Genomic DNA, 144,179 nt, shown 5'->3' with positions numbered 1-144,179 from the left:
CTCTCTCTCTCTCTCTCTCTCTCTCTCTCTCTCTCTCTCTCTCTCTCTCTCTCTCTCTCTCTCTCTCTCTCTCTCTCTCTCTCTCTCTCTCTCTCTCTCTGTCTCTCACTCTCTCTCTCTCTTTCTTTCTCTTTCTGTCTCTCGCGCACGCGATCTCGGCCTCTTCTCCCTGTAGACGCGTCAGCCAGGCTTTGCCATCAACTTGTTTCGCATGAAGCGAGTGTTATTACATAGTCCGCCATCGGTGGTTTTCCGTCACGCTCCCCGTGTGATTCCGTTATTAGTACTCTTGCAGTATGCTAAATTCTGCTCCATGTTTATCAGTATATAATTTTTTTTTCGCCGCAGCAAAAATCAACGGCGTCGTACGAATAATTTGAGAGTAGGTGCAGTCTTCACGATGTGTACTCGAAGTAATATTGAAATATTTAAAGCGTCTTCTTTATCTCGCTGACTAGTTTCTGATTTTTTTGTATTTTTCTTTTCAAATCCTTTAACGTATAAACGAAACGACAGGTATTGTAAACAGATAGGAGCCATGTACAACGCAAAAAAATTTCTTTTTTTGGTTCATGTCGGGTTCATATCGGGTTGAAATGTGAGTTTCGTGGCTTTCTAGTTTAATTGAGATACACGAATTTCCTCATCGATCGACGTCCCTCGAGATTCACGCGACGTGTACACGCATATTTTCGTAAACATTTGACTTTATCTTTGCATGTGGCGATATTTTCATCGACGTCTGTATTACGGCGACATCGCAGGCTGTATTTTTTCCCAAACGTCCAAACATCACGTAAACGTCGTGTTTCAATAATTACGTCATTTGATATCAAAGTTTATTCCTGGGTACATACACGCGGAGCGTGTATGTACCCAGGAATAAAAGACATCATGCTTACAACGGTAATCTCTAATTTGCATGAATTACGCAATAGTATTGTACGCAACTAATGTAAATTTTGGGATCTCCTGCGATTATTATAAACACGATCGCGTGAATAATTTATCACTCTAATGTAAACCTGTGTTACATTATGAAAGGAGAGAGCTGCGGTATCAAAGGTTATCCCAATGTCGACCCTAACATAATGAACTGTGCGAATCATAATTAATTTACTCGAAATCGCGCTGGAGGTTTAAAAGAAGTAGAAAAGGAATCTTATTTTTATCTCACTAAGAACCATCAAGGTGATTCAATGGAATATCTGCTATTCTTGTAAAGAATTGTTGACATTTCCCTCATTTTAATTATTCGAAATCGGAGTTAATGAATTTTACTTGCGTGAATCATCGGCTTTAAATGTGACAAATAATTTACAGGCATCTAAATTATGCATGAAATGTAACAATAATTTGATAACATTGTTATTATCCGTTCTATCATTAATCGTAATATTCTTGGAAAGGACGTTTATAACTGTCAGTCTGGTATTTTCGTCTATTGCTTTTTCGCGCGACACAGAGAGATTGGTGAAAAAGGACGAAGCGCGGATTCACGAGCGAATTATCCGATCCGCGCGTAATCTCCGTGATTTTCATTGATGATTATCCGAGGAGACGCGACCACGGTTACTTGCATGCACAATTACTCGTAGCGGGCGCATTTTCGCAGATTTTATCGTTTGCACAGCGAATAGGGACAGTGGACCCGCATTATTAGCTGGACAAATAATCCCCGCGGATTTCGCAGTGACAAATTATCTAGGACGCGAAGCAGTTTATTCGAATAGGTACACCGTGTCCGCTGATATTTGCATACACACGTTATCCCAATTTCTACATAACGATTGCAAATTCGCATGGACAATCGAGATCTTTCCGCGCGGCCACGGGAACGCGGACGATTAATATTTCTATATTAGCGCTCGCGCACGCGCGCGTGCTTTAGCCAATGATTTCGTGGCTCGTGATTTCACGGCAAATACACCAAGGACATTTAAGTGGAGATAACCGTACGCACAATTTGCGCGCGCGCGCGCGCGCGAAAACGATGGAACATTCTGCGTATTGAGATTGCACTATTATAATCGTGATACGACGATGCAATTCCAATTTTGCCCAACGCTCGCTGCTGGTTGAAACTCTTGCAGCCGTATTTCAGAAAAGTTTTAAAGTGCTCAGAGTGCTACAGAGGGAAAGTTGTATGCCGATAAACGTGACAATTTAGCACATTGCAAGATTAAAAGAAGGTTTTACGAGTCTTAATAGATAAACAGATTTAAAAGAAGCGGAGGGAGATATAGACGGATACATTTATAGAGAAATTGTAGAGAAAGTGTGTGTGTGTGTGTGTGTGTGTGTGTGTGTATGGGAGAGAGAGAGAGAGAGAGAGAGAGAGAGAGAGAGAGAGAAAGAGAGAGAGACAGAGAATGTCACAAACAGGAGCTTAAAAATTTACGCTGTGGTAGATATTTACTTGTCGTGTGAAATTTTAATTAGCATGCTGAATAATTCTGCCGTTAATAAAATCCGATAATGAAAACGCACGCGATGTCAATATTCCGCATGGCATTATGCGAAATGTGCACATGTCTATATTTCTTGTTTATCATATTCGCGAAACAAATAAGTTTCTTTGAAATCTCACTGCTCACGCGCATATCATCGGCCATATAAATAATACAAAGGCCCTAATGAATACAAGCTCCTTGGTTAGTGGTTTTTATCACCGCGTCGGATATTCTTCCAAGCGGATGAGCTGGGATTTAATTACGGCAGCTCGTTAAAAATCGTGGCACTTGTCTTATTTGTCAGAAAGATCGTCGGTGTGCCCGCACCTTCAGACGACACTAATCTCACATCGTGCCATATCACGCGATAATTAGCTCGCAAATACACTCGCTCTCTCTCTCTCTCTCTCTCTCTCTCTCATCGTTTTAATCAAGACGAAGTTTGACAAAATGGCGCGTTATATCGGTAGATTCTACCACGTTTCTACGTTACTAAATTGGTCACCAGAAAAAAGGGTGGAAATACCGCAAAGCAAGAGGAAAACAAAGAGGAAAAGAAAGAGAGGAAGAGAGAGAAAGAGAGGAAAAACAGATGTATTCGCACCGAAAGTCGGCAATCGTTACTTCTCCCAAAGGACCCGATAAAACTCCTGTGGAAAAAGCCGCCCTGAGCAATTTCGCCAAAACTTCGGCAAAGTTTCACGCAAGATAAACATACCGTATCCCAGTTACTAATATCTCTCGATACAGGAAAAGATAATATACCGGAATAAAAACGCGGTTCCGCGTAATCCCCCGGGAATATTGTAAAGTGGCACAGGAGAAAGAGAAGAGAGAAAAAGAGAGAGAGAGAGAGAGAGAGAGATGTAGAAGGAGCTCCGATGATCGCGCAATTTTTCTCCGATAAAAAGCCGCGACTCTAGCACGAAGCCAGCAGCGCGCATCTTTATTTTACTAGGGCGACAAGAAAATCGATATTCCACGGTCACCTTGGGGTTCTCGCGGCCCGAAAGAAATTCATTTCTTCGATATCAAGAGGCACGGTAGTGCCTCGCGCCAAATTCAAGCGCAACGAAATTGCGCCCGAACGACGCGAGGCATACTGTGCCTATATTACGCGAAACTGCGAGTTGAAACGAGGTGAGATATTCATATCTCAGCAATGGCTAAACCGATCGAGGGTTTTTCGATGCCAATCGATTCGGCCTTAAAAAATAGGAAGAAAAGTGTCCTTGTATTTTTCGTGTAAGTTGTCTCTAAATAGATATTTTAAAATAATGTCCAAATCACGGAAAATTTCGATTCAGCAAGAAAGTAAGAAACGCTAGACCGCAGAGGAGAGGGGATTTGTGCATCTCACTTTTCCGACATCAGGAGCCCTATTCTTGAACTACTTGCGCATACGTAAGTGGCAAGTTTCGACTAATCGCAATGGAAAATCCGTAGAACCGTATTTTTTACAGTCGCAAGTGAAATGTATACGCAAATTACCATGCGCAATGCAACGAATGGGTAATACCATCCGTTTTTCTCGAAACGTATATGATACGTTGTGCAAAGTACAGAAAGTGGAGTATAAGAGTACACACAGAAGCACATTGTTATTAAGAAGAAGAAGACTTCGACGCTAAGACGGCTAAAAGAGTGGAAACTAATAGCTGATTTTACGTATCTGTAAGAGAAATAATAAATACGCAATTTAAGAGAAAATAGCATATCAATTTCACTGCATTTTAATTATAGAGTAAAACTGTGTAACAATAATGGATTTAGACGACATAATAGTAAACATATCAGTTATAAATACGTTAGAACAATGCTGAAATAATGGAAGAACCAAGAAGATTTTTCCATATTAGTTCCATATTAGTTACATATTTTCCACTTTGTTCTGCTGAACGCAGCCAATTAAAGTTCGTCGTATCGTATTTTCGGTCGATATTTGCAGAAAGTACATATGTTTTCCAATGTTGTCAAACGTAATTAAACGCAACGGAAAGCGCATACGTTTCTAGTTGCGAATACTACACAATTAAGTTCAAGAATACCGTGTCAGAAACATATGCGCATTTTTACCGTTCGCAACGTGCGTATACGTAAAGTTGCGTATAGATTCAAGACAAGAATAGGGCCTCAGAGGCGTTACAAGCGCGCTGAAGAAGCAACGAGTGCGAGTGAGCAAGCGATAGAGAGTGAGAGAGAGAGAGAGAGAGAGAGAGAAAGAGAGAGAGAGAAAGAGAGAAAGGCCAAGACATTTTGCATTAAATATTTTTCATTACATTGTTATAATAACTAATTTATTATAAAAACAAGTAAAATAACCATAAAACTCAGTGTTCTAGTAAATAATGAAGACACTGTTTTTGAAATACCGGACTATATATCATTGGGAGTTTCCGATACATTTATTCAGATTGCAAATCGCTCTCGCTTGCAGAGTTGATGTTGAGTAGAGTTTTTTAGTTGATGCTATTGTTTTGTTATATCATTCTTTTGTAAAACAGTTTTGTAGAGTTTTATTTATAGTATTCAATAGAAGAATTTATTGTTAGAGATATAAGTCTTACTTGTACAAACTTATTACTTGTATAACGAAAATAATAAATTACATTGGCCAAAGATACACGCTCAGGTGCGGTACGATGCACAATACTAAAAGCGTAAACATTGCCGTTTATAATATTTCTTTTGTAAAGTAGTGTTTGTAAAGTAGTGTTTTGTAAAGCAGTGTTGTAGAGTTTTATTATAATTATAAATTTTACTTGTAAAATTTTATGTTACATATATAACTTGAAAAAAAATAATTTGAAATTTCTAAAAATAACACAATATGTGTTGCGCGTGTACTTGACGCTTCTTTTCACCTTTTTGTTTAAAAAGCTAAGTTTTATACAACGTTACGGGCTCTCCGAGATGCGCGACCCGGTGGGACAAGGTCGCGCGACTTTGAAAACAACATGTTCATAAGTACGCAATTGCCGCGACCGTTTCCATTATTGTTTACGCCGCGGCGGCGGACGGATCGGCGGATCGCCGCGCGTAATAATTTCCGAATTTTCACGCTCGATCACAGTGTACGCGCGCGTGTAACGTGTAATATTCGTGCGTGTGTGTGTGCGTGACGATCCGGAGCATCTTGAGCAATAGCAGTGTTTCATGGTCTTTAAGGGTAAACTTTTATTGGTTAACTTGGTTAAGTTGAAGAAGCTAATTTGTAGTCTCGAGTCTTCGTACTTTTTATACGAGGTGCATTTGTCGCTGTAATACTAATGAGGAAACTCGTTTTTTGTTACAGATCTGCTGGAGTTTGCAGCCACGCGATAGCTGCGGTTATCGGGACGCAGTTCCGACGGACGCCGATGCCGCACCGGAGGATTCGGTTCGGGCCGAGCAGAGTCGGCTTGAAAGTGAGGTTCACCGATCGTTTGTACATTTCTTCTTGATTTATTGCGATCGAAAACCGAGCGATTGGAATAAAAGCCGTTGAATTACAATGGCAAAGGGTCAACGTTTGTATCTGCGCGCGCGCTTCCGCGAATTGAACTCAACCTAATCTAACTTTTAACCTGACGGTTTGACTAACGAAACTATATTTTTTGTTACAGATCCGCAGCAGAACGCGGCTGACTCTGTCTGCTGTGTATCGGTGAGTCAGAGAAGAAAAGACATTTTTATGGTGATTGGTGTTTGCAATATCTCGAGAAAATCAATGCGATTTAATTATACTTTTTTCACACGTTGCTATAATCAAGAGATCGTCTCTTTCAATGACCGTATTACACAACAGAATCTTTAAGATACAATATATATTTCTCTCTTTTATATTTACTTTGAATCATTAGAAGATACAGATATAAATGCTTCAGTTTGTTATTATATTGAAATCAATATATGGAATTATTTGCTGCGATTCAATTAATATAACTCCTGCTTCGAGTAGTGTGTAATATTAAAATTTGATCATAATTACGCCATCGCACGTGAAATTCACCATTATTTGTCTTATTTGGCTTGATAAATTTGATGTCTGTCGAGTTTATCAATCTTCTACATTTTTCACGCGTGTCAGAAGCGATAATATTTAATTTGAAATTACCGATAAATTTGGTACGTGCGTTTCTTTCGAATTATCGTTCGCGAAACAAAACATTTTCGTTTTTCTCTCTTGTCTAAACGTCGTAATTTTCATTCGCGATTGATTCTACGCGAATCGCATCTCACGTATACATTCTCGGAACGTTGCAATTTATCGTGTTTACTTCTTTTTGGGATAAAAATCTCATCTCTTGAACGCGACCATGTACGCGCTCCTTTTTCTCGTCATTTCTTTTCCTTAAATCCCATCGAAATTAATGAAAGAGAAAAGATAAACAAAGAGAAAGAAAAAACGACAAAATATTGTGAAAAAAGAAACTTGTCCTGAATGCTGAGGAGATTGGACATTGTGGACGGATGCAGAGTCACAGGAATCAACGAAAGTCGGTGAGTGCGCGGATCAAACGCTCAGAAAGCGTCATGTTTTACAATGCATGCTCATATATAAATCGCATTGGTTTTCGGCCAGAAATAATAAAAAATAGCGCGCGATAATATGTGTTCATATCTAGTTTAGTAAAAATATGAATTGCGAGAAGCACTGTTTGCTTCCTCTCTAATCATTGCGGAAATATTTATTCTGCGAAAAATTATACGCGAACCTCGAGAGTGATAATCGATAAGATATATATTTGACAAATGAGAAACCATACTGATTGCACTGAAGCTGGCTTTCTTTTGCAACACTTTATACGAATATTAATCTGATATTTTGTACATAATATTTATGCGCAGTGTCAATTTAAAAAAATTTTACGAATCACTGCTACGGCAGTTTCTTCCTCGATATACACCGACATCTTTTTTCTCATGCTCGTGCTTCGGCTTCGCAAAACTAGCAAAAATACTAGCGACCGCGTTCCTCGTCAATGTGACCTCGGCGATGTTTACATCTCGGCAGGTGCAGCTATGTGAAGTTGGCCCCCCTACCACCAAGAATTTAACTTTGACCATTGTCATTCGTTTGGTGGTCGTTTTGTAGCGTTTGGTAGTCCATTCCTAAGGTTTGATAGTCAAAAGTGCAATAGTTCTTGCAAAAAATAAAAATTGTATGTGAAGTTGGCCCCACCACCCCGTCTCGAAAATCGGTTTCCATGGTGTCCTGGATAATTTTGACAATTACCAGTCGTTTGGTAACGTTTGATAGTCCATTCCTAACGTTTGATAGTCAAAAGTGCAATAGTTCTTGTAAAAAATAAAAATTGTATGTGAAGTTGGCCCCCCCGTCTCGAAAATCGGTTTCCATAGTGTCCTGGATAATTTTGACAATTACCAGTCGTTTGGTAGCGTTTGGTAGTCCATTTCCAACGTTTGATAGTCAAAAGTGCAACAGTTCTCGTAAAAAATAAAAAGTGTATGTGAAGTTGGTCACTCTTACCGACGCCGTCAAAGTTGTCGAGCGGGCTGGGACGAGCCCAGGGCTTTTTTTTTTGGTCACTCAGGGGAAATCCATCATGGATACCCCCGACCCTGGGGAGGGAGGTCGGGGGTTATGTCGGACTCTTACCGACTAAAACCCCTGCGAGAGGTGCCTACCACTCGGACCGAAGTGGGGGGAGTCATGGGAACTACGCTTGCCTCCCCCCCGAAATATAAATATTTTATTTAACGTCTCTTCCGAAAGATGGAGCCCAGTTTTCCATTTAGGGTTATAACAACCTCTTCAACCACTAGATGGAGGGAGAGCGCACTCCCTTTCAGTGACCTAGCGGGATTCGAACCCGGTTTCACGGATTACGAATCTGGCGCTCTAACCTGCTAGACACGCTGTGCGACTCTGGGACGAGTCCAGAGACTCAACGGCCACATCAAAATTATGGAAGCTCCGCGGAGACTTTTTCTCAATTTTGGCCTTCAATACGCCGCGAGCGCGGGATATGACGTCGCAAGGTGCTGCCAATTTCTCGGCGATTGGCTGATTCAGCACGAGCCACGTGCGCGAACGGCGGTTATACGTAGCCAAATAGCCTGCGGAGTACCTCAAGTGTTAATATTTATTTATAAGAAGAAACAGGGGGGAGAGAGAGAGAGAGAGAGACGCAGCTGCGCGTGCAAATGGAATTTCCGGTATATGTACCACCGCAAATCTGCCGCCGCGGCAAGAAGCTTGCGCACGGATTTGACTAATTACGCGCGACTAATACCGCGCGACGCACGCGAAGCTTCATTAAGCGGAGACGTGGCAGGAGACGATGAAGTCGCACGAGTTATCTTTACGCAGCGAGAAGTAAGGAAAGTTGTCGCGCGCGTGGATTCGACGCGGGCTGCTCGGATGGCGTTCGTTTCGAGCGTAGACTTGCTGAGATTCGTTTCGGTTCTGATAAGACATATATTACACTCGCCATCGACATGACAATCCGCGGCTCGTCGGCCGACGATAGTGCAAAAACGTAGCGAATGTGCGATGTCGCACGATCATTTGACGTCAACGCATCGCGTACTCTTGCGGAAGCAGATAGCGGAGGGGATTTCGATAGGCCGGCGTATCACGTAATGCAAATACCTCTTTGCATTTTGCCGCTGTATCGAGCGCCACGGAGAAAATGTATTTAAAGCGCCATTGATTTTTCGACGGCGGAAACTAATCTTTATGCTAATCTCCCCGATGCAATCCGCGCTAAAACGCGAGACAGGAGTTACTCGGCCGAAACGATTCATTCCCCAACAAAAATATCCGGCAAACACATCGAATACAGCGTAGAGATAAACACACCTGCTGTCGGGCGCTGTCGTAAAGAGGAAGAAAGCGAGAGAGAGAGAGAGAGAGAGAGAGAGAGAGAGAGAGAGAGAGAGAGATAGATAGAGAAAGAGAGAGAGAGAGAGAGAGAGAGGGGAAAGAGACGAGAGAATGCTTCTTGATCACAGCGGCGCGACCATAAATCCGATTTACCTTACACCCAATTGTCGCCTCATAATAATTTTCACAGCGGATTATACACGACAGGCAGAGAGAAGTGGCGTGGAAGGGAAGGGGCCGCGCAAGCGAGAAAAAAATGGGAAGAAATAATGACGGGGTAAAAGAAGCAGAGCGAGACACGAGGGAATTAACTCCCTATTAATGCCGTTTTTCGCTTTTCGTTTGTTTGGCTTCGCGTCGCATTAAGCAAACCGACATTTAAAACGCGAGGAGGAACAGCCGCGCACAAAACTCGTCGACCCTCGCGTGCGTTGGCCCACCAGTGTTTTTGTCTCCGGCTGGCAGCTTGCGCGCATTCACTTGTCGCGTTCGAGCGCGAATTTCCTAATTGGAAACGCTGACGGGCGAGAGGGGGCGGAGGGAAGGGTGCTGGGAGCAACCGTAAAGACAACATTTCCGCAGTTCCCAGGAGCAAAGCGAAATATAAGAGAGTCTAGGTGTGTGCGAGGTATATAAATACAACGAGAGGGAACCGCGCACGCCGCCACGTACGAAGGCTTTTTCTTCTTCCTTTGGAGGGCACGTGAAAGGCATGCCGCAACACCATCTTGTGTGATATGTTACACTGCGGACGGGATTCGGATTGTTTTGTGCGTGTAATTTGCGCTACATGGCGTAAGAGGTGGCCGGACGAGGTTGACGACAAAATGCGAGATGTATCGTGTCACCTGCAGAGAAAGAGAAAGAGTAAGAGCGAGAGAAAGAGAAAAAGAACGAAAAAGAGGAAAAAGAGAGAGAGAGAGAGAGAGAGAGGAAAAGAGAAAAAGAGAAAGAGAAAGAAATGGATATTAAACACACACATAGCATGACATCTATGACGATTATCGATTGAAACACATCTCTGTTGTAAAAATTGTGAATTCGTTCCATTTCTCTCTTCAAGCGGACTTCAATTCTGCTTTATATCGAGGCTCATTTCGGCGAATCCGAACGTGTCCGCACGCGATTCTCGATTGATGAAGTTACCACCGCGCCGTAAATAGTCGCTCGCAATTTTTCGACATCTGGCATACTCTGGTTCAACCGCGCCAGATCGTCGTGAAACATTCGAGACGAACGTTTCCAGACGTTGAACTGGCGCAAGCACACGCCCGTTATTAAATACGGCGATGCTCGAATTTTAATTTCGAGAGCAACTTTTCAGCGCCGCCAAACGCACCCCCGTGACGATCTCCAACGGCCTGCCGTTGTCACTTGTCGTCCGCCGCCACTACCGCCGGCCCTGCCCGTCGCTCCTCGACGCGCAGCCGGTTTATGTTTATGCTTTATGGAAGTTTCATATTAAATTTATGACGTCGCTCGTCCCACGGAGTTTTATGATTTCGCGGCTGTAAACGCTCCGGTAGATTTATGCTCGAAATTGGAATTAAAATCGGCATCGCGCGCGCGTGCGCGCGCACGCTCGTTCCTATCTACGACGTGGTTACCGTCGCCAGCTGTTTATCGGCCATGTAAATTGTAAATGACGCCAGTAGCGAGTTCACGGGACGTGAAGGGGCCCAGCCACGATGGACACCGGCCGAGCAAAGCGGACACGCGCGAAACCCTGTCTAGCCGGAAAATAGATCCGCGTTTACGAAGAGGATAATGGCACGTTGCGTCGCGTTCGAACATTTCGTCGTGGCGAAACTCCCGGCGCTCCTGTTATATGCTGAAAAGGAACGTTGCAGCTCGTCGCAGCTCGCTGAGAAGGGGGATAATTGCGGAGAATGGCTACGAAATTACTTTGTCATCGCGGTCGTTTCGACCGCCCCCTCCCCCCCCCCCGTTATCAGCACGCGAAATGCGACGTCGCGCGGATTACCCGCGCGCCAAGTCGCCAAGTCAGGCACGTTAACGTCATACATAATGCGGATACGAAACTGCTGCTGCTAATCTGCGAAGAAGAAAAACACGCGCGCAGGTGCGCTCACGTGAAATTTTGCAACGAGGTGTAACGCTTCAGCGCGACCGAGTATCCATGTATATTAAAATGAGCATGGGCACACACGCATTATGTATATTAAAGTAAAAAAATACTATGCATATTAAAAAATGTATGTGTTTTAATATGCCGTGCATATTAAAAGAAATACTGTGTGTATACTGAAGTGAAAGGGAAAAAAGAACGTTAAACTCGAGGATCAAATATATCTTGGACTCTGTACATTTGCGAATATTATACACGCTATCTCTAGATACGTACTTGGTGTGTTATCCGACGAAAGGTACGACGTCAATTTGCTCGTTAAACGATCTCAACGCTCTCACGGTTACAGCGAACGTTAGCGTTACCGTGCTCGCACTTCATGATGGAGGAGACGTTGCGCTTTAAAATAAATTCAAACTCGAATTGTTCGGCAATATACACACGACGAGAGAGAGAGAGAGAGAGAGAGAGAGAGAGAGAGAGAGAGAGAGAGAGAGAGAGAGAGAGAGAGAGAGAGAGAGAGAGAGAGAGAGAGAGGACGAATTCAGGCGCGAAACAGAAGTGGCCAGGAGCACAAGAACTACGCTGATGAGTTTTAAAGCGCAGGAATTACCGTCGGCATTCACCAGTACGAGTCTTTTATCCGATCTTTGTTGCGTGAGGCATCACGGGTGGAGAGAGAAAGAGAGAGAGAAAGAGAGAAATATTACGTGATCCAAATCTCGATTTAATTCTTGAATACGTTGGCGCACACTCACCCCGTCGCCGCTGCCGTTCGCTCGAACGTAAAAAAAACATCGTCGCGCCTTCTCCCGTTGGGCGCTCTTTCTTCTTTTTCCCGACAGTTTGTCGGACGCATACCCGATATATCGCGCACGATAAAGCGCAGTAACGAACAATGAAATGTTTATCGACTGCTACTACGGAGTGGAGTTCGTGGACGGATTTAAAAGTGCGCCGCGAACCCGGGGGTGGCAGCAACTCGTCCAGATAGCTCGAAAGGAACGTGATTTTGACGGGCGTAAAAAAAGCTCGTTACGGCCTGCCCGCCGCGTTCGTTCGTTCGTTCGTTCGTCCGTTCGTTCGTTCGTTCGTTCGTTCGTTACTTCGACCGATGAAAAATTCACTAAATAATTCAGCTCAGGAAGCGGCCGCGCAAAACTCGTGTTTATTGGCGTGCGCGTAAATCTCGGCGACTCTGGCTCGTTCGTCGTGTCGCGCCGTGATTAATGCTCGCGCCTGGTAGCAATAGTTTCGCAAAAGATTATCAATTTTGCCTTCGACGCGGCGCGAGGCGAACAGGACGGGTCGCCTCGCGACGATAAAACCGATTCAGCGTGAGTTACTTCAGCGCGAGAACTTTCGGAGGATCGAAGATCCCCCGTAAGACTCGGGAAAAGTCCCCGCAAATTCTGAGACGCTCGTAATTAATTAAACGTACTCCTCCTCACCATCGTCAGCCTCCTTCTCTTCCGCTTCATCCTACTCCTTCTCCTCTTCCTGCTCTTCCTCCTCCTCCTCCTCCTCCTCCTCCTCCGTCTCCTCTTGCTCGTCTATCCCGGTCGCGTAGGAAGAGACGCATCGTGTATCAGTAATCCCCCTTTTCAGCAGCTCTCGCCTGCCAGACCGATCGGATTTCCGCTAACGAAGCGGCGCGGCTAACAAAAACAAATGCAAAACAATCAATAGCATTGCAAAAATTTCGCAATAATAGATTTTCTTATAACACTATTAACTGTGAATATGTAGAGTCTTGGTAGCTTATCTTTCCCTCTTCTCGTGAGCGTGAAACAAATGTTACGCATCTCTCGGATACGTGACGAGCGGCAAAATTCGCGTCCAGGAAGCTCGAATCCTCATCGACCGATCCGGTCTCTAATGAGGGAGACACGGCGCACGTTTAATCGGCGAGTAGCTTCCGCGTTTCGGGACGCGGGACAATTTACCGATCGCTGTCCCTCGGCGATACGGCGCTTAATACGCACCATGTCCAAATGAACGGTCCGCGGTATAATGTGCGCAATTTATCGGCACATTGAAAGGAACAGGCACCGCAGGTGGCGGCGCGGCGGGCTAGGTGCCGGTATCTAAACCTCCCCTGTCTTTACATACCACCAACCCTCCCCCCGTCCCGCCCCGTGCGCTCCTGCGCACGTACCGATATGTGCACGCGCGCGTGGACTTTGTACCCGACCAAGAAAGTGCCTGTAGCTGTGCTATAAGCCGCACCAACAACAGCCACTGCTACTCTCCCGGTATAGTTTAGTTATGCAAATAGTAAACTTGCAGCGGGGCAAGAAGGGACGATTGTTTCCCCCGTTGCCGCGCTTCAGCCCCCCGAAACCGCCAGAATTCCTTCCGACCGGCCAAAGTTCGAGGATCCGCTCAGACTGATTATTAATAACGGCAATTGTACGTGTACGTGTGTGACTCTTGGGAAATTTGTCGGGCGCGCCAAGTATACGCGAGAATCGGTCAGGTCGGAGGGTGAGCGTGTGTAAAGAAGCGGTAACGATCTGTCGCGAGGATAACGAAGAACGTTTCTCCGGCTCATGTTGCAAACGTGATGACCGCACGTTGCGTATTCGAGCGAAATCGGCGGGCGTCCTTGTTGAAAAGCTTGACAACGCGGTCGCAAGTGCGCCGTTTAATTTCCATATAATTGCATGTCGCGCGTACCTAGCCGGAATTTCGTTCAAGCGCCCCCATCGACAGTGTAGTTTAGGAAGCAGTCAGGCGGACCTAAACGTCTCGTAACGGCGGACATAAAGCAGGACAAAAAGCGGGCGGGGTTGCGCCGGAATTGAAGGCGATTTCGCCAAAGTGGAAAATAAGGGAGGCAGAGTGGTAAGAACGACGGGACGGGAAAGATGAGGTTTGGAATGGTCGTCTTGCGTTATAGACAATGCACATGGGTGTGCATTCACGTGGACGCGCACTCACACCCTCGCGATCGCACGTGTGCGTGTGTACTGAGAGAGTTCGTGTGTACTGAGAGAGCGGGAGAGAGAGAGAGAGAGAGAGAGAGAGAGAGAGAGAGAGAGAGAGAGAACGAACGGTTTCGAAGGGATGGAAAGCGAGGGCAGAGAAGAAAGGGAGGAGGGTGGTGCCTCATAGCCGACTGCAGTTTACTTTAAATCTCCCGGATGGTTCCTCGTCCGCCTTCCCGGTTTAAGATAAGCTACGGGGTCCGCCCGGAAAACGGAAGTAATGGCTTACCAGATATTATCAACTGCTACAGGGCATACCGTAAAGGGGTGGCGCTGGTTGCCAGAGAGCCGCTCCATATCCTACGTCACTTTTAAGGCACTACTGTACCGAAACTAACAAGCACCGTAAACTTTTCCGCGCGGCTTACCGCATTACGTGCTGGAATAAGCGGCTTATTGAATTCCGGAGCGCTCAACCAAAAGCTCTACCTTTACCCATCGCACTATAAACTTTGTGCCATTTGTTGTACCGATTGTAGGCTCGCTCGCTTTCTCTCTCTCTCTCCCTCTTCATCTCTCATTCCGCTCCACCCCGTCTTCCAACGCGCGTCAACGCTATCATCAATCTTAACATGTTGGCTTCGACGAGGATGTCATGTAATCATTAATACCAGTAATTTTTCGCGAAATTAATGGTTGCCAGCTGTGATGTATCGTACTGTTGCGGCGGCGTGCCTTTCTTCGAGCTATGTATCAGGCATATACTGTCAGTGCGAGTCGCGTCAATTAACCGTAAACGCAAATCAACTAGGGTCAAGAACAAATACCGTGCATGTTCAGCTTGGTCCGTTAATCTCATGACTCCAGGCGCCGGTCATATATATATTTTTTTCTTTCGTGCGGCTGTCGTCTCTGGTCAATAACGCAGATGACACACGACCCGAGATACTTGACGAGAAACCAGATGGAAGATTAGGGAAGGGTGAAAGGGGTCGGCTCGATGTAAGTGCGGGCAAACCGCGGTACAAGTTTAATGGTTAGTTAACAGAACACGCGATATCAGTCTGTCTGACCTGCCGGAAACAGGCTCGAAAGAGAAGTCACAGAAACTCGCAAGAGTAGGTGTTTGCCGAAGAACTTCCCATCTTTATTCCATCTGTAAAGGGAAACCTCTTCAACTTCAACCCGAGTCCGCGAATTATGATCCGAGATAGAAGACTCGAGCCTCCTTGGAAAGAGACCGGGGGAGCCTGATAAGAAATGAAATTTCAGCCGAGAACATTCGGATTTTCGAGGGCGCCTCATCCGCGACGTAAAGTCAGCCGTAAGATACAATGTCGCGCGTGCGTGTACGCGGTTAACTAAATTCCCCGTCTGCTTGGAATTTATATTCTATTCGTATCCAGCTGTTCATATTCCACTGTCGGAAAATGGGTATCGTCACGATTATTTTAGCCAGACCGTAGAGATTCTACTTGATATATTGGATCGCCATCGACCGGCCGGACGATAATCTCGAGATATTCTTCGCGGAGATATCAAAATACCGCGAAATTCGCGGGCTTAAATTAAGGGAGCAACGCCCGGAGTTACACGGAGTTGGCATTGTTATCAGCTGAAAAGAAAGCAGAATATCTCCGGTGTTTCGTCGGGTCAGCGGCCGGCCGGCAGTGAATCTTGCCCTGTTTTACGGGAAATATCGCGGTTAGGTCGGTCAGGTGGGTACTCTCCAGACCACGAAATTCCAAACTAAATCCATTTCCAGTTTGCGCAGTGCTCTTTCCCGTCGTCGGCACGGCACTCGGACGTCCCCGGACGGTTACCAACTTCATAACAGCATCCCCAAATAATTAGAGACCATTAAAACAATCGCGTAACACTTCAACCGAGTTAATTGGCCCGAAAATAATATTAGGCGGATGCAACGTTAGCAGCAGTTTTCCCGTGCCCAAATCTGCCGCGAGATTGCCGCGCGGCCTCCGACGTTCCGCGGACTATTAACAATAACCATGCCGAATCACGATAAACAAACTGCTTCCTTACTATCCGCGTGCGATTCAAGCGCGCACACGTGTATACGTTCACAGGTGCGCACGTCGGCACGTATGTTCGTCCAATTATTCACACAACGAAGATGTAACTTGACCGGAATATTATTTCTAGATATTTCGATGAGAGAGAGAGAGAAGGAGAGAGAGAGAGAGAGAGAGAGAGAGAGAGAGAGAGAGAAACTAAGAGCTGTATCGTCCAAAATATTTCTACGTTAAGGTTAAAATAACTTTCGGTAGCTTATGCGTATAATAGAATCCAATATTCACTGGCGAGAGGTGGTGTATTATATATAGTCGGAGAGCGATTTGCAGCATGCTGGCTGTCGGCTGAAAGGCCGGCCGGACCGAACTTTATCGGGAGTTACACAGACGGCCGTTAATCATGGTTCTTAATTGCTTTGTGGGCACCTACATTGAATCGAACGAACAATTTAGGATCTGCCCCATTGATTTATCAAATAAATCGTCGCATCGATCCGTTACCGGGGCTTGCGGCGCGAGCTCTTCTTTTTCGTCACGAAGGCGATTTAAACCTCGTTAATAATCCGAACTTTCCACGGGCTGAATCGAAGTTCGTTATCGCGCGACGGCCCGGATAGAGGCATACACAGTAAAAGAAAAAGTTGGACGAGCCCGCCCCTCCCCCCCCTCGACCTGGCACTTCATGTGTGTTACGCGCGCTGTTTCCTCTTCTCTTTCCATTATTTCCTTTCCGCGCCGTCACGTTCGCGATGCGCCACGTCAGCCAGCTCCTTATCCCCAACGACGAGCCGATAACGGTTCATCGTCGCATTCGCGCAATCTCCAGGGCGACGAAATTCTTTCCGCGTGTAATCGGCTCGGACTCTGACTAAGTAGCGAATATGAAACGACGGCAAGGCTGGAGATAAAACTGCGTGTGCGCTCGTGCTCGCGCTCGCGCACGGCTTTGAGAGGAGAGCCCTCGGTTTAATTCCGCCGGCTCTTTCACCCGCGCGAAATCTTCGCGTGAAATCTTCGCGCGTCCCGAGATCCCGAGGAGATATATAGCTCGGTATTCGGTAGCGTATAACCGATCTTAACCCGTGGCGGGTCCGACACGGTGAATAGCCGAGAGACGAAGCCGGAGGAGAGAGTTGGAAGTTATCGCGCCATCTCTCTGATGCGGCTAAGTAAACTCGAAAACCTTGCGCTCGGAGTTTTCAGGTCAACCGAATTTCCGTGCGGCGCGGCGAGAGCGCTCCCGCAAAGTTATGCGTCCTCGTGAAAAACCCCATTAATCGTGGCCGTCTCGCAAAGGGAGATCGGAACAGCGAGGGCGGGCGTGCACATGTGCGCGCGAGATATACCGCGCGCTGGCCTGACGCAAGAGACCGAAAGTAAAGGGTGCATCCCCACGGGGGATGGTAAGAGAGAGAGAGGAGAGTGGAGAGGGAGAAAGAGAAAGAGAGGATGGCCGAGCGCGATTCATGTGATTCCCCGCCGTCTCTTCTGACGACGTTTATGAAAACGGGGCAGTTGGTCAGGCGAGACGCCACTTCTGGGGAGGGGAAAAAAAAGGAGTATCAGCGAATCTATTTGCCGTACTCTCGCGAGTTGGTACGGAAGCACGTTATTAAAATGCTAGCCTCATTTTCTTTCAAACGGCCCTCGCAATGTCCACGCTACCATTACGTTGCTTTTCGGCCTTCGTGTCGCTTTTCTTATGCCGCTCGCGTCGTTCACGTCGTGTCGCAGCGCGCGCGTCTCTTCCTGTTTCTCCTCTTCTTCTTTCTCGGTCGAATCTTCTTTCGCGCTCTCAACGAGGTTCCGTTCCGCTATCGTTCGGTAGACACGGAAAATGAGGTAGAGCAAACGGCACGAGGAGAGATCGCAAATACGACAAGCCCTTTCCAACGGCCAGATGAGCAGAGGAGCTCCGTTCCGGCAAACCAAATGATGGATAAACGTAGCCCGCGCGTTGAATCGTCCTCGAGCCGGCGGGGATTAGTCATTCCATGAATAACCAGACGAGTCTGAACGACGGGGAGATCCGCGAAAGAATAAGCCACTCGTCCAGGCGGGATCCAGCGAGCGCGGAGAGTCCGACGAAGATATACGCCGCTCGTGAAAAACGACGAGCGAGGCCGCGCGAGTGCGCCAAACGATGAGTGATGGTTTGATCGCAGCGCGCAAAAGTACGACTTAAGTACGACTTGTATGTACTTGTATGGGGGAATTAAGGCTACATGCACGTAGCAGGCAACGCGTAACGTCCCAAGAACACGCATGAATATTCCTTTGCTCTCGATAATTGGGACATTATCCATGCGCTTTGCTTCAGCTACGCGCGCGTCCGCAGTCCGGAGAAATCGAAATCGAGTCTGGCAGATGGCGAAAAGGAGAAACGACAGAGAGAAGAGGAAGAAAGAGTGAGGAGAGAGAGAGAGAGAGAGAGAGAGAGAGAGAGAGAGAGAGAGAGAGAGTGAGAGAGAGACAGAGAGTGGAGAGAAGAAAGAAGGGACTGTCGCAGGGCGATACCGCGCGAAGCGCGTATTTCCTCGCCAGGAAAAAACGGCGCTCTCGCCGAGGAGAGTCTCGCGCAGCACGCTGCTTCCGTTATCGCGAATAACCGTTGCCCAGGTCGGGTCGACCGGACGGTCGACAGAGGGTGCACAAAAACTGAATATAAGAGTGGAACGAAGAAGAGAAGCTCTGGGGGCTTATGAAGGGATCCGTTATAGGAACACTTCCGGCGTGTTGACACTGCAGTCAGTTGACCCGGTTGGCTCAAAGGGAAACAAGCGGCCGTGATCGCCGCTCCTGATAACGGCAATAGAGTCTAGATTACCTCAGGGGTGCTCACACATTTATCCGCTGGCTCGCGGCCACTGTCGCGCCCGCGGAAAATAAGCGCGAGGACGCGCGCGACGCCGGAAGAGCACCCCTGTGGCTCTCTCTTACCCCCGATCGACGCCGCGGTCGGAATTGAGCGTATAATCTCGAATGCATGCGCCTAGACGAATGCGAAACGACGCGGCCCCGGTTCTCTTGATCTATTACGCGAGGATTTCGTGCCGTGCGTCAATGTTTGCTCGACAACGGCATATGCGAAGCCGTTCCCCTCGACAAGATACCGCGAACACATCTTACACCCGGCGTACTTGAAGCCGGCGATCAAAGAGTCGCCGAGAGAGAGTGGCCACGAGAGGACCAACGTCAGACTTAGACTTTACTTTGCACGATATATATATATATATATATATATATATATATTCAAGATGTATGTTTGAATTTAGCGAGGTTCCCTCCCCCTCCCTCCCCCGGAAAGTTCCCCGGAGAGTAGAGCTGCTAATCGCTCGAGACAAACCCGGACCGTCCCGCAGCCCTCGCTGAAGATCGAACGTCTCGGAAGCAAAGATACCGGTCGGATTGGCGATCCGTCAGAAGAACGGCCGCTCCCAAAGTCCTCGCCCGCGACCTTCAAGGTTCTCGATGATATAAGGTGCCGCAGAGATGATGTATCGCGCGGGTATGGCGCCGGCCGATAAAGATGTAATTGGGGTCTGCGAGACTGCAGACTGCTGCCCAGCGGCGGCCATTGATCATCCCATCCGGATGGGACGCACCATCGTCCTTTGCCATTCGTTCAATTACGCGGTTCGTACATAACACCCGGGTCGTGGCTGGTAATTGGGAAACTTGTCGCTTTAACGCCTGCCGTGGGAAATGCCAAGCCTCCTCCTCCTCCTCCTCCTCCTCCTCCTCCTCCTCCTCCCCCGTCGATCTCGTCTCGTTTCGGATACTTAGTGAGAGCATTCGGCGCAATCTCGTTCGCACGAGGTCCCGGCGACTTCACAGCCGATCGCACGTCTTCGTCCACACACGGAGGGTAAGATCGATCAGACTCGTCGGGGTGTCATTCCTCCCCCTTCGTCTTGTTTCAATTCCAATTATTTTCCGCCCGGCCGACGGACGAAGCCAGCCTATCGTTGATTTTCACCGCGAGAAGCGATTTATCGCCAGGTCGCGACGGCGTGTCGCATATTTTTTCGCGAGTGCGCCGAACTTTTGCCGGACGTTTGGAATTAATTGCAGTTTGGTGCCACGGGATTGTTCGAATTCTTCCGCGGATTCGCTCCGCCGTAAATTTCGCCACCCGCCGTTGCGCGCGACTCTCCGCGGCGCGGCGCACGCGTCTCGGCCGAGAATCGAAAAGGCCGATCCCGCCACAATGGACAACGCGAGCCGACGCTTACGTCGCATTACAATAGCGCTATCGCCGACAACCCTCTCCAAACTATTGCGTCTTTCCGCGAGCGAGCGCGCGCGCGCGCCCGATGCGGGTCGAGGGAGCTTAAGGTCTTGCTTTGTCCTTGGGACGGAATTAACATCATCATTTCGGAATCAATCTACGGCCGAAACCGGCGCAAAATACTACGACACACCGCCGTTCGGTCGCACAATGGCACACTCGTGCAGCGGTCGCCGCGCGGCCGAATCCCGGAGCGTAAACTGTTTCAACAACTCCGCGCCGTCGAGGGAAAGGATTTTAGTGGGTCTAAGCGTGTATGTGCGCGCGCGCGCGCGAGCGAGCGAGCGCGAACACCGGTACTCGCGAGTGCTCCGGCTGCTTGTGGAGGAGGCCGCGCATCCGGTTGGATGCTCGATCGAAGGATCCCGCCATTCGGCGCGTTACGCTTCCGGCGAGACAATGCGAAGATCAGGGCGACCATTAGGCGGTGGATAGGGGCTGCATTCAGCGGAGCAAGTGCGGAGCGGAGAGAGGAGAGGTGCGGAACCGCGCGCGAACCGACGCGGAGTGCGGTGGCAGTCGTCAGCGGGGTCCTCAGACTTCAGAATCCGCCACGACCGAACGTGGAGTATCCTCGTGGCCTCTCTCTCTCTCTCTCTCTCTCTCTCACCCCGCTCCCGCCCCGTCGCGCTCTGCCTTGCGCTGTGTGTAGTATTGGGGCTTGCCTCCCCCGAAAACAAACGATACAATAGAGTCGGCGAACCCGCCGTTACGGCGCTGGCTCGACGGATGGACGGACGGAGATGAAGGACCGAATTCCGTGGATCGAGGCTTTTCGGAACAATAGCGCGCGCGGCCTGTCCGCCGCCGCCGCCACCACCCTCCGCGCCGCCGTCCTATCTCGCCTGACTCCGTCTCGCCGCCGACGTCGCTCCTACTCTCGAGGATTACATAGAAAATGCTTGCTCCGATATACACGCCTGATAAATAGTTCCTTCCTCGCCTAATTCCACGGACGTCGACGTCGCGACCACCACCCCACCGCTCATCCAACCCCTCACCCCCGGAACGAGGTGAGAGCGAGGCAGAGTACGATCGTTCCACGTGGCTCTCTTTCTCTCTCTCTCTCTCTCTCTCTCTCGCTTGCGCACGTAGCGACTTGAAAAAGTACGCCCGACGCCACTCCGGCCGAGCGCCGCGAAACAGCGGAATTGCACGACGACTAATAAATTGCGGTTTTACGGCCGCGGAACGAACGCGGCTGAAAGAGGCTTACCGGACGGAAATGGCGCTGGTGTTTCTTACTCCGCCGTAATGCAATACGGTTTAATGCATACGCTGGCGGAGGGAATTGGAGGTGCGATTCCTCTTTCGACCTGCGTAGTGATAAAATTTGAATTTATTGCGGCCGCGACGCACTTCCCCCTACCGCTGGGTCCCGTAGAAATGGCACCATATGGTTTATTGTACGGTAAATTTATATCGAAATTGGCAGAGAGATATGAGACAATAACTCATGTGTGTGCGCGCGGAGACGTGTGCCCTCGCCGTTGCCGCGCGTTAATCGGCGCCTTCGCTCCGCCGGGGCGAATAATGCGAGATAATTCGGGGGTTGCGTCGTAATTCCTGCGGAAACGCACCAGTCGACCGAGTCCTGCGAAATCACGATTGTTGCGAGACGCGATTCGTCGCGACGTTCACGTTTAGTCGCCGTGAAAAACGTCGCGTTGAAATTCCCCAGAGAGAGAGAGAGAGAGAGAGAGAGAGAGAGAGAGAGAGAGAGCGGTCGATGAAAAAATTCTAATAAATTCGGCACATGATTATAGCAGTCATTCTCTCGGCACGCGAGTCGCGTTGCAGAGCGAGCCATGTCCAGTCGGGCGATATCCAGGATATTAAAAGGGCACGTTGGCGGATGGATTCCAGGCGGAATAACGTTCAGCCGCGCGCGAGGATATTGACGTTGTATTTTCGCTCGAGCCTGCTTCACGAGACGTGAATTGGCGGAAATCGCGGAAGAAATCGCCGGGCGTTACAAAGACGCCTCGGACTATCGCGGCGAGATCGAGCCCCGTCCAAGCCGTGGACCCACATAAATTTTCGGAAGGTCACGGCGGTATAGTAGCCAATATCACGGGAATCGAGTCGCGCCGCTCTCGCGGCGAGCTTGCGAAATGCCGTTTGCCGGTCTGATTAATGGAGCAGACTTATGTACCGCAGGCCTCCATCCACTTCAGCATCGAGTGCCATTCGCTCGAACATTCATCCACTCCAGTATCTTCCTAATGCGCGTCGGCAGAAGGCTATAAGTTAAAGGGAGATAGGAGTAGACCGATAACGACGTTGACGGCGGTCGTCTGCAACGCGTTCGAAATAAACGCGCCTCCCTCGCTCTCGAGTCCTCCTCTCTATCGGCGGCGTGGAACGAAAATAAGATTAAGCCGCGCGCGCGCGCGCGCGCGGGTGAGGCTGGAAAATACAAGTGAAATATTGATGACCCATAAATCCGAGTAGCAATACGCGCGGGCGCGCGCAGCGCGAGGCTCTTACGTGACCGTAAATTATTAAAATGACTCGAGTGATATAATCGACAGATCTTCCGCAAAGAGAATCTCCTTCCACCACCTAATGGGTTTATTCCCACGGGTACTACATCTGGAATCGCTTAATTACGGGATCGATACCGCGGTGCGCGCGGTGCTTTGATCAGCTCGGATGCACCCCGGGTTTATTTGTCCGCATGATATTTTATGAGAGAATCCCGTCGCTCGTGTGAACAAAATAAGCGAGCGGGCAAAAGTAGCGGCGTGAAGTGAGGTGACTTTAAAGCGCGACCGGTATTGTTTCGCGCGACGAATTCGTGCGAGAGTATATGAATATAAATAGAACATGCGCTCGATACACCGCGTCTCTCCCTATGTATGTATATCGTCGGATGCATTAAAGCTCAATTTCAAAAATTTCCGGAGCTATTGTCCGCTTGAGATTTCGCTTGAAAAACGCAATCCGTCCGCACTCGCCTCTCGCTCTGAATTTTAGCCAGCAAAAAGCGCCCGGCACTTTCAATCGCTTACGACTCCAAGTGGCCGGGCTCCTCCAACGCCTCGCGACGTTTTTGCTTCGGCGAATTCACCGGCGGATTTCGCTACACCGAGCGTGTTCGGAAAAGTTTAGTTCACAATTCCCGCTATATGCGTGCGTATATATACCCACCGTATTTAATATAACCAGGAGCGAAACAATTTCCTCGCTCATGTTCCGCAAAAAGATACCGTGGCGCACAAACGACGACAGGACGCGCGCGCGCGCGCGCGCGCATAACTCAAGCTTAATCGTACTCCCGTAAAACTGGGTATCCGTTAGAAGGCGAATAATTTGAAACTCCTTCCCGCATTCCGTTCGGTGAGTTTTTCGTTTGAGAGGCGAATTGGACGGTTTAAAGGCGCAGCCAAGGAAATGGAACGAAATTGCAGATAAGAAGCACGCGGAAAGCGTCCTGTCCGAGCGCGACCCTCTCAAAGAGAGAGAGAGAGAGAGAGAGAGAGAGAGAGAGAGAGAGAGAGAGAGAGAGAACGTCGAGGAATTGGGAAAATTTTAAGCCGGCGATAATTTCGTAAGAATGCTTCTCCCTTTCGCACGCCGGTCTCTCATCGGGATCCCAAATTAAATCACGACCAATCTTGTATAAGGACGAGCACGGTAGCGTCCGCTCGCAAAGGCCGTTCAGGAACGAATCAGAGACGCGGAATGTATGCGCAAGCAAGTCCGATTGCTATGAGATTCGTTTCTGTTTCAGTACGTTCATTTAGCGCACGGTGACTTAAAGGCGATTAAAAATACCTTCCTTGTCGTTTCGAAAATTACCATGCTGAAATTGTTGCTCCGAAGCTGCACGACACGATCGCTCTTGTGTTTCTTTCGATTCCAAGAGGGACGCGAATAGAGTTCGCGCGAGTGTGAACATTGCTCAACAAAATGCGCGATAGGCCTATAGAAATGGACGACGGGCGATTGTATCGGAGAAGTGAACAAGAATTCCCGAAGAAAATCACCGAGAAAATGGAAGAAAGCTTCGCTCGTTTGTGCGATCGGCGACTTCGTACCGCCGGAAGGTCAGTAATTGGCTGTTACATTTTAAACAACCGACCGCGCGCGCTTTAATTTACTTTTATTTCCGTCCGGGGAATTTTCGTTTCCGCTTTCACGGAGGTTTATAACTGGACCCTACCTCTCCGCTCGACATTGGCTACATCGGGTGAAAAAAAAAGACCTTTCGGTGTACTGCTTCCATCCGTCGTTCTTTTACTCCCGATCCCATGGAGCTCCTACAGCTGCTTAGGGAATTTTAAGCAGCACAGCGGAGCACGCGAAATATCTGCCTTTATAACGCCAAATTATATTTTCTGAATTTTAAAACAGCACGATAAGATTTTATACATTCGTTTACGTCCATCGTTCGTTTCGCTGCGCGTCGCATGATATTCTGTCTCCAAGCGTGTCGCAATTACGTCAAACTTTGTTTTGTTGAAACATTTCAGAAAATTTTTATTATTATCGTTACTACTGTTGTTATTATTATTATTATTATTATTATTATTATTATTACATCATTGTACATCTAGTTCGAGGTTCTCACATTAAATTACATTTCCCAAAGAAAATAAATTCGTATTATAATTAACAAGGAAAGATGAATACGCAGTATTAACCTCCATTAAAATATACTTTTACAAGGAAAAATGCCACGTGAACGTGAAAATTTTCGAGAATATAAGATACAAAAACTTTCCCCTGATATTATTTCTGCAGTAGTGGGTATAACATGACGCGAGAGACCCGAGAACGAGAAAAGCTGTCCGAAAATTTGGACGCTTCGTGGTTGCGCATTACAAAAGTTGGGATATAATCTTGCTGTCGGTGCAGCGCGCGGAGAAAGCTCGCAAGACAATAAAACATTTACAGCGAGCCGAGAATGTTGGGAGAAAAGGAGACGCGTGTATACAAACGGCCCGGCGTCCTTGTTCGGCGTGTCGAAAAATACGAAAATAGTCCGCGGTATGAACCGCTATTTACGTGCATCCGAATGAATTTAGCGTGCCGTGTCACACAGTACGCGTTACTCGCGGGAATAAGCGAGCTGGAATCTAGCACTTGGAGAAACCCGCGCGAAAAGAGGCTGGGTATCGTAACGATACTTCGGAAGAATCCCGCCGCGCGAATAAAACTGATAGCGGACGTCGGGCCGAGCGCGGCCCGCCATTCCTTTTCACCACGCGGAAGCTTAACCAATGCTGCAACCCCCATCCCGGGAATAGGACTGGAGGGAAGTAGAACGGGAGGGCGGAAAGACATGGAGAGAGAGAGAGAGAGAGAGAGAGAGAGAGAGAGGAGAGAGAGAGAGAGAGAGACGATGAAACTAGTTGAAGCCACCCCCATAAATATTAATTGAGTCTCCATCGGCGTCGTCGTCGTGTTCCTTCTCCTCCTCCTCCTCCTCCTCCTCCTCCTCCTCCTCCTCCTCCTCCTCCTCCTCCTCCTCCTCCTCCTCCTCCTTCTCCTCCTCTTCGCTATCGTTCTCGCGGCCGCGCGCGCGTAAGCAAGGTACGGAGATTTCGAACGGTGTGTCGTTCGGCAGAAAACGAAAATCTGCGCACCCAGGCCGCAGGGCCGTAAATCCCCAAGTTTCTGCGGCTGTCGCCGCAGCGCCAAGCCGCGTAGTGACGAAGAGAAGGGAAATCGTTCGAGGAAGTTGACGGAGGAGGGAACCACTGTGTTGTAGCGCGCACTACTACTACCTTATCCCGCTGCCTCCTTCCGCTCTCTATTATGTTACTTACATGCGGCACGCTGGATTATCGTGCGAGGATAGGAGAGGAGAGGAGAGGAGAGCCGTCGTGTATACGTCGGGCCGTGTACCGTGGTGGAGCGGCGTAAACGCGCGGTGCGTGCTCGTCCGTAGTTTGCCCGTGCGAGTTCCCAAGCTGACTTATCAAGCCGCACGAATATATCTTCCCAATTTCTCGTCCGCGCGTTATCAAGCGCGAGCGACACTCTCCACTTGTCGCTTTATAAACGTCGGCCGTCTGTGCCGCGCGCCGGCGCACCTGCGCCGGCAGACGCAGGTCTGCGCGACAATAATTCCGCGTCGCTGCGAGCACGGATAGAAATCGAGGCGCGGGCCGATGGGAATTAAGTGCTCCTCGCGCCTCGGCTTAAACAGCCGGCATGTTCGAGCCGTGACCTCGAGCGAAGGAATCTAGTCCGGCTCTTCTCGTTCTTTTCACACGAACGGAACATTTCCCTCCACGGAGAAAAGTTCGCCGCAGAGGAGCTCGGCGCGACGCGACGCGACGCGACGCGACGCGACGAACTCGCGAGAGTGCCGAGGACTTACGAGACACGTTTGCCGGCGGGCACCGCGGGATATGAGGACACTTTTCCGCAACATTAGCGACGTCAAACGAACGCTTGACGTGGACGTGAACAATGCGCGCCACTTTAGATGACCGTCTTCACCAAATCTCGGTGGTAGGAGAGGCACATCTACGGTGTGACGGCGCGACGCGGGCTGACGCATAGATTCGCATAGACGCAAGTATTCACAGATTGCATTCCACTCTATGCAACGAGAAATAGATTACAATAAATGTCTCGAACGGATTCGCCAAACGGGCAAGTTAAACAACGGTGCGTCGCGGTCGAAACTCGAAAAAGGCAGCAAAGTGTGCTCGCTGTAAGAGGAGCGCGTTAACAATTATGAAGAAGCGCTTTTGATTACACAGCCCCACAAAAAAAAAAAGTGGTCGGTGCCTAAAACCGGACAAGTATATTCTTATGTATATAATATATATATATATATATATATATTAATATATATATATTATATGTTGTGGAGTAGCTAAGAATAAGAGACACGTATTTTTTATACATGTCCAATTTCATATTTAGGGGTTAAAATCACCCTTACAAGGTGTATCGGTATACTTGGTTTTCAGAGATTTCAAATATTTCAAAAACTATAAAAGATACAAAACAATGTTTCAGATAAAAAAGTTGTATGGTTTTTGACGCTCCTTATAACTGTGTAGTGGTTTCTTAAAAATATTATATTTTTTTATACCCCCCTCCCACCATCTTTATTTTTGCAAATTGAAAATGTTTGTAATGACAAGAATTGTAGCATTTTTTAAGCTGAATTCAACCGTATACAGCTGAATTTTGTTAAGTGAAGTTAAGATCAGTTTTTTGAGGTTAGGGACGATAAAGCTAGCAATTGTCCAATTCTGACCTCGGATTCGGATTCAGCGGATCAAAATACATAAGAATATACTTGTCCGGTTTTAGGCACCGATCACTTTTTGTTCTTGTGGGGCTGCGTTATCAAGACACCCGAATCAACGTTACTCTCCCGCTGCTCCGTCGCTCAGCCATTCAGAACCTGTCCTGGGACAATGTTATCCTGCAATTTCGCACGGACCGTCGGTCTCCGCCGGTCTCGTGACTCCGACTTGGTCATGATCGCGATTGCATTCGCGTTGGTACTTGAAACAAGAAGACAAAAAATACCCCGTTCTTCGTGCACACCAAAACCGAAGAACAATGTCATAAACGCTTCGCGGGGAAAGCACGAGCGCCGTTGTTTGCGCGCGACGGTAAATATTAGCGCGCAACCCCTGACGCTTTAATCCCGGCGCTGAAATAATTTCATACTTGCGGCAGCACGCGGAAACGCGGCCGCTGTTTCGTCGCTGATGCGATACGAAACGACGCGGTCTGCGACTCTGCGCGGTTTCCGGCTCGGAACCAGGCTGAAACTCGCAACGTCCATGTCGATAGAGGGAGGCATGAAAGAAAGAGCGGGTGAAAGAAAGACAGACAGAGGGAAGGAAGACAGAGAGAAAGAGAGAGAATCTGGGGACGAAAGTCCTCGTGCATGTGCCACCGCGTCAAAGTGAGCGTCATCGGTCTGCCGATACGACTAGACGCTCGGCGTCCTCGCGATACGAGTTTGCTTGACGGCAATAAAGCGCTATCTGACTTCCACTCCGAATCACTTAACGTCTGCGAGGACATTTAAAGTCGTTGGAGGCGCGCGGACCGTCCGCGCTATGAAACACTACCTCACCAGCTCCGACGCCGCCGGCCGCCGCCGCCGCCGTTGCTGCTGCCGCCGCAGCTACTTGTTATAACGACATTATCCTCGCTCCCCCTCATTAGCCATCCCATCAGCGACACTTCCCTACCACACCCCTTTCTCCATTTGGAGACCGGTCGCAGCGCCAACGACGACCGACGAGCGCTCAGGGGATAAGTGGAAGACGTACTTTTTTTCCAGCTTTCCACCTGCCCGTTTCCCCCGCCCCCTACCCTCTCCCCCATCCCCCGCCGCGTAACCCTCTCGCCGGATCGGCTCAGTTCGTCGTTCCATTGCCGCGCATTTCTCGTCGGTCGCGATCGCGACTGAATTAATTTCGGTTCGATGCGCGCAGTCGGTCGTAATCCATTTATCTCGAGAACGAGTTGTTACGTCACGCCGTCTCCTCCCTGGCCTCGCGGCGATAGCAGGAAACAGGGCATTATCATTTGCACGGATATCAGATCCCCGTCTTTACATAAAACGCAGCCGGGCGCGCGCGCGTTGTAATAACGCCGAGCGCACAATTAAGCCGATAAGATCGTTCGCCGATCGTTCGGTCGTCGCATGAAAATCGATTCGCGGTTTCTACCGGGACACAACGGAGACGCTTCTCCGCATCCCCTTTCCTCTCTCCCTACCTCCCTCTCCCTCTTTCTATTTTTCTCTCTCGTAGCTCTTTCTCTCTTCGCAGAAATAAAATTGCATTAACAATACTTGCTTTGCGCACGGCACGATGAAATAATCCTCCGTGCGTTCAGCATGGCGAACAAATCGTTTTGTACGTCTCCTTCAGGAAGGAGTAAAGGAAAGTAAGTTTCGATCCGCGATGGGTGCAGCGAGCATTTAGCCTCTTGCTCCAAAGCCAAAACTGCGACTTCATTTTCGACGCTTCCCGCTGCTTCCTGAATTCGTAATTCTTTATCTTTAAGAGACTTCGCCAGATTTCGATTGTTGAGGCAGCAGTGTGGAAAGTGTATTTTGCCAGAAATTATAGGATTTGGAGCAAACAGCCAAAGGCTCACTACATCTTTCGTGGATCTCGTGAGCCCGAGAATTTGAACAGAGCAATCGCGTGAATGGATCCTATCAGCAGCAGCGCGGTGCAACGCGACTTTGGTCACGCCATGTAAAATGAAGCAAAGTCATACGTGAATAAACGAGAAAAAACAAAGTGGACAAAATCGACCGTTAACGCGAGATAAAATTACACTAATTAAGCTATGTGTAAGTACCGTGTAATTAATTATATCGCTACCAACAGGTCATTGTAATTATACGATGCTTCATTTGGTCCAAATAAACTTTTGTCTCCCCAAACTCCAAAATCTGTAACATGTTAACACACGTCACGCTGATTAATTCAATGTACTGCTTGCGTGTGTGCATGCGTACGTGTACGTGTGCGTGTGTGTGTGTGTGTGTGTGTGTGCGTGCGCTTGTGGCTATATGTTCGTTGTATGAGCTGACTGATCAAAATTGCCCGTATCTAACCGTACAATACTACACATTTAACTAAAATCAACGTTCGCCAGTGCGTTTGACACAATGCTGATTTGAAATTTTCATGGCCGACCAGTTAATCCGCGACACAGCGGGAATTTGACAACGAAATACACATCGCTCGCGTCCAATAAAAGATCATAAATCCGTCGTTTCTGCGAAAGAGTCTAGCAAGGAGGAAGGGAATGGGGAGAAGAAGGGAAAAAGAAAGGAAACAAATAGGCAAAGAGGAGCGAAAAAGAAAGAAATTAGCCCGAGCCCCTGAAACTTCGCCGGGTTTTATAAAATTACGCGGAGCTACTAAATTATCTAGTTCCTCTAGTTAGGAGGTAGCAAGACGTGTACTAAACAAAAAGTTGGTATCCATTTTTTATACAGGTCAGTAAATTGCCTCACCGAAGTTTAACTACGGCTCTTGTTAAGACGGAAACTTCGAATCGAAAGGGAGGAGAGGAGAGGAGCCTCTTTCCCAGCGAAATGATCCGCGCGCGTTTCTTGCGGATCGAGCTAATTCGCCATACTTTGCCGATGCATATTCACGAATCAATGTGGTATAAAAGCCACGCGGAATACGGCGGCAAGTTTTTCTGCGGTGCAACGAACGCTCTCTTCTCCCTCTTCTTTCTCGGGCACAGCGAGAGAGCCGCGCAGCGCAACAATGTCGGCGGATAATCTCGTTCAGAGGTAAAGAACTGACAACTGACTCGCTGACGTTCACCAGAAGACCGTTCAGATCACAAACGAATGTCCGTCTAACCGTGATTATCCTCCTTATATTATTCGCACGTGCCGCGCGCGAATCTCAATATTCAACGAAACTTTTGCGTTTATCTCGCCCAGCCGGATCGGAATTTTTCCAGCCGCGTGCAGCGCCGCTCCTCGTTCCTCCGACTGAAAGTCCTAAATCCTGCGCGACGCAGAATTTCATCGATATTCTCTAATAAATTCGAACGGGTCGCTCGAGAGATCCCCAGTTCTAGTTGTAAATATTCAAAGTTTTCATTCCAATCAGTTTTTTCCTCCCCCGTGTTCGGGGAACCCTCCTCCCTCCGCTTTCCGCAGCGCGGCTCCCCGCCCGCGCCGTTAAGCTCGAGTCCCAATTCTAACATGGCCGCATCGCATCGCGCGAGCGGCTGGAACAATCGAACTTTTGCCCGAGATGGATCTCCGCGGGCGGAGGAGGCAAGGAAAGAAGAGAAAGGAGAAACTTCCTCGCGCGCGTAACCCTCGGCGTACAAGGAGGCTCACGCGCACGGCCTGAAATCGAATCCCGAAATTCTCGATGGGCCGTTGCGGCGAATTCCGGCGGAGCCTCTCCGGAGCACCCTGTGATTTACGCCCGAAGTAAATCATCGCGCGTTATGCGTGCCTCTCGAACTTCAACGAGCCCTTCGCCATTCAAGATGTAAAATCGCGCGACGGGGAGAAACGGTTCGCCGCGCCGCCTGATTTCGTGCCTCGGCACTCGGCGCCGCGCCTTTCTCTTTTTCTTCCTGCCCTCTCTCAGAGATCGCGCGCAATGTCTCCCCCTCGCCGCGCGTTCATTAATCTTCCGTGACTTCCGGCAAGCCTCGCGCGCGCGCGCGCGCGCGCGCAACGACTGTATCTCATTCGAGAGATTACAAGCGGCGAATAAGTGAGACGCCCTACGCGTAACCGGAGAATTTCCCGTGTTCTCGATTCTAATCGCAGCTGAAATCGCGGCGGATCAACTTTTTCTCACGATGATGCGACAGCGAGACATTAATAATTCGCTGTGAACGTGCACGACGGTAAAAGCGGCAATGCGTCGCAGTCGCCGCGGACAGAGAGCGTCGACTTGTCGCGGCAGCGATTTATTTGGCTCACAAAATGCACCGCCAGCGTCTGTGCGACGTGCAAAATATAACGTCGATGTATATTTTCGTTTGGATGTACGAGCGCTCTTTCCATCGTGCCGTTGCATTTGCACTCAAAACGCGCGACAGACGCGTGTGCTACCGAACCGACGACGACAACGACGACGACGACGACGACGACGACGACGACGACGACGACGACGACGACGACGTGCGAAGAGAGGTAGGGGAAATTAAATTAAATTTAAATTAAGTTCAATTAATTAAGCCGCTTCCCCCGTGGGAACTACGCTCCTGCTACGCTCGCTCGTTGTCCCTGAAATTCACATCCTGCGAAAGGGCTGCCTGAGAGGGTAGTGATCCTTGTCTGGCGCCGGATACGGAACTAATCTCTTTTAAATTAGTATTAAATTCTAAACGGTCCCGAGTCCGTACGCGGTATTATTAAATTCCGCTGCGGTGCCACGTGTTGCCGTGAAATTTTCCCGCTTCCGGGGGCCCGATGTTTTACACCGATCATAAATACACTGGACTCTCCTATTACGCGCCGGCGGACTACGTGCGCGCGCGCTACGATTTCCGCGATATATACGATATATTAATCTTTCATCCCTGAAACTGCCTCGACGAGCTTTAAAGACCGTTTCGAAACATCCGCGGATTTTTCATGACGCGAGATCACGCGTATTCAATTCCGCTCGGCGCGACCGCACTGAAGAACACGAGAGTTCTCGTAAAAGCACGGCGAATCAAAGGCACGACATCTCGAACAATAGCTTTCCCGAGTCGAGCCTCTGTATATGTACCTCTGTGCCTCCGAGCTAAACATAATTGAATACGATCGAATGTGTAAAATTTCAACAAGATCCGCCATTGCGAATACTTCGCTCGGCGCGCTCAGGCAAGCGATACGACCCGGAGTATTCCTTCTTCGCTTCTTGATTCGACGCGAGCTTGCGTCAGCTCGGCCATTATTCTCCCGAACTCGCACTCCGTCACAAGTTGATCCAGGATCGCATATGTTGGATCGTAACCGATGCTGTAAGTGGCAGGTCGCGAGACACCGCTGCGAAAAGAGATATACGATAACGACAGACAATTCGAGGGAGCTTTCGAACCGTTGTCGGTACTGTGCCAGAGAGCCGAGACTACCTGTACCAGGCTGTGTGAACTGTGTCGTCCCGGTAGGTATTATCACATATATACGCAAACACACACATATACAGCACTTACATATATGAGCGCTTTGGTATTTAAGCAACCAATTACGTCGTATACCGAACGATCGTAACGGAGGGTCGTAATAACGAGGAACGAGGCGACTGTTCCACCGTTGTGCCGGTGCTGCCTTATAAATTTTACTGGAATTGGCCGCGCAGAGCCGAAGAGTCACGCATATATAGCCGGTGGTAATGATACCGGGAACGGTATTAGAATTTTCGAAAAAGAAGTGCCGCCTCTGTCGGCATACATCGTGCGCCGCAAATCGCCATGTGCGTTGGCCATGCGCGTTAATTGCCGCGCGATAGCGAGGTCGATATCGCGATACTCTGAGCTCTCAAAATGGACTTCTCGAGGACACGAGGGACGTGCGCGAATAATTGGAGGATAATGCTTCGTTGGTGCTTCGTAGGCGGCATCGAATTTTAGGTCGGAGGCAAACTAAGGAATCGTCGTGCGAACAGCATTAGCGTAACTCTACTAACCGGCGGCATATAATGACAAGTGAAAAAGACATTGAAATAGATCGATGCAAGTATGTAACGTCGTACAACAATGTCGTGCCAACTGCACGAGACATTGAGATAAATGCGAGATTATGCGAATCTAAAGGTAGAATAAGTTAATTTTTGTGAAGACCGCGAGACATCGAGTTTCTTCAATCTCTTGCACAATTAATCTAAAAACAAAATTTCGACTCGGAAGAGACAGTACAATATGCGTATCTGCAATATGCAGGAAGATCAGCTACGAAATATCGCTTTTGAACTACTTCGAAAAAGACAGCTACCTGCGTTCACCTTAACGTGCAATTTTCCATTTGCGGAAATTGTTATTTCTTTATTTGGGGGCATGCTCCGGGGGGGAGGGGGGGCGGCGGGGGTGCGGTCGAAAGTTTCTCTTTACTTCAAGAGAAGCGGGACAGAGCCCGCGGAGTTTTTCCCTCTCGAAATAGTCGCAAACGGCGCTCTTCTTTCGTACTAATAGAACGCATCTACCTACGTCGCAACTTGAAACTTGCAAAATATTCTGCAGAAGTTGCGGTTGCGCGCAACCGAGTCGGGGTCACGTTTCTGACTGGAGGCCGGCCCCGCGGAGGCTGAAAAATGAATCTTCTCCGGTGAGGCGAGATAGGTGCTGGGATGGTCATACATTTCGTACGAAAAGGTCTTCTCTAGAGTTTGGCTTTTTTCTGCTAGCCGAAACTATTGCACGCCGACACGTAGAGCCGCTGCCGTTCCATATTTCACGGCGATGAATTACAAGTAGGCACTCGGCGCGAATTTCGGCGTGGATGCCAAATTTATACGGTAAACTCTAAAAGACGCGCTACCGCTCGTCTCACATGTCGATATCGAGATCGACGATTGGTGAAAATTTCGTGCATCCCAATTATTATCGCGTCTCGCGTCGTCTCGCAAGTTGCACGCTGCAACTTTTTGGTTTTGGGGGAAAATACGTGTTTTGTCTCGCGCGTAAATAACATGTGACACATATAGAATATATATATATATATATATAAGTAATATATAAACGTATATATAAACGAGAGATCATTTATCCGAGGCGCACGAATTATTGGCCTCGTATTTCCTCGCGTCTTTTTTCCCCATTTTATCATGTTGGCTGAAATAACGTGCTAAAAACAGACGATATCACGCAACGTGTAAATTGAACAATCCGGACAGCAGCTCCAGATAAATAAGCGGCTTGCGGAGCAACGTCAACGGTAGCGATGAAACTTTAACTTCGATAATCCACCCTTCGTACTTTCGAAGCGAGCCCTCCCTTTCTTTCGTATGCCAACCAAAGTACGCCCTTAGTACGCCGCCCTAGAGCCCTTATATTCCGGCCAGCCAGAGTAAATAAATCAACGCGCCGCCTCAATATGTTCAGCGCCGAGGCAGCGATTACTCACGCTAAATAAATAGCGGATAAGCGTGGCGATTATTGCGCTGAATAGCGTTACGTTAAGCGTCCAGCGTGAAAAGGGCGGCCACTCGTCAACCGCCCGCAACTAATATTCGGCAATTTATCACAATCGCGAATAAACGACTCTCGCTCGAATTAACCTGTCCGTGGTACCAAAGGGGGGGAGGGGAAAGGGAGGAGTGGACAGTGCGAAATAATTATATGAAAAGCGTTCGCGAGAGAGAAATGATAAGCGATAATGATAATAACATACATTAAGTGTCATACATGGAGCTATTGCCCTTAGCGAGAGTGATTAGCATATCGCATACACGGCGACGATCTATAAAGGGAAGAACGTGCTATGCAGAAAGGGGTCGCCGCTTGAAGCATGGGATAAATACAGGCGGCGTTAATAAAGTCTTATCGGCGTGAGGCCATGCGTGTCGACTTAAAGCCACGGACGCACTAATCCGCTATGCTAATGTCAGTCGGCCGGGAAAACAGTCGAGCAAGGTAATGTGGCCCTCCCGGGCACGCGTATCTACATGGAACGACATTTATACACTTGACTGTATAGACATATATATGTGTGTGTGTGCGCGCGCGCGCGCGTATATAAGTATGAGAAACAATGTGGTTGCATTACGACGGTTTCGGCTATGGCGAAGGAAGGCTATACACGCTCCAGCAGAAGAGCTGCGATATATTTGTGATGCGACCACAACGACGACGGAGAGCGATCGTGCGAGCTTGCGAGCGAACGTTCTCGGAAAAACCGTGACGGAAATTAGAATTTTCCTCAAGTATTATTTCATGATACTTTACGGCTAGCACCGCGCTCGTTGGCGCCCGATATACGGTGTGTCATAACGCAGACGAAGACGCGAGCGGGAAAAGGACGAGCGAATTTCGCGACGGCAGTGCAGGTACGCCAGCATATCGGGAGGATCCGCGACGCTGACACGACGCTGACGTAATCCGAAACATTGTATAATGCGCGGCAAATCAGAAAGGAGAAAGGGACTCGATGGCGAACGACGGACCCTACGGCGAGTAAAATCCGAGTTGACGTAACGCGGCAGGATTACGCGCGGCGTAACACATCTCATCTCGTCGCGTACGGCGACTCTCGTTTCATGCATATTTCTCTTTATAAACTCTTTTTCTTTCGCTGCTTCACGTCGAAACGAACGGATATTTCATTCTACGCCGGAGAGAGTCCACCGTCTACGTTTATCTTGTCCTTTCCGTGGTTACTCGGTCAATATTTTCGGACCATGTTCTGTTCTTGCTTTTATTAGTTACTTATTCCGCGAAGATATCAAGGACGCGGCAATCAAATTATCGATGAAGTCGTCGTGGCTTCGTAATATATCGGCAAAATGAGGAATCGAAAAAGCCCCGCAACAATATCTCTTCTACTACAAAAGTACAAAAGACATTCGTTAGATCAATCATGTGCGCATATTATTATAGCGCGCCGATCAACTCAATATGACAATTTTAACGCCAAACTGTCGAAATAATGCGGCCCCCATGGGAAATGTATGTGCATTTCTGATATTATTAAAAGTTATCGAGTTATCGTCTGCACATGCGCCCCTATTTATCAAACTGACTATAAATTAACTTATTTAGAAGAGAAACTTTGTTCGTTCGATATATAATATTCATTTAAACTCTCGATGCGGAACCTGCACACACACACACACACGCGCGAGTTTCCCGAAGTTCATCTTCTTTCGGACAACTATCGCGCCATCGTGAGGGGGTTGCTCGCTCACTCTATCTTTTTTCTCAAATACGACTTCCTATAATAGTCTAAGAACATATAGAACATGAAGGCGACTTGGGACATGTAAATGTATGCTAATGGTTTCCGCGTTGGCTCGCAGGCTGGCAGAAGCGCTTGAAACGTATGGGCCACCATGATAGCGAATTGGATCTGAAATAAAAGAATATCGTATCGATCTCTGGCGTACACACATAGCGAACGCGGGCGGGGGAACGTTTATAATGCAATAAAGCACAATAATACTTCCTTCGTGCGACCTTACACTTAGCTAAAACTACGTCCGATGAAATGTTTATTTTTAGGATTTATGCGCTCCCTGCGCCCTTATCTGGTGGGGGGGGGAGGGCACGCTTAAACGCGCTTAAACGGGCATTCGCTACGAATGAAGAAAAAATAGCGAAGACACATAGTATTCATACAGCATACACTCGACAGGCTCGATATACCGCATGCAAAAAATCGCATGCGATTTTGTCCTCCCTCGTCCAACCTCTGACCGGGATTCTAGAGCGTAAAAGCTCCGCGCGAAATTAAACAACCACGTAACCCGATAAATCGTTCCGTCGATATCGCCGGAAATAAAAATTCTCTGGTAACGGATTATTTAATTAAAAACGGTACCGCGAGCCTTCGTCCACCCGTCGTCTCGCCATTCCCCGCCCCGTTACGCTCAAATGCAAACCGAATTGGGATTCGACGAGAACACGTGTGATTCTGCAAGCAGCGCTTACGGAGCTTTTCAATCCCTCGTGAAAAGCCAGTTATCGAGTTATGAAAGCGCTGTAACCACAATGAAGTCCGCGTATATGAACACGTCACGCGGAACACGCTATTTTTCATACGTACGCCCTTCCCGATTAGCGCGTTACCGCGTTTTCCGGTTCGTCGTCTTGGAGGAGACAATTTCTCAGGATATTTACGTACCAGTTGCAGACTGGTCATATATTTCTTCCAAGGGATGATCATCTTCTGTACTTTCGGCCCCAAGCAGGCGCACAGGTAGTACATATACATAATTACATGCACCGCGCAATTGGGCAACATTATGAAGGTCCACATGCCACCTGTGCAATGTCGTCTAATTATTTTCTACGCAACTCCGCAGTTTAGAGTAAATAAACCTTGTTCTACGAAGTCACGGTTTCTATAAAACGCTAACCGAACAATTATATGATCAATTTTGCCGCTTAATGCGTACCAGGCGCATATTTGCAGGAGATCCAAGCCAGAAGGAGAGTCGCTGTGTGATGGTACACATGAAGGAATGACGTTTGGTTGTATTTCTTTCGGAGTACGAAAATCACGGTATCTCCGAGCTCGGTGATTTTTAATATCAGTACCCACCACACCCATCGTGCCATCTGCAAGCAATGACAGTTTCTACGTACCAAAGAGGTCACTATATTAAATCATATTCTTTCCTCACATATTTTTTCTCTCCAATTTCCACAAATGTTCATTTCACTGAAACCCTATGCTAGACCGTGTTACATCTAGACTCCAATGACTGCGATAATATGTGATATTTCATCGTAGGTTTTAATTACAGTTGCTTACGCTGATCGACATGGGATCGTCCGAGATGACGAAGGGCTCGCATCCCACGGAAAGATGCGTTGTATAACCAGACGTGAGTATCTAAAAGACGAATGTGACATCACATAGATTAGATCTAACAATACACACGGAGAAAGATGAGACGTATATTATACAATGAATTTCTTGATTATACTAACACCATAGAATATGACAGCGCTCGCAGTTGCGACGGAAATATTATAGCAAATCATAATTTTGGTAAGCGCGTAAGGTTTTCTCTTCTTCATATATAGTGGTCCGAGGTAAAGGACGAAAGACAAATAAGCGAGTGAAATTAGCGTTACACCGAATGGATTTGACATCAAGGGCCAATTGGAAACTCTGGGATCTGTAAATTGGAAAAGAAACTTTTGAGTGTCGAAGCAGCAGAATGTTCAGAAGACGCATTTAAGTTTATAAGTAGTAGTAATAAGTTTCATATCGCGAAGCAACGATATCATAGGAAAATACAAAAAGTCATGCGGTTGTTAAAGGAGGAAATTGTGGAAACTATATTTATATATTTATATAATTTATTATATTATATTTATATATTATATATATATAAATGGAGCCTTTCAACAAAACACACGACTCCTTTTTTCATCTTATTATATTGTTACACCGTTAACTTTAATCAATCTCATTAACAATGCTCAGCTATCTCTCATATTACTTGAATTTAAAAAAAAATTATTCCCGTATGTAGGTCGCATCTATCCTACTCGTTCATCAAACTTACCCGAAATATCATTGACAAGATAGTAATAGATGTTCGTAACCCTCAAATCCTTGATGTAAAACCAACAGAAGGTGGACCAACGAACATAAACCAATTGTTGTACACATTAGCGACGAAATAACGAGACATGGAATCCAACGTCGAATCCGGTGAGAACCCGATAATGGGTGAATCACATCATTAATAAAATGTGGTAAAGCCAAAGAATATTAGATACCAGCTCACAAGTTGACAAGTTGTGTGCATGATAGAAAAGATAATTATACATAAAAATTAAATTCCTTGTCATTTATCACTAAACTAGACGAGGATTATAACTTTTAAGCTCTATACTTTCGATTCTAATGTTATTTTTGTACCGATCGTATCCAATGATATCCATTTAAGTACCTAAATTTACCGATAATGGAGAGCACTTAACCCCCCTCAACCGCAACATGTTAAATAATTTCCGATCACAAAAGCAGCGCTTTGTCGCACTCCGACTGCGCTATACCGCCGAATTTATCAAGCGACAGTTGATTACTAACATTGGTTCAATTGTTGGCTAATTGTCGAGACCAGCACTTTACCGAAATATCCGCAAGGGATAGATTTTATTTTGAATCAAACGAAATATATTCCACGTAAAGCGAGGTACACCAATTTGTTGATAAAAACAAATTTGCTGGCCGACGATACGAAATTCTGCACTCGTGTACACAATCTCCGCATAGATGCTTAATATGATGAAACTTTGGAAACTTCACCTCGCAATGAAATATTCAAAATACTCAAATGCCGGAAACAAAGTACGCACCTTCGAAGAAAGATTCGGCAAACTCTTTCCACACTGTGACTCCAATTTAAACATATCCGCCGACATTTCACAAAGAAACACTCGTGTGAAACCAATATTGGATGTTAACAACCCTTCGCACCGGTAACCTACTGTGCTTTACGTTCATCTGCAGGCCAAGAACCCCTAGCGTCGGCTTAGGGAGCAGGGTTGTAATTAACGAACAAGGGGCCCTGTGAAATTCATCGAATGCAGTCAAAATATACGTTAAATAAAGACAAAAGGCATGCTTATTCTCGTTGTATTTTTTCCTGCAAATGATACAAAAATATATATCTACTGCCTTCCGATTTATGTTATTTCATATTTCATTCAACGATTTCTTCAATATTTTCATATTTTTATTTTTTGAATGTGTAAACAATGCTTCGAGTAAACTATACGAATGTGTTGTAGACAAATTGGCAAAGATTTACATGAGATAGTAAATATAATTTTATTCGTTACGTATGTCCATCATTTTGTGTATTGGAAATTGTATGAATTATATATTCTAGTTGTGTCTTCTATTTTAATATTACGCAGCAGTCGTGCTGGTGTATGTTAAAGATAACAAATACGGATATTACAAATAATGACATTAATAATATCGAAAAGTATCTCGCGCCAAAGCTGCCTTCGGTAAATATAAGTATACAGTCATGGCGAATAATTATATTCTAGGCAGTATAGAGATATACGGCTTCTTCGTATATAGTTATTTAAATGTGGATTAGCCGACTTCGTACATACTTGTCTTGGTACCGCGAGTCTCGAGTTGAGAAGAGAGTCACGAAATTGACCTCCTATCTTAGCATCAGAAATTTACTACCGATATTTCCTAATCAAATCTCCCAATTACAGTGTTTCGCATAACTAAGCCAGACAAAGTGATTTTCGTGTCTGGAATACGTTATTTCCTTCTTTTTCCATTCTCTATTCACCTCAGCAGAAATCAAAATACACGTATCCACTGGCCACAAATATTCATTCTAATGTTAAACACGTATAAGTCTAAAATATTTAAATAATTAAATCTTGAAAGATATTTATTCAGACCAAATCATGTAATGTACTTTTTGTTACATTCTTTTTTAACATTGCTGCAATCTAAACAGAGAAGATTGTGATGTTTCTATTCGAAAAAAAATACATGTTATTTATATAAAAATGTTTTTCTACAGAGACTCTCTTTATATATTTATATAGAAATGTATACAGAGAGAAAGAGAGAAATTTAGAATTTTTTGTTGATGTCATCTATGCTGTCCAAGAGAAAACTTCGAGAGTATCGTACGTTTACTATCAGTCACTAATGAAAGAATATTCTACCTGCTTATAAAATAAGACTTTTTTTAACAAATGTTAAAAGAATTCTGTATTTTTAATATTTATGTTATGTTAATCGATATGGAAAATAAATAAAATAAATATTGCTAATAATAAACAACATGATATTATCAACAGAAGGTAAAGCTTCACTTATGGTCAGAAGATTATATAGAGATGATGCAAGAAATGTTCCGGCAGTCGCTAATCTTGTTTTTGTTTGTCTTTTAAAAAAATTTAAATACTAAAATAATTTATTATACAGCATTATCAATGCATTACATAATATCAATCGCCATAGTGCACTTTTATTAAATTTATTCAAATGAAAAATAAAAAATATATTATTCCAATTATAAAAGTACGAAGTCTCATGTTATACAGAGGGTACAATCTGTTTAATGATTGAATTGTACATTATCGTTATAAATATAAAATAAGCAAATGAGGTAAGTTGTATGATTAAATACTATAGTTATTTTAACGATGTTGCGATAAGTGAACAAATTGGTACATTATTCCTTACTGTAACCAGCTGTGAGCAGAACTTTCCAGAAAAACTCGGGGATTTCCTTCAAGATCCTGAAGAGATAATGAGTGAATGAATTGCCAATGTTCTTTATACCTAATAGAGACGGATAATATATGTATAAGAGTATTGGTAAACATACTTGACGCATATCACGCAACCTCTTGTAACCCTAACTTGTATGCAGTGCAGTATAGCAGCAGTTTAAGTACAAGATGCATATACGAAAGAAAGATAGGGGAAAAATGCTAGGAAGGCTACTTTTATACTCATCTGCATAAGTGATTGCATCTAAAACTTAATAAGCGGAATGGAGCATTTTTGAGACATGTCATCTTGTCTTGGCTAAGGATAGTGCTCCAGACAAAATTCATTAAAACGTGCTTTCATAAAGTACGTATGTGCTCATGTCTTCTGCATTAGTATGCTGTATAAAATGGATAGAATCGTTAATAAACATATTTGAATGATTCGAATAAATCTAAATACATCTTATTTATATAGTCGCAATGCAACACTTCAACCTAAGCCTCCAGAATAAAATTTGTCTGTCGGCAGAATAGAAGGAATCTATTTAGAAATTGACAAGTTGAAACGTTTCACTCAAGATGCAAGACATTGTTATGGAGCAGCTTTGCATTCATTTGCGTGAGTTAATTTACTATTTATCATGTTTCCCAAGTGACCTGATTTTCTCTATATAGACATGGGATTATCATGAGACACGCTTTCAACTGTATATTCAGTCAAGGTCACACTGAATTTCTCAAGGGTCTTTGTGTTTTTCTTTGCATGGTGTATTGCTGCATTGATAAGAGAAAGAGAGAGAGATATAAACATTCTTTCCATTTATTTCATGTATAAATATGAAGTTTACTGATGAATTTATATAAAAATAAATTCTTTACAGGCGTGTAATGATGACTATGTGTAAGTTTTATTTACAAGATAAGATTATATTTTTCAACTGTCATGTTAGCTCGCCTCAAACGTATCGCAGAAGTTCGTGGGAAAAGAGAAACAATGCAATTAAACATTTCATTTAATTCCTTTTATATTTCTGATACATAAAAGGATTAGTTTAATGTGAGCATTGGTCCTCGCGATTGCTCGACGTAAATTAGCAATTTGTCCCTCTAGAAGCTTAATCCGTACATTTATAACGACTAGAGCTTCATTTAAGGTAAATTCAACGTAAAGTCCTAAGCCAATATTCAGTAAAATTTTCGAAGCATCTGTTACTTGTGCTTGAACGAAGAAACTGTTCCCTATATCCACTTGAGTTTTGAAGCCAGTTTTCTCAATGTCTGTATTTTGGAATGTCGTTATTATTGATTTTAATTGTATAAATTCTGCAATATCCGCATTCTTGGAATCAAGCTTGTCAGACAGTTGTGCAAGATCAGCCTTTAACACGTCATTCACGAAAGCCTCAAATTCTAAAATCTTCTTTTGTACATCAGGATCCATAGGTGATTAAGTCCTGAATCTATAAGATAAGAAAAATAATGTATTAAAAAGTAACTATAATTTACAATATTTTGCGTGTTGGATGCATGCGGAACCTTTCTTTTCAGTATCTTCCTTATAAATTCTTATAAATTCATAATTTTTGCCCAAACAATTAAATATATATTCAACTACAATAAAAGAAAATTCCTCATTACTTTGTACAAATTTTGTCAATTACTGTATGTAAAGTCAAAATCATAAGTTTATTTGTAATCACCCTATGTACTACTTTCTGAGGTTATGTACTTTTAAATTCATAAGTGACAATATTTCAAAACCATAAAAGAGCGAAACATCTACATTTAAAAAGGAAGATAAATTTAATGGAGAAAATTTTCGTATACATCTAATACATTGAAAATTCAACATACATTTCAGTGAAAAAGTTTGTAATATTTAGGTTATGTTAGACGCACAAATTTTATAAATGAACATAAATGTATGCACTTTATCTCGGACGATGGTGATGCTGTCACTCACACTATCAAATATAGACTCAAATACGTGTCAAGGTTGAAGAAACAGTATTATAAAAGTTCTCCGATAAATATAACTTCATTTTTATACCAGCTCCTAGCTGCGCACGAGACCACCATGCGACAACTTGGCTCTTGGTGAAGATCTCTGCAAGTTTACTCGAGATACGTTAGAGGTCTACCTTAGCAATAGCTGCTGAGGAAGATTCCTAGTAAATATAATTTAGATATTTTCTCGGATGACACGACAAAAAAGTGCTGCAAGCATAGAACACTGCTGCTTTTAATTTACATTAAAAACGCACGTATTAGATATACTTGGAAAGATAAACTTACTTTATATGCTTGGTTTACTATGGATGAACTCACCACACATGTTGAATTTCGACATGAACGGGCACACAGAGACACGAGAAAGTCGAACCGGACTCGAATCGTTTACTCTCTTTTTTTCTTTTCTTTTTTTTCTATCTTTTCCCTTCAAATTGATATACGATTTCTGTACATCCAAACATACGAATATATTTTGTTTCACGAGTCAGATGAATCTTAGCTTCACGTTGTATTATAGCGCACGTTTTAATGCAAATGACATCACGTCGCACACATAACGTTAATGCAATTCGCGATATACGCTTATTAATTTATTTGAGGAGCCGATATAACCACTATATGCCTTTCAAAATTATACGACGCTCTCATCTTTCTCCGGCGTTTCAAGGTCTTACGCCGACAGATATGTCGACTTGTACGTGCGTGCAAGTATGTATCGTCGGGCCGATATGATCGAAACATTTTTAACCGGGATACAATGTAAAAGCCTAACGTATGCTTCACCGTTCAATTTGCACATTTCCTAGATAAAAAGTACTATTATGTTAATCCGTACGATAGTTTCAAGATTTACAGTCACATGTCATGCTGCGACATCGTACCGCCGGCAGCTAGTGTGCATTTGCATAGTGAGCAGTGATCACATAGTATTCACTTACCTTAGCGCAGCAGAGCGTGTAATAATTCCGTTACGGGCAGATAGTCGCCGCACTGCAATTTAGGAAAGCACCAGTAGACGGAGTAATTGCGGCCCGCACTGTACGTATGCATTTATCGCGAATATTTATGTAATTTTTCGAGAAATGTCAACGCTAATGCTGTACTCTTGGATGATGATGGGCAATGTTACTACGCGACTCGAAAACAGATGACAGGAAAATCTACACGCACAGATGCAGAATGCAGCAGCATGCACTCGCTATTTTCAAGCAAGTTTCAAGCAAGACAACGTGTCGTCTGCCGTTTTCGTTCTGAAATATCGCAAGTGTAGAGTCATCGAATTTCTCAATCAAAGATTCAGGAGTGACAAGTGATGAAATCATCTTGTAGTGTAGCTTTGGAAAAGACGGACAATGTTTCGCGACACAGTCAGATTTAATCAAATATAGTTGACGTCTAACCAATCTAAGGTGACGATTTCCGCAAATCTCAGGTACTCGCGGTTGTCGGTGCGTTATCTCGTCGATCTCTCTTTTTTTTTTGTTTTTTAGAATTCGTTCGGTACTGTCAATGAAAATCCAAGCCGTCTAAAGTGCCGTTTCAGCGACATTTCGATTCCATAGAATCGAAATGCCCGCTATTTTCATTCGCATTCAAGCCGCGATAACATTGCATATCACTTATCTATCTCAAGCGACAGAGGCAGTCGAGGTCAAGGTCGACGACTGATTATTGTGACGCCCGATTCGAGCGAGCTTTAGTCGCCCAGTGAGCGAGAAGCCGAGTCGAAACTCGGCTACTTTCTTTCGAATGCTATCATAAAGCAAATAATGTCCGGTCAAGGCCGTCAACCGGCAGGAACTGCAGGGCTGGAATATACGGAGCCGTATACGACGGGGACCTGCGGACGCAACGTTGGCTCTCTCGCTCCTCTAGAGAACGGTGGCTAACAGAGTCCCAGGTCCGCGGAATACTTCCGGCGCGCTTCACTGTCCCATGTACTGTCCGTAATATGCTCCGTTTCTCCGTGAATTTCACGATGGCGTGCTTCGACCAGGTAGCACAGTCGATCGCCCAAGGCGACGAATTCAAGCATTGACGCCCACCGGCGAATTTCGGTTACCATGCCGCGCTATTAAGCACTGTTCACACAGACTGACGTTGCACCTTAAGATGCAACGCTGAATGACACAAGTGGTAATTTTGCGCCAATTCTATTGTAGAATATCGATACAGATAGCGAAGATAGCGTCGGCGGTAGCGAAGGGGAGCGGTAGTCAGAACCCGGCGCAGACATTGGCAGCACTCTCCTTTCTGATGATCTCTTTGTCCTGGTGTGCACATCATCGAGCGAGCGCGCATGAGAACGATGCAGCTGCATATACGAGTCCTTACAAGCAAGAGGATAAGCTCACAAATATAAAATTGATTTGTTTTTTTTTTCTAAAGCCGTCTCTCGTTCATAAACGTATTTCATTTATAGGCGATCTTGGAGAAAGAAAGAGAGAGAGAGAGAGAGAGAGAGAGAGAGAGAGAGAGAGAGAGAACATGTGCTTTGTTTTCGGTTGAATATTTTGCGCACGATCCGGTGTATTATATTGACGTATCCGTCGGTGTAATGGATCCACGTTGCTTTCAATATACCGATTCCGATTCCAACTCACGAATTAGACTTGTTACTTATGAACGACTATGAAAGAAACTCCGACTGGAATTAGAGCGTTTCTGAAGAAATGATAATCCCGATGACGATCGAAGACTTGATACGCGATAGACACGGCACATAAGTCGCGTGTAAATGTGCGCGCGTGTTTCTCCGCGCTAATTCCGTAGTGGATCGTTTTTCGTGAAACCAGCATAATTCTCGGCCGAAATACTTTCTTCGCTGGATGCCGTCGATTAGTCACACGCAAAAACAGATCCCACACAATTAAGCGTCAATTGAGAGTCGCCGTTGGGACACGCTCGCAAAAAGCCCCGTGTGCAGGTGCACTACGATGCGCAATCACGGGAGGGGTATCGCCCTCTTCTTATTCGCGCGTTGAACTTAAGGTACGAAATGATCGGCTCTTCTTCTCTCCGACATCTTACAGATTGCGTGCAACCAAGCGGTTGCCTTTGGTTTTCCATTTTTAGCACCCGGTGTGAATGCGGTCTTCGTGGCCGTGTAATAACTCTGTGTTACGGGATCATCTTACATGTAACATCCGTAAAACATCTGAATTTGGACCCAGCGCGATGTATAGCATAATCGTTTGCCTCTGCAATCGAATCGGATAGCCGCAATTTTTCTAATGACACCTTCATGAAATGAGCACCCACGATCTTTGAGAAGCTAATTTTTTTCTTAACAAATGAAACGTCAGTGTTTCCTTTGTTTGCGCGATGCATAATTCGATGTGTAATTTCAATCGTTAGAAGTATACAGCGATTTAAAGAAATGGCTCGCATCCGATTTCGAGATGAAAAAAATAATAAAATACGCCAATTCAGAATCGACTGTAGTTTTTAACTGTAGCTTCACGTAATCCCGCTGATTAACCGTTTGAGTCCCAAGCAGCGCGATCGCGCTGTTCAGATTTTATGTCGAGAAAACCCAGTACATTTCGATCATTGTGGACAACTGACGGTGCGTTACCGATTGTCGAAGTCGCGCGCTCAGATTTACTGAAGCAAGTATATCACACCGATCCTTTTAATGTAAATAGTACATTTTATAATAGGTAGAATAATACTATAATAATGCAATAATACATTACAAAATAAAAATTTTTATTTCATTGTTATCTTCTCAATAATTTTTATCGAACAAAACTTGAAATATTTATAAATTTACAGTACGCATATGTAATAATACAGATGTATTTTATAAAATAACGAATTACAAATTAACAATATTTTTGTGTTATGAACAAATAATTTAAATGGAGAGTAACAATTATAATTTGTAACATCGGTGTTTATCAAAACATGTTGGATGGATTCCTTTTGCTTCGTTGCTCCGTTGCTTCGTCTAATCATTTTGAAACACACAATTATTAACAATGAGAAACACTTACGCAAGAATACGTCCGATCGCTTTGCAAACTACAATAAATGTGACAGAGCGATGAGAAAAAGACGAGAATCGCGTTACCTAACAAATACAAGAAGCGGTATTGGTCCGATTAGGATTCATCGATGTAAAATAAACAAAGCGCTATCGCGCTGCTTGGTATTTCTCGACCTAAAATAAAACAAGCGCTATCGCGCTGCTTGGGTCTTTTCATACGCATTTATAGAAAGCGCGGTTGCGCTGTTTGGGATTCTTCGACAGTGTTTTTTCAATACCCCCTGGGACTCAAACGGTTAAAGTGCCTCGCCTTCACTTGCGCTGAGCTATCTCAAAACGTTTCCTAATTATTCCCAATCATTCTTAGCGCGCTTTGTTTCTTCGCTTATGGGCCGACCAGCAGTTCAGCAGGGAAACCCTAATAACGAGGTTATTATCCACCATCCACGGTGGATTTTAACCTCGATGCAAGTGCACGAGGTTTGTATTGCGACAAAATCTGAATAGTTTTCACATTAGAGATCGCAGAGTCATTTGATCGGTGCGTACACGCCTTTCCCTTATGCTTCGACTCTTATGCTGCTTCAATGCCTCGCCCTTCTCCAGCTACTTGCTTATCCTGTTTACATCGTGCAAGTTGACTCTTTTTCGTTTCTTCTTCCGCGAGCCGATATGTTTGCTGCGTCGTTTTTCCCATCGCGTCCTTTCACGTAAGGTAATGCCAAGGAGAGTTTTCCATCTCCTCGCTGGAGCGCGTTCATGACAAAATGCCTGTTCACGTTTGCGAGCGCGTTGCGCTTCTCTTGAACGCGCGGACTTGCGGCGCCAAGTCGGTGTTGTTTGAACAGAAAGTACGGTGACTCGACGATAAAGGCAAAATTGTAATTGCTGCGCTCGAGCTTAACGCGTTAACTACGTTCCGGTAGCCACGATGCGCTCTTTATTTTACGAAGCGAGACACCTCGGGAGAAAGTCACGAATATATGTAAAAACGCGAAAGTCAGCCGAAACTCGAACGCCGCTGCGTTCGAAAGGAGACGTCACGCTCCGCGGACGCATCTTCGAGCATGATCGACGAGCAATTATCGGTATTTTCGCCGATCTCGGATCGCGTGAATCGCAGTGAAACTCCCCGGCGATATCGCGACGATAATCGGGCTGATCGAGCTCGACGCGCGCTCTGCAGCACCGTTGCATATCCCGTCTCTCGCTGTATGCGCTTTAAATTGAATTCGACCGGGCGCATCTCCCGCGATATGCCGCGCCGAAGTACGGCGTAACTCACGATCGCCTTATCGCGGCGATTCGGTCTCCGGCCAATCATGATGTGGCGTCTTCCTTTTTGACTGCCCGCCCTGTCGCTGTGTGTGTGTGTGTGTGTTACCGCGTGGAATGCGCTGCGCCATCGTTACAAGCGCAGAGAGAACATTTTCAACGGGCCTCAGGCCGTATCGCGAAACCCGCCTTGATACTTGACACTCGACTAGCGTGTACGGTTCAATATCTTTTATCGCGATTTGCTCTTGTTACTCGTTTCTTGGTACGAAACTTAACTTATTACGGACTTAATACTCGACCCGTCACGCAACGCGCTGTCGTGCTGCACCCTGTTATTAAAAATTACAATGCATACCTTTCGTGACAGAGCCGTCGCGGGCGTCGACGTCCAAGGGCGTTCCCCAGCGTTTCTCCAGCGGTAAAATTGAGATTTCCGATGAAATTCGCCGACTGATTACAAGCGCCGTACCGCCGTTAGATGTGCGATCTTACACACGATGCGAGAGGTCGTAAACTCGACTCGATATACTCGATTGTTAGCCAATGAAGTAGTATTTACGCGGATATTTATCCGCGATCCGCGAATGTAGCTCGCGTTCGGTATAAAGATATGGGAGAATTGTGAAACGGTGGGGATGGAATAGTTTGAGAAACTGCGTCGATGAATATTAACTCGTTATTTAAGCATACATACACGAATGTTTTATACGGGTCAGTCGAGTTACGTTGCGAAACGGGCAGCTCTCTTGTGTGATTTGAATGCAAATTTTATGCTCCAAAGATTATTTCTTGCACACATGCCAATACGAACGAACGGGGTATGTTCGTAGAAACGATTTTATTTCGGTAGATTTCGTGCAATTACGGTAGATCTGGCAATGTACGAAGGTCCGGGAAAATCCGGGGTGGCAAATAAAGTGTTACCCGCAACGTCATTGCCGTTGCTCTTTTCAATAACGAATCAACGATGTGGCATCTCACATCCTGCCGTATACAATAGAAACATAGTAACGATAACGTAATAACGAGAGAACGGCAAACACTCTTGCGGTTGCACTATTGAAGCATTGTTGTAATTTATATAGCTGCATGAATTCACAGAGACTTTTCATTCCCTGCGTTCTTCCCTGCGCGTTTTGTAAGCACCGTTGATAGTGTGTTTCAAAACGACACGTGATCTGCCGGGGGATTTTGACATAATCTTAAGATACAGTAGGCGCGCGACAAGCACGGATAAATATGTATGCTAAACATCACGACGATAACGAGCTATTTTTGAGAATTGATGACGATATCAATAGTCAAATTTTTTTTCAAACTGATAACAAGTGACGGGAACGAACAACAAAGTAACCCTCCCAAACCCAAACCAGTCTCGAAGACACATCTCGACTGAAACAACATTATTACCGCTCTCATCGTTAAGAGCAAAAAATCCGGATGTAAATGACGTTTATGTGCTTGATACGCGGATGATATCCGCGTATCAAGTACATAAACGTCATTCCCCGCTCATTCGGCGATTTCCGTCAGTTTCGGCGGAGGGCAGAGACTCACCTGTTTTGGACTTGAATCGACTCGAGGAACTTTACGAGACCCTTCCTGAAACAATCGCCTCGCGCGCTCGCACAGACTTCCGCTGCTGCGTATTCCGGCATCTCCGGAACGCGTAAAATCCGTTTCGACCGCAACGACGGCTACCGCGGTTCAATCAGTAAATTCAGCCACAAGTGGAGTACCGAGTAGTATCGCGTATCTGTCCTGTCCAAACGTTGACTATCGCACCCGTGAATCCACTTCGTCGACATTTTACGACCGTCCCTCTTTCGGCCTGTCTCTTTCCCTCGTCCTACGTCTACGAAACGTGACACCATCCTCCCTCCGAATCATCCCCCTCCGATAATCACGACGAGTTTTCTTGGTTTGCCTCTGACTTCTGCCCGCACACAAACGGTACGAAGAGAAAACACCGTTCATACTTATCATAATGAAGTTTGGCGATTGACTGAGAAAAGTGGCAACGAGAAGAAAGCGTGTCCCGCCGCGTAAATCCTAATGCGAGAGAGTCGCCAGAAGAATGGCAACATAGATAAAAGGTTCGATCTGCTCTCCTCATAGCGTGTTCCCGGAGTCTATAAAGTCTACCGAGGATAAGAGTCTATTTAAGGATTTAGAACTATGTACACACATAGCGAGCTCTCGAGTCTCTCGGACGAATTCTCATGTTTCTCACACAGTGGATTACAACATTCCCTATTCCGTGACCAATGTTTATTCTGCTGGAAAACGATAAGTGCCAGTGTTTCTCTCCTATCGTGTGCATCCGTCGCCTTAAACAGCCACTTCGACTATTTACTACGCTCGTAAAATGTAATAGTCTGTTGCTCAATACGCGTAAATTTCGCCGTAAAGGAACAAGCGATTTTTAGCGTCCGCGAGCATGAGCATAGAAGGAGGATGAATTTAGCCGAGTGAGAGAAGCTCGCGGAAAGTGTCCCTTGCATTGTAACGCGCCGTTTCGGCGTTATCTGACAGTCGCCTGCAATCGCGGCGCCGTAAGCGATCGTCGAAATTGTCTGGTAGGGTCTGTTAACGCTGATCGCAACGCGAATAAAATCAACAAGCAGCATACACGCCTCGTGATAAAACGTCCGAGAAAATCAATAACGTCGCGTAAATCCAAGATACTGGTAAGCGCGAGGCCTCGGCGCATGTTTTACCTCTTATCCAACAATTATGATCGTCGGTCTCTCTTCGCCTGTACCTCGGCAAGAGGAATCGCACAGGATAGCGCGCGCGCGCGCCGTACGAGGGATATTAAACATAAAAGCTCGTATACATATATCAAATCCTTTTCCGCGACTAGCTTCGTTTTACGACCAGGAGTTGTTCCCGCGCGAACGCTCACCACACGCATATGCGCTTTCTTCATTCGAGTTTCATTCCCCGCCTATCGCCTCGTCGCGATACGCCCGTCTTCAGTTGTTTAGATTGCATTGTTCGCATACGTGATACTTAGTGCATTACACGACGATTTCTGGAATGCGCCGTGGCTATTACGAGACCCTGACGGGAATAGAAGTCGGAGCGTCGCGCGGGGCAGTGAAAAAAAAAGCAAGATTAATAAAAGGAAGAAGAAGAGAGAAGGAAAGAGAGGATCGCAGCGCGATGCGCGCAACATCGTCTAATCGTTACATTGGGTGCGTGCGAAAGTTTGGATGGATTTCGTGAGGGAAAAATGAGGAGAGGAAAAATAAGTGATTTTATCGGAACGATTTTCTTTTGTTCTCATTCTGCCAAGTGATCGCTGATTGTTTTCCATTGTATCTTTCAGTGTATTTTCCGCATGTTTGTACGTACCGCCGTAAGACTGATCGTTTTCAAGAACCATCCAAACTTTTGCACTCAATTTTGCGATCAATATTAGACGTGCGCGGACGCCGATGTAACGCCGTGGATATAAGTCGCATTGACGGTAAATCGCGATGTAAATTATATCCTCCAATATGTAAACTCCTATGTACATATATAGCCATATGTTGCCATGTGTCTATATAGCCATAAGTTAACATTTCTTTAAAGAATTAATTCCGTGGAAATCAAGCTGTATGCACGTCCACGATATAACTTTCTATCGACGTACTTAACCTTTTGGATATGTGTCGCTATAGCATAAACGATATCGTTTAGAGCAATACGCTGCTATAATGGCTCTCTTATAAAACTTGCATCGAGAGCCAGCCAGTAGACAGCTTATCGTCGACAACTAAGCAGTTGTTTGTTCGCTTTTTCCACTTTTTTTCATCACATAGTAAATATAGATTTCATTAATTTATTAAACACTGCGTCGTACTGACGCAGATTCGATGAATTATACAACGCGAGGTAAACAAACGACGGACGCGTCGCTATTGCTCACCGATGCGCGTTCGTCGGCAACTCAATGCGTGCAACGCGAGATAAGAGTTCAGGCTGGGTCCCAGCCTGGAAGAATTGAAATAACGCAGCAGTACGTGAAACGCGACGCGAAACAGATCGCTCTATCGCTCATCCGGAAGCAGCTTAATTGTGCTCCCTAGCCTCAAGAAGCAGATGGTTCTTTTAGAAACAAATCAGGTTGCATCCGATAGAATACAATCGCGATGACCGCAAAATGTCTGCCTGTGTGTGAGACTTGTCCTGCTATATCCGGAAGCGGGTTCAGATGCGTGTAGTCTCTTATTTTTCGGTGCCCTAGTATCTGCGCGTCCCTAAAGCCAGCACTGCGTGTGAGCCACAGAATCACCGCAGAGTCACGTCGTGACGGCGACCGCACGCTGCTGGTTCGCCGCGCGTCATGCAATCACGAGCGACGTTGTTGCATTCGCAGGCGCGAATGCAGCGCTAAATCGGTGCAACATCTCGAAAACATCGATACTCGTCCTCTGTCGAGACGGCACGCATCGAACATCGGGTGCAACACGCCGACGACAAGTGCCGTTTGCAAATCAACGGGCGCAGTTAACGCCGAAATAATCCGCGCGCCCGCGCGCTGCGAATTTCACATTTCGCGAATATCACATTTCGCGTCAATATTTGGTCGTGTGCAAACACGCGTTTATGTATTATGTATAAAGCCGCTGCCGCGCAGCACTTAACACGCGCCTACACCGCTGATGCTTCTCGATATTATGGACGTTAGACGAGCACACGCCACACTCTCGCGTTTAATTGCTGTCCGCGCGCTGCCGTAATCTGCATAGACTGCGGAAGTTAGAAAATGTTAAACCGCGCGATGTTTTTGCTGGTTCGTTCCCGTCCTCATATCTCGCTGCTAACGCGTTATCGATTCCAGCGACAAGTGTTGTCCGACAATATCCAGAAATGCTTCATGTACATTCCCATATGTTTGTATCGATATGTTACTTTTCCCCGTCGCGGATTATCTTTGCATCAGACTTCGCGGCAGTAACTTCACCGTAACTTCGCATATTTGACCATAACCTCGCGCGCATATAACCTTACAGTGAGACGAAAGATGGCAATGTACTTGGAACACTTGAGAGAAAGCGTTCGATATTCCGCTAAGAAAATTTATCCTTCCCGAGAATCATCGAGAAGCTAATTATTCTCTGTCGGATACGGATGCGTTGCGAAACACATCGAAAAAGAAAAATATTGCATTCTTACACAACATGTATGTACGTTCAGTTGTAAGTATATGTCCTGACTCCGTCTGCATACTCAAGTCATCGGCGGTATATTTAGCATTGACGTTGCATCGATCCGTGCGTGTCGATGCAGTGCCTGGGGGGCGGGGGGGGGGGGGGAGGGGGAAATGGACAAAAACTCACCGCGTAAAAATACACGGCGATTGAAGTGTCACTTAATAGCGCTGCATGTCGCATAGGTATAATCTACGTGGCGGTCGGTCAGTCGACTCCGTCGAATGGATTCAATCGTAAAACCTCGACGTTCCGTCTAAAACCGCGTGCCACCTCCACCCGGCCGACCACTACACCGCCGCGAGAACCCCCTCCTGACTCCTCGCACTCCCGGAGTAACCGCCGTATCTCCTCCCTTTACCTCGACGTTGCTCCCTCTCCGCTGCGTTGCCCGCGGCCAACATGCATTTCGCGACGTGCCGCTGCTACCAGCACTCTTAGTGAGTTACGGACTGCATGCAGTCGCGCGTCGAGCGTACTGGCGGCTCTCGGTGTGTCTTTCCATTTCGCTTCGCTGTTTCTTGCATCTGCCTTATAACTGCCGCGCGTCCGGGTTTCTCATCTCTCATCTCGACTCGACTCGACTCGCGTCGCGTCGCGTCGCGTCTCGACGTCGCGAATCGACGTATATCGCAAGATCGCGACCTTACCTGCGAGCGAGACAGAATCCGAGGCAGAATCGTCCGTCGTTGGAGCCAGCTCGACGCAGCAAGGGGTAAAAGTAAAGCGCGCCTATACACATTCGCGCACGGAAGGAAGAAACTGCTGATCCGACAGTGAGAGAGAGAGAGAGAGATAGATAGATAGAGAGAGAGAGAGAGAGAGAGAGAAAGAGAAAGAGAGAGAGAGAGAGAGAGGACGGTATATGTGTATATGACAAGTAGGTAGGGACGAGAGACTTGCTGAGACGTAGTGCGCGTGTGCAGTGTATGCGCGCGCGACTTTATCGCCCGCGTTTTGTTGTGCTACGAACTTTCAGTGCACATACTCGCGACGTCCGTTCGTTGCTCAGTTTCGTCGATTCGTCCGCGCGACTGTTCGCCCGCATATCGCCGTGAGAACTGTGGCAGCGGTTACAACAACAACGACGACGACGACGACGACGACGACGACGACGACGACGACTTCATCGCAAGGCCGTGGGATGTTTCGCAACGCAACTCGTCGTTCTAATTGAGGAGGCACGCAACGGTTTATCAAGAGACGGACGACGGAGACTAAAAGCGGGTGAGAGATAAGAACAGGAGACGCGCGAAAAAGGGGGACGAGAAAAGTGGCAAAGAGGGGAGGACTGTCCATTTCCGGGGGCGGAGACTTCCTGCCGCGCATTTGCCCCTCTTCCTCCCTCCCTCCTTCCTCGCTCGTTCATATAAACGTACCTTGGCGTACGTACGTACGCGCACGTGTGTGTGCGTATGTGTGTACGTGCGTGCGCGCGCGTGTGTGTGTGTGTGTGTGTGTGTAAGATGCACCGCCCGTATGCGTGAGAGAAGATACGTAACGGAACGACGCGCCGCAGCAATTCGCGCTCTGTCGTAAGGTCGTTGAGACGAGAGTGCGCGCACGTGTAATACTGCGGCGTTTCGGCCGGTCGCGTGCTAGCGCAAACGTTCCACACGTTGCGTTTTAACGTACGATCGAGCGCCCTGGGAACGCCGGGATCTCGCGTGATCGGCGGATTGCAACAGTGTTGCTCGCATGTGACGAGACACAGCGAACTAGCCAGCCAGCCAGCCAGCTAGCGTGGTGATCCTCGCCGCGACACCGTCAATTTATTTCCCGGTGTTTCATCGTGGAAGGGACAGCCGCCGAGAGAAGCAGGAGAAGAGGGGAGGTGGCGTCACGCGCGACCAGAGGTAAGTCGTTATTCTATGCGTACTGCTTATTAACCATCTTGTGGCCCGGCTCGGTTACACGGATGATACACGCGCAGGCAAATTTGGTTTTCTTTTCTTTTACCTTAGCGGAGTGCAGGAAAGTGCGGAAGGAGGAAGTAACGTTTATCGGTAGGAAATAGATATTAGCGAAACACTTAGGATTTAATGATAGATACATATGTAGAAATCATAACATAGGAATATTGGGACAGAGCATATAAGCCCGTAAGATAGGCGAGGGGAGTTGTGCTGAAATGCGGGGGGCGACTGTGCCTAAGTTTCATTGGCTACAATAGTGCGCATATTCAGAGTGCGTGATGCAACGACTTGGCTGTCATTGGCAAATAGTAAATGTAACAAAATGATAAGAACTATTTACACTGACAGTATTTTGCAGAGGTTGCGCATGTGTCTTTTTTTTTTTCATAATTTCACTCACACACAACTTCATACACATCTATGTATGTATCAAATACTTACACACGGCACAACCACCAATTAGATTTAGGCACAGTTCACCTCGTCGCACCGTCCCGCAATGGTTATCCCCCCGCAACTCTATGCTCCGTCCCTATATTCGTATGTCTATGGTAGAAACACGCTTGTGTTTTGACTTGGATTTAAGGTTAGTTGCGCGTGGCGTAATTTCGGTTTAGAGATTAGAGGTTAAGGACGAGAAGAAAATAAAAAAAGTATATAGAGATCGCGCGCGGTGCGTATGCGAGCATTGTTCTTATTGAAAACGTATATTCGCAATAGCGAGGGTGAACGACCGATTGAGCAGCCTTGATTTTCGAATGGAAATAAAAGTGACAACCATTGATAAAATTGTCAAGCAACGACAAGATGGTCAAGCGGATGAAACACCGCTTCGCTATCGCTCTCGAGCTATCGAGCTTGCGGCGATTTCTCGAAGCACTTGTATGCATATACCGGCGAATGTACACACACACACACACACACATACGAATACGTGCGAGAGTCGACGAAAATAGCGAAATGCGCGAACGCGCATTCTAACGCGAATCGAGTTTTGATCTCGAGGAATCTCGCGCGCAAATTTCACGCTGCAGTTGGCGCTGCCAACTTTGTTTCGCGGCGCTGTAAACTCTCGGTTGGCCATTTGCAACAGATGCAAATTCTTAGTGCGCGATATCGTCTCATTCTCCTCGCGCTTTTGTCCCGTGAAAACTTGGCGAGGATGCGCCTCCCATAGTCGCCGATCGATTCCACGCGTTCTCTTATTCAGTCGCCTGCCAATCCCCTTATCGGCGCGAATCACCGCCGTTAAATCGGCCGCTCGCAGTGTTACGCAGGTAATGAGAACACCGTTTTGCAAACTTGAACGCGCCATATATTTTCTTGCCGTTTTTTCTCGCTCATCATATACGCCGCGACATCTGACGAGGAAACCTGCTCCACCTGCTCATGCGAGCTTCATCTCCCCGGTATCTCGCTATTGTGTTACGTAAATATCCCGGAATGCGTAGATCGCAATCGACGATTGACACAATTAACCTATATCTTCCAATTCGCTCAGAGCGCACGTGAAACACGTATACGATCCTTCATACAACTTATCGTTATCTCGCATACAATGTCGGACTCGTTGTTGGCTCGCTCGAATATGCAAACTCGACGACATTTATTAGCGAGTCGTTGTGTGTCAGCGGAGATAGAGCGCGTACGCTAAAACGAAGAATGCCGCAGTGGAAGGTCTAGCGCGCGAACGCGCGCCACGACGTAGTTGACAATGAGTCTCAACGAGCACCGACATTACGCTCCCAATTAGACGAGGTCGCTCGCGTGATTTCTTCTGATACGCCGACTGATACGACGATCGGCATCTCCGCGCGAGACATGCCAGGAAGTCGTCGTTAGATCGAAAATCGTTAGCGCGAACTGGGATACAATGTAACCGCGGCAGAGATGGAGATCATCCGCTTCCTAGCGCGTACGTGTGCACTCGCGCGATGCGATTGCATTCCCCGCTGTCGAGATCTATTCGCGGAGTCGCGTTCGAGGCGATCTCGCGATAGTGTCGAGGTGCGCCGTATATATGATTTATTACGAATATCTCTCTCCTCCCTCTTTCTTTCTCCCCCCTCCCGCCCTCCCCCCCTCTCTCTCTCTCTCTCTCTCTCTCCCTCCCTCCCTGTCTCTATCTCTCGCAGACGCAGCATAAATTTACTACGCATAATCAGCACGACACACGAAGTCTGCGTGCCGTAAGTTTATTGAAATTTTTCTGAGCATTTAGTTATACCACGATGTGTACGTATATATATTATTCGTTGGTTACTTTGTGCGACGCTGTCGCACTCCTTCGCTCTCTGTCTGCTCCTTGAAGTAAACAGTTGATAAATATTCCCCGCGTATTGGATCAGTCGTGCTTTATCGCGCCGACTTGGTCTATCTATTGCGTCAACCTTCGGCCGGTAGCAGTCGCGGAGTATTAGTAATAATGGCAGCGTATCGATGAAAAGCGATAAATCAAAGTGACAAGAAACACTCGCCGTATGGCGGTGTTTCTTGTTTCGTACTACGAATTGGGTAATTATGTAATTAATCGCACGAATGGAGAGCGCGGAATTACATAATTATAGTTTTGATGGCAATCTCGGTAATAAGATACCATTCGCGATTAGCTTATTGCGATTTTCTCCCTCTCCCCCCCTCCCCCGGGTTTCTTTAAGGCACGACGGATCAAAGTGAATTTATGAATAATCGGTCCGCCGAGTCATCGCGAGAGACGTTGCGAATTACATGACGGTGCAGCGGCCGATGTTGGCTATCGCATGCGGATTTCAACCTCGGCAGCCATTATTACCGCGAAGGAAGGTACCGCCAACGTCATCAGTACCAACGTGATCTATCCTGCAGAGATTACATCATCGCTGATTTCCTATAACATTCGCAGTGTTGAAACTCACAATTGATCCGTCGAATGTTCCTGAGCATAAATAAACAAAATGACTTATTCGCTCGTAGAAATTATTTATTCGCGTGAAAATGGCCGAATCATACTGCGATGGCCGCCGCGGTGGCATCTCACGATGTAATCCGAACACAAACGTGCTGATCAAATCAATCATCGGCTGTCGGAATTTCACTCTTTTTTGCTCCTTTTTTGAATTGCCGAGAGAAAGAACATATGACGAACGTAACGTTCGCGATGCGTTCTAGATATCTCTTCGAGGCGATTGTCGTGCTTCTTTAAGTTTTCTCATCGCTCACGACGTGCCAGCAGCCAGCAGTAATATTCGCGAGAACTTTTCACCGACGTTTTAAATTTTGATACGACACACACGCACAGCACACGCGCGCGCCTCATGCTTCGCAGTAAACTCTCGCGCAATTGTTTCTGTTCGCTTGAGTTTGGTCAAGAGTTTTTTTTTCTTCTTGATAACTACGGTACCGTGCCTCACCACTCACATTGTTCTTTAGTTGCAGTAATTGTGGTTTACATTGCCGGCTCAAAGTAATAAGTGTTTCCCAGATCTCGTGCTTGAGAGAAAACCATAATAATTGGCCGCACGCTGCGATTTTACTTGAAATAGATGTATTTTACGAGCGTCTGTATGCTGGCGCGGAGAAACGCGAGCTGGCTTGCAATTTCCGGTGGCCGATTTTACTTCGCTATTGTATATTAATTAACGTCGATCGAGGTGATCCATCCGTACTAATCGGCTACATCTCTATTCATTTTTATCGCTTTCTTCCCCGCGAATCGCGTGTTTCACAGCATTTCGCCGTAGTCTTATCGGTGTTAAAGGATGCATCTCCGTTTCCTCCATCTCTTTCTTTTCTCGATAACATCGTTTTGAAACGTATCAAATGCATCTCGATGACAATCACGTGGAAGCACAGCAACTGTTAATTAGCGAAATGACTGGTGCAGGAGCGATACGATCGCAGGAATGAACAACACACCTTGCGCAGATTTATATCTGTTAAATTCGCGAAATTTGACTTTCGCCGCGCTGCGAACGGCTCGCCGCGCGTTCGTCCTACGTGTAATTTGTGACCTTTCGTTCTGATGCGTGCCGCCGCGAGTGTTTAATGAGGCGGATTTTGATGCGATGTGTATCTCTTGTACACAAGACCTCTTCAATATGGCAGCGTGTATAAAGGATATTTTTACCTCACCTGCCACGACCATCTACAGCGACGCCAGGGAGAACGTATCCTTGCCACCGCGAGGTCGTGACTCCCGCGTCCTTCACAGTGGCTTTAGCCGTGTCAGAATTTATCATAATTTTTGCGGATGCAGTTTATCCATTATCCATTTCAGCCTCTCGGGTATCCCTTATCTCGCGACTCGCGATATCGTATACACGAATCATCGCCGGTAATAGATCTCACGGAACTCTGTTGTTGCGTCCGTGTAATTGTCGTGACTTAACGCGATGCATCTTTAAAATACCGCGCTTTACCATGTTACCCGTTTTATCCGGCACCGAGATGGAAAGGTGTCATGTTAATATTTTACATTGTTACCTGCGAAGTTCCTCATATATACACACACACACACCTTACGGCAATAGAGGCAACAGAGATAGACTCGATCGTCAAGCCATTCTTATGTACGGTAATACTGTCTCCCTAACAACTTTATAAAGAAAAACTTTCGACTTGTCGATTGCTGGTGACACACATTGAAATATTCCGTTTGTATAATTCCTTGCTGCGTCAAAATGGTAGAAATCAATATCGAGTATAATGCTGATTTATTTTTTCGCACTTTATTTTCGCCGCACTGGCTGTAATAATAGAGGCGACACAAACTGTCGCGCGAGCTATCGTTCATTTCAGTCGCGTTGGTTATTTTCCCCAACTGAAACTTCGATAATTGTTATGCTTTTGAATGTATAAACACAATCGCCACGCTACCGAAACGCCGGGAGTAGATAAGAGCGTTTCTTTATTGATGTCTAAGCGGCATCTCGACGCAACGCGGTTCGATCGAACGCTCGCCGGTATGTTTCACAATTCTCAAGTCGATTATAGTTTCGATCACCGTCAAAGGACGGACCGCGAAAGATATTTTGTATCGATCGATCATGAATAATCTATATAGAGGTATAGTTTCACGGTGAATTACGTATTGATTGATTAGAGCAATAAGACAAACGCGTCGACCGTGACTCTGGCCGGAAATACGGTTAATATTGTCGTAAAAGTAACTTTGGCTCGTATCGATTTCAGAGAATGCCTTTGTCTTGTCACGCTTTCTGCAAATATCGGAAATTTCGAAAAGAAACTGCCCGACTGAGATGTAACAAATTCGAGAGGAGATCGCGAGTCTAAATGTACTATTTCAATTAGAAACGCCTGTCGATGAGATCTTTTCTCCTCCTTGCGCTTTCTCGAAACATTTTACACTGTCGTGATACATAATCTTCATATTTCTCCAATTTCAATTCTCGTTTGCTTTTTTTGTCATCTAAGTGTAATCAAAAACCAACCTCTGTTGTGTGTTTCAGGCAGCGAGGTAGCAAGGACACTTGGATGTCAACACTGAGAGAATCGTTTCACGGGCTGCAACTTTTTATACGTACGATAACGATATAAACCGCGATTTCGTTTGTGAGATTACTCACCAACTTTGTCGTCCAACTCAGTTTCGGTTAACGTCGGCGAGAGAGAGAGAGAGAGAGCGAGAGAAAGAGAGAGAGAGAGAGAGATCCGATTACGATCACTCCCCTCGGTCGTGTGAAGGCAGACGCGAGATCGGTAGTACGGTCTTTTCGTCCAGTGGATACAGAGGATAGAGATTCAATAAGAATCCGAAAGAGATGAACGTCATGGATAACGAGGATACGAACGGATCTGAGCCAGCGGAATCGAACACATCCTCGGTGGGCACGCGGACACCACCTGGTTGTGCGCGATGCCGCAATCATAACGTGAACATCGGCCTCAAGGGCCACAAGAGGTACTGCAAGTACCGGTACTGCATGTGCCGCAAATGCACGGAAACTTTGGCTCGCCAGAGGAAGATGGCGAAGAAGACGCGTCAACAAAGAGCGCGCAAGCAGGACGAGCATAGGAAGCTCACTGGAAGATTGCCCGAAGAGGTTAGTCCTTTCTTGTTCCTCAAGGCGAAGGTACACACGGTCTCCACGGGGATCTGGTGTAATTGTCGTGGTCGTGAAAAACCGCCTGACAATCGTGTAGAATACCGTGAGCAGATGTTCGTGTGAGCTTTTTTATTGCTTACGACTTAGACGTATTCGGGACCAAGGAGTCGCGTACTTTTAATTTCAATTTTCGCGATCCTGCGAGAGAAGTTTTAGATTCTCTCGCAGGATCGGCTATCTTACATTATCGTTGGCAACGTTTAAACGATCGCGCGCGAATTTAACGCCATCGAATTCACTCGCGTCTCGAGTCGGAGTAATTACCACCACGGATATTATCAATGTTTGTGCTCGCAGCTTTAAAATGACTACCAAACAGTTTCACTATACCGAGATAGCGGGGATATTTAGGCACGATCTTGGGTAAGAGAATAGCGTATATCGGTCGACGATCTATAAACGCCGTGAACTATCACGCACACACAGCCGGGTCTTTAACTAAACATCTGTTGGTTTCCCAACTTCTGTTGAATCCGGCTTTGTTTACGAGATCCGTACGAATGCGTTTCTCGTGGAAACGTTGATTTGGACCCTTTTCTCGATCCATCAGCCTTGCGTACAAATTAAATAATTAACTTTGAATTTATATGAGCGAAGAATCCTTTTATTTTACTCTGGCGATAGAGATTTGCCATGCGGTATCTTACAGCTGTAATTTTTGCTTTCTTTTCAATATCATTGTGTCACGATCGTAATTGATCTTCTCTTAGCAGGTGGATCCATCGCCTTCCGATGTAGAGGATACACCCGAACCTGTGGAGAAGAAACGAAAGAGTGAGTGTAACATTGACATACCTTTTTCATTTGTTGCATGAATGATTTTGCATCTTTTTATTTCTTCTGCGCTGACATGAGAAAACAGTGACACCAAAATCCAGCATTACAGCTAACGTCTTATATTTAAACATTTGCAACGGACCATGCTAGTTTTCGCGAGTAATTACGTACTTTGTGAAAATCATCGCAAGAAGCAAAAAATGGGATCGCAAGGAGCACCAAATGAAATGAAAATGTACGAATACTTGGTATTCGCGCGATCCTCTTTCTCTCTAACGGACTTAAATCGAAACGAAAGGATTATCCGATGTTCACGTCGCTGACGGTCAGCTGTCACAGTCAGCTGTTGTTACTCGCAGTCTCGCGATGGCACGTTTTGCAGCGATCAAATCCGTCGCGTTGCGTCTCGCCGCGTGTATCGTCACGGATTCACGAGCTTTCTACGAATAATGTCACACGTCATGACGCTGAGGCACAAGATGTCATTTGTCTGGCATTTGAACATCTCGCGTAGATCTCATGCAGTAACATCTGTAACGTGTTATTTATCAATGATGGTGTCGGTAACCTTTACGTCGTGATGTGTGTGATGAATGGCATTTATCGTATGATTACGCGAGCGAACGGCGAGCTGTAATCAAACGCTTCAGAGTTATACGATATTGCAACAAGATTGCGCAGGGCTGCCGTCGTCGAAATTGCGCACACGAAGCTTAACGCGAATATCCGAGGTCGCACTCGAGAATATTCGACTTGTCCATAGCGCGGAAACTCCGCTATGTAGTGATTCGATATATTTTCTCCGGTATAATCGTCCGTTATTCAGTAAATATTCCAGGCAACATAAATCTTGAAAAGTGTATCCACGTGCTTGTATAAAATTACCAGTCATTACAACGGTGCTTAACTGGTGGGGGTGACTCCCAATCAAAGATTCGTCACTCGTTATCGGGTCAGCGCTGGCGATTAATTAAGATACCTGTTTATATAATACGGTTTATGGCTTTTACAAGTGATTTCTTCGCGGCGATGAGATAGCAGTGTGTGAATCTCTCTCCATTTTTATTATTATCTGTATTACGTATTTGTACAATGTAACGACATTGAGATATAGTTAAAAACTACACTGTGTTACTGTCGAGTTATTATCATTATCATTTACAACTCTTACTCAAGTTATCACCCGACTATAATTCAACTCTGGGCCGTTACCGGGACGATCGTGAAACTCTATGTGGGTAGTTACATGGTGGTTGTACGACGAGCGACAGTCACACATACTTTTCATGTTTAGAACATGGGGGAAGGAGTACGTCACCGAGTTTGTCGACGAGCAGTGCCGAGGTAGCGAGATTATTTTGTTAGATCAATACAAGGTTTAAGAGAGAGAGAGAGATACGTCGAGACACCGACTACAATTGCAGTACGCGCTTCCCTTGTCGTGTGTGAGAAGTAAATATTCCGTCTCGATCCGAGACTGTATCGGTTTAACGGAAACGATCGGCGATAATCGAATTTAATGAAGCAATTTCCTGCATAAGGCAGATACGCGTTGCAACTTGAGAGATTTTCCTTTCTTCGTTTCGAGGCGTTTCAACTTCCTTTTAATAGCGATAATTATCTTTCCTTTTTGTATTTTTCTCGTGTATTCGCCGTGCTCACTTCGGCTCATTTGTTGCAATCTCACCGTGTTATGGTCGTTTGTACTTGTAAAACGGACGGTAGCGCAGGGATTTGCGGCCGTTTGTGGCCGATTAATTTGTTATAAGCGGCCGATACGATCGCTATACTAACTTCTCCGAAGACTCCGAGACGCTGGTCTTCTTTATATTATTTTGCGCGCTATATTCTGTACGCCTTTCCTGGGATCCCAGGCTTCCGTCCGATCGTAAAAAGTAGTCTTTCATTATATCATAGGTTTATACGCATACATCTGCGCAATGTACGCACGTACGTGTATACGTCGCGGAAATGTGCCTGCTTAATATGCATACCGGTCATCTATTTACTACCGTACACCTGCTCGTTGATGAACACGTACATATACATATACATGTATATGTGTATGTGTATGTGTATACGTGACGAAAACCGAGATTGCCTACCTGTTGCACACTCCGATTCCTAACCTTCCCCTTCCCCCAGCCTCTTCGATCTTTCATATGCTCAGGGAACCTTTTATGCCGAGAACATCGGTTGCTCTCCGCGGCTTTGTTCATCTTCTTTTTTCATCTTCTTCATTTTAAATCCGTTTGATGTCGGACAGCCTCCGTGACCTCCGTGATCCGAATTCTCGACAATGTGATTGACAAACGTACGTCATTTCACTGCCGTTAAAACGAAACGAATTGTAAATGATACTGAAATGTCATGAGCTCTCACACATGCCACTCGAGTAATCGTCGTCGTACGAATTATCGACGAGATTCTGTTCCCCTGATGGCCCGAGCAGCATGAGCAGTTGCATAAGTGCTATATAATCATTTCTACATTACTAGACATTATCCCGTAGTACTTTTATACATACACGATTTGTGCATATGCGTGCGAATATTTACCACGCTTATCGATATTCGGTCGAAGGAATCCGAAGCAAGTCGTAAAATGACCGACACATCGAAGAGGTTTTAACAAATCGGTATAAAATGGTTATTATTACGTCGGGATTCTCGCAGATACTTACGGATATTCAGGCATCAATACGTACTTGCATGCCTAGAACGTTACATTAAAGTTTATATTTTACGACGTGATGTTAAAAGGATCGCGTATTTAATAGTTGGGAATATCTGTACTTGAAACTTTTATGAGTCGTTAACACGAACGTTTTCTATTCTTTTATGGCTTTATGCAAGAGTTCATAAACATCTCTTCTTAATATTAACCAACTTGATTTCGATAAACATACAGTCATCACAAGCGCCTGATGTCGTCTCTCGACTACTTCCCCGATATTAAAAATTTTATTTTTGCTGTTAATACGTCGACAGTTTGGTGATTAATATATTTTACCACGTTTCTCAGACGATGTATGATCGGTAATATCCGATGAAAGTGACGTCTTTCAGTTCTTAAACGTGACGAAATTTAAAGAGAGTCAAAGCATGATCAAACGATGCACCGCAAGAAAATCGCTATAATCGCTATAATCAATCATAAACTCTAAGCGCACGAACTCGAACGTTTTAGATTCGCGTTGATTCGTTGCGTTCGAAAAAAGAAAAAGAAAAATAAGATTACACCGTGAGCGAAGTTCTGCTTAAGTAGTATGCGATGAGTTGCCGGCCGATCTCCGTGCATTCCGGTTTCTCGACGACTTTGTAACGATATGACAGCGCTAAAGTTGACGACAGTGTTAAAGCGTAATACCGGGAGTTATCGTAGTCTCTTCCGAGAACGAGTTCGACAAATGTTGGAATAAATTGTAACAACATGATCGCTGATACGTTGTCTCTGTCATTAACGACTCGCGAGGCAATTTTTGTGAGCATGCGGATATCGACTCTTGATTATCATTCTCGTGCAGCGAGATTTTTCCAATTTTGAGCATTCCATGCAAGTTGCCGCAAATTTCACGTAAATTCTTAATTTGCACAAACTCTGAAACGCAATTAAATTTTACTCGTTGCAATATTATTTCTCGAATGCAAGTCAAACTAACAGACATATCGTCGGTGATAATTACATCTCGGAGATCGAGTGTCTTTGCTCAATTAAGCAGTCCATCTTTCGTATCAATACAATTTAAATTTCCGTAAATAATAACAATAATATGCCACGTGATACGACAAATCTTTCTCAGATACGACACTGACTACGTACTCGATACTGTTCTACGATTCTTGCTTGATCTCTACGCGATTTGCTTCTGCCTTTTGTGTAAGATTATCTCAAGAGTGCGAGTAATCATTTTATTCTTTCTATATAACGCTGGGGCAGGAATTTAACGATTATCTTGCACAGTGCGAGATAAGTGTAGCCATGCCGTAACGGTATGAGCGTGCTCTTGCCGGATAGGTGCTCTTAATATATAACGTCCTCGCGGTTACTCTCGCGGTTATCTTTTCTCAGCAAGGAGAACAGTTACGGTTATTATATGCTGCCACGCTACATAATTCCCAAGAGTCTTTACGCCGTAGTGATGAAACTAAAAATCCTAACACGTTTAGAGAGCTGCAGTAGCAGGGTTCGCGAGATTTCTTTTGCATCGTTCTAATTGCTTGCTCGCAACCAGCGCATCTTAATCGATACGCCGTGTGTTGGCCGTACATTACATTATTTTCTGTACCGCTCTCCAACCTGATTTTTTCTCGTTACATAATCGTTTATATTTCACGCAAAGAGCTCGATCAACGAGTACATTTCCTCTCGACATTAGCGCGGCTATCGTCGTCTCTTTTCTCGATAACGGTAACCGAGAAAGTGCTGATATTTTTCGTCTTAATCGTCGTGTCGCTAGGCAAGAACGGCAACGTGATACGACTATTCGCCAGCCGAGGGTCCGCATAAATATTCATCGCGCGCCGGCAACGTCGGGTTGACTAGTCGACGTAATCCGACAATATAAATCGCGCATGTGCATAACTGTTCATTAAACATCAAGGATTCGATCGTTACGACACTTTGCTTGGAGAAATGGAGGCTTTCGCGGATCTTTTTACTCGCGCGTAACACTTCGCGATGCACACACATGGCAGGGCCAGGGTGCAGTCGGCCGCGGATGCGGACGCGCGATTCTCGTGACTGTCCCTGCAAAAAATACAGTAGAACGTCAAAGTTCACGAACCTCGGCTGTGCTTCGGTCTCTGTGGTTGCAGTAAAGTAACGCGTGCGAAATAATTAATTATAGAATAAATTATAATGGCGAAAGATAAGTGGAACTAACCTCCTCTGTCGCAGAGGCAGAAACAAAGACCGGCATTCAGTGCACTCCAACGAAGGAGGCTATTGTTTATGCGTATACGTTAATAAACCGTTATATCGTAACGTTAATAAACCGCTATGATCGTTATGATCGTCGTACAAAATGCCCTTCAACGAAGAGGAGCAGGAGGAGGTGAGGTGGTGGTGATGATGGTGGTGGTGGTGGTGGTGATGGTGGTGGTGGTGGTGGTGGAGAAATGAGAGACGATCTCATTCGCAATGAAACAGTTCGCGCACTGTCTGCAGGTTCGCTGCGATTTTTAAGGTTCGTTTCCTCGCCTTTCTCGAAAATTTCTCGTACGCACTGCAAAGTGAATTTGCATCAGTCGAACGAAGTTCATGCTCGCGAATAAATAAGGCGATGTGCATCGATGTGAAAACGTTACGAGGTTGAGTTATGTAATATATCGTGGAAGTGGGATTATGCGCGAAAGAAAGAGAGAAAATTTTCCGCAGAGAGAGAGAGAGAGAGAGAGAGAGAGAGAGAGAGAGAGAGAGAGAGAGAGAGAGAGAGAGAGAGAGAGAGACCAAGACTAAGAGGAAGAGGGAGAGCAATCGCGACGGAATCGCTTCGACCTCGCGCTTCAATAATAATCTATCCGGAGAATCCCCACGCGTTACGTCGCGTTTGTCATCGCCGCCTCTAATTCGAGCGCAAACCTCGAGCAACGGCGTATAAGCGAACGAGCGTACTTATAACGTCGTTCACAGTGATCCCAACGAAATTCAAGCCACTCTTTCACTTGACAACCCAACCGAATGTTAACCCTGGTTTTACGAGCGTCCCCATTGGCCGGCGAGCCATGCGAACCCGGCTAATATAATACGAACTTATAACCAAAGCCGAAACCTAGGAGCTCGCTCTTGCTTTTACGATGCAGCTCGTTTTTAAAAGTTATCGTTATTTTGCTCGCTTTCGGGTGAAATAGTTTGTTCCCGCGCGTAAATGTGGGCCGAAGGAAGCGAAAGTCTGCGCGCGGAGCTAACCACTAAACTTGGAATTGACAGCGCGCGCGGTCGTCTCTCTTCCTAGAGAAGAGAGCGACGACACCGTGTACAACCTGTGCGTCTACAATTTCCCACCGGTATAATGTTAGAACGGGATTGTGAAATTTTTCTTCTTTCTCTTCTGCCATACGGAGAAATGCGGACAAGATGGAGGAAGTAAAAGAGAAATGGACGTCCACTTGAACGTCTGTATTTATAACTCTCCCCGCGTCATCGTCACGCATAACCATCTGTCGAACGCGCGACGGTTCTTCCGAAGGCTTCTTAGGCGAAACAAAGCGAAATCTTACAAACAGAATCGAAGGCAACGATAGTCGATTGTCACCGGTCTCGCGTATACTCTGTCTACGGTGGGCAGCCCCGACGAGTCATCGAACGGACCTGGTCGTAAACGCGCGCTAATTGATTTACGGGCCATGCGTGCGCGGGTTAAACCGCCGGGTCGGAATTAAACAAGGTCGCTTCCTCCTCGGCGCGATCGGTGATAATGGAAAAGCGACGTGGCGCGGCCGTCAGAGCAGGGAAAAGTCTCGTACTCGCCGCGGCGTTTCGTACTCGTCGAGGGGTTTCCGCCTCGAGCCCGCGGGTGATTACGGCGAGTATATGGGGTTGTAAAGTTTGCCTTTACGAGCTTGCGTTTCGAGACATCGAGCACGTACTTTTAATAACGCATCGCTCGCGCATTACTATTCTGACGCGCTCGTCAAGTTCGCGGCCCGCGAAAACGGGACGCGCGCGCGTCCAAGTCTCGCAACGAATATCGCGATCGCTGCAGCTGCGAATCCGACATCGCGATACGGGATTAAGGTAAGGACGCCCGCATCCGACGATTTCCTCAATCGCGCGTAATTGCTGCTTGCATACCGTCGCCATTTCTCACACTACTTTCGCGGCAGATAGGCAGGTAGAGTAAACACGTTGTCGCCGGAGGGTTATCGCGTAACTACTTTGACGGGGAATAATGTTTATCAGTATATAGTATGTGCCTTGGCAAAACCAGGCAAGCGGGGGGGGGAGGGGGGATACGATGTCGGTCGGGTGTCGTAACACGGAGAACACAACTGTTGTTGAGAAACGGTTGTTTGCGATGTACGCATACGACATCAAGCAGATCGTGCGTCGCGGTCGTTGCACGGGATAAAATCCGCGCGACGACGAGGTTGCATGTTCGTGCACAGGCCGGTCCACAGACGCAAAAGTTGGCGCGTTACCACTCAGGTGTAATTTGCATTCGATGTGTGCATTAATGTGCGCGAGCGGTAATTTTTCGACGGGGATACGACGGGGCGTCGTGCGCTGCGTGCGGAACATTGCCGACTGGGGGGAGGGGGAGGGGGGCGGGAGATCCGCATGAATTTCATGTTCGGCCCGGTCCGTTTTACTCTTTCAATAAAACGAAGGTATACTTCGCCGGCGGCGAGTTGCAGGCGTTTGATCAGTTGTAAAGATTAATCTCCCATCGCGCCGCAATCTTGCGGCAGGCCGGAGAAATGTTAATTTCGTCGAATAGCACGCACGACACACGCAGATAACAATCATGATAAGGCGGCCGGATTTATTGCCTTTTTCTTTCTTTTTGTTCTCTCACCGCTTTCTTCCTCGCCCCGGCAGTTGTACGACTTCGTAATTGGCCGATTACTCGGGTCCTCCTCGTCCAGCGAATTTCACGAAGCTACGTGTGTATCTCGACGCGCGATAAATCGCCTTTAGTCGATAATCGTTTCTCTCCCGGAATTGCCGGAGTGCAATCGCGTTTCCAGGCCGAATGCGAGGCTCCGCTCACGCTGTGTCTCGTGTCCACTTTGTACGTACCCCTCGTCCGCGGCCACGCCGGCGCGAAACTCGAATGATACTCTCGGAGGAGCAGTTCGCAGACCTGGGATTTTTAATTGCCTGTTTACACGTTTACGCTGACCTATCATCGGCCCCTGAAAACTAATCGGGGAAAATGGTTTGCGGTTGCGGCGGGAAAGAGAGGGACAGAGACCGAGGGAGCTCCCGTGTTTTCACAGCGATCATCGTGAGACTTTTACAACCGCGCGCGGCACTTTCTTTCGGCTTGCCGCCGACCTTACCGAAAATCCCGCTCGTAAATCTCGAGACTACTCCGGCGTCGGTCTTCTTTCTCGTTTGGTCAGGACGCACACGGCGACACTTGTGTGACTCGGTGGACCAGCCTCTTACAAAATTCGGGAATCACTTTGACCCCTTTGCGGGGTTCTTTGACTGCGCGCGGACAGAAAAAGGGGCTGACTCGTTACACGAAGCCCTCTCTGTACAAGACTGCTGTGTGCTGTTCGAGGGGTCGCGTGCCGTCGTATAGGGTGAGGTTTACGACTTTCTTGGGTTACAGCGTCGAAGTACAGCACCAAAAGTACGCTAGGGATAGGTCAGCGCGTTGTTCGGCCTTTCGGAGTCTTCAGGGTATGCGTTTTGGGTTAAATGTGTTAACGCGGATTTTTCAAACTCTCCCTCAATGTTTTTTACCTTCTCACGTCCGAGTATTAATACCGAGAAAATTCATTCACGTGGAATTGTAATTAAGATGTCATTTCATACCCATTGTATACTAAATCCGAAAGTATCGAATGCTGATCGGCAGTGGCCTAGGAGTAACTGTTATAGCGAGACTCGTATCGACGACCGAATTTATGGGGATCAATTTATCGGTCATGGTACGTAGCAGGTTACCTCTTGCCGCGCTGGGAGGTAGCGACCGCTTCGAAATCTTCGCGAGCGTAAACAAGATCTGTCAGATATTGGCTAAGATACGACTTCGGTGTGTGCAAAACGTGCAAAATCATTGTCGTCGAGGCATGAATTAACGGAGTGGAGCGTAAACTGAAGGAAACTGGGGAGGCTGAGTGATATTTTTATACAGGTTTAAAGTCTCGAAATATCTTTTTTTTTTCTTTTACCTTTGTCCTGTCGGTATCATCGCTTCTTTTGTCGCGTTATTCTTCACGCCTGTGGAGGCGTTACATATTTACCTTTTTGCGATGCGAGTTTTAGCGCGGAAAGAGCGGATTTCTCCCCCGTTGTAATTTAAAATATTTATTTCTAAACGACCACTTATATACTGTTGTACACGCCCGTATCATTTTCGCATTTTAATGTCGTTACGGCGAGATCACTTATCGAATCGATCAGGGTATTCGTAGCCGTTACTACGCGCAAGGCGTGCACAAGGTGCTTGCTTTATGGCTTTATCGTACAAACACTATTAACAGGCAATAAGTTTGCGATTAGTTCGAGGTGGATAATGTTTGCCCCCACGCAAGAGTGAACGTTTCGGTGTGCACCGTCGCGGATAAGAAGAATATAATTCGCGATCAACAGCGGCGCGTTGCGAGCGATTGTATTACGCCGTATCGCTATTTTCGCACGACGTTTCAACGTGATTAATCCGCCGCGTTTTTCGCAATAATGTATTGATAACGCGTAAAAGCGGCCGATACGCGTGTCATTTCTGAGACTCGCTATTAGAGACGTGTGACAATGGCCGCGTTAAACGTACGAGATAAAAGCATCGTGTTCTCATTTAAATAGTAAAGTCGACAATTGTCGGCAAATATCTCGCTTGTACGTAAAATATACAATATAACTGGGAGATTTCTCGCGCAAATAACAATTATATTTTTAAACGATTATCTCAATTTTCTGATTAATTTATGTAAACGGCTGGCTATAATGAAACTAATTTATATAATGACTATAAGACCTTAACATTGTTTGTCTTGATTCACACGTAACTTGATTTAATACGTAACTGGAAAAAAAACAAGCTCGCTGTGAGCGTTCCGAGATCATTATTGATGCAAATCGATGAACGCAACGCAGCGTCCTAGAGAAGAGCAATTGTCCGCGAAATCTCGACGCACGACCATCGAGGCACGTTCCTACCGCCGCGGTGCTTTGCTATTTTAGGCACGTTTCGCAAATTTCATCCAAACGACTTTAGTGCGCGAAAGTGACATGAGCCAACAATCTACGTTTCTTAAATACAGCTGTTTTACTCTGCTTACGGAATTAGCTCGAAGAAATGAAGCAATAATAATTCGTCGCTATTTACCGCTCGAAGCAGCTGCGTTTATCGTTATAATTTATTTACAAATTCGTCTTTATGCAAAGTCAATATCGTTGTATCATTGTACATGTCGACGCGTTCTCACGGTTATTTAAATTCGACGAAAAACAACATGCAATTCTTCTTCCCTTTCTCTCTCTCTCTCTCTCTCTCTCTCTCTCTCTCTCTCTCTCTCTCTCTCTCTCTCTTTCTGTCTATTAGCTTTTCTCTTATCGCTATACTTTTGATCGCTTCGCAAATTTTACTTTGACTATGGTGAAACGTTCAGCTTCTAGATTTCTGGTTATCCCAGGAATTCAGTTTATAACCACCGACTCTACCGAGTTTTATTACATCCTCTTCCCCGTTCTCCCTCTTCCTCACTTCATCTCTCTTCTCTGCGTCTTTTTTCTTTCTCTTCATTCTGGTTCTCCGCGTGTCCTTCTCTCGTTCTTCTTCCTTGCTTATCGTCTCTTTCTCTTTCTCTCTCTCTCTCTCTCTCTCTCTCTCTCTCTCTCTCTCTCTCTCTCTCTCTCTCTCTCTCTCTCTCTTCCGTCCTCACCGCTCCTTCCCATCAACATTTCCCGGGCTTTAACCCTTCCCTGTTATATACGTACACATGTTGTGATAAAGATATTTGGAGAGTTTATGTAGCATGCAGCATATTCCGTCTCTAATATCGTCGTGTTTGTACCACTTTTATCCATCTATGTCACCGTCGATGAACAAACGATAATCTCGAAGGTCACTTATTAGCACGCGTTCCTTCCTATGGCACATCGACAAAACATTACGAACAAATCCGATAAATTTGTAACGATCCTGAAAACCGGGCATAGCCGGTTAGTCGGTTCTCACAGACCGACCCGGCCGAATCATCGCCGGAGAACAAGAGCGCGTCGCGATGTAAGTGAAGGGCTCCTCATCCGTGACGGATGTACGAAATACGGTTTGACAGACCGATCTCGTGTGGATTACGATCAACGCTTTTTCTTCCCCTCTACCGACGGCTCTTCGTCGACTTTACGACGCGAGCGTCAAAAGCCTGTTAGACGAATCCTCGGCGTTAGCGACTCGAGTGGCGCGTTCCCCGCCAAGAGTCGGTTTGACTCATCTTTCCTTTTCCGTCGCGATGAAACCACCCTTTGTCCCGCTCTTAGTTATCGCCGTCGTGCCACTGATGCGAAAGTTACGACTCGCCGGCGACGATATATACAATGCGCACCGGCAAAATTCGATCCTTCGCCTTCGCCCGCGCGACGTTAAGCACCGCGCCGGCGCAGCTTTTGTCTTCCTCGCGCTCCGCTTTGCTTCGTCTTTGCCCGTCGAAACTCGTGCTTGCCCGAAAATGCGAGGAACGCGCGAAAGGACAGTGTTACTCGAGCGTTTCATGTTTCCTCATCATCCAATGCGCACGTTCGATCGTATTTTCCCCGTCGAGCAGATTGATCTCGCTTAACTTTCTGCGAATGGTGCTTTTACCGTTCCGTATCTTATTATAGCACGTCATGCTTGACGGATCGTCAGGTATGACGGCGCAGGCGGCGGTAAAACCGGCCTTTTCAATCCGAATTGTTTATCGTTCCGCCGCGTCGGCGGTAAGCGTGTTTCCTATCGCGGCGCGCGTTGTTTTCGCGGCGTAGCGTGCTCGCCTCGCGACAAATCGATCGATTTAATCAGACGTACTCGGAAATCATCAATGCTTAACGTCCGAGCTCTCTCGGACTAATACTATATAATAGGGGACACTGCTGCACGAGAAGCACAATACGCGCATACTTAAAGTGCGCGCGCGAGTTCGACAGGTAGTTCGACAATGTATTCTTGGCTGTGTGAGAGCTCTACTTAGCGCGGTCAGATTCCGATTGATAAGGGAGAAAAAAGTAGCGGTAGATCGACTACATGTGTGTACAGTTAATTAATGCTCTTCCACAAGTGTTGTCGAACGCTGCCGCTCACTGCGGTAAAAGTCTTCGGTGAAAAGTCGCGCGCGGCGAGAAATGAGTGTTTGCCTCGATGATGCAATCGCGCATAATTATCGATCGCGCATAATGCAATCCGCCGATTCGTTTGTCGCAATTGAGGCGTGACTTGCGAGAATTCGAGACCGAATATTTAGAGCGCGCACGGCCGCTACCTTCGAGAGACGGATTCCAAATATAAAAGTTGATCGAGGAAGAGAGACATTATCCGATTATGCGATGTCGCGCACGCACACGCGCGTGTAGTACGCACGTCGAAGTAATCGCGGCGTATCGTTCGTCGTGTCACTTCCCGCGGAATAGCGATCGCGTAGTCGATGAAATGCGCTCGACTTGCACGGTCGAGCGCATTTAGGAGCGAGATCGATCCGATCATCCGATTGAGTAGTCGAATATATATGCCGCGCGCGTCGTTAACGGCGGGCGGATTTTTCGTCGGCTGCGGGCTTTAAAGGGCGCTTCTCCTCACTCGCTGCTATCGCTGTTACTACTGTCGCTATGTAATCGCGAGGTACTCATGCGTGCTGATTTATTGACGAGAATCTGATCATTCATCGAAGCACGCTGGCGTCGTGCCTATTCGAGGACTTATGTAACGAAACACAAAGAATGGATTGGATTCTCGAGTTGGCGATTAAAGTGTAATGTCGCGAATGAATAGGAGAATAATCGAAAAGACTCGGCATTATACATTATACGGGGCAGGTCGATCTTTTAGCGCGACGCTTCTTTATTCATGACTCGTGCGGTGACTTCGTCATCGACGAGCGTCGATTTCAATCGCCGTGACTTTTTCATTATTAATATAGAACAATTATAGACAGAAGCGCGAGAGGGTTACGCAAGCGCTGCCAGCCTGCTTGCCGAGTCACTCCTCTTCGCGACGCGAGTATCGCTCTTTCCTGACACGCTCTCCTCCCGGCGAATTGTTCACCGAACGACAAACGACGAGAGTCACCGGAGAAGGATCGGCGCAGCGCGCGACTCCGTCGCACACGAATTTTAATCTCGCCTCTCGCAGCCGGAATGCACGGATCGTGCACCACATCGGCTACCGACGGTGGTTTATCCACGGATCCACGAGGCAGGCTCGGCCACCTGATAGCGGGGATACTTCGATAGGGGTGCGCGCCCGCGCGCGTGCGCACGCGCGGGGTGGGTAGTAATAAAGTTGGTCACGGTCTAGCGAGTCGAGTCGGTTCTCTTTTACGAGGCACAGGGTTAAATGATCTGTCACTTTCTCCCCCTCGTATCTCTCTTTCTCTGTTCGCGCACGGCAGCCTACCGTCATTACAAAAATGTCGTAAAATATTATGGTGCCTAGTGGTTGACGGCGAGCCGAAGACGTCGCACACTGTCGCGCACGCGAAGCACACGAACGGGCGCGTTTGCGTTCGCGCATTCATTGTCGATGCACCCTCCCCTTCTCGTCCTCCGTGTCGCCGTTCTTTTCCTCGGTCGATGCTCACTCCCGAATCGCGAGCTACGTCCGAGGAACAGAGAAGTCCACGGATGAAAACGGTGAACTAGGGCGGCGGCGGCGGCGGCGGCGGCGGCGGCGGCTTCATTTTCATTCTCGCGGAGCGCTGCGCGCGAGCCAACTTCGCGTGTCCGAAGAGTCCTAAAATCTTTACGGCCTTCTACTCTCCTACTCTTCCGAGAGGACAACGATCTTGGCGGCATCTCGAGCAGTCTCCGGGTGTGTTTATGGTTCCTTCGTCTCCCTCATTCCGCTTCGTCTGCGCTCTTTCCCTCTCTGCATTGTGCGCCACTCATGCATCGACAGACGACGGTGTCTCTGTGTGTAGTAGGTAGTAACGGTAATATTGCCAGTAATAGTAGTAGCAGCAACAGCAACAACAGCAAGAGCACACGCGAATATTACGCGCGAGCGTGCTCGCAACCCCTGCAACTTAATATCCCGTGAAACGTTGCATATGTTGAATTCTCTGCTGAAGGTTCGATGACACGCGATAAAGTCGGCTGTACTTTTTGAGGCACTTCATCATCTCTACCGAAGTGATTTCTCCAATTTTTCGATCTCCTTCCTCCTCGTCGATTCATCCACGTTGTTTTATCATCACGTTGGAGATGACGCGCTTTGGATCATTAATACATACTTATTAAAACGGAGGAATTGCGAATCGATCGAAATCTAAATATCCGATCGCGCACGGTGGGAGGCATAGGAGCGTTTGTTTCAACAGGGGTTGTCTTCGCGGTCGCGAGCAGCGTGACGTTACAAATCACAAGCGTATGAGCGATGTTATTATTGGAAAAAGAAATAGAACGAATGCCACCCTTCGGCCGCGTCATCCGTCGCGCCACCCACGTCGCTAAACGGCTGACATGGTTACGATTATGCTCTCCTTTTTCCCTCATTCCTTCCTTCTTTCTTTTTTTCGCGAATCGCGAATACGCGCAGCATTGCTTGCTGCACCCCGTGTTTGCGCCGCTGTGGCTGGCGAGCAAGGATTTTATGCGAACGCTTGACAGGATAGAATTTTACTGCTTCCGAAATGTCGTGTCTCGTAAAAGCCGCCGCGTTCACGACCGTTCCTTCATTCGGCTCTTTCCGCTGGAACTTATTGCGATTCCGCGTTGACTATTTTTATAGGCGACGGAGGAATTGTTGCAGAGAGACTCCGGTTATATTATTTTTATTGAAATAGATAGGACGGTGTGTGCGTATGTGCGCTCGCTCGCTCGCTCTCGCGCAGGAAAGGTGGCGTCGGTAGATCAGGGACCTACAGCTACCCCCGAGTTTTAGCGTCGACTTTACCGCGTGATGTTGAGACTCCGAGTAAAATCTGACGAGTCTTGGCGGATATTGTTACAATCGATATCGCTCGTTGTGGCGAGCTGTGTCGTGTGGCGCGAGGGTTTAAACAAGCGTCAGTTTACCTGCACTTCCACTTTCTCTCCCCGCCCCACTAGCGTGTTTTAATTATTACCCTCCGAACTCGCGCGAGAAACAATGTCGTTGCAGTTATCCGCATCGACCCTGCTTGAGCTCTGCATTGAGCTGATAAACGACGAGGAATTCGAGTCTGTCCCGACACGAAATCATTTTCGTGCGAGACAAGGTCGCGAAAATATTTTCCCTCCTTCGTTCGTGCGTTTACAATTTAGACAAAGTAACGATGTATTATGTAAATGAAATGAACATCCACGACCGTGGCACAAAAAGACGAGGAGACAATTTGAACGACTAAATTTCGAGTAGTCTTCGATGATGTGTCAACAGCTCCTGTCGCGCGCGCGACCTTCCTCACGGTCTCTCCGGTAGTGCGGAGGATCCCAGATAAGGAAACCTCGATATCTATTCGCGAACGTCAAGTTTCGGACTGACGAATAATCGTCCGCGAGGCACGCAAACGACTACGTATTCAATTACGCGCTCGTTGTGTCCGGTATATGCGCCCTTGTCGGATGGCAGTGCGTGCGCCCTTTGTCGCGCGACGAAACGGCCCTCTCGTTCCGTATCATGACGGCAACGTTTGGTTTCGATTACGCGCGCGCGGTATGACACAACGGTATCATTGCTACAAAGCCCGTCTACGAGCCGGCAACAACCCCTCTGTACGGCGCAGTGTCGTGTCCAACGCGATGCCGGACCGCGGCCCGCAGACGAGGGTGGCACATTTGACCGTGCAACACGAGCTCCTCGTGCGTGACAAACGCGAAATACGCGTGGATCCTCTCTCGGCTGACGTGTCAGCGTGTTAAAAACTGTCGCTACCTGCCGCGCACCACCGACCGACGACGACACCTTCGTCCTCGGTCCAGCGCTGAATTCCGGTCCGTTGCGATTAGAGAGAGAGAGAGAGAGAGAGAGAGAGAGAGAGAGAGAGAGAGAGAGAGAGAGAGAGAGAGAGAGAGAGAGAGGGAGAGAGAGAGAATTCCTACACGCGGAAGCATCTATTTCGATCTATTGCGAGTCTCGCCCTTACCAGATATGTTTAGGAAATAAATCAGAGCAGAGAGAGAAAGCCCTGTGTGTGTGTGTGTGTGTGTGTGTGTGTGTGTGTGTGTGTACGCCGCAATTGCATCTTCTAAACGAAACATCTCGGCAAGAAAATCGCAAAATCGGGTAAGCGTTGGCAAAAAAATGCAGAAACATCGATCAGCAGTGAAAAGGAGAGAAAGGGTTTTCTCATAAATGTTCGGCCGACGGCGGAAACTTTTGGTTGTTCAATTCGGCAAGCTGGATCAAAAGTTTTTTTCTCTCTTTTTTTTCTTTTCTTTCAAAGTTCTCTCCTGTGAGTAGTCGTCGGACTTTTTCCTCGCGGTGCTTTCGCGGTTCTTTCGCTTGTGTAACTCTTATGGTATATAGTCCATAGTGAAATTGTTCGTGCGCGAGAATAGCGGGATTTACGACAACCGGCTCGCGGAAGTCTTACGATCCTTTTATACGACTCGGACGTACGATTTACATTCGGCAGCTACAAGAAGTAATAATGACTCGGGCTGGGGGAGGAGGGATTAAAGTTTGCCGGGCGGCACGACTTACCCGCGTGGAATCGAACTTTCGGATTTTTCAGGTTAACGTTCATGACGATCCCGCGGTCTCGCGGCAACAGTTTACGATCGGCGCGTTTCATAGTTAGTTTTTTACGACGTGCACTCCGACCCCGAGGAATTTTTCGTAGCCTGGGCTAAGGAACACGACGTTTTACGAGGATCTAACAAAGTCGGCGGTGTTCTGCCTTCGTTAAGGTCGAATCTGACGCGGCGGCTTAACGAGCGTTCTCGCGCGATTAAAGAGTCCATCGTCGTAAAAGTCGCATAATCGTCTTTGTTGGCCGAACAGATCGACGCCTGTTAATTACTATCTCTTTTTATGATCCGACACTAGTCGCGACCGGGCGGCGCGGCTTCGGGTACGAAGTGACAGGTGACACGATTCTCGTCACGCGCACCGAAAGATAAGAAGGGCATAAAAGGAATATAATAGTTGGCGCGACACGCCGCGGGAAAAGCTCCGTTTCTATAAACAATCGCATCAACGAGTGACTGCTATTGACACCGACTTCAAGCCAAGTGAGGAGTCATAACTGTTAACATGTAATAATACATAATAGTTTTTTAACAATACTCGACGTAACGGTGTACGTCGGACGTAAATGTCTCGCTCATGGCGATGCCGTGTAAACCATTGCAACGATATCCGGTCTATTGTTAAGATGAGAACCACTGGCGCGGTCATTTCTACCGATCGGTAGAATCTGTCGTCGCTTTTTCATCCAAGTCGTCCCTCATATTGCGCAACGTGCGACGAGCGCTGCTGAATAAGAGAAAAACGTTGGACCCTGTGCAACTTTGTGCTGCCATTGATGCGCGTCTTATCTGAGATTCTCGTTATCAGACGCAGACCTCTTTCTATCCTATCTTTCCTGTGGCGCCTGTGTTTCTCACACGACGCCTGCAGCCGCGTTTAATCGCGAATCGGCTCGTATGTACGATGACCGGCGCGAATAATCACGCTTATCCCGCGGAGTCGCGATACTTTGCTATAGGCATTATCTGTTTACCGCGTAGCACGCTAAATATAACGCGCGCGATAGGGCATTTCCACTGTTTGATCGGCGGCTACGAATTTCTTACACGCGCGGGACATTCGGCGCCGCGAATAAAATCGTCGTCGACGTCCCGACGTAACACACACGTCACTAGGTGCGTGTATCGGTTTTCTAATCCTCCCCCGTGGCAATCGGCGGGACCTACCGGGCGCGGTCATTATCGCGATGGGTTCCGCGTCGTCTGCCGCGATAAACGAAAGATAGATGTTAAACGCTCGCGCTACTTATTCAATTACGATATCTTTACGGCGCCGATAGTGCACCGATAAGGTCGTTATATCTGTAACGCGCAATACTTTTATTGCGCTTTAAAAACGCCTTTATTGCGCGATCCAAGGCAACATTTCCCCGCCTTGTAGCAACGCGCGCGCGCGCGCGCGACGACGAAGAAACTTGCCGCGAACCCAGTTTCGAGCAGTGCTCTTGTTCATTTTATTGATTTTTCAAGGATATTCTTAGCACATAGCCACTGCGCCTAGACCGGTTTTCGCGATGTAGGCCACGTATCTTTCCCTCATGTGACGATATTTACGCGCGGCCGATGGAAATTAGTTTCACGCGATAACAGTCACTGCTGAAAACTAATTTGTCACGTTGTCTCCTCCGTCACGATACGTCGGTGTGCATTTCAGTTGGGAGTTTGCGGAGTCGCCTCGTTCGCTCGGACTATCGTGATGATAGCGAAAAAGAACGAGGGGGAGAGAGGGAGAGAGAGAGGGAGAGAGAGAGAGAGAGAGAGAGAGAGAGAGAGAGAGAGAGAGAGAAATAAGACAAGAGAATACCTCGTATTCTCCCTCCGGCACATTGTAACATATTTTCGCGAAGTGAAAAGCGCCGCGCGTTTTCTCAACGCCTCGATGAACGTTCTGCCCGGCGCATAGGTGTGTCGCATCCATTCGCATTAAACCGTTCACGCTTTCCGTCACGTTGATGTATAATACATAATAGAAATTAAATTAAATTAAAATTAAATCGGACGCGTCTCGCGCTGCTGACACCGGTGAAAATAAGTACAGACCGTTGAGATAAAGCGGAAGTGTATATAGCTTTGTTATCGCGTTCTGCAGAGGCGCAAGTCTCTGCGGCGTATGACGTTACACGCGTGTAACATCAATTGAAGTCGCAGGAGCGGGGATACGCTCCGAGCGCTCGTAGGCAGATTGAATAGCGAGGAAAGTCGACGACAGTGCCGATATCTTCCGAGTGCCGACCGCAATATAAAATTATCTACGGCGGCTTATGTTGCGCGAGCGGATCGTGTTTCTTCGTATGGGACGGCTCGGTATAATCGGATATAATCAGCGGGGTGCGTGCAGCCATTCATAACAATCGTCATCGAGTCTGCGAGTCTCCTCGCAGGCATCGCGCGCCGCAGAGGCTCATCCAAATATTATCAGGCTGATATCATCGGCCCGTGGCGTGTGGCGTACCGCGCGGTTCCACTTCCGCGAAGTGATTCGTTTAACGACCGGATGAAAACTGAATGTAAACATCGTGACGAGATACAACGCTCACAGACAAACCCCGGTCTGTCCGATTCATTCCGTTGCGTTGATTATCGCGTCATTCACAGAGAGACACGGGAATGAGAGACAGTGCCCCTCTCCCCCCCCCCTACTTCTTTCTCTCTCGTATGCTCCCTCGTATTACATAATCGATCTCACTGCTGATAACGCGAGCGATAGTTGCGTCGATTACCGAGAATCTCATGGCGACGATAGTGGATGTTAATTCATGATAATGTGTCCCTCTCTCTCTCTCTCTCTCTCTCTCTCTCTCTCTCTCTCTCTCTCTTGGTCCAACGCTCTTCTTTAGCGACGATAAGCGGCAGTTGATACGCAAGATGCAGCTATATCGCAAAGTATGCTACGGCGAATAGAAAAGACGCGTTATCATGTTTGTTATTATACTGCATCTGATCTTCGAACGGTCGCGCGCTGACCTGTAGACCTCGCCATGGTTCCTACAGCCACAGTGATGGCTATTCTGAAATATTAGGTCAATCGGAAAGTTCCGTCCGTTTTCTTGCAAAACATACAGCTTTATTTAAGAAACAAAATGAAAAAGTACATCAATCAAAGTATTGTCCATCGTTAGCGATGACTTTTCCCATCTTTCGGTCAGCAAGCGAATTCCGCGGCGAAAGAATGACATCATCTTTGGAGGCTATCCAATCAGAGACCCATTTTTCGACGTTTTCATAAGAATTGAAGCATTTCTTAGCAAGTGCGTGTGCCATCGATCGAAACAAGTGGTAGTCGGAAGAGGCACAGTCTGGTGAAAAAGCCGCACGGGTTAACACTTCCCAACGAAGTGCTTCTAACGTTTCCTTGACAGATTTTGTGACGTGAGGCCGAGCGTTGTCATGAAGCAAAATCACTTTATGCTTTATGCTGTCTCGTTTCATATTCTCGTCGTTTTTCGTGCAATGCTCGGCTCAAACGGATCATTTGTTCTCCGTAGAGATCCCCTGTGACTGTTCGACCACTTTTCAACAACTCATGCATACAGCACACCCTTCTGATCCCACCAAGAGCATTGCCTTCTTTCCGTGGATATTCCGCTTTGGCATCGATGTTGAGGTTTGGCCGGGATCGCAAATAGTTTTTCGACGTTTGGGATTGTCAAAATAAATCCATTTTTCATCCCCAGTGATGATACGATGTAAAAATCCCTTTCTTTGTTGCCTAGCAAGCAGAATTTCGCAGGTGGTTTTTCGCCTTTCAATGTCTCTTCAGTTCATATGGGACCCATTTTCCTTCCTTGTATACCTTTCCTGAGACTCTCAAACGATCGGAAATGACAGATTGAGCACAATTTAATGTTTCTGCAAGTTGCTTTTGCGTTTGACACGGGTCTTTGTCCACCAATGCCTGCAATTCTTCGTCTTCGAATACTCTTGGCCGTCCAGAACGCTCTTTGTCCATCAAAATCACCAATTTTAAAGCGTCGAAACCATTCTCTGCATGTTTCATCGGAAGGAACATTATCACCATAAACTTCTACAAGCATTCGATGAGCTTCAGCTGCAGTTTTCTTCCAATTGAAGCAAAAGATTAACACTTCGCGCAAATGACGCTTATTTGGCTCAAATTTCGACATTTTCGATGCAGTGAAAAACAATGTTATTGATGCAAACGTATACTTTTATGTACTGAATGTTATTGACAGATGTCAAAACAAACTATTAAGCTTCGTTTAGACATTAGAGGTTAACGATAGTTCTAGCTATAGCTACTTGTCGCTAAACGGACGTTAAACTTTTCGATTTACCTAATATAACAAACTTCTATCCAAAATGTGCTTTTTTCGCACGCTAACGTACTTAGCAGACCTCACATTAGACCTTGGCAAACTGTACAGTTCTAATAATAAAACAGTTATCGAAATATTTGCGATGACCTCATCGGGGAAACTGGGCAATGAAATTACACACTGAGAAAAATATCAGAAATATCTGATTGTTAACCCTTAGCGCTCCGTTGGCTCCGGTACGGAGACATCGCTCATTTGTTTAATAACTCCGGTGGCTCCGCTGCGGAGCCGAATGTTTTTAACATGATTACGCTTAAGATGCTATGTCATCGTCGGCGTTGGCAATTGTTATCTGTAGTTAAAACGTGCTAAGTCTGTAATATTGAGGTTAAATTATTTTACGACCTTTTTTATGGTTAAAAACATGGAGACGAATGAATGTTATAATGAAAATTTAGAGCTGAGTGATAGTGAAGACGTATTTGATTTTCAAGTATTATTATTATTATTATTATTTATTATTATTTTCAAGAAAAGGATGGCAGACGCGCAGAGCGCTAAGGGTTAATTTTGTTATCCGATCAAATATTCGGTTAAATACACCGGATATTTGATCGGATAACGAAATTAACAATCGGATATTTCGGATATTTTTCTCAGTGCAGGCAAATTAGTCAAGGCCGGGTCGCGTATGTACCTCCCCATCGCTCAGATTTCTGGCGTCTTTTTTTCTTTCGTGGGGAAGGCGCGCATCAAGACGCGCTTCGAATAGGTGGGAAGTCTGTGAACGTTTCGTCCAAAATCCTGATGAGTCTTGCGAAAGACTAGCAGAGCTAACGAGTCCCTGCCGGAATGGTTGAATGCCTCAGAGCAGCAGGGTTTGCTGTCGCGGGATTCGCAGCTTCGAGAGCTCGTTTTTTCAACTCGCAGAGGGCGATGAGTGTCGATTCTTTGAGAACACTGAAGAGAACAATATGCACATTTTGCACCGTTAATCATTAATTGTATATCACCAATTAGATGCAGGGTCCTATCTCGATCGGTTTCCCAGATTGGATTTAGATAATGCAAAGATAAATGACTCATTTAACGCTTGATGAAGACGAGCTCGGTCACGTTTAACCCTTTTACAACATGACCAAGTGTTACAGTGGAATATTTCCGATTGATGTTTTTTACAGTCCCATTCATTTGCCCTGCTATTACTAATGCTACGTTCCCATTGAAGTGACGGAGTGATAAACCATGAGGTTTAGCTTGCGGACATATAATTTATCAAATATAAGGTCGCACGAAAATGATGCGTTCTGAACACTCATTCAAGCGTATTCAAGCGATATGAATGTTACGAAATTTCTTTCACCTACCATGGGGACGGCAGAACAGCTAGATAGAAACGCACGTTTCTCCGTCGTCGCGTTGAAAGAAAATTACCACCAAGTCAGAGAAGTGGTGTTCTGACTAGAATCAGCCTGGAAATATGCAAATTACACTTTATATATATCATTGAAGTTGCCGCGGACAATTGTTCAATGCTCGCACCGTGTCCGACGCGTGTCATTCGTGAAAGAAACGATTTGCACGAGAGAGCGGGGAGGGCGGAGAGTTGCATCTATGCGTCACACAGTCGCGAAGACCAATTTTATTTCATGGAAAATCGCGTTGACACTTCGAAACCTCCGTCGTACAGCTGTTAAGCCGCGCATCGTCAAACGACGGCGCCACACGCGTGCATGATAAACAAACAAAGTCCATTCTTACAAATTTATACCGATTGCCCCCTTTCTCCCCGTCCAGGCCGCTTCGGCGACCTCGATTTCGTGGTGCGTTCGGTGCGGCATGATATGTCGCACAGCGAAAGTTCGCCTGCGCACAATAAGACGAGCGGAGAAAGGAAGCGAGAAAAAGAGGCTGACTGAGCGAGACGAAGGTCGGATGGCGCGCGGAACGGCCCGACCGCAGGCGGAGGAAGCGGAGGAGGAAACCGCGAATCCGCGACACAATAGCGCGCGCGGTTCAGCCGCTGACAGAGAAGAACATGTCGACGGGCTGGAACGAAAGGCATCGAAAGGTGCACACGTACGCCTAGGCCCCGCGCGATCTCTCTTCCCTTCTCCATATCGACGGGCTCGCCCTCGTCCTCCCCGGAACCCTTACCCGTCCCCAGCCCCTCCCATCGCTCTCTATTCTTCCTCGCTCGTTCTCGCGTCGTGTACACGCGCCGCCGCGTACAGCAGCACGTGGTTGGCCGGGTTCACCTGCGCGCGTAAAAGGAGGGAACCAACGCTAGGCGTCCCGGCGGCGCGGCGCGGCCACAGCACCTGCATCGCGCCGTTGTCTATTCCGTCGGGTCGCACGAGTTGGTGGTCGGCTTCAGCGGGAGACGGAGGAAGGGGATTACCGACATCGTCGACGGCTAGAGTGGGGCAGAGATGCTATGTAAGAGAGCGAGCGAGCGAGCGAGCGAGCGAGAGAGAGAGAGAGAGAGAGAGAGAGAGAGAAAGTGAGCGCGAGAGAGACAAAGTGAGGAAGGGGTGGTGAGGTCACGGTACGAGGAGGGGGGCATTTCCTTATTTTAAAAACGATCCAGGAGTCCCCCTAATAGAGGCGGAGCCACAACGACTAGATGCGTCGCCATTGGTTGCTGGTAATGTCTAATATATCATGACATAACGGCCGGGGAACTGTTGTCCGCGACTCCGCGGTCGATCGGAGGTGACGCGGTACCATTTCCTTCGCCAGGGCTCCCCAGAGCCCTCCGTCCCTCCCCGGCCCCTCTTACGGTTTCGCTCCCACGTCCCTTCGCGCTGCTTCTTCCGCGCTATGCACGGGTTAAAGCGATATTGAGGATCAATATTGCCGCACCACGAGGTCGGACCTGACGGGTCTCGCGCACGCGTGGCGGGGGTGTTTTTCGCCGGGAACGCACGCCCTTCTTTCACGGGGACCATCACGTGGTAGCGCATGTCAGGGCGCGCGTTTCGCGCAAATAGAATGCTGTTATTGCTGGTGAATGTACTTTAACATGGTTGAACAGCCGAGTCGAGCGGCGTTGACACGCCGCTCGACTCGGCTGGGATATCGCGCGATGGCGTTCCGGCTCTATCGGTGGTATATAAATGTCAGCGCAAAGTTCGCGGGAAAACGGCTGAGAAAGATCTTTCCGATTGCGAGAGCGAACTGCTTACGTAGGAAAGTAGTCGCTGTAGTCGCCCGGTAACTCGAAGAAAGCCCTACAACCTGCACCTCCTCGTCACGAGGAAGGTAGAAGCGGTCGCGAGTGACCGAAGAGCCCCGGCGTGTGTCGTATGCGGCGTGCGTTACGATTGACAGATATCGTCGACTGTTTACACGCGTTGAAATCACTTGACGCGACCCGACGACACGGAAAATAAGTTTGCAACGCAACGCGCTTCGAGCGCTGCGAGATAGGCAGGGCGACGCTCTCCTCCACATGAAGCGCCGATCTCGTCATATTCGCTCATCTCACATCGGACTTTTTTTCAATTTCAGATGACAACCTCGAGATTTTACTTCAGTACAGTCTCAAGGAGATGTACCACTTCCGCATTGCCTGGCCGTTGATGTCCTTAGTGACCACCATCGTCAAATATGGCCAGGAATACGCTTCAGAGGCAGACATAGCAGAGGCCATCAGCCGTATATCTCGAGGTAAGACTTGTTTTTGCGTTTTGTCATTTCTGTCAGAGTAACGACCCAGTCGTGCGATTGGAAATGCACAGCATGATGGGAATCGCCGGGGAAAGACTTAAGTAGAAAGGCGAAAAGTCCGGTGTCATTTCAAAGTTTCGATCAATACGAGGAGAAATTTTATCCGCCTGATAGCATGAACAAGTCCGTCATTATTCGCGCGTACAGGATATGATGTGTGCACCTAAATGTTAATCCACGAATTTTTCTCTTTCATAGTTCCAATAATTCGTCACGCGAAAATTATTCATCAGATCATCGTGCGGACCGTAATTTTGTCGTTTCTCGTACATTTGTTTCCACCTTGAATTTTGTACTTGCAATTGCTAAATTTTTCCGAACTTGGCGTCATCCTGCCGCATTTGTTTGGCGCGTTTTTGATCGAACACGTTTCAGCCATATAACGCTGTATGTTCGGTAAATCGGAAAAGATCTGTCGATGTAATGTTCAAAAGTTTTCGACCGTACTCGTCAAGCAGCAAGCATTCCATAACGCACCACGTTTATGCGTTTGAACATTGATACGAACGTGACTGGAAGCAGCGCAGCAACAACTCGAAGATACTTGTGTTATTCGCGGATGTCAGAATGATTGATAGTATTGAAGTTGGTCGAGGTTGCGAGAGCTACTTGCTTTTGGCAAATCTTGGGTCTTCAAAAACATCGCGCATGACTGTAAAATACTTGAAAACATCAAAATTGCATTAACGGTACCATCGCAGACTTTGCTAAATCAGTAATTTGCGAAAAAAAGAATAAGTCATTTTGAAAGATGATCATACCTTAATGGTAAAGCAACTGTATACACATATTGTCTGTTTTAAATCGTCACACTGGAATTATGTCATAGAAGAGAATTTGCGATAAATCAATTCGTATCAATTCTGGCGTATCCAACGCCAATGACTAATCTCGACTAAAAATCGTGCGTGTGTTTGATTCCTTATCTCTTTCTTACACTGACAAGGAACGATCGGGGGCGTCCCTCACCGATTTGAATGGGCATTGGATATGTTGTAGAGGATCAAAAAATATTAGACACGTATTTTTTTATATGTACTTATCTCGAGGTTTAGGGGTTGAAATCACCCCTTGAAAAAAACGGATTTTTTCGTTTTTATCAAATATCTTCTAAAATATGAGAGATATGAAAACATAGTAAATGTAAGAGTTTTACAGTATTTGATGCTCTTTGCACCTGTCAATTCAAATTTTTCAAAATATCAAATTTACCCTCCCCGCTCTCCCCTCCACTCCACATTATTTTCGCAAATTTCAAAAATTTTGTGAGAACAAAAATTAAAGAGCATTGAATTCCGAATCCATCCATATATAATAATAATATGATTCCTCGATTCAATTTTTAGAAAAACAGTACGATGACATCGTGGTAGGCACTGCACTGTGCGAGTAGGTAGTAGGTACTGTTACGTAGCGTTCTTTCTCTTCAGTTGCGCTATGCTTAATAACTATCTGTGCATAATTTATCCTACTGCAAGATGAAAACGAATTAATTGTAATATGTCATGTATTATACAAAAAAAAAGCAGTGAGTACGGATAAATGTGCTTATGTGGCAACAGTGTGCAGCAAATGCGTGTGCAGCGTCGCTATTTGTACAGAAATTTCCATTGTATATTTCTATATTTCTTGAAATAAGTATGTTTATTGCAATGGCAAGTCGACACACGATCAAGACGAATTAAAATAAAGTCGTAATGTATGAAATAAGGGAATACAGATTCTATTACCTCTGCAAGAAAGAGCAAGCGTGCGATATGAAAATATAACACAGCATTAACAATTGCTAAACAATATATAACAAAGAGCTTAAATACTAATTACGGAATAATAATGTAGAAGAACAGGATAGAGAGGAATAATATAATAAATTGTGGAAGAATAATACTGGCAATAATATATATTTAACAATATATGTGATAAAGAAACAGTACACAATTTACATATGAACACGCGCGCGAATAATGAATTTGTATTATTTTTATGGTACATATTCGTTGCAATGGTGATGATTATGGAAAAAATGTGTCATACACAATGATTTTTTACACCAAGAACAAGTAATTATAGCAGTTTGGCCACAAATATCGCATTTTATGTTTAAATCACTTTGGAAGCAACACCGGTTTCAACCGGTGTTTGAAACTCTGTTGGTCCAGTCTGTATATATCCACTTTTAAACCAGGCATATTTAAATAAATTTTGAAATCTGGGCGTCGAGAATTGATGATGCGTTAATGATTGCAATTTCAATATATTATTTCTAGCATGAAGATCAATTGCAAGATTTAATAACATAACAGTATCAGAAAAATGCCTAATAAAATTTTTCCATAATCGGAAGCCGTATACATCTAACGGTTGTATTTTTCCTGTTGCACCGGCTGGAATTGTTAGGAAAACAATATCTGTTGCAAAATCTGTTCTCGTCTCCTCAATTATGTTGGGACAATGTCCACTCCAAGAATCTAATAATAATACGGATTGTGGGCCAACATTCGGAAAAAATACTTCTTTCAACCAAGTTTTTATATGACTCGATGTTAATTTGCCTGATTTTAGAAGCCGTAATAAAAATATTAGGTGCTTTGAACATAGTTTCTTTTACTCTAGGACCGAATGTTCTTGTTACTTCCTTTAAATTAATAAAAAGAGGCGATAATAGTCTACCATCTGCAGAAATAGTCGGCTGTATAGTATAACTGTGTGTGGTTGCTGATGTAGATTGTATTACAGCTTCTATATTTTTTAGACCTTTTTGGGATAAAGTATGACCAAAGTGAAATTCAAGTTGGAATCCACTCTGATCCGAATTATAAACATTGTCTACGCCATATATCGTTCAATATAATATTTTACATTTTCAATAAATGTATTACATTTATCTTCTAAATCTGTTTTCGATAACAGTGATTTTTTTGTTACAAATTTTGTTATTTTTCGAGAGACGATATCGTATGAAGTTTTGAATCTTTTTAGCCACGTGTCGGAAGCTTTGAATCTTACCATATTTTCCTCTTCTTGTGCTCGAGAAGCCCATCGAGCAATGTCAATGTCATGAATAATTATTCTATTTTCAAGCGCTTCATTAAAACGGTTTATTGTATATCCAGAAATTCTTTTTAATTTTTCATCTCTGCTGCCACCTGCACTGATTTGGTCCTCTCATCGTCGTAATTGTCGCATCGACGTTACTTTTCTATATCTTCTTTTAACTCCTTCAAGCGATCTTCGTCCTGGTTTACCGCTCTTCCAGTATTCCACAGCTTGCCTTTTATAATCATCATTTGATATTCCTGCTTCAACGGAGCTACAAATAACTTCTTCCGGGAGATATTCTTTTCTTTCATTTTCCTCTAATAAATCAATATTTTCCGCTTCTGGAACTTCATATGTATTGTAAAAATCTAAAGTTTCTTCCTCTTCTATATCAAATTCCTCTTCATTTTCTATTTCTTTTAACAAATATTCAATCTTCTCCTTCACTTCTACTTCTTTTGGAGTTATCGGACTTTGTGGAAAGTTAAGAGCAATGAAAGTTGTATAGAGTAACATTATAACATTCAAGGGATTAAATTGCATCATTTTGAAAAATATTAAAATGAAATATTTTTCTCAAACCGTAATATATATAAAATAATATATAAAATAAAACACACTTTATAATTAATGCAGTGATTTTCTTATGTTAATCCTGATGCCGCTTTTTTTCTCTGTCAAATATATATAGTGAATCCAGAATAAATTAATGTCGTGAAAACGGAAAGGCAGCTCTATATTTACGTATGTAGATGTTCTGAAATTGAAATAACTATACATATTTTTTCTTCAAATTAGTAAAAATTTTCTTTGATTATTAATCATTATTATATATAATTTATAATTTGACTGTTGCTCAATTTCGCTCCATTTTTCCGTATATTATCACATTACTGATAACTCGACAAACTATTGCAATTCCAATAATATAAAATAGAGAGTGACAAGATATGTCATAATAAATATAAAATAATAATATCAGTTAGTAATAAATACTTATGTATTTAATAAAGAATGTATGAAAGAAGTTTTAAACACACACATAGAGAGAAAGCAATATGTACTTATAAACTTGCGCTCACAAATGATACGTCGTGAAACGATGGATACTTATTGCGACACTAGCTTGTACTACTTCTTATATATGAAATGTATCTCTACATATTACGTTTACTCATGATTTGCGTCGCACAAAGTGGCTGCTTTCTAGCACTTTGAATAGCTCACATGACTGTAACGTCTACGACACTTAATATTCATCTATTATTAGAACTATGACAAAATTGAAAGTAAACAGGATGGAAAGAAGATATGACAATAATACGACGGCACAACACTTTCACGGTTGTAGATGTGTATGTATATATGTGATGCGTGTGCGTGAAAATAATTACGTTATCAATATCATATTAGATATAATTATGCAATCACGCATGATTTCATGAATGCGGCGTTTTTCACGTGATGATAGATTCGATGGAAACGCCGCGTTAATAAACATGATTGATTTTGCAATTCATGTGTCACTTTCGTCGTAGTACTTACGTCAACCACCACAAAAATAGACACACAAACTTATCATACATAAAATTTAACTTTCATAGAGCATATCTTTTTTGTAATCTTTTACGTATATCTTTTTGTAAAGACAAAGCATAGAAATATTGCTGTGTATAAATCTATGATTGTTATTAATAACGTTATTATATATTGAAATGTTTTATGATTACATGTTCTCCGTATCGGTATTAATCGTCTATTATTCGAAAGAAATTCGAAGAGGATGTGTTGCGTATATTATCGAGTGAGGTAGGCGCTGTGCATAGCGTGTTACGGATATACACGGACATTTCCATTTATTTTTCGAAAAGTCCGTATCTCGGAAAGTAACATTATTATATATGGTTGGATTCGGAATTCAATGCTCTTTAATTTTTGTTCTCACAAAATTTTTGAAATTTGCGAAAATAATGTGGAGTGGAGGGGGGAGCGGGGAGGGTAAATTTGATATTTTGAAAAATTTGAATTGACAGGTGCAAAGAGCATAAAATACTGTAAAACTCTTACATTTACTATGTTTTCGTATCTCTCATATTTTAGAAGATATTTGATAAAAACGAAAAAATCCGTTTTTTTTTTCAAGGGGTGATTTCAACCCCTAAACCTCGAGATAAGCATATAAAAAAATACGTGTCTAATATTTTTTGATCCTCTACAACATATCCAATGCCCATTCAAATCGGTGGGGGACGCTCCCGACTGTTCCCTTGTAAGAATTATAGTAAGGTAAACTAAAATTATTGTATAGATACAAATATAAAATGGTAGGTAAAGTAACTCTTTTATATAGTCAATATTATCAGAATATTTGCTAAATAATGACAGTAACTAAACAATTATTTAAGACAATCATTGACTATATATTTGTGTTTGTTCTACTATATTTTGCAGGTTCCACGAACTATAAAAATATGATTGACGCCAAAATGAACTATAAAATATAGTGAGATTATAGTTAATTCAACTATATTTTATTATCGGTGTAAAAAAAAGAGTCTCGCTAAACTGGTACCAACTTCAATACGAGTCAAGTTCCGTTTCCGCGTGTATCAGCCGGCATTCGCCGGAGAAATCTGCTCCTGATAGTTATCGTACCTTGACAAATGTTGTCTCGATAAGTTCTACAACTGCAAGATTATCGAATATTTTTGCCGCAACGCGCGAAGAGAAACATCTTTGGAAGAGGAGATATCGGTAAGGAAAGTTTCGATTTTCTCTCTCTCTCTCTCTCTCTCTCTCTCCTTCTCTGCCTCCCTCTCTTTCTATCTTTCTATCTCTCTCTCCTCGGAAGAAAAACCACGGCTGTCTTCACGGAAGGATGCTGCCTCGCCGTGTCTCGAAGATTACACGAACGCTCCAAAGAGAGAGAAAGAGAAGACCTGTTTGGTGTCGCGACAGCGGCCTTTAAAATACATAGCGACAGCTTGCACAAGACCTGCATACGCCTCATATTTATAATTTCGCTGCGTCCCCGCGGAGTGATATGCCTTGAGGAAAGTTTCTCGTCCGCTTTCGTACGCGCGATTTCGCATGTGAGAGAGGATAACTCGCTGCTTTTGATGATTATCTACACCCGAAGATCTTCACTGAATGATGAATTATTTGCAGACAAACCAGGAATTAGTATAAGTACAGACAATAAAAAATATTTCCAGCCATTTCCAGACTATGTCGTATTGCACATCGTGGAATCTATACTCGAAAATATATACAAATATGAAGGAGGCAAAGGAGGTCGTTTTGCGACGAAATATTTCACCCGAGAACTACATCGACGAATATTCGAATCCGGGCGAGCTTCTTACGATTGCCAGTGATGCGTCTCGCGCACGCTACCCTAAATTAGCGCAATCCTGCTCGATGACGTACAAAGTAACGCGTCGTCACCATTGCCACTGTCGCTTAAAATACGTCGTAATAAATACGCCGGATTTTGCCGTCGCGCCAAGCGGGAATCGTTACCGGATATTTCTGCAATTATAATGTAGCCGTCATTACACAGGCGTCTTAACAGGCCGACGAGTGCTAAATTCTGCTCAGCTGGAGAGCAGCCAACCGTAACCCGAAAATCGTCTTTCGCCGGCCTCTTGATCGCAGTTTTCGATCCGCCCAAGGTCGACATTCGGGTCGAAATTCGCGTATCCTCCAGGTATACGATACGCCGATCCGAGCACAATACATGCGCTCAGTTCTGCGGATGGATTTTTTGTCAAGGGACGTCTCTCGAGCGAGACAACCACGACGTCCATTAATTCGCTTTAATATACCGCCGCGAATTTTTCCGAGACCCGGGACTGCGAGAAAAAGTACACGGAGATTAATCGATGTATCAAGTATGCAGCATCGCGCAGATCCGGTTGCCGTATCTCGAAGCAGGTGAGAAGCGGTCTGAGGCGTTGCGGAAGGGCTACGATGTTTTTGCCCGCTGTAACCATGGATAATCGATCGTTGGACAAAGCCTCCCCTCGTCGTTGTGAATCGCCTCGGTTCCGGATCACTGATCATTCGCCCAGAACCGTTGCGAGGTATTTTATTCACTTGACGATCAACTTATTCGTTTATACGTGACAATTATTTTACGGTCTGCGCCGCTGCCGCATTCGTGACGACGTTGTTCCGCCGCAACATGGCGGCGATTGCGCGCATTTAGTAAGCCTCACGACACGCAGCCTCGTATAAATGTCACTTCGTACGATGTATTTCCGCGTGTGAGGCTGGAGCCGCTAGTTCGATTATAATTACGTTTGCCTGTGACAGTCGTATATCGTTCTTAGTTAAGTAAGTTTGCCTCGAAAGCCCGATCTTGCACTTGGAAACGTGCAAAGTTGCACACAAGTCGAAATTTTGCTTCTACATTAAGAGTCCTGCAGCTTTCATGGTACTTGAAGTATTGATGCAAACGTTAGATGCGAAACTATTCTCTGAGATGTTACAAAGAATTATTTACTATCGTTTTATGGGTCTTAAGAAAGGAAAAAAGGATTTAACGCTTGGTTGCTTCAATAATTTATTATTTATATTCGACGGTTTATTTTAATAATTTACCGGTTCTAATAAATTAATTATACGACTCACTCGATCGCGTTATATGCGAGAAACAAACATTAAATGTTCGATAAAGATTAACTGATAAGTGGCCAAGTAAACACCAAAGTTTCGACTCGAGAAAGCTTCGAAGAACTATGAGCTTTCCGCCACGAGACATTCCGAGAGATCATCCCGTTCTCAGAGTCGCGTATTCGATTCTTCCACGCCAGAAATTCGACACAGAGTTCATCGATCTTGTGATTTTTGCGTAATCTTCGACATCACACATTCTGCGAGACTTTCACCGCCACTGTATCGCGAGCGAATTGCAGAAACATTGGAACACCAGTGAAAGTATTAAACGTTAAATTAAGCATCTGCCGAGATGAATATCTGTTCATGAAGAGACGAGGAAGAGACTGTTCCGTTACGATGTATACACACGTTCTCGAAGCTTAATTATCCGAATGAATTATTCACGTAATTTTTAATCTCCTATCGCCACCGTTTCGCTCTCATAGTAGAGCGTCTCGTGGCACTCGCGATCGGCGCGGTAATTCCGAGACACAAACTCGCACACGTGCGAGTCATATATCAAACGAAAGATCGCGGTCATATATCAAGCGAAAGATCGCGTATCGGCGGTTGCGATCGATCGGCCCGATAAAGTAGCGCGTGATTGTGCTTTATGCGACGTAATGACGGGGAGGGAGGCGCTCCTCGGGGTTAAGCTCGCGGGGGAGGGACGGCTAAGCGTCCGAAGAAAAAACGGCGAAAGCATAATTTGTTAACCAGTTGAGCTACTGTGTGTGCCGCGCGCGCGCGCTACCCGATCATTATAAGTCGCTTAAGCCTCAGTATAGTTCGTTCGTCAAAACGTCAAAGAGTTTAGCGTCTCCGGGGCGTTGCCGATCGTACACAACGTTCCTCGCGAAGAAGATCTTAATGAGTGGAAAATTGTCAGGACGGACGAGCGCGCGCGAGATTATTTATTACCCTCCGTGATGCGTCCAAACGTGACTGCGACTCTCACTCGCGACTTCATTACCGTCGTTATCGTCGTTACAATATGCAGCGGTACTCCCCCGTTCTTCTCGTTCTTCATTATTTTCGCCATCATCGTCGCTGTTGTTATCATCATGCATCGCTATCGTCGTCGTAGCGCCTCCGCAATCCGACAATTTATAATTCCGAGTCCACCGGTCGTCTCCTCACGGAGAGAGGCGGTAATTAACCGGTGAAGCAGATGAAGGAAATCCGGGAGAACCCGTCGCGTTTTTCATCTCATTCCTCCGCTTCGCCGCTGAGTCGCTGCTAATTAGCCGAGTCGAGTGTCACGTATCAAACATTTCGTTGCCGTTATATTGTTATCGCGGCCGTTAGTCGCTATCGTGCCCGGGATAAATAGAATCCGCGAAGGGGAGTCCGCGCGCGATCTCGTTCGGCCAGTCGAATAGCCGCGTTTAAAGTCGATGCTGAAAGCGACATTCCAATGGCGGACTCTCGCGTATGATGAGCAGGTGGACGATTAACGACTCCATCTCGCGCCGCGCCAAGCCGAGTCCGTCGTGACGCTATTATTAACGTTACGTCGTGGCGTGTAAAACGCGCCGACTCATGCGGGTATCGAAAGCATCGACCAGAAAGATCGATGTGAAAAATAATGACACATCGGGGTATCATTATACAAAAAAGTAGCCGGACACTGTCACTCATGAGCAGCGAAGTAGCGAGTCTTGAACCTTCGCACTGCGAGCCTTTCGTATGCGGACGTTGTTCGTTGCGGGAACGCGTCCCGATCTCTCGCGTAGTTTCCCGTGTACGATCTGTCCTCTCGCGAACCGGACGGAAAAGAGCGCGTGACGAATGAGGGTTCTCTTAATTGATTACGACGGTGCTTCTGGAGAGCCGGAGATCGGCGATGGCGCGTACGTTTCGCCGACTAGTTTGATCTATTACCAGTATGTGCGCGCGTATGGCCGACAGGTCTAAACGCATTGAAATGATACTCGGTTAAATAGCGAATGTCCACACCTCTGCGCACGTGTCAGAGATTAATGACGCCACTCGCAAGGAGAGAGAGAGAGAGAGAGGGTGAGGGGAGGGGAGGTGAAGAGAGAAAGAGAGGTAAGGACGCTTCACCGTAAGAACAGTAACTGCGCGGCGGCGGAGATAGCAGCGCGCCGGTCTAGTGTAAATAATGAGTCAGCGATACTAATGCGCGCGCGGTGCGCCTTAATTGCTTCTAAATATTGATGCTGCCGCTACATAGTTGGCAGAGAGTGTAAAATCGACGTGTTCCAATGACACCCTCTAATTACGATCACTTTTTTTGCGCGCGTTCCTTCTCTGAGCGATTCGATTCCTCGCCTTCTCCTGCGCTCCCTCGTCGGGATTTGCATAAACGAGCGAACGCGTCAGGTGAAGTCGATTTATCTGTCCGCATTCGACATATCGAGAAGAGCGTGGAGCCCACGAAGCTTGTCCTGCTCTGAGAGACACCGCGATGAGATATCGTGTGATGTCACTTTTTCTTGCGCGAGCGATGAAATATACGCTATACATCAGACCGGAGATCGAACGAGGGAACTTGGCCGTATTCATCTCTGATGTTTCGCGTGATACTCCTCTCTTTATCCCTCTCTCTCTCTCTCTCTCTCTCTTTCTCTAGAGAGAGAGAGAGAGAGAGAGAGAGAGACTCTACTTCCTCCTCTACGTAATCTAAGCAATCGCTTATAATTAGGCATTGGATGTTGGAGTGCTAAAATCGTGCGTCGGAGACGCTCACGGCGTAACTGGCGGGCGCAGGAAAAGCATCCCGTACGGAAAGGAAAAGTGAGAAGTAAAACAAAAATGCAACACACACACGATGACGCGAGTCGACAGGTCAGCGACGTCGCGACCCATTTTTAGCCCTCCGTATTACATCGGATCGCTATTTATAATGACCTGTGCATTAGATTCCGTGTGATATACGAGTACACGTTAACGATATGCGAGATGTCATGTAATGTTTATCCACCAACATTTTCTATCGCGCATTGCGCGCTCAACATGCCACGTAGCGCGCGATACCGCCGCGCGCTACGTAATCGCGCGATCGGCAATGTGCAACGGGTGTGCCGGCAATTTTCAATAATTAAACGGGAGCCCAGGATGAAATGAGGGTCGCGATTCTCGGCGCGCGGATACGTTATATTGGCTCGAAGTCGGCCACACGGCATTCCTTTCGATGCTCTCACGTCCAGGTCGCGAGAACGATTAACGGCTCGCGTCTGCGGCCAAAATAGCCACGTAGTAAATATACGGTTACGGTGTAGCGCGACGAGGCGTGTGTTGAGTCCTCTCCTCGAATTAAGGCGTCGCGCAGCGATCGCTCGCGCTCGCGCTCGCGGTCGTTGTTTCGCGACGCGAACTGCGCGACGGCGACGACGGCGGCGGTGGCGGCGGCGGCCCGATATGTTGTCGCACGCGGCGAAAACATGCTCGAGGGTTTCCTAAAACGGCGTCTCCACGAATGGGCAAGTCTCGGCGATTCGCTGATCGTACGAGGTTTACAGCTCGAACGACCAGCATATCGTCGTGGTCGGCGATTATGCGGCCGTTAATTGTATAAATAATAAAAAAATTGGCGAGGCCAAATATAACGATTATCGGCCGGCTGTCGAGGCCGGTGCGCGGTTACATCGCGTGAACAGATAATAAGAGATGATAAGAGTGGCCGCTGCGATACATCGATGTAAAAGTGCGCGCGTACGTGTGCGTCTATCATTCGCGCGCGAGTGTGAGTAACGGGTCCCGTCTCTTCTCTCCGCGTCGCGCCGCGCCGCGCTGCATCGCGAAGGCATATTTTCAGGCATCCCCGAGCGGATGCTTTTGGCACGCAACGCGAGCTCTCGCGCGGATACTTAACGCGGGAACCTCACGATCGGTCCAGCTTGACGTGACACGACCGAGACGCGCACGACGCGCACCGACGTGCGATGCGAAAATACTTTACGCTGATATCGCTCTTCGCCGCGTCAGCCGTCGCCGTTACTCATCGCGTTGCATCTGCCGTGGTGTGTATTTTCGAAACCATTTCCCGCGGCTCTCTGTGACATTCATCCCGTTTTGTGCGTCTCTCTCTCTGTGCGTTTTACTACAAATTATTCATCTGCGGCGATCACCGCGGGAAAAGAAATATTATTTACAGACGAATTTGATTCTCGCGATGCGTAATTTTCGCGGAGAGAAAGAATTTCGCTTGAATCCAAGGTAACGACCAACGGATCGAACGCTGAAATGTCGGCCGAAGGAAACGGAATTTTTGGCCCTTTTCGAACCGAATTTGTCTCGACTCTGTAAATTCTATAAAAACTCTATAAACACACAACGGTTAAAAATCACGTTTTCGGATACGTCGCGCTTTATACGATTTTATCGTCGCGAATCTCAACAGTTGGCTTGTCTCTTCGTGCTACGCGAATGAAGTAACGCGTGCTCTTGCATCGTCGTCAATTTTTTAAATGTCCGTTCCAAGTTGCCGGTCCGCCTTGAACAACAACGCGGCTTCGGTTCCGGAATTATCACAGTTTTCAAGCGAGAGAAAGTCGGGCTGTCGGCAAACTTGAAAACGATCGGAACGCAGAGAGAAAAATCCGGCAGACTGAAGGCCAGAATACCGTGCCGTCGTGTTTGTTGCGCAGTGCGTCTGATGATATTACAAGTTTTAATGAGACTCGCGCTCTCGCGCGTCACTGGCGCCAGTGTGCAAACGTCGTGTTTAGATGGATGAGATCGCCCTCATATGTTATACTAAAAACACGACGTCGCGTTAGGCAGTATCGTTACGGGTTACGGATCGCCGGTACCTCGAGCGGCTCATTCCGTATCGCACGTTGGGTCTCTGGTCATTTATGACGTGCCCGAGTTGCTCGAGAGAGACGACTGACCTTGCGAAGGTACGCTGATGATCGCGCATCGCATATCTCGTCTGTCTCTGTGTGCGTCTCTACACGAGGAAGGAATATTTGGTTGAACGGAACGATTTTCTGCTGAAATATCGATAACGATAAGGACAATTCTGGTTGAAGTTATCGAGAAGTTCAGTCTAAATTATCGAGATCTCTGATCAACTCTGATAGAATTCTCGGATTATTTTCAATTATTCGTATCTCACTGTGCAAATTGGCTCGTTCAATCAAACGTTTCTCTTCGTGCAAACGGTGCTTGCACATACACCGATGCGCGGCTGTGAGGATTAAGATGGGGGGAGGAAGGGTACTTTCATATTCATCTTTTACATTTCGTAATTTAGATAAGCGTTCGCTCTTGTCGAACTCAAGAGTCACGCACGCTGAAAAATCAAGCGACTTCATCGAGCAAATCTTTTACATTTTTCGAGTGTATGAGGAGACCCTCGGACGTGTTGCCATGTTGCCGTCCGACGTGTAAGCGATTGCGTTTCTAATTAATAGTTAACCGAGACCGCGCCCCGTGCTTGAGGATTCAAATTTCGATAATGCCATGTGGAGTCGGGTGGACGGACGGTTGCTGGTTATAACACATGCGCTCGCCTCATAATGTTCTTTTCGAGCGACAAATCAGAAGTCCGGAGACCCTCGGACGAAAAGAGGGAGGAGGGGGACTGGGAAGATTAATGGCCTCGGGAGCTGTCTCATCGAGCGAGTAGAAGGCGAGTTACGTAGCCGGACGCGCAACACGCTCGAAAATGACGGCGCTGCAAGCTCGCGGATAATAATTCCGCACGATCGGAAGTTTGATCGTGCTATTAATTGTCAGACTCGGGTGGATCGGATCTCAAATCGTTTAAAAATGAAGAATCACCGACACTGGACAAGCGAAAGAGGGGGAGGGAGAGAGGAGGAGAGAGAGAGAGAGAGAGAGAGAGAGAGTATGTGTGCGCATGCATATACATTACGCTCAAAACGTTCACGGCTGTCACGTAAATCCAAACGCAGCGCTACGTCAGAAGTGCATTATCTTGTTCGGGCGTCTGATGAAAAGTTAAAAAGGCGCTCCTCGCAGACACCAGGTAGGTGTGGGAGATTAATGGTGTGGCGCGGCCTCGTCCGCGCGATCCGGCGTGCTTACCCGGAGAACGTGCGTGCGCTGCTTCGTTTAAGATTGACACTACTACTTTTCCATTAAACACCTTGACACCAGGTAATTTCTGAATATGAAATGAATCCATGTCAGCCTCTCGGAGAGAAGGCCGTTAAAGACGCAGGGTAAGTAGAGATGGAGAGAAAGAGAGAGAGAGAGAGAGAGAGAGAGGAGGAGAGAGAGAGAGAGAGAGAGAGAACGCGTAAAATATATAAAAGAATCGAAACCTAATACGCGTCTCATCGCCGCCGACCTTGGGTCGAAAATGTTCTCGTGCGCGCCGTATACGCTGTTTATAATGTAAAATAAAATGGTACAATTGCTCTCCATATTATATCGAGGTAATAAAGAGATAGAGAGGGACGCTCGAATAACATAAGTAAATTAATAAATTAGTACGCTCCTCTACGTACACCTCGTAGCCCGATGACACTCGAGTGATCTTTATTATCCCGGAATTTAATTCGAAAACTCAACTCATCGAAACAACCTCGGAACTTCGGTACAGCGACGAAAATTCGCGAGTATCGTCGCGCGCGAGAAGAAAATCGATCACCGCTGGCGACAAATGACGGAGGAGAACGTCCGTCGCGCAACGCACGAGAAACGCATGACCTTGCACAAGTACGGCGATTCTCGTGTCTCTCATGCCGATGAAACGCGTGATACGCGGCACACGCACACGCACACGAATCCGGGGCTCAAGCACGTGTGCTGGAATCGCGTTGAGCGCGAGTTACGCGCGAGGCGTCAAGCGTCGTTTACAATGGCAGTAAGCAGTAAGAAGTGAGCGTAAGCGGTAAGAAATGGACCAATCACAGTTAATTTATGACAAAAATAATCAACTGTGGTCGGTCCATTTCTTACTGTTCACGCTTACTTCTTATTGCTTACTGCCATTGCAGACGACATTGTAGGCTTCAATAAGCGGGAGCGTAGGAGAGCCAGGTGTTCGACCGGCGCTCGCTATTGACGTTGCGCGAACTTGACACATCGGCAATGTGGCGCCCGCGATCGCACGAGGATCCGTCAAGTTTCGCAGTCAGGTGCTCTCCCCATTCCCGAGCGAGATCGAGAGCGTCTTTTTGTGCGTGCGAGAGCCCGCACACGAGAAAAAGCGGCCACCGGCAGAAGGTGCTGCGTCACGCGGAATAATGCACCCGCGCCGAGCGATGCCGGCCAATTAACTTAGGTAATTAGACCCTCGCCGTCGTCCTTTTGCGGCCGCAGATTTCGCACCGGCCGGGTTAGGCCCCACGGCACCGTTAAATTGAAAGGATCGCACCGATATAGCGTGATTGTCAACGCGCCACCGCGCGGCGGGCAATCTCGCCGGACGGCGGGCGTGCTCGCGAGAAACCGTCACGCGTGTCCGCGAGATGGCTCGTTTTTTTTTTTCTTTTTTTTTTTTCTTTTGTCGTTTGCGATGAGCGACTTTTGTCGGTCGCGATCGACGATGACGGACGTATCCGTCGACGTGCGCGGTTCTCTTTGTTCCTTGATTTTTCCTTGCCGTTTCCCCTTTGATCGTATTATCCTTTTTGCGTGGAATCTCACACAGGAGATCCTTATCGCGCATCGCCTTAATGTCGCGACGGTTTCTCCTTTTGTGCTTGCAAAGCAGCGAGCGGACGTATAGCGTTTCAATCCGTTTTTATCTCGGCGACGCGTTTAATCTGCCAAAGGTGCATCGCGCGCGATTAATGTCTGCCGGTACTTTAATTGGCCCTCTATAATAATACCTTCCCGGAATGCACAGTCATGTCCAATACGAGGTTGCCCCGTCGAGTCGGAGCAATGGGTGTTGCCGGCGCGCCACCGACGAGCGCCGCTCGGCGGGGCCGCGTGGGGCGATGCCTGTCTCGTTCTTATCCGATCACTAATGAATTTCTGTCGTATAAACGCGCGCGCGCGCGCGCGCGCTGCCCGTTTCGCGCGAACGCCTAAACAAGCCATTAAGCAGCGGCCGAAGTTGTCTTTAATTGTATCAGTGACGCGAAGAATCCTTTCATTCCAGCCGAGCGATATATACGCGCCATATCGCGTTGTTGATCTGCAACATTTGCTCGAGTGCCGAAAAGAGAGCGCGCGCCGCGAATATCTCCATTTCAGAGCTCCACTGCTCTTCTCCGCAGCCGACGTTCCGCTTGTCGTCCGGTATTTGTATTCGCGCTTTACGCAGCGGTCGGGCCGTGTCTAGCCGCGCACCGTCTTGGCACTTATCGTCGGCTCGTTCGCACGAAATTTGCACGAACGGCATATGCGCATTGGCGTGCAGCCTGTCACGGTGATTATGATCGATGCACCTGCACACGTTGCCCCGGCCAGTCGATACGTGAGCGGCGCGTACATATTTTTAATCGGCAACGGCGATCGAGATCGTTCGCTCATTCATTCCGTCAACCGTTCCTTGTTTTTCTTCGTTTTCTCTCTCTCTCTCTCTCTCTCTCTCTCTCCCTCTCTCCCTCTCTCCCTCCCTCCCTCCTGTTGTTCTCTTTCTTTTTGAGAAAGCCGGTTCGCGGCAGCAGAATAAAAGTAATTAAATGCGCTTGGGCACGCGTTGCCTCAACATCGTCCAGAACGACGAGATTGCAATCTGCGAGATTCACTAGTTCAGCCTGCTCCGCGCTTTCGCTGTAGTTGAATTGTGAAATTGTTACCCGGTTAATGCTCTTACTCACGAGCCCGGCGATATCTCAATACATCTCGCCAGTGCCCGATTGCGACGAATATTTTCTTCGATATATCTCGTTACGGAGTCTTTCCGGAGATTCTTCGCGATTGCGATCGGTATCACGATGTAAATAATGTATGCCGAATAAAGAGACCGTAACTCTCTGCGGACCGCGATACCCGAAATGTGCTCGCGCGAGCTATCTTCGACAAATTTTCCGCTCGGTTCGTTTGATGTACGGAGAATATTTTCCGTCTGATCGCAAAGATTGTCCCGTCTGCTACGCGCTCTTTAAGGTCTTGCTTCTCGCGTAGGTTTTCACGCGCGACAACCTTGCACTCCCGATCTACACAAGAAAGCGCATTCAATGCGAACTTGTGATGCGCGCAACTTGTAGATATCGCACACACACACACACTCGCCGTTTCGTGAAGGTGTACATTCGCAGAGTTTGCGGGAAGGAGGCGGTTCTCTCAGGATCGCAGCTTATGATCAGCAAGGCATTTATCACCGTTCGTTTGAGCGTTCATTTTCAGCACGATTTAATACATGCATCTCACACACACACACACACACACGTAGCATGCATCGTAATATCTTAATCAATTCGGAAGAGCCTCCAGGATTTGTACTTTCAGCTAGACTTTGGCCAATATATATCAGTTAATTGGACACACGAATAATTAAACATCGCGATATATTCACATACGCCAGTACCGCGAAAATGGTATGGATAAATAATTCCACGATTGCGCTGCGTGGAATTTCTTTTTTCTGCCATCGCTTAAAACAGCTCTATCAACGCACGCGTTGTAATTGAAGACGACGGACAAAGTGACGATTGTTATTCCGTTTGAAGTTTGCACGGCAACGTCTTTATCTTTCCTCATAATTTCCGCATAATTTTCTCGGCGTCCGACGGAAAATGTGTACGTACATGTCATAGCGCGCCGCCCGCCGTCGCGCACAGCACGACGATGTTATGACGAAAGTGCCCGTTGGCTATCAGAGCGACACCCTTTCTTTTATCCGCGATATCGTCCGCGGTTTATAATTAGCCATAATTACCACATGGACTATAGCGAGGCGCTCGGAAGGAGAGAGGGAGCTGAGGCGAGGCGAAGCAAATCGTCGGACGACGCGCGGCAGTGGCGTTGGCTACATTGAGGGCGCATCGAAAATCCATATGCTTTTATTATTATTATTCGCTTCGATGAATGATAATAGGCACCGCCACTGCATATGCGCGACCTATAATTTGCGATACGCGCAGTCCGCGGCGAATACAATCGCACATTCGTTGTCATCGGAGCGGCAGTCTCGCCACCTCGCAGCTCTCTCCACCGGTGACAACAAAGTCTCCGGCGATGCGATCGCGTCGCAATTAATTAGAGCTCTTGCCGCGCTGTACGGAGAGATGAAAGAACAATGTCTGCTATCTGCGACTGCAATCGCGTAATGAGAGAATTATAACCGAGATGTATAACCGTTTTTATAATAAGTTACTTACAGTGTTGCCGGTAATAACTGTACATGCACATTGCAATTATTCTTTTGTTACAACGGCAAGAGGGGTACAGTTGAGGTCAAAGAGAACCTGTAATCTTGGCAACATTAACTGTTCTTTGCTCTCAATGTGAGTAATTATCCGGCCGACTAAGCCGTTGCTTCATCGCTGAATTGAACAATCAGGCACAGGAGATAGTCACCGATAGTTACCGATAGATGTTGCACTCATGTCGCGCGGTCCCAATGATCGCGCGATAATATGATGAATCGCCGAAAATAAAAAGTCGAACGAACCGGCCACCCGTTAGCCATCGGGTCGTTCCTCACCACGGACACTCGCGCGAAACGAGAGCTCAGTCGAGAGAGAGAGAGAGAGGGGGGGGGGGAAGCTCCTCGTCGGGCGAATTTCGCCGGGCGACGAGCGACGCGTCAGGTGCGCCGCGCGTATCAAAGTGTCTCCACCAGTCCGCGGAAATAAACCCAATACGACAGCGGCAGCGGCGGCGGCGGCTTAACGACGGCCGGCGTGTCGCCGAATTTCCGTCGGCGAATTAATGCGGACGTTTCGACGCGAGCGACACGGCCGCGCTCCGCCGCGCCGCCGCCGCCGATCCCTGCGACGCGAGCGACCCCCGCGCGCATTCCGCGGCTTTCCCAGATTCTTGCTCGCGCGCGAACGATGCGCCGCGCGGGGCACGTCTTCGCTTTCTTGGTCCGTCTGGCAACAAACGGGACGCGGTCACGGACGGAATTAGACGGTCGACGGTGACTTACTCGGCTGACTGTACGCATCGTATTCTCGTGTCCGGGTGATCCTCTCTCCTCCGGGGTGTATCGACTCTCTAGCGGCCCGTCCGCGCTGACGAAGCTGAGGAACGGGCAGCACGCGGCTTTTGCACACTGTTGCAAGCGCGGCCGCGTGCTTACTCGCTCGCTCCGTCGTGCGACGACGTAGCGCGAAGGCAGAGGTGGATAGATAGTTACGCACCGATGATGATTGCGTGCGACCAATGCTGGACGACCGTCGCTCGGTAGGCCCCCCTCGTGCCCAGAAATCCTGTTCGGATTTAATGGGGCAAGATGGCAGCCATGGACCACGCCGAGCCGGAGTGACTTTGCGCAGCCGGGTCGCAGGAGAAAATCATTTCGTTCGGCTATTGAATCTTGCTCCCCTGCGCGTGTAACGAACGAGCGCTCAAGTTATCTCGATCTCGTTGAGATTACGCGGGTATATTGCAATTTCGAGAGCATTTTCTGTTAAATCGATCTCTCTCTCTCTCTCTCTCTCTCTCTCCTCTCTCTCTTCCTCTTTCCTCCCCATCGCCTTCCTTACACGGTCGACGAGGCGATTTCGATGTCGGCGTGAATCTTCGATTCAGTCGCGTATCTTAATCTCGCGGGAAATTAACTGAGCTCACGTTTCCCATGCGTGAAATAGAGCGAGAAACTCGGGGCGAGGGGAGGGGCAAGGCCTGTAAGCAGAAGAAGCGAGGGCAAAAAGGCCGGCGCAATTTCCTAAGACAGGCAGACAGATGAAATGTGGTCTCGTGCATACGCGACCAGAAGAGGGCGCGAGGACGCGCCATTACACTTCGCAGAAGAGCGAATCCATCAGCTTGATAGTTTGATAGCGAGATACGAGCCGCAGATACTACGATAATGGTAGAAATAGACAGATAAGCCGGCGAGCTGTGTAAATTTACCTGCCGACCTTGCTGCTCTTCCGCCGTATCGCGAACCTTTGTCGTGCTCTTACGGACGCAGACGTCTCGCGTCTATCCTGAAATTGTCGTTATTCTTCCGCCTTATTCCCTCACATACTTGCGATCGTCCGGTGAGCGATCGATAGACAGATAAGAGGGAAATAATTCGAGTTGCATAATGGCATAATGGCGTTCAATTATCGCGTCACTGCGCAACAGATGCATCTGCAACATGGTAATCTATCAAGCGCGTTACGTTCTGAAATTCTGACGCGGCGCTTTGATGCAAAACACACGTTCAACGATATATACGCAACGATATTTTCGCGTCGAGCGTTGTATTACCGGCGCTTACCGGCGGAAACTTACGCGCGGGAACTTACGTGACATTTCGAAATTCAGGCGATTACATTGTCACAATGCCACTCGGTCACACAAGCGTGATGTCGCGTCGATAAACATATCCATACGCGATCAGATAGCAAATGAATCGCTTTAGCGGAGAAGAAGAAAACGAGTTGTATTATGAGTAGGCTGCGACGCGAGTAGCGTGCGATGTCGCAATAAAGATCACACAAACGCAAGAGTGGCATCTGCTTTTTAGACGAAGAAGGACGGGGATGTATCATTCAAACAGGGCCGTACGCGCTTCGCAACACGCATAAAGATCGACTGTTTTTATATTTCAATACGAGGACAATCGAGAAATTATATTATGTATGAGAAACTGTACATTGTGTGACGCGTGCGATCTACGAAGTGTAACTGATTTCTTTCCACGTGTAATTGAGCAACGCGTCAAAAGCGTCGTATTTCACAGTTATCGTCTCATGATTCTCACCTCCGCACCAACGGCTCGTATGTGGCACGATCGATCGGCAGAAAATGAAAAAAAAAAAAAAGAGAGAAAACGAGAATCCGCAGCCTGATAAAAACACACGCGCGCGGTTGTTAGGGAACCGTTAGAATCAACGTCAATTTTTCCGTCATATCGCGTTTCTAACCGGATCAGAATCGATACCGTCGTTTTCGAATGCCGGCTTGGAATACCGTTAGAATCAGGTCATTTCCCATCTTATCTCAAGGCGAGGAAAAATCACGCCAACCGCTCGATACTTTTGCCGATCGCCTGATAGCGTGACAAGTGCGCGCGATAATCGCGCGTCCTCGGAAAGCTGAGAAAAAAGCGATCGTACACCGGCAAAAACGACGATGGCGCATTCAGTTCGCGAATAACGATTTGCAAAGAACTCTGATAATGCCTCGTCGATACTTCTGAATATTTTTCAACAGAATAATCTTTAATTCGAAGCACTCTACCACGAGCGACTCGATTTTGCCGCATATTGCGCAAACGTCTCGATTAATCATTTCCTTCTTCTAAATTAATCCTCGTCCAGGAGGGAGGAGGAGGAGGAAGTGGCTCTATTCTAGTGTACGTAGGAGGCGTTTGCACATACTCACGTGAAATTTAAAATTAGCCGTGGATTAATTTCACGTCTTATTGGTCACGCGGTGTAGTACCACGTCACGTACGCGCGTGGTGGTGTTCTGGACTGTAAAATTTCGAACTCCTCGACGGATATTTCGCCTGACACGCCGTAATCAGAAAGGGAGCTCTCGTATCTACGCATATTGCAATCGCAGGAGCGTACCTGGAAGGCCTCCTCGAAGGCGAGTGTTAGAAAGGTGCAAAGTCGTACACGCTTGTATCTTTCCCCTAAGTCCGCGGGATAATTTTCGAGAGGCGGCTGAACGGAACGAATACGGTTCGTCAACGCTATCGTTTCAGCGAGATTAACGCGAGACAACGCTGTGAATTGAACTCGAAGTCTGTCTGACGGAAGTGTTGGGACGACGCTCTCGTTGCAACCGTTTGTCTAAAGCTGCGCGTCAAGGTCGAACTCACTGCTCAGACTCGACGCTCGTCGCGTAAACTTAATAGATAAAATAAACAGATAATACTTGGTAAGTAAAAATTCTTGAAGATTAACCAACCGACGTTGTTGCCACGCATTACGGTGGATGGAATTATCAAACTGTTGTCGCTATCGTTAGTTTTATTGCGCGGAGCGCACAACGACCATTACTTTTGCACTGTTTACTACGACGTATCGTCCACCGACTTGGCAATCTCTCTAAGCGCGCGCATTAAAAACACTCGCGTCGATCATTACCGGTTTATACCGAGCACGTAGCTCGCGATTACGGATGCAAATCGCGCGACCGCATGCGCGATGGCAATGACAACCTACGTACGCGTTCGCGAAATCTTCGCGGTGCGGTGCACAATAAAATAAGTGCGCGGGCGGCCGAGCGAGCGCGGGCAAAAGGAATCCGCTCGGCGATTCCATGTGTCGGTGCGCACCGACGTGACGTGAGAAGCGGACGCGGATTCGTACGGCCCTGAATTGCACGTTTCTGCGCGCGAGTAAGACGAGAGGCGAAGTGTGCACGAGCAAAAGCAAAAGAGAGAGGGAGAGAGAGAGGGAGGAAGAGAGAGAGAGAGAGAGGGAGAGAGAGAGAGAGAGAGAGAGATCCCGCAGAATCAGCTAGCAGGGATGGAGAGGAATGACGGCGGAGAGGAAAAAGAGAGACCAAGAGAAGAAGCCGTGAGGCGGAGAGAGAGGAATTAAGGAGTGGAGTAGGGGGAGAGGTGAAGAAGGAGAAGAACGACGACGGAGATCCGCGTTCGCAAAACGGACAGGAACGAGATGAGAGAGAGAGAGAGAAAGAGAGAGAGAGAGAGAGGGGGGGGGAGACGAGGCGAAGCGCGCGAGAGGCTGAACGGAAGCAAAACAAGAGGGAAGATCGCGATTGCAGGCAGTACAGACGAGTTAATATGTGTAACTTAGACACGGTGCGGTGTGAGCGAGGAGGAAGTGCTGCCTTTTTATTAGAGAGACGACGGGGCGCACGATGAGGTGGCAGAGGGAGGAGGAGGAGGAGGAGGAGATGGAGGAGGGAGGCAGCCGCCGGTGTGTGGCGTGCGGAGAGACGCGTGAGACGAGGATGAAACCAAACGTCGGCCGCGGGCAATCTGGTCGAGAAAATTGGCAATGTATGCCGTGAGCTTGCATAACCGCAAGCTGAGCGCAGACAGAAACAGACAGAGAGAGAGAGAGAGGGGGGGGGGAGGAAAGAGAGAGAGAGAGAGAGAGAGAGAGAGAGAGAGAGAGAGAGAGAGAGAGAGAGAGAGAATGAGTGAGTGAGTGAGAAAAAGACAGGGAGGGAGGAAGGGAGAAAGAGAGATGGAGATAGAGGACGGCGCGTGAAAGACGGGATAGAGGTAAAACGCGTGATGAAGGGAATCAAAGGGGGAAGGGATATCGTGGCGTTGCATTTGTAGCGGGACTGGAAGAGCTGAAGGAGGATGAGAAGGTGACGGTGGCAGAGAGGAGGGAAGGATGGGGCGGCGGTGAAGTGACACGTGCATACACACGCACATACACACGCACACACACACACACGTTCTAACGTGCACTCCGACGCGCATCCGCGCACGTGGTAGGAAGCAATAGGCGCGAGGCGCGACTTGGTTTTCCTTGGCATTAACGACTACAATATACGTAACAGTCGAGCGGCATGCATAAGTGCGCCGCGTTTATCTTATCTAGAATGCAAGCGACCGCTCTTTCGGCCGCGCTGCGCCGCGATGCGACATCGCGGCGCGCGTATTCGTGCTCTCTGACGTGGGTCGATGATGCCGATGATGCGTGTGCGTGCGTGTATGCGCGTATATGTGTACGTACGCGCACGTTGGAGATACGTACGTGCGAATTACGCGAGGTCGTTCGGTCAAATGCGGCGGAATGTTTGATTGAAACGTAGTTTCGCAATAGGCGCGCATACGCACCGCACAGATACATTGTTAATGCGCGCTCGCGTGATTGCCATTCGCCGTGGCGACAGATACGAGCGACGAGAACGATCGCGCGCTCGCGCGCAAAGTGCAAGGTCGGTGTCGTGCGACGCGTGTGCAACGCTTTTTTCCTCTCTCGCGAGCGGCAATTTCCTTTTTCTTTCTGCTCCGAAGCGCGCTGCAATTCATTTGCCCGCGCGTACGCACGCACGCATGACTCGAACCGTAGCGCGCGCATCCCGCGTCACGTTGCACCGTCAAAAGCGTATAATCCGTTTTACGGTGAGGTTTGAGAAAGGTGGAATAATTTCAAGCAATTACGGAACGGTAGCACCGCGACACAACGCTCGTATATTATTTGTGCGCACGTCCGGAAATAAGTAAATTACTAATTACGTATGTAAGAATTGTGAGGAGAGCGCGTAGCCGGCAGATTAATTGCAAATTAATTCTAATTAATACGTCCCTACGATAATGACGTCGAGCTACATTGTGAGTTCCCGCGTGAACGCGAGCGCCGATAGTTTCGCGCGTGAGGACGCGTCACGGGGAACGCGCGCGCGAACGATACGGGAAACGCGCGCGCGCGCGCGCGCGCGGATGTAACGGCCGCGGGGGGATACATATTCAAGCGTGTTGATCGCGAACGTTTGTACGTTGCGATATCGTCGTAAGACACGAATGCTTCGTTATGCCGCGCATAATACGCACGTGCACGCAACGTGAATCTCACGAGTTCGTCGAGTAAACGAGAATTAAATAATGATCTCATGCTCGGGACTCCTCGGAGTTGCGTCCGTAGTCGTACTCCGCGATGCATTCCGCGGGTATCGAGATTCGACGTGTATTCCCGCGGGGATGGATAACGAGAGATCGTTAGAAACACGGTCGCGCACCTAATACGCGTAATTTGTACGCGTCGTACGCGCGCGCTATTATGCACACACTCGCGATAAATAATTCACCGAGGCATCAGGCGCGCGGACGTAATCCATCACATTTATCGCAATTAATACAATTAAGTTCTCCTGGACGCGAGTTTTAGACTCACACTCGCATTAGACGTGGAAACCTGCGTGCTCTTGCGAGGCGCTCTTTCGAGAATTTTATCGGACTCTCGATTCAGCCGCACGCGCGCACTATCCGCCGCGTTTTCTCCCTTAAGAGCGCGTTGATTTATCGTCGATTTTTCCGATTCATCAATCCAGCCGTTTAATTTACCAGCCTGACTAAGATCCAGTTCCCTCGCTCTCCACGCGACGAAAACTACACAATATCGCCGAACGATCTCCGTCTCGTCGTACAATCCGCGTGGAGGATCGTGTCGTCTCGGCCGATTCTCGCCGAAGTACGGTCGTACGGCTTTCGACCGTACTTCGGTTTAACGACTTTTAAGACTCTTCGACGTTCCAACTCGAAATCGGAACTCGAGGGGCCGACTTTGTGTCGAGCAGAGAAGGAGAGAAAGAGAGAGAGAGTGAGAGTGAGAAAGAAAGAGGGGCCATGGTAGGACTTAAAGGCCCCGGGAGCATAAAATGGTAAACGGCCTTTTGCACGCGGGAGACATAACAGTTGGCAAGCCGATTTATATGCGCTCCTTAGCTCGCGTGTGTATGCACTTTACGATATGTAAAACCACCAGGACCGGCATTGTGCAATGTCGGTGCTCCGTCGTAAAACCGGCCGTTCGGGCCGCCTCAACTTTGAGAGACTTTCGAATAATATTACAACTTTTGCATAGCGCGCGTGGCCGTTCGCTTTTATGCGCGCGAGCACGCGTGTCATTCACGGCGCAGACTCTTCCTCACGTTGTATTCATCCTTGTTTACTTTACGGTCCTTTCGTCTCCTTTCCTCGATAGTCTTTGGCGCGTCTCTTCCCGATACAGCTGTTATTTTACATATATATATATATATATATATGTGCAAAAAAAGCGATATTTTTTACCGACCTTGTCTCGCGAAACCTGTTCTTCCGCACGACTCCAACACTTCGTCACTCGTTAGTGGCTCCGAAGACATAATCGTAACGTCGTACAATATTAGAGTGTAAAAGTGTCCAATAGTTATCCCGCTTTCCTGAATCATTGATTGTCGCATTATTACGAGAAGAAAGTGGTGGTGTGTATGCGATGGACGAGAAAAGTTTGACCCGCGCGAAAGCGGTTCAGCGCGAAAACGAGGCCAGTTCCCCCCTGCGTCATTTGTGCATTTATAATCGCGCGTTTCCCGTTGGGGGGTCCACAATTCACGAATTAATTGATCCCGGACTCCCGTGGATAGCAATTAATATGAATCAAGCCAGCGGCCTGAACGTGCCGCAACTCACGGCGACCATATATATAATTATTTCAGTTCGGAGACGCGCGGTAGCGTCTCGCGCAAAGTATATAATTATCTCAGATATATCTATAAGACGGTGCGCGCACTCTCGTCGCAAATGATAACGTTTTAGCAATTTGCACGTAAAGTTTCGCGCATTCTCGATGTATATGCGCGCAGGTTCGCCGCACGTACGCGACAGATGGCTCTACGGCGGATAATAATATCGCCGTGGAGAATACCGGTCATTTCAAGGTAGAAAGTATACATTGCTCTTCGCGAGCTGTTTGCCGATCTACATGCACGTGCGCGCACATACATACACATATGTAATGAACTTTATCGAATCCCCATTGGGTTACAATCTGCATCACTTTTTTTTACATCTTCCATCCTTTATCTTTCTATTTGCATCGTCTATTTCTCTTCGTTCCTGAATCCTACATGTCGCTATCACACATACGCACACCCCCTCCCCTATCCATCCTTACACCAATTTGCTTCTACCTAATCTGCCTTTTCGATTTTATCTATCTTAACTTTAATCCAACTTATTCAACCACGCAGGACTTTCGTTCCCTCTCACTCTTCTCTTTTCTCCTCATCGTCTCCCTCGTTTTCTCCTCCTCTTTCATTCTCCCTTCTCCTCACCGCCCATTGCCAACTTCTATCCTTCCCCCTCCGTGTTTTTCCACTTCACACTTGTTTCCTTTTCTGTCCCATATGTGTTCTAACATTTCCTCTTTTCCTCCTCCTCCTCCTCTCTTCACTCTTCCCGATTTTGACCTACCCTTCCTCATTTCACAGCTCATTCTAAACTTCGCCACCCTTCTCCGTCTCTCTTCCACCCAAGAGAAAGAAAGTCCATTCGCGCGCGCGCTGCTTTACAATGCACGATCGGTCTACTTGGACATACCGGCGGCATTGACGGTGTATGCTGAGAGTTCACATAGTAGATCCAACAACAATCTCGTTGATCCTTGGAGCCATTGATCGCGACGGTCGGTGGCACCGATGAGCGAGTGAAAAATCGCAGCCGCTCTGGTCACGCGGAAGTCCGCCGAGCTTTATATTTGGCGTCGCCCCGCGTCCCGCGACGGACGGAGGTGACGTCACGTGATTCTAAGGCGACCGGAAGTTATGGCAATTAAGTAAGCTAGGCGCTTGCGAACGCAGCTGCGAATCCTATTTCTGAGCACGTTTGATCCGATAATAATACTCTGTTACTCGTAATACCCATCGCGACGTTGAAGTTTACCCCCTGACGGCGCGCGTATAACTTTAGCCTCGCGCCATTGTAGTGCCCGCCGTGAGGCCTCAGCTCCCTCACTCGCTCACCTCCCGACCGATCTCCACCGTGTGTGTCAGCGAAATTTATGCAAGAGAACTCTTCTAATTTCATCCTGTTTCTCGCGTGTGTCACGTACTTTGCTCTCTTTTTTTTCTCTCTCCCAGAAAGTACAGCGTCGTCGCGGGTCGTGCAGTCGACTCCTCGAGTCGAATTTCATTATTCCAACCGCTCCCCCCCCCTCTCTCTCTCTCTCTCTCTCTCGTGTTGCTGATTCAAGCGGATAAGATACGTGTTTCACGTACGGGTGTTTACATGCGACGACGCGGCATTAAAAAGTGGCGCGATTCCGGAGAAAAGGATCGGCCGCTGCGCGAACGAACGTGCACGCGAACGGCTACGCCGTTGAAACATAATTTACGAGGCGAGCCGCATTTTTTACGACCGGCTTGCGAGAGCTCTCTATGTTGTGTGGCCGGATTCATCTTCTAGAATAAATTATTTCTGTGCGTAGCAGCGTCATGCGCGCGCCTGAAAGGCCGCGTCGGGGCGCGAAACTCGCCCGCGCTTTCCCCGATCTAGCTGCTCTCTGTCTTGTCACGACCGCTATAATAGAAAAAAGAAAGCCGTACATAAGTCTTTAATCGGTATCCCTGATCGATCGCCTGCGTGGCCGATTAAATTACCGGAAATAAATCAATCGGAAAGACGCGGATTTGCGCAACTGCCTTCCCGACCGAACGCAACCAATATATCCGTCTTTCGCTGGCTTGCGGTGAAAGAGAAAGCATACCCGGCGCGCGAAAGAGAAAAAAAGAAGCGATCGCTTCTGACGACTAATGGAGTCACGATATTTCTTTCCCCGTGGACGTCCGTCTCCCAGCGCCGTTTACAGCGCAGCGCAGCGCACACTCCGTCTCCGTTAATAAGTGCACGAAAGTGCGCGCGGTTTACGGTCGCCTACCTAGGCGTCCTTTATTTCGCGATTACGTGATAAATGAGCCTTTTATAATGCATACCGCGCGCGATATCAGATTAACATCCTTGCGCGTGTGTTGATAATTGCGCGTGGTATCTGACTGGCTTGCGCGGCCGGCTCTCGGAAAGTTTCTCACTTACGGCCGACGCCGACGGTCCTCGTCGTTGATGGGAGTGAATGTATGCAGAAAACTGAGACCCGTAATAAATCTCGGGAATACGCTTTCCGCAGGCGGCGCGGTTTGTTGATAACCGCGCCGCTCGCCCGAGGTACGCACGGCGTAAATACCGGAGTGGCCGATAATGTTTCGGACGTGCAGCCGGTGCTAAACACCGCGAGGTGTGTGTTGCCGTCCGAGGAAATTGTCGCCCCAAGCTGCGAGTGGCCGCCGTCGTTGTAACCATCGTTGGGGCTAAATCGAGATGCTTCGGTCGCCGAAGCTTCATACTTCCCGCGCGAATCTCTCGTCTCCTGTCAAGAGTGCGAAGGGTCTTCAGCGTCTTGCGTGTCGCGTTCCGTTGCACTCGCTTTTCCGTTGCATTCGCGGCGCTCGATATCGAGCTCGTTACGTCGCTCTACGTTGCTGCGCTTCGCAAGGACGAGCGCGCGCGTCGCTATACCGTATTTGACCGTCGAGCGCTTCGACGCGAACGGGAGTTACGCATTGGCAGGTTTGGCGAGGAAACCCTGCTAGTTGGCCAGTTTGCGACACGCGGCGAGCGGTCTCGACCGTGCAATTATTCGCGGATGCTAATCGACGGAATCGACGGATAAACAACAAGTCTTTTGCTGGCACTTTCGGTGATCCTCCTCGGATGTGACTCTCGTGGTGACGAAATTACGCATAACTGTTGATATTAGGGACTGCGCGGCCCCTGTTCTTGTTTTAAGGTCTTTTTATTTTAACATAAACTGGCCGTAAGAGGATACTCTCCTCAGGTCGAGAAATAGAAGAAGGAGAAGGAGACGGATAAATAATGTGTCATAAGACGCACGTCTTTAAAGCATCGGGACGGAATTGGAGAAAGAGCTGCGTCGGTGCTTCCTCTCGAACAAGGGAGAGGGAGAAAGAGAGGATCTGAAATGCGAGCTGGAATAAGTATGCAGATACGACCTTCGAAGGTTACGACATGTGATAGCCGCATTATAAATCGGCCCGCATCAAGCATCGGGAGGGCGAGTGAGCATCCCCGCAATCAAGGAACGTCATCCGCAACATGTTGAACCGGCAATTATCGGCTCTAAGTGAGAGCACTGTCGCTTCGCGAATTGAAACTGTCGCATAACTTTTTCTCCCCCTCCTACCTCCGACCGATCCTACCGATGTATGCGTATATAATAAATCCCCGCGCATAATTCAAATCGCGTAATTTCCAGGTACTCTTATAATCGCCACGTATAACCGGACAAGAGCCCGCTGCGATTAAGTAATTTACATTTATGCCGTGCGAAATTTATGCCTCGAATTAAGGGATAAGAGCATTTCGCGGGCCTCACATCGCCGATATTTTTCACTTTGGAACGCGATAAACGCGAGCGAGGGCCCTCGTTTCCCTCGAACGCGTCTTTCCCCCGAGAATTAATTTCAAGACGTTAATTGTCATTACGTTAAGGCTCCTTCTCCCCGCCACGAATTATTCGGCCGATCTCGGCGCTTATTAATATTCATTCGTTCGTTCGTTCGTTCGTTCGTTCGTTCGTTCGTTCGCGGTGTATCTTTCCGAGAAATTATCTCGCACAAGTCTCGCGCCGAATGGGATTCTCAGGACGCGAGGTGTCTCACGAGTCACACGCGAGCTCGGGAGATGTTCGATGTCCTGTAAATACGGACTTATAAATTGATCCGTTTCAGTGGGTGCTAGAGGCGTACCCGGCAATCAGTCAGCGGCCAGGGGAGGGGGGAGAGGGAAGAGAGGAGAAGGGAAGGCAACTAATTTAGATCGCTTATGATGCCTCTAGCCGTGGTAGCTTTATGCCGCCAAGGATTCTCGCGAATGACGAGAGGGTTGGGTGATAGGAGGAGGGGGAACGTCGACTCGACAGCGAGCGGTACTCATTATCTCCGGCTACGGGAGTGGTAACAATTAAAATTAAATGCCACCAATTAAGCAATGAAAGCACAAAAGCGGCAACTGTCGAGTCGCGGGGTGAAACCGCGAATCGCTTCGTGCGATGCGGCGTAAGGTCGTTTTACGCCGTTTTGCAGTTGGCAGGATTATACTTACGCGCGTTTGCGAGGACCACGCCTCGCGCGCGGCCGAGGTCGGCCATTTTTAGCGCGCGGTCGAGTGCACGGTCGAGTGGATTTTTATTGAACGTACAAATACTCCCAGACGGGGGATTCGGTTCCGAGGCGGTCTTGCGAAGGCGATCGAGACAGGTGATTGATATTCTCGCGATTACAGCGAGATGCGAATTCGGTTGCAGTCGGTGTCGATAGATGCGCGCTGCAACGGAAACGAGGAGACGCTCCCAGGTTGTGACACAGGTAAGGCGGAAGCTCGATGTCATATTGTGGCTGATTACTAATGGCCGCGGCAGGAAAATAATTGTGTACTGTACGAAAGGAAGCAAAGAAGCGCGCGGCATTGTCCTAAAGGAGTAATAAAGGAGAGAAACGGAAAGACAAATAATGCGGCACAGAAAAATGAACAGATGGGAGCGAGAAATTAATACGCGGCTCTTGTGTGTGTGTGCGTTTTCCTTGTTATTATATTTAAATATTTCGTGTCTTAGCGCCGATCGATTCACATGTCCGCGAGTCGAGTGTAATTGGTCTCGTTAAATCACTAGCGATGAAATGGAGAGCAAGCGTTATCGGGCGAGCATCGAGCACCGCGTGCGTTTGTCACTCAATCTTAAGGATCACAGGACTATCGTTTTGAAGCGATCATTTTAAAACAACGGGAGTAACGAAATTGCTTCTGCTTATCTTCTGTGCAGAAATCCATGAAATTCGAATGATGATTCAGCACGGGGCGTGCTGCTACTTCCCGCTGTCACCAAACGCCGTGGGCGCCCCCACATACGAGGGACAGGTGCCCTGCATTGGAATAGGAACATCACAAAGTCCATTCCATCTCTGGCCGATCACGTGGCCGCTCAACCCCCTGACAGCAGCGGCGGCGATAAGTACGCCCCCGTACCCCGACAGCTCTCCCGAATCTTCTGCCACGTACCACTGGTGAGTTGATTTTTTTTTACCATCTGCCACGAGTCAATTATTATTAACTTGTAGCGATCGAGGAAATATTAATCGACGGGGGGGATCTTCATTTTGTGCAATTTGAGCGGAAGTTTGGAGTGATTCGCATGCTCGGCGATTAAAAGCGATTAAAAGCTGTCACGATATTATTCGACACGCGAGGCACAGCTGACGAAGATCGGTCTCGATCCAGGTCGAGCGAAGATTAGTCCTCGGTCCGAAGCATAAATCGCGACCTCTCCGTTACTCAGAGCGCTCTTCTCCTTTGTTCGGATCGTTTGGAGTCGGAGTCGTAATCGCAAATCCGGCACACATAAAACAGATTCTAAGCTATAAAATGGCCTTCCTTCCGAGAGCCAGGCAGAGACCGCAGCGCGCTTAGACCAGTAAACGGCCGCGCATCCTTCCTCCCGACTCCTTGCCTCTTGTGTTCTTTTTACTTCCTTTATCGTTCGATTCCTTTCTCTCTCTCTCTCTCTTTCTCTCTCTCTTTCTCTATCTCCCTTCCTCCTTCAACTTTCCAACACTTTTAACGTCCTTTAACGTGTAATTATCAAAGGACTAATTTATTCTCTCCCGTCCAACGCGCACCTTTATAACGAATCAAGCCCGCTGAATGTCTTTTGACCTTTGCGATAAATATAAACCTCGCGACGATGAATCGCAAACGAAGAAAAGCCACGACGATCACAATTGGTAGCGGTCGAGAGCGGCCGCTAAATCGAGATCGCCGAACGGCGATCATCCATGTCATACATATCATGTTCTATTATATTGTGTGGAACAATATAATACATTGCGTCTCTTACGAAGAATCTTCCGTCGGTATCGAGTTCGAGACCAATTTCATATCAAAGCGACCGCCTGGGACGCGCATAAGGCGCGCGGGAGTGTAAAGGTGCGTCGACCCCCCCCTCCCCCTCCCGTGCCCCCCTCATCCTCACGCTTGCGCGACTTTAACGATGACAACACTATAAAGAATCGAATTTATGAGTGCTGGCCGTCCTCTATCCCATCTTTGTCTTTACAAACGATAGTCGGCTATCGTCCTCGTTAGACGATTTAGAGGAGAAATAGCTTGGCCGTTCGCGTGAGAAAGCAGAACTCAAACTCGACGCCAGTCAAGCCATCGGGATTACGCCCGCTCGCCTCAAAGATAAGCTGCCTCCGCGGTATTCACATTTAATTCGCTCCCATACGTTCCGGCTGGCGTCCCGAGGAGATTACGGCAGATCTCGATTAATTACCGATACGTCTCAAGGTTCCCCGTATCGCGCGGTTTGCATATTCAGATAATCGCCAAGTGGATGCGCTCACGTATTTCGTGCGCGCGCGTCGCGTGTGTGCGCACACGAATATATTTATGAAATAATACAATCGAATTGTGAAGCCGAACGTTCCGTTCGGGAGAGGGATAAAAATTCCACGCTCGGTTACCAAGCGCATGCGAGTCTCGTTCCGTTCGCAACGACGTCGGTTTTAACGCACGAGATTTCATCCTGATCCTCGCACGGAGTTACGAAACTCGGAGATTCCGATGAAACCGTCAGATTGCGCGCTATGGGATCTCCAGCGATATCAGCGAAATAATACGACGCTTTTTGCTCGCTTGTTATTTCGTTCGACTCCAATTACCGAGCATACTCGGCGAATTTCGCTCATGGCATCACATCGGACGTCAGATAAAATTGAAACTGCGCTAGTCTACCGCGAAGCTCTCTCTCTCTCTCTCTCTCTCTCTCTCTCTCTCTCTCTCTCTCTCTCTCTCTCTCTCTCTCTCTCTCTCTCTCTCTCATCGTGTCTCGCTGCGGAAGACGATAGGTCAATCTCGTTTCGTTTATAAACGGCAGCGATACACTGTTTCAAGATGGAGAAGAGTCAATAAATTCTCAGCCGTAAACGACGCTGCTACGTTGGCGCTTTTCGATCCACTCGTGGAAGAGTGTGTACTCGCGATAGAAAGAGAGGAAGGGAGAGAGAGAGGGGGGGAGAGGGAGAGAAAGAGAGAGAAAAGAAAATTGCCAAACACTTCCTAAGGGGTGATTTTCATTAAAGACGTTCTCGCGTCTCTTCAGTGTTTTAATCATACTAGAACGACTCTCTTCATACCGGGATAACTTTTTTATTATTTTTATAATAACTTTTTATTATTTCAGTCATTTCGTATACTTTCACATTTTGTATGTGTGTGTGTGTGTGTGTTTTATGTGAGAGAGAGAGAGAGAGAGAGAGAGAGAGAGAGAGAGAGAGAGAGAGAGAGAGACTCACATGTCTACATCGAGAAGAAAGAATGAAGACGACAGAGTACCGCTCGCAATGATATCGTTACGTGTCAGCGTGTTTCCGCTGACCGCAACATCTTCATTGTTACCGCGTCGCGTCGAAATGCAGTTTCGAACACCATTCACTTTGCATGCGTGAAGGTCTCAATTCTGCGTCTATGTGTAGTCGCCAGGTTATCGAATTTATATGCCACCTGGAAATTAATGTCATGTCCATGATGACGCACGAGTACCTATACGAGCGTTTTCACGAAAATTCGGAAAAGCTCGCGTTTCTCAGCTCAGCTCGTCCCACCTGTCCTCGCTCTTATCGCGCGCGAATTATCCGATAGAAGCTCGGCAATAGCATATCGCGAATCGCGAGCGTTAAGAAATCCAGATTTAGGATCAGACTCGCGTAACCGGGGCAATATCGTCGAAAAGTCGCGGAGAGAGGCAGAAGAAGGTGGAAGAGAAGGAGGAGGAAGAAGAGGCATCAACAACATCGCGGCGCGATGGTGGTCGTAAAACGACCTAAAAATGTACGGCTCGCTAAACGATGCGCGGCGATACACGAGATATGAAAATGGAAGCGGTAATTAAAACGTCGGCGGAGGATTGTCGGCTATCTCGGATACTGATTGCTCCCAGCCGGTGATTAGGGTTGTTGTTGAAAGTGAGTCGATCTCTCCGTCCGTCCGCCGACCGACCGACCGACCGACCGACCGACCGACCGACCGACCGTGCGATGGAATCCGGCGGCTGTTCGCGCGGGTTGGCACTTGGTACGCCTCTCTTCTTTCCAATGTAAACGATAAGCGACGCCGGGGGGAGGCCACGACGACCATGTCCCACGGACGACGACGTTTTTGCTCGGCCATATATTCTTGGAGCGTTTCGCGACGCAAATTGCGCCGTGACTTCGTGCCGACTCTTCGCGCTCTGCCAACAAACACGACGACGAGAGAGACCGACGGACGGACGATGATTCGCATTGGGTCTCGCGTGTCTTCCATACAGGAAAACGCGTTATCGATATGCATCGTATCTCCTAATATTTCTCTCCGTGTTATAAATCGATTGCGCAAAAAATACCCTCGGCGACAGATCGCGTGTAACGGGCTTATTAGAAGCGACTCTAAAACACTCCTATCCTCTCCTCGGTTCGCTCGCCGAGACGCGCAAAAGTCGATCATCCGCGGTTTAATGTCGCGGATGTGAGAGAGCGATTTGTCTCTTTCTCTGGCTATCTGGCGATAGCTAATAGTTGTATCCGCGTTCGGCGAATCGTCAGGAGGATTAGTATCCCGCTTTTGCAGTAAGCAGCATCAATGTAATCAGACAGGTCGCTCGGAGCGGACTTAACGACCGTCGTAAACGCGGTTCGCTTTACAGCTCGATGGATTTTTTTCTCTCTCTCTCTCTCTCTCCGCCTGCCTCCTCCTACCTCGTCATCGTCGTCACTGCCTTCTTGTTCTCCTTACTGTCCCTTTCCACCGTGTCGCCTCTCACCCCCCAACGCCGTGGAGTCGTAAGTGAGGCGCACCCCGGTCTCTTCCCGCTTATTTTGCTCCGTGCGCAGTAAACTGCCAACGTTTATGCGACAGACACACTAGCGAAGTCGAAGTACTCTCATGCCTCACGGAATGTCGATGCTCCCCCTCCCCCTCGCTCGCTAGAACTCGCGGATCTATCTTGGCTAAGCCGCTGATGATGATGATAATGCGGAGGCCGAAAGGAGATCGCGCTGTGTTACTTTTTAAGGCTGAAAAAAAAAAACCGTACCCAACTCGTACGCGACGATCTCGTCGCGCGTTACCGACAATTCATCCATGATTACGTATCGTATCGTTGTTGGAAACCTCTCTCTTTCTCTCTTTCTCGTTCTCACACTCTGGGTCTCTTCAGGCTCGCTTCCATCAATTTTCCACCATTCGTCCACCCTCTTATCGCCGGGACGATGTCCCTCGCGAGAGGTACCACCACCACCACCACCACCCACTCTCTCCCTCGCGTGTCCCGCGCGAGGCATAATAAACAAATCGAATTTATGGGACTGGCATTATCAGATTCTCCCCGTGGCCTTGCGTTCCACAATTCGCGCCGCCACAATGACCTCGCGGAAACGTCGAGAAAATTCTGCACGATCCCGATCCTTGTTGTAGTCCTAGCTCGGTCCCGGCCGCCGCGCCGCGACCGTAAACCGCGTGGCAGACTAACGATAACGTGTTAATTTTTACGCGCGCAGAATTTTACTAAGGGCGTAAATCTACCGGTCGCTATTCAAATCCCCATGAGCGGAATTTACGGCCGCGGGAGAGGCCAGGGAATCTGCTCGGAAATAACGCGTTAAGAGGAAACGACGCTCGCTCGCGTTGCTGATCTATGAGGCACGTGATCGCGGATGTAAGTATCCGCTGCGAGCTGTATAATTCCGCGCGCGACTTGCGCGCATTGCGCAACTCTCTCGATTCCCCGATGTGCATAAGAAATATAGGCGCGCTTTAGTAAGCCGTCTCCGGTAATAATCGCCGTTCACCTGTACACGATATCTGAGGAAGAAGGTGGGTCGTCGCGCATCATGCCAAGTGTAACACGCTACGCGAACACGACGTTTTCTGCGTGCAGGGTGTGTGTTCCGCGCTTCCCTGGACGCCGCGTTTCCACAAAGCAATGCAGAGGGAGAACACCGTAGACGATATTATTTCCCGCGAGCGAGTGCGTCCCCCTTCCCGTATTATGTTCCACCGTCGCTTACCGCGGAGTTTTCGCAGGAATCCGCAGGAATCCGCAGGAACTGCGCGACACACGCGGGGTACGAGGGAGGGAGAGTCCGTTCGATCGCGGAGGAGAGTTCACGAGAAACGCATCGTGCGTCGATGGTCGTTACAATATCGCGCTTCTCGGACGAGAAGCGGTGCGACCCTCGGCGGCGTTACTGCGACTTCCGCGCGCCTGATCTCGTGGTCGGTGAATAAAAGAATTTTCGTTGGCGCGCCGCCCGCCGCGAGTCTTTCGTGCTATATCGCCCGCCGCGACGTGTGTACGCCAGTCGTTATAAATAACGTATTTGGCATATACGTCGGCATACACGCGTGCGTATGTATGTACGTGCCGCGTTAATGACGCTTGTGCCCGTCGACGTCGCGTCGCCGGTGACGCGGCCCGAAATCACCGTGATGTGACGATCTGATGGCGGACTGACTTTCGCCGATCGAATTGCCGAGGACAATATCGCCGCGACCTTGCCGGCGACGACGTCGATCTCATTCTCCGAAGAAGCAGGCGCGATTCCCTAGAGACAAAGCAATAATTAGCAGCGCCGAAGTGCGTGAGTCGCCGCGAACGCCGCTTCTTCTTCTTCTTCTTCTTCTCCTTCTTCTTCTTCTTCTTCTTCCTTCTCTTTCTCCTCCTCATCATCGTCGTCTTCGTACGTAACCAAGAACCGAGGAGCGTTAAGCAGTGTAACAGGCCCGGCTTCGCTGGCAAAAGGAGTTTTACTACTTTCTAACCACAGTCGCAGGCTACAATTAAACCCCCATAAACCTCGTCGTAACTTTTTTAAAAGCGACCGACTGCGCGCGAGCGCGCCGTGCCGCTCCGCTCCCTCGCTCGCCCGGCAAAAAGCCCGCCATATTGCATCCTTAATGAAGCCCCGAGACGATACGGGCACCGACGTCTTCCGGTCGACCCTAAAACCCGCTCTCGCCCGGTCATGTCGTCCGCTAGGCACTTCTCGAAAAAGGGGGGAAACAGTTCTCGCCTATTTCCAGAACTTGGGTCGCCGTCGTGCGCGCGCGAAAGACGCGTCCGTGAACTTTGCAGCATCTCGCACGAGCGGACGAATGAATTAATGACCGATTATACCTTTTTACCGCGGTACGTTCCCTTTTGTCGAGAGGGAGAACCTTATAAGTTAGTTAGTTATGCTCGATACACCACCGCTAAGAGTTCACGAGCTATCCGCGACTTGTCCAAGTGAAATCGACGTTTTACATTTAGCGCAACGCAGGAAGACGCGATTCTACACAAAGGCAAGACGTGGCATAACCCGTAACAGTGGGCTACGCGCTCACGGGCTTACCGCGCGAAGCTTTATTTCTTGAAGCATGCGAAGCGAGAGGGAGAGAACGGGAAAAAAGGAGACAACGAGGTTGCCTCGCCGAGGTTCTCTCGTAAGCCTCTCCTCGTCGGTATACTCGTCAAGAGTGACGTCCTTCAGCGGCTACGCCAGCGGCTAAGGAACCGTCGGACGCGAGTTCACATGGTGCTCGCGCCGAAGACGTCGGTTGCTCGAAGGCAAGAGGAGGGCGAAAAGAGCCGGAGAAAAGAAAAAGCAGAAGAAGCCGAAGAAGAAGAAGAAGCCGAAGAAGAAGAAGAAGAAGAAGAAGAAGAAGAAGAAGAAGAAGAAGAAGAAGAAGAAGAAGAAGAAGAAACAGAAGAAGAAACAGAAGAAGAAGAAGAAGAAGAAGAAAAAGAAGAAGAAGAAGAAGAGGAAGAGGAAGAAGAAGAAGAAGAAGGAGAGGAAAAGGAGGAGAAAGAAGAAGAAGAAGGCGACGGCCAAGAGAGAAGGTTGAGGAAGGAACCTGGCACGCCGGGCTTTAGCGGGGACTGACGTTTACGGCTCGGAGCGGTCGACCTAGCGCCAGTAAAACTTGAGAAGAAATACAAGCGAAGTCCGCATCGACAGTTAAAGTCATACGCGCGAAAATACAACCGGGCTTCTATGAAATACGACGTACCTACCTCTGGCGAGCGAAGCCACCAGGGTCCACCCAGGATACGCGTCTCATTAATGAAGGTGGCTGCGCCTCCTACCGACCTGCTCGCGATCGATAAACAAATTCTTCGCGCGGCGGCGGCCCGGCGGGGTAATTCGCGCCGACGAGCGAACGAGCGGCTCGTTTTCGATCCTTCGATCTCTCTCTCCTCCGCGAAGTCGCCGGTCTTCCTCCCGGCGAATACGGAAACACGGCCACAGAGTCCGGAGAAGAGGAACGATCCCTCGTGCATCCTACGAAAACATGCAACCAGTAAACTAGCACACCGTTACTCGGCGAGTGTCTCGGCTGAGGAACGGCAGGTTGATCGCGCGAAGACGCGACAGATAACACAGTCTGAGCAAGGCTTGCGATGAACGCTGCCAGCGACGCTCAGCGTCCCCGTTTATTGCCGCTGTATGTAACGGCAATTGCTTTCGGTACAAATGTTCGCATATAGAAATCGACGCCATACGACGTGTTTACCGCGGCCCCTCCGTTACCGCCGGTCATCGATACGATTGCTGTCTGGCGATGTGTAATATGGCTATCAAGTACACGACTCGACGTGACTGATTCTATTGTCAATTTGTCTTGGCTGACCAACTGTTTTGTCATGTTTATGCGGTCACGCACACACGCGAGCTTTGCAGAATTCTCCTCGAGCAGCAGCAATTTTAGTAGCAATTTTGTCAATAAACGGGCGTATCGCGTAATCACGTTGAAGAGAAAGAAAAAAAAATTGTTGTGATATGTTAAAGCAAAGATAAAAACGTAGGAAGATGGAAGATGACGTGTGTGACGAAATTAGCATAAAAAAGAAATTAGCATAAAAATATCGAATGAGATCACCGCGATGAGAGAGACAATCACTCGCTCACTCGCTCCAATATTCGGATAGAACGGGCTTGCTAACGTCGCAGGTAGAGTAGATGGGCATTATTTGAAGTATCCGCGCTGATTTTACGGTCTCCGCCCCTCCCCCCTCTCCTCCTCTGCCCACGTACTCCCGTAGAGGGTGGCAAGGCGCGGACGGAGGTGTGAGAACCCGCGAAGCACTTACTGGCAAACGATAAACCTCCACCCACCCCGTCCGCGCGACCGCCGCGGCCGTTTCCATTTTAGCTACGTGCCTGGATGTGTCTCCTTCTCCTTAGACCTCGTTTACGACTTTTCGAGCAGTCACTGTTCGTCTCGGAATCTGCCTAGATCATCCGCCGGAAGAGACTCGCCGCGGAGGAAAGCTCTCCCGAACGGTCTACGAGACCGGTTTTCCTCCTCGCGAAATTGAAGCACGAGGAGTCATTTAATAAGCAACTGTCTCCATAAAGGTTGAAACGCGCGAACGAATTTTATTCGCGTTCACGTTAGCTGCGAAAGTAACCCGTGCCGACGTTAACGTAGCGTTGAAGTCGCATGCCTGAGGAATTCTAAGTCTCTTAACGGCTCCCTGGGTGCCTTAACCTTTAGAGGACCGGCATTTTTCCTTTAAAATTTGCAATTTTTTCCGTGGAAAATTTATATATATATATATACGTAACCATCATGTCGCGTAGAGTTTTCGAGTTTGTTAGTGACCCCTGTAGGAGCCGTCACCCCGGCCCGGAACGGAACGGCCAAAATAAAAAATTTTCAAAATTTGAATCTTGGCATTTTTAGGGGTTTTTTTATATCGCTGATCATCATTTTGATATCAGATTATCGAAATTTACAAAGAAAGGCAATTATTTATCTAAAATAAGTCTATATTACTATGAGTAATCTCATACGGTAATAAAACTTTCCTTTAGCATAACCCTGAGCTAACGACGTGGACGTAGAAAGTTATGTAGCTCCTTTGTTTTTTTTTTATATTTTTTGTTATTTTAAAATTTTTTATTTTTTATTTTTTTATAATTTTTTAAATCTTGGTTTTAAAAAATAATGAAAATTATTTTATTTCGAAAACTATTTTTCTGTATTTTTATACTTATTTCTTACTTTTAGAGTGATTCACGCACTATGCGCAATCGAAACTCTAATAGTGTTGTGTGCTGATTTTATATAATTCTGAGAGAAGGTGGGTCTATTATAAATAAAAACGTACTGAGATGCAAATTACTATGCAGTTAAAATGTGTACTTGTTAATAAATGTTTATTTACAAGTAAGGTAAAAATCACACGAATACATATGCAAATATATTTCTTGAGCACATAAACATCGACATAAATGCATAAGTAACTGTAATATAACCTTTAAGAAAACACTGAATGCCGATTTATATGTGGCTCCTATAGGAGCCAGCCCGGCCAGTCCTCTAAAGCGACCTGAGGCAAACGCGAACGCGTTTCAGCAATCTGCGTTTGTCACAACGCTATTATCCTCCATCCAGTTTCATCGTTCAATTCTATTTTCTCCTATATCCCTGTTTACATTTCTGCTAAAGGAGCAATTTCCGATCAACACGTTTGACTTGTAATCAACGACGAGCGCCGATGAAATACGCTCTCAGATTTCTCGTCGACGCGCGCGCCGGCAGTCTCCGCCATGAGTCACGCGTCGCGCGAGAGGAACCTCTACGAAGCAGCCGACTGGTAATCCTTGCGATGAGAGCGGCGCGCCAACGTTCCCAAAGACAACCCGCCTAAGTGCGCGGTTAGTCCGCACGCGGAAACCGCCGCACGGCGAGAGCCGCGCCGAACGAGGCGATACACGGATCATCGGGACCGTAGGTAACCGCACGTCGGGAGAGATCACGTGGCTAAGGAGATTGCGAGGCGGCATAGCTGTAAATCATACTTTTACGAGGCATCCCATGGTCAATCGGAGGAAAAAGGTCTCTCGGAAAGAATGGAGCAACATGAACTGTGAACCGATGCACGCCATCTCCATCCCGGAGCTCATCAGTTCCTCTGTTGCCTCCTCGCTGGTATAACATTATGATTATCGTTGCTTTCATTATCTCGCTGCTACGTCGTCATCGCTGTTGTCGCCGTCGACGGATACAACTCGCTGTCGGCCTCGATAGCGCGTAGACGTCGGTTTAACGGAAGATCTTACACGCAGCTTCCTTGCGTCCTCGCGCTCGCGCGATGGAACGTACGATGTATCATTATTATTATTAGTTATTGTGGTTTTGTGGTTTTCCGGGGAGTACACATTCGTGAATCGTTGGGTATCGTATCGGCGTAACGAATTGGTCGTCAAGGTATCTCGTTTGGCGCAGATCGCGAGACTCGTCGGTATTCGATATCGAACCGCTCTCGTCATCGCGCTCGGTGACTCGGCCGGTGAAAGAGTGGCGGGGCGAGTGCGACTCCCCGTACGTTCGCATGATAAATCCACATCGTTCGAGACGTGGGGCTACTGGTTCTCGTCCCATTACTGTTCGCCGGTCGCCGAACGTCCTCGAATCCACTTAACGCGAGTAGATCTTGCGTTCGTCGTAACGCGCCGTTATGGATACGCGTACTTAACAAAGTGGCCGGTATTCCGGCGAACCTGCCGCTCGTAAAAGGAAAAGGAAGGATAAAAAGGAAAGAAAGATTCCGGGAGCGGACGCGGTTAAAAGCCTCGTGAAAACGAGAAACGAATCGTACACCGGTCAAGAGAGAGAGATAGAGTGTGTGAGAGAGAGAGAGAGAGAGAGAGAGAGAGAGAGAGAGAGAGTGCGTGTGATCCGCGGGCCGGAGAGAGACGGGAAGAAATGTCTGCGCGTCTCGAAACGAGCAGGAACGAGCGTAAGCGTCGCGGAGCGGAGCTCTCTCACCCCTTGTGAAACGGTATATCGTAATAACGGTAGATCGTTCGGAGGGATCGCTTTACGAGTGGAAATCATATTTCGAGCATCATCAGCGGGTTAAATAGGTGTAACGTCGAGGAGTGACTTTGCATATGGCCGCCGATGAATCCGGTCCTCTTCATTTCTTCCTTACGCTTGTTTCGCGCACGCGTGTGTATTTCGTCTTGATTTTTGCAGTCATGCATACGCTTGTCGCTTCGCGTCGCTCGACGTGCGATACGCGATTTTACGGTTTCTTCAAAATCGATCGCCACCTCTGTCGATCCTTTTTCCTGTGCGTGCCGTCGTACTCGAACCTGTTCGCGTTCTTCAAATCGAATCATGGCCAACTTTTGTCGACGGCTTAGACACGATTGCAGTATCGACAAACAAAGATGTCGATTAAAACGGTCGTGAGAAGAGGTTTACGTGACGTCTACGCGAAGGATCCTTTCAAAGTCGATCCTCCGGGACGCGGCTCGAGCCTTTATCGCCACCGCGCTTTCGAGACGTACGTCTGCGGGGACGTGTTTTACGACGCGACCAGGTTTTAGTGCTGGACGACGTGTTTCGCTTGGTCAAGCTTTTTAGTGTCTATCTTGCGTCGTTCTTTGTTTACAAGTTACCGTCTCGTGTAACTCACGAATGGTAGATAAATCTCAATCGGAATGTCAATTCGCGGTTTCAAGATAAACGAGCTGTTCTCTGATTCTTTTCACACCTGCGTTTTTATTTTATTTTATTTTTTTTTTCTTTCATGAAACACGAGTTGCTAAACTCAGCGAGAGAGAGAGAGAGAGAGAGACTCTCTCTACCTCGCAAAAAAAACGGCAAATCTCGTATCCATGTATCGCCATGTTAGTTTGGAAACGCAAATTGATATGTGAAGCCTCGATCGGTTTGTGATTAATCGCATCGTCAAACATTTTATCCTCACGATAGACTTGAGCTCAGGCTTTCGAGTGCCGCGTTGAATTGACTCTTTCTACGCACGACAGTCCTTGCCAGTCCTTGCACATCGCTACGGGACAACGGGAGCGTTGCACGCGTTGCAACCGCCGGTCGTCGAGAAAGAAGCGCGATCGACGCTTTTTTCGGCCAGCAAGAATGATTCGATGGGCGAAATGATCGAAAGGTGTCCCGAGACTAATGTGTCTGGACCTTCGAAAAAGTCCGTCACGACCGGCCGCCGCGGCGGCCAGGAAACCGGGTCTGACGTGGACGGGTGGCTACCGGTGGGTGCACGTATGAAAACTAAGTCTGGGTTTCATTTGACTGACTTTACGAGGGAGACATAAAATGGATTTTACTGTCGGCTAGTTCGCCAGTTCTCGAGTTGGTAACATTGCTTTAGCGAACATAATACACCTTTCCTCCCCTCCCTTCCCCCCCTCTCTCTCTCTCTATATATATATATATCTCTCTCTTCTGCTTCGCGCCTTCCCCGTCGTCTCTTCTTCCTCCTCATCTCCTCTCGCCTCCCTTGCCACTACCTCGCCCCTCACCAACCCCTTCTCCCTCTTATTCGCTTTTCCCTCTCTCACCGTTCTTCCGTAGTGGATTTCGTTTACGGGGGTGGACGTGTACCGTTTGTCCGTCTTCCACTCCACCCTCCGCGCTCGTGACCTGGCTGACGTGTCCTTAGAACATGGTGGTAAGTTTTCTCCCCCCGCTGGCCGCGCTGGCGGTCCTCTTATTCGAGAAAACTTCTCGAATGAGATATATCCCCGCTACTGGATTTAATATCCGCCGACACGACGGCCGTTAACTTCCCTTCGTCTTCGCTTCTCCCGGCTGCTGGTTTCCGGTATATTCGGTCACCGGGATTTTTCTACCGCGTCGCTGTTGCCGCGTCGTTTACGCCGCTCTCTGGACTGTTTTCGATGAAAACTCGGCTCAAAGCGCTGCTTTCGAGCGTATGACGAATTACGATTCCTCTTAGGAGACACCTCAGCTTTCATAATGTCGCGATTACGTTTCACAATCACGTCGGACGACGTGGCCACGTGCGTTGTTAACCAACGTGGCTGTAAAATAATGTAACGTCAATGAGTAGAACCATTCCGTGTACAAGTATGTTCCACGTGAGGTGGACACTACTCACTCGAGAATTGCGCTATAAATCGATGAAATATAAATTTGTCGTTATCTCGCCGCGAACAATTCAATCGCGCGATGTCGCTCGATAATACCGCGACAAACGCGGCACTCTCGAACATAATTGTGATCGTGTAAGGCTGTCGTTTCCATGTTGCATGTTAAGAGGCTCTCGATGATGAACGTGCATATATGTCGATAAACGTTTTGTCAGCGGCAATAAAACGAGCTGATTTACGTCCGCATCGTCGTCGCGGGCCTCAAGTGACACACGAACAGTGTGCGTGTTTCTTTTTTCTTTTTCTTTTTTATTCTTTCATTCTCGTCGACGTCGACATTCTTTGTCGGCAGAGCGCAGCCGCGGTAAATAGCGATTACGAGATACTTTTTTTTTTCCATCGTCGTCGATGAACTATGCAGATGATTATTACGGAGTAATTAAAGTGATGGTAAGCCGCTGATTATTGCCATTTGGCAAGTGACACTTTTATCGCAGGAGCATGCGGAAATTACGCAAATTGCACGGTCGAACGTAAATGGGCTGCTACGTGGCGTCGGTTTCGTTATACATTTTCCAGTCGACTCACATTACAAATTACTCCGCGTTCTCTGAATCTCGGAAACTGTGCGTCGCAGAATAAACACGTGACATGTTGCGTAAACTCATTACATAAGACGGCGGGAGCGATTTGTTTACGTTATCATAATTGCGCGCCGAGACGATCGCCGATACATGGCAATTGCTCGCAGTTCGCTCGACGATTCGTCACAATGTGGCTTGTATCGATTATAATACAAATGAAATGAAAAATAGAGGATAAACTCGCGGATCGTGTGGAAATCAGAGCAAGCGTAATAAGGAAAATAAATCGAAGAAAGAGTAGCGCAAGAAGGGCGAAGGACGCACGAGATTGAGAGTGCCATTCTTTCTCTCGCTCGAGGCGAGGTGTTATTTATTGCCGATTAGGTGGCAATGTTACCCAATGGTCTAATTAGAGAGGCCTAATTAAAGAGGAGGAAAATAGCGTATCGGCGAGTCAGATCGAGAACGTTATTTCGTGACTCGTGTATAGCATGGATCGCCCGTATCACGCCACGTATCATGTACCAGGTCTGTAAATATGAAACCGGAATTTGCCCACAGATGGCCCTAGCTGTCAATGTAGTTACCGTCAAACCGCGTCATTGGCGCCATTTCCATTTGTTGACATCTGACAAAGATTTTCAACTCACAACAATACAAGTTTCATACAACAGCATAGTTTGTAATAGCGTTGAACATGTCGAATTTTGTGCCTGGAAGCTACGATTTGCGGACAGCATTGATTTTCTGTTACCATTTGAAGAAAACTGCTGCAGAATCGCATCGAATGCGTGTCGAAGCTTACGGCGAGCATGCTCTTGGTAAATCACAGTGCTTTGAGTAGTTTAAAAAATTCAAACGTGGCGATTTTGACGTGAGAAACGAAGAACGTGGAAGACCACCGAAAAAGTTTGAAGACAGCGAATTGCAAGCATTGTTGGATGAGGATGACGCTCAAACGCAACAACAGCTCGCGGATCAATTAAATGTGACACGAGAAGCCGTCTCCATACGTTTGAAAGCCATGGGAAAGATGCAGAAGATGGGAAAATGGGTTCCACATGAACTGAATGAAAGACAGCAGGAAAACCGAGAAACCACTTGCGAAATGCTGCTCGCCAGGTACAAAAGAAAGTCATTTCTCCATCGAATTGTGACTGGCGATGAAAAGTGGATATATTTTGAGAATCCTGAGCGTAAAAGATCATGGGTAACTCCAGGCGAACCATCGACATCGACTGCAAGGCCAAATCGCTATGGACGGAAGACAATGCTCTGTGTTTGGTGGGATCAGAAGGGTGTGATCTATTGTGAGCTGCTAAAACCTGTCGAAACCGTTAATACTGAACGCTATACCGACAACAAATGATCGATTTGAATCAAGCTTTGTATGAAAAACGACCAGATCATCAAAAAAGGCAACACAAAGTGATTTTGCTTCATGATAATGCACCATCACACACAGCAAAACTGGTGAAGGAAACGATTGAGGCGTTCAGTTGGGAAATACTTTCGCATGCGGCTTACTCACCAGACTTGGCTCCGTCCGATTACTACTTATTTGCATCGATGGGACACGCACTTGCTGAGCAGCGCTTCACTTCTCACGAAAATGTACGAAAATGGCTCGATGACTGGTTTGCCTCAAAAGAGCAACAGTTTTTTTGGCGTGGCATCCACAAATTGTCAGACAGGTGGGAAAAATGTATAGCTAGCGATGGGCAAAACTTCGAATAAAATATTTTTTATCATTTTCATACAATAAACGTGTATTTTCGATAGAAAAATTCCGGTTTCATATTTACATACCTGGCACGTGTGTACACCAAGCGTCGTATATGTCTCAGGATTTTCTTATTACCGTGTGTCCCTAAATATTATTGGTAAATTAAATAATATTATAATGAAATATTTAATCGGTGAAATATAACATATATTTTATATTATATGTAACATTATATAAAATATATTTATACATATTTATATACATTTATATTAATATATATTTATATATATATATTTATATATAAATATATATGTATATAAATATTTCATTGTAATAACATTTTCTTTGCGTTGGGACAGATCCTGGCGCAAATCAGTGCTTATATTTAAGCAAAGCACACAAGCAAAGCTGGGATTATCGACCTCGTAATCGACTGTACGCAAACTTAAAAGTCATGCGAGTGATTCCAACTGCAATGATAAACGACATGAAGCCTCTGCTGCACGCCTGTTTCATTTCACAGCCATCGAACGTTTTTTTTCTCGTTTCTGCTTTCAGATCGGTTGCTGACGATCGGTGAAGCGAGTCGACGAGGGCAACGTGTCGAATCCAAAGAAAGTCGCGTCGCCTCCAGAGCGACAGAACGGCCGTCGAGACGAGTGTGATGGGCCCAGCTATTGATCATCGCCAGCTCGTTCAACGTCGTCGTCGTCGCTACGTGCCGAGCGTGAACCGAGCGAATCTTATCGAATCGAGTCGGAATCCGCTGCCGCGGAGGAAATCGGCTTTCGCGTCGATTCCAGGGGAAGTTCCTAGACACGCGAGAAAAGGACGCCTTTCCGTCCTCCTTTTTTACTCCCCGCCGCTCGATTGCGTCTTCGTTCACCGGCGGCACGATCGCGACCCTCATGAAGAAAGAGACGGCGAGAGAGCTTTCCGTGGGAGAATTTTCCAAGCAACAGTCGGCCGCGAACTTATATCTCGCGACGGCCGATGGGACGCGCGGTGAGAGAAGCATCATCGTGATTCTCCGCGGCGATAAATCGAACGATCGGACCGTGGACTGTCGCGCAAAGCAACACGGATCGACGTCCAACACGCTGAGCCGTGGCCCTGCTCGAGTGGCTTTCAAGCAGCTCCGAGAAGCGACGCCGCGGACATGCGCGCCGTTGACGCGTTGACGCGTGCGAAATTTCGTCGCACCGGCCGAGATCCTTTCGAAGTCGCCGCATCTGCCTGCTCTTCTCTTGGACTCTCGTCCTCGTTCGACGAGTGTACTACGTGTCTCGCGTGTCCGCCCATTTCAATTCGGACCGAGAACGCAATCGCGAGATAATGACGAAGCACGCGTATGCAGGTAGGCAGGCAGGCAGGCAAGCAGGCAGGCAGGCAGGCAGGCAGGCAGGCAGGCAGGCAGGCAGGCAGGCAGGCAAGCAGGCAGGCAGGCAGGCAGGCAGGCAGGCAGGCAGGCAGGCAAGCAGGCAGGCAAGCAGGCAGGCAGGCAGGTAAGCAGGCAGGCAAGCAGGCAGGCAGGCAGGCAGGCAGGCAGGCAAGCAAGCAGGCAACTCGAGCAGGTCGCTGAAAAATCCATCTAATCGCTAACGATGGTTTTATTCGCCGGTTCCTCTCGACGACGCGTATACGCGCCAAATACTATCGCGCAGAAAGCCGAACATCGGCGGCACATGCAGGCGTTGGCCGAATTAATCGACGGATTGTGGTGATTTTGACGCTTACTGCTTTATTCATGTACCGCATACATATTGACTGTCGCAAACGCTGTTTTCTCGATTCACGTGTGTTGTTCAATGTTACTGGAAGGTGCGAGACGCGCGCAGCAGCTATGCGTGATCGACGGGAAGCCGGATACTTGTTATATATATATATACATATATTTTTTTTTCTTCTCTTCTCCCTCTTGAGAAAGGACGTACGGCCGATGGAACAAGGGTTGTTCATCGTGAAAATTCTTCCGTGAGATACCTGCTGTTAGTCGGATCGTTTAAGATTTTAAGACCGTCGACGATAGATTCTCTCCAGCCCTGATCCTCCTATCCTTCAGCGACGAAGTCCCTCGGATATCTGTAAGTTATATTTTTTTTTTATATATTGATAAGTGACATTTATGCACATATATGTATACCGACCGTCCGATGCTCAAGAACAAAACTCGAGAACCTCTTTAGCACCGAGCAAAACGAAGCATCGTTATCGCGGACAGTTAACGCGGGCTTTCGCAAATCGTCCGAGGTCGCGTTATTATTATTTATACGCGTTGAAATTTTTCGTTCAACTCTTCCTCTCTCTCTCTCTCTCTCTCTCTCTCTCTCTCTCTCTCTCTCTCTCTCTCTCTCTCTCTCTGTTCTTCTCTCTTTTTTTGTTGCTGTTTCTTTTCTTTCTTTTCTTCTCTTCCGCGTATACGCCCGACGAATGATCGGCATCTCAGTACGTCTCGCAGATAATTAAAAGTTCTCGTACGAACGCGGGCGAGCGTATTCACGCGCACATAATCGCGAAATCGGCGGATGTGTCAGTCGTGCAACGCGATCCAATAAAACAGCCGCTGAAAAACTGGTCGTTCCAGCTGGCGGCAAATTAATTTACAAATAAGAGCACCGAAAAACTGTCCCTTCGATATGCAGTCTCATTCTCCTCTGCTTGTTTCTTTTCTCAGTGCATCTCTCGTCCGTCCCTTTTGCTTCGCACGAAACACGTTCCGAGTAACAATTTGATGCATAGCCCGATTGGATATTACCATAGGCCTTAATGATTCACCGCCGTAAATGAATTCGCGTTTCAGTAATGAGCATGCACACCGTGCTGCTGCGTCGAATTTATCGTCGTCGCCTCAATGCTCAATTTGTAACGGAGGAATTAATTTACATATCAACCGCGCAATCTATTGACTCAAAATCTCGCACTCGGGCGAACCTACTCTTTGCGAGCTAGCTTTGTCATATTTTGTTTTCTTCTCTTTCTTGTCATTTTTTGTTTTCTTCTCTTTTCCTCTTTTCTTCTTTCTTCCTTTCTTCCTTTTTTCTGTTGCCAACCTTTCGTTTCATATAGTTTGGTGCGGGATTAAAGGGATATCATTTCTCTCGATAAAACTATATCTACTTCTTGTCGGATAAAATTAGAAACTTAGTTAGAACTAATTCGATATAATCCACTACGATACGCACACGTCAGTGTAACTTTACTTAACGTCGTCGCGCAGCGGGCCTCGTGTAATACGTAAAAACGTGTCGTTTCTGCTTCCGCTTCGCGCACAGAGGGAACGATTTAGTTGAATCTAACAAATGCTTATTTCGAATAGCCCAAATAAATTTTTTGATTGATCGAACGAAGTTTTGTTTGACGCAACAAAAATATTTTCTTGCAGCTTGGTTCCAACGAAACGTTTTTGTTGCGTCAAACAAAATTTGGTTCGATCAATCAAAAAATTTATTTCGACCATTCCAAATAAGCATTTGTTAGATTCAACTGAATCGTGCGTTCTCTCTGTGCGTGTGTTGAAAAATCGCGAGGCGGACTTGGGGGTGGCAAGGAGCTGGGGAGTTCTCACGGATACACAATCGCGACGACGAGACGACGACCCGTCCCGACGATTGATTTTTAATCGTCCCGTTCCAAGAAGCTACACGAAATATATCTCGTGTCAATTCTTCTCTGTCACATGCGAGATGGCTCCGCTTGCGTCAGATATTGTGTCGGATGATGCCCGTGTGTATAAAGACAACGTAAAGAGCGCGGCTTATCGCGTGACAGCAAACAGAATCGCCGATATCCTATAATTTTCGGCATCCTGGCGTTCATTACCGCAAACCTGCAATTTCAGTTTTAAAGCACTTCGCTCTTCCGATGTCGCTATGTGTACGGTGGGGAACGCGATTGGAGGCGCTGCCATTTATCATTTCGAAGGATCCGCCGAGGGAACGGGTACGCGCGAGCGAGTCGGCAAATCGAATTACACGACGGTACCTGTTGCGTTTCGCGCAGGGTGAACATACCTGTGTGCCTGTGTGAGAAAAAAGAGGAGAGCGCCGTGTCGCCGTTCCTTCGCGGCGGAACTGCTCGCTCCTGTTTCTCGGCGGACGAGATGGCCGTCGGCGCGTCTTCTACGAAAACTCGAAAGCGCCGAGTATCCGTCAACAGAGTGTAGCCGCCGTAAACAACGCGTACTGTACGCGCGCGTTTTACGCTCGCGTGCGTCGCGCTCGCGTGTAAAACATGTGTCCGTCGTGGCGGACGCGCTCTCTAGCAGGTATACCGCTGCGTTCACCTCGGCCAAGTATATTCATACATACGCACATGCACACGCTCACACACAGACACACACGCGTACACACGCACGCATGAAAATGCTTCCTTCGATCTTGCAAGTTGTTCACGTCGCAACACGCGCTCGCGCTACATCGAGCTGTGTCTCGCGTCCACGTAGCCGCCCCTCTTGGGAAACGAAGGGTATCGTGAGTGAGGATTTCAACGAGCATCCGCGCCGCAGGATCGATCCGTGATTATCCAGGGCAGTCAGCTCCGATCGTCGGAAGGAAACCGAGAGAGAAATTCGTGGATTTTTTCCCTCGCAGAGCGTTTCGGCCGACCGCAGTTGGGTCGCCGTGGAGGGGACGATTTTACCTCGAGCTCTGCGCAGGCAGTAGATATCCTTTTTTCTTCGCTCGCCGCGAGGAAGTCGCAATTTTGCGCGCGTTTGATCGCTGCGACGCAACGTCGCGCTGTGCGCATCTCGCACTTTGAGAGCATCGACGTTCCGCGCGTCTCGTTGGACGAATCCCCGCATTTTCGGCTGCGCGGCCGTTTCAACACACTTCGCTAAAGGCACACCGCGGTTTTCGACGATTCGACACGCTTATGGACGTTAGATGCTGCGCGAGAGGTGCTCGCAGCAGGCTCCCCCTCGATCTTGTGAATGTTTATGTGGTGTCGTTCTGTTTTTTCTCTTCTTCGTTTTTTTTTTTTTTTTTTTTTTTTTTTTTTTTTTTTTTTTTTTTTCTAAGAAATAACTCTTAATCGTAACGTAACCTACTTTGTAAGCGTAACTCTTAGAGACAACACACACCTTTTCTCACGTTGGTAAGAACACGCTCGCGCGGATCTGTGTGGGCACAGACGCGCGTGCGGTACTTTCGAGTCGAGATGAGTGACAAAAAGTATTAGGTGATATCGGTGTCAGCGTTGGAGCGATTTATATATTCGGCCCTTACATATATATATACACATACACACATATATATATATATATACACATATACTGTTCGTGATATCTATTTTTTCATAAGTACACACATTGACATTATTCGCGACACAATTCCCCCGTTGAAGCCAGCTCTCTAAAAGAAAGTGATTGTTAATTGTTATTCTTTCTTTTTCTTAGCGGTCGTTCGTTTCGCTGAGACGATTGATGGGAAAATAAATGCGTTTGATGTTTGACGCGTATACTCTGATAGTGGAGTATTTTGAGTACAGGAAGAAGATTCATAACACTCTGTCTAGTTTCGTTGTAACGTGCCTTTTTGTAGGAAGGGGAGAAAGAGGATGCGAATGTGTGAGGAAGAACTCATCGCGAGATCGGGAAGATTTTCTCGAGCGTCCTCGAGACGAAATTGTGGCTCTACACGTTATTGATCGCGTGACTGTAATTTTGATTCATACTGAAATATCCGACAGAATTTGGAGATTCAAAGAAAGCGAGAAAGAAGGGATCGTGAGTAGCAGTTGTACGTCTGTGTTACGTCTCAAAGTCCTGCATTGATTTTTCAAGTACGATGGCGTTTGCGGGATTAACGTGGGAGCAAGATTTTTATTCGAGCGTTGTCCCCTACGTTTGACAAGTTCTCGCGAATTACGTTGGGAGAGACGCCGCGACAGACACCGTTCTCTCCGATGATCGATCGGTTATTTTTGTCCACCGCGTGGTCGGATGCTCGACCGAACGGGGTTCGTCTAAAAGCGACTACCCAATTATTCACTCACAAGCGTCAGTGCGAAGGACTTAGCGAGAAGGGGTGAGCGCGTGTCGCGCGACCCTTTTGGCCTCGAGGTCGGCATAGAAAGGTGAAAGGTAAAAAAAAATATTAGGAAGGTAAAAGAAAGTTTAACCGCTACTTTCCATCACCGCACAGAACGTCCACGTTGCGCACGAGATCGCGAGGGTCTCGCGTTATGTTTCGTCGCGAGCGGCTCATACCGACTAACGAGGCATCGTTCGGGTGTGAAGCCCGCGCGGCACATTTGCGCGGATCTCGGCGAATCGCATTCTCGTTTCGAACGGTTCGTAAGAACCGGCGACTAGGTTTCGAGTTGGAGGGAAGGGAATGCCACGTATCTACTTAATGCGATCCACCTACTCGTTCTAATAAATCTGGCTGTTGTAGTTATTTATTCGGTGACTCGTAGTGGGGAGGGTGTTGTATGTCGGGAGAGAGGAAGAGGGAAAGAGAGCGAACGCGGTAGCGATGATAATCGTGGGACCGAGACGAGAGAGAGAGAGAGAGAGGATCATTGCGTAATGTGATGGAAGCAGGGAAGCGATGGGTGAACGAATATATGGAGCGTACGCGTATTGTCCGTGGATTCAGTGTACTTTCGACGTATTTTTAAGTGTTACGCTATGGCATATAAATAAAACAGTACTGCTAATCAACTGCGCTTGACGCCTGCGCTCGATCCCGAATATCCATCCATATTTATCCCGCTTTCGTCAGGTTATCCAAGCGGGAAGGAATCGAGTCGCGTCACCGCGACTGCCGTGACGTGGGCGAGTCGAGGTAAGTGCGCGACGTCTTCCACGAGTTTGATTTCTTCCAGCGCTTACTTCGCGACTGCGCCAGCCATGCGATAGAAAATCGCATCCGCTACTAGGGGTGTAATTTTTCTTCGAAATCTTCGTATTCGAAGCTGCGCTACCAAATATTCGCGACGATCGAAGTCTCGAAGCTTGGAAGCATCGAACCTTCGGACTTTTAGTCTTCGAACTTCCAAGTTTCGAGAATTCAACGGTGTTCGGGAATCGAACCATGCGCTGATACTTTTGTTATTCACGGAATGTCGAATATATAACTGAGATCCCTTAACATGCAGGGCATGCATGCGGAAACATAGAATGCCAAAGAGCGCAGGAAACTCGGAAACAACCGCCCCGCATCCTTCGAAGCTTCGAAGAGTGATATCTTCAAAGACTAGTCTTCGAAGCTTTGGGACTTCGAAGCTGCTGAAGAGTAACAACTCGTCGCTGTACGCTGTACGTGTGTACGCTACATCGCATACGCTGCGCCGTTGAGATTGAAATTGGCAAGCGATATTGAGAATCCAGCGCACATGACTCCCTGCGCGAACGCGCAGTTACAATGTTTACGTATATTTAGATCAGCCGTGGCGTGCTTCTGTGTGCGCAATGAAGGATACAAGGCGCCGTCTTTCGGAAGATATCGCCCTTCGACGGTATAAAGCCCGAAATATGCTCGAGTATTTTTACGCCGATATTCTCCCTCGGAGAAGCCGAGCCACGGCCGCTCGCTCGTTTCGACATTACACCTGTTTTATTTTCGAGCAGCGTGTCGTCCAGTCGGTCGTCGTTTCGCGCGACTCTTCGCGAGCGGACGCGCACGATCGATGTTGACGGAACGTCGATGTCTTTCTTCAAGCAAGGCTCACGTTAGATAATTACAGTAATACGTGCAAACGGAGCATCTCTTAATGCTCCGATCCACTTTTTTTATTATACATTGTTCCGCTGTCCCACAATTTCTGCCCCTATCGGCGATATTTCGCGACGGCCCGGCTGGCCTCCGTGCGCGTCGACGCTGCCCTCATTTGAATCGTCCCTGTGATATTATTAAGCTTCACCTTCACGGCGCACCGTGCGGAAAGTCGAGTGTTTTATCGCTACCGTCTTCTCAGCGTACGCACGGGGACATGCCCCCCTGAAAAAAAATCGCGGCTACCGCCGAATACCGAATGTCGCATGTCGATCGTGCGATTGTCGAGGTTTCTCGCCTTGTGTTCCCTTGCGAAGACAGATGGAAAGGTTCGTTGCGGTGATTCGTGCAATTGCTGACTCTCCATATTCCGGCTTGAAACACACAATGCGTAATGTCGAAACATGATGAAAGCGCGACGGGCAATAATGCGAAATTTTACGCGGCGAGGATATCGGCGAAGCGTACGACAGCGCGATTAACTCACATATTTTGAGCGCACGAAGGAAGAACGGAGATTCAAGCGTATAATGTGTCGGTCGCGTGAATGCAGCTCGGTGACGTCGATTCCTAAGCGACGATTCGCTCCCGGCCACGCGAGCGAGGGTCGCAAATTTGAGAACTGTATTCTGCCGCTCCGACTTTTTTCTTCCGGTCAGATCACACCTGCTATTATGGCGCATTCAGTCGAGGTAGAGAATATCCGATGCACGCGAGCAATTTTTTTAATCATTCCTCACGAAACAAAGGAGCACCTCATAACGATCTTCGTGTCCATCTTAAGCGTAAAAAACGAACGAGAGAAGGGAGGAAGGAAAGAGAAAGAAAGGGAGGGAGAAAGAAAGAAAGAAAGAGAGAGTGAGAGAGAGAGAGAGTGAGAGAGAGAGAGAGAGAGAGAGAGAGAGAGAGAGAGAGAGTGAGTGAGCGAGTGAGTGAGAAAAAAGTTTCTGATAGGTACGCATCCTCTACGTGCGTGCTGAAAATTGTCCGAATGTAACAAGATTGGTGGTAACAAGTAAAAAAGGTATGGCGCCATTTACTGCGGCAAAGGGTTCGGCTACGGCCTACCGACGAGCGACGACCTATGATCGACGACGAAGAAATATAGCAGTCTACGAAGGCTCGCTTCCACCGACACGCACTTTCGAGGCTTCTTCTTCTTTGGGATAACGATAGACATAATAGCGACATTAGAGACTTCCACAAAGTTCACGTCGTAAATTGAAAACGTTACGTCGAGATAAACGTCTTAATGTTTCCGCGACGACGACGAGTCGAGAAACTCGCGCGAAAGGGATACGCAGCGCACGTAGCGCGAGACACGAGCGATAAAAAGCAACGGCAAGCGCAACAATGTTGGCGGACGAGCTGATATTCGCCGTTAATCGATTCGATCGATAAATCGTTTCCGCAGCGCGAGCTCCTCTTTAACGGCGCGCCAACTTATCCGTGTAAGTCAATTATTGCATCCGCTCATATCTATCGTGTAACCTTCGCCGAGTTAATTAATGCGTTCGATAAGAATAATATATCACGTCGGCTATCGTTCCTTCGTTCTGGTTAGGTACGTCGAGGATAATACGCGGCGTTACGTCGCTATGTTGTATACGCGATATACTCCGCGCGCGCGCCGCTCTTATTATTCTATTAGTACACTTATCATTCTCATCATCGTTACAGGGAGAGATCCATCTATCCTGTTATAGCCGAGGTAAATCAGCTTCGGGATATTACTCTTGTTGCAATACTTAGCAAAGTTTTTTCTCACCGTAAAATTACACCCAGTACCCCATTCTCTCCATCAAGGTCACCAACTTATCTCGCTCCTCCTGTCTTCCGTCCCCACCTACTCTCTCTCTCTCTCTCTCTCTCTTTCTCTCTCTCTCTCTCCCGATCCATCTTGATCCCTATCTTCCGTCCGTCGCTCGTGCATTTCTGCCAGCGGCTCGTGGCCGCTGGCCCACGAAAAATATCAATAATCGGACTATCAGTAAAAATAACTTCGACATATCGTCGGCAAAGCAATCGACGCGTAAGTTTGGACGAGTACACGTTCCCGCAGCGATTCGGGTTCCCCCAAGTACGTCGAAGAAAGGACGAAGATAAGCGGCGCCTGTACGAACGGGACAGAAAATATTATAATTCAGCACGCCCTCCGCACGATCCGCG

At 47.3% G+C, this 144,179-nt stretch overlaps 3 protein-coding genes across 8 annotated transcripts; 1 reads left to right on the top strand and 2 right to left on the bottom strand.

Annotated features, from left to right (window-relative positions):
* Positions 1–34,864: 34,864 nt before the first annotated feature.
* Positions 34,865–40,309, bottom strand: LOC105191324 (elongation of very long chain fatty acids protein AAEL008004). Its single transcript, XM_011154638.2, has 7 exons — positions 40,093–40,309; positions 39,294–39,342; positions 38,710–38,900; positions 38,531–38,611; positions 38,172–38,334; positions 37,898–38,037; positions 34,865–37,123 (listed from the first exon to the last, which is right to left on the bottom strand). The coding sequence occupies exons 1-7, from the start codon at positions 40,156–40,158 to the stop codon at positions 36,959–36,961; spliced, it is 855 nt and encodes a 284-aa protein (XP_011152940.1). The 5' UTR covers positions 40,159–40,309; the 3' UTR covers positions 34,865–36,958.
* A 2,490-nt stretch (positions 40,310–42,799) lies between these two features.
* Uxt (Uxt prefoldin-like subunit) lies at positions 42,800–44,114 on the bottom strand. 3 transcript variants are annotated; one of them, XM_025299571.1, is made up of 2 exons: positions 43,928–44,114; positions 42,800–43,457 (listed from the first exon to the last, which is right to left on the bottom strand). In XM_025299571.1, the coding sequence occupies exon 2, from the start codon at positions 43,436–43,438 to the stop codon at positions 43,007–43,009; it is 432 nt and encodes a 143-aa protein (XP_025155356.1). In that variant the 5' UTR covers positions 43,439–43,457; positions 43,928–44,114; the 3' UTR covers positions 42,800–43,006. The 3 variants fall into 3 exon arrangements, with proteins under 3 accessions (XP_025155356.1, XP_011152936.1, XP_011152934.1); XM_011154634.3 differs by having other exon boundaries at positions 43,961–44,114; XM_011154632.3 differs by having other exon boundaries at positions 43,852–44,113.
* A 10,619-nt stretch (positions 44,115–54,733) lies between these two features.
* On the top strand, positions 54,734–135,688 carry dsx (transcription factor doublesex). Of its 4 annotated transcripts, none has more exons than XM_011156650.2 (6): positions 54,734–56,339; positions 61,847–62,440; positions 63,217–63,277; positions 87,610–87,768; positions 118,842–119,082; positions 134,851–135,688. In XM_011156650.2, coding segments are annotated over exons 2-6 (744 nt in total). In that variant the 5' UTR covers positions 54,734–56,339; positions 61,847–62,158; the 3' UTR covers positions 134,852–135,688. The 4 variants fall into 4 exon arrangements, with proteins under 4 accessions (XP_011154952.1, XP_011154951.1, XP_011154950.1 ...); XM_011156649.3 differs by having other exon boundaries at positions 54,740–55,710; positions 63,214–63,277; XM_011156648.2 differs by having other exon boundaries at positions 54,740–56,339; positions 63,214–63,277.
* The last annotated feature ends 8,491 nt before the right edge of the window (positions 135,689–144,179 follow it).

This window comes from Harpegnathos saltator, unplaced genomic scaffold (assembly GCF_003227715.2).
Source record: "Harpegnathos saltator strain DR-91 unplaced genomic scaffold, Hsal_v8.6 scaffold285, whole genome shotgun sequence".
Lineage (NCBI taxonomy): Eukaryota > Metazoa > Arthropoda > Insecta > Hymenoptera > Formicidae > Harpegnathos > Harpegnathos saltator.
The sequence above is the reverse complement of the archived record's forward strand: the minus strand, read 5'-3'. Positions and strand labels throughout refer to the sequence as shown.

Coding starts and splice junctions, on each gene's coding strand:
- LOC105191324 (XM_011154638.2), bottom strand. CDS start 40,158: ATGTCGGCGGATATGTTTAAATTGGAGTCACAGTGTGGAAAGAGTTTG. Junction 38,612..38,709: donor GCGCTGTCATATTCTATGGT/GTTAGTATAATC, acceptor TTCGTCTTTTAG/ATACTCACGTCTGGTTATAC. Junction 37,124..37,897: donor ATATGACCAGTCTGCAACTG/GTACGTAAATAT, acceptor CTTTTATTTCAG/ATCCAATTCGCTATCATGGT.
- Uxt (XM_025299571.1), bottom strand. CDS start 43,438: ATGGATCCTGATGTACAAAAGAAGATTTTAGAATTTGAGGCTTTCGTG.
- dsx (XM_011156649.3), top strand. CDS start 62,159: ATGAACGTCATGGATAACGAGGATACGAACGGATCTGAGCCAGCGGAA. Junction 62,441..63,213: donor CTGGAAGATTGCCCGAAGAG/GTTAGTCCTTTC, acceptor ATCTTCTCTTAG/CAGGTGGATCCATCGCCTTC. Junction 87,769..118,841: donor CATCAGCCGTATATCTCGAG/GTAAGACTTGTT, acceptor TCTTCTGTGCAG/AAATCCATGAAATTCGAATG.